Genomic DNA, 139,793 nt, shown 5'->3' with positions numbered 1-139,793 from the left:
AGGAGGAAATACGCAGAGAGATTGAGGAACTGAAGAAGAGACTACGAGCTGAATTAAAAGAAAAGGTGAATTTTACTACACAACTCCAGGCTGAAAGAGAGGAAGAGATGAAGGAGAGAGAACAGGAAAAACAGGAAATGAATGTAATGTTGAATGAGCTGAAAAAGGATGGGGAGAGGTGGATTGCAGAGAGGGTGGAGATGGAAATTGCAAAGGAAAGAGAGAAGCAGAACAGAGAAGAACAATGCAGAGTTCAAATGCAGAATATGATGATCTGGTTTACAGAGGAGACAGACAACTGTGCAGTGGAGAGGCTGGGAATACAGAATCAAAGGCAAAGCATGGCGATAGAAAGGCAGAGAATGAAGCTGGAGGAGGTGGGAGTGAGGAGAAAAGAGGAGGAGATGAAGGAGATGGAAAGAAAAGAGAGGATGAGAAAAGAGAGAGTGAGAAAAGAGAGGATGAGGAAGGAGATGGAAACTAAAGACTGGATGAGGGAGATGGAGAGAGAAGAGAGGATGAGGGAGATGGAGAGAGATGGAGAGGATGAGGGAGAAGGAGATGTTCAGGTATGTAGATGAGCTGGAGAGAAAAAGAGAGGAGAAGAAAAGGAAGGAGCTGGAGCAGATACAGGCAGAGTATGAAAGAAAAGTGGAAAACTACACTAAAGAGTTGGAGGATAAGTATAAGAGAAAGGCCAGAGAGATCGCTGAAAATGAAAATCCAGTTCGTCGTATTTTCAGAAAAGTTAAAAATGTCCTAAATAGGGAGATACATGTAATTTAAAAGATCTGAAAAAAGTTTGATAGTTGGGGGTTTTCTCTATGATTGTTTGAGGAATCATAGATTTCTACTTTATCAACATTCCTATCAGATAAATGTTTGTAATCTGTCTGTACTTTATTTGTTTGTTAGATGATTCTTTCTCATTACTTCCTGGTTTATTTGAGATTCCAAGTTGACACAAAACACCGACTGTCATTTTTCATTATTATTATAAAGAATTGATCCTTTTATGACATTAAAGCATTTTACTATTTTTAGATTTTTCATTTTAATTATTTGGTTGTTGACTGTGGTTTTGACTTTCTTATCTGTTTATGCCTGATTACTTTTGTATTTTACCCTGCGTGTGCTTTGACATATTTAGCCTGCTGATTATTGATTGATGATTGATTGACAAGTCCTCAGCAATAAATTGGCTTCCTCAGTTGGATTTTCAGGTCATGGATGATGTGAATGTGTTTCCATTCTGTTTTGCCATTTCAATGACATGTATGTTCACATTTTAATATCTAGTAAAATCATCTTTGATTCCCAAAGTTGGTCGTTCATTTTTTCCATCACAAGACATAAAACATTGCAGCCGACTTTTAAAAATATTCACTTTTAAATATTATAATGTGACGAATGTTTTAATCCTCACCTATGATGATATGAATTGTTCTTTGTGTATGAGAATAATTTAAAAGTAGGTGACAGTAAATAACTGTTAAACACCTGTAAATAAGAGCACAAACAGAACAAAGAGCTTTAACAGTAGGTGGACTGTGTACAGAATATATTTGTTCTGTACAGACGTCAGGACGAGCAGCCTTTGCTCATGGAGTCCTGTGATAGACGGTTTCTTAGGGACTGAGATGATTACAGATAACTCTGACTCTGCACTTCCTGTACATGCCGACCTACATCCTGTCCCCTGACGAGACTGAACAGAAGCATCAGGACTCAACACAGAAACGGGTCAGTTGTGCTCCTGACTCTACTAAATCCACTTTGGTATAGAGCTACCAAGCCCTTCTTTTCCTTTAAGTGAATAAACCTTTCATTAACCATAGTTCCATAAATTTACTGATGTGTGACATTAGAACACGTTTCCTGCCTTATAAGGATCTTTCTGATTGGAGTTATACACTAATTGCCTCCTTACCAACTTTCCTGAATAACAAAAACAAGTGACGTAATCCTCCTTCCCATAGGTGGGGCTTCTCCACATGAGAAACAGTTTCACTTTAGCTGCAGAATCAACCCTGAGCTCTAAAGCTGTAACATGGCCAGAAGACTTTTCAACCGTGGTAAGACTTTACTCTGCTGTGTTTTTGTGGTGTTTCAACTTCTTTATTTAAATTCCTGTTCTGTATTAAAACTCTGTTTTTACAGTATCATACAGACTGTAGACTGACTAGGCTCCCTACGAGTGATGCATCACCCAGATTTAGATCCACTTTGTTTGTCAAACTCAAGTCTAAAGGTCTGCATGAAATATGAAGTGTGTTATGAACAGTACATCTGATCTTTCAAACAGTGTTTATGGGAAACAGTTGTGAAACAGTGAGTGTTAAGGTCGAGGAAGTAGTGGCTGTATACAAACAGACTAAAGCCCCATTTGGACTGGATTTATTTCATTAGATGATTTAAACATTAACCTGCCCTGGTCAATACCCACACATTCTAACCCTGTCTGGAGAATGTGTGGGTATTTTTTCACTCCCACCCCTGTGATCTTGTCCTGTTGAATGTCCGTGTCCATTATCAGGAGCCCTCCTCCACCTTCATGTTCTGTCACAGACAGGTAACAAGTTAAACACTTTATGCTGGCTTTTACTCTAATTTCATTCACCATGTTAGTACATTGTTTACAGAATCTAAAGATGTTTCTTAAGGGGTTTCTGCTGAGATTCTAGTGTTTATTAAGGAGGTTCTCTGGATTGTTTAGGATGTTTTATTGGTTGATGGAAAGGTTCTAGAGGTCCATTAGGTTGCTCTAAGATTTGTTTAGAAGGTTCACATGGTTATTGAAGAGGCTGAAGTCATTAAGAAGGTACTAATGGTCCTTTACTAAGTTACGGAGATCCTTTAAGAGGTTGTAGTGGTCAGTGAGGAGGTTCTAGAAGTCCTTAAGAAGATTCAAGGAGTTTTGGAAGTTTTAGTGGTCCTTTAAGAGGTAAGAGTCCTTCAGAAGGTTTCCAGTTGCCCTATACAGGGTTCTGGTGGACATTAAGGAGATTGTAGGTGTCAGATTTTGTAATGATGTGTTCGACAGTGTTCCACCACCATCAGTAAAACAAGAAATGAGGGAATGTCCAGTGGAAGAATGCTGTTCATTCCTCCAGTCGAATTCAATACATTCAAAGAACTTATGATAAAGAGCACTGAAGATGTTCTAGAGGCTCGTGGTGGAACAATACATTGCAAACACACTTTGGTTTCTTTTCCTTGAATTTGTCCCCAACTGTACAAAACCTTAGAGGGTAAATTCCTTTTTAATATTTTTCATTTCTCCAAACAGAAACTAATAAACGATCTGATGAAGAGCTGATGATTGTGATGGTGGGGAAGACAGGAAGTGGGAAAAGCGCCACAGGAAACGTCATTCTTGGACGTCAGTGCTTTGAATCAGAGTGTTCTCCTACATCTTTGACTGAGGAGTGTTCAAAGGGCAGAGCTACAGTGAACAAACAAAAGGTTGTTGTTGTTGACACCCCAGGTCTGTTTGACACTAAATGTGATGAAGACACAACAAAGAGACACATAAGCCAGTGCATCGCTTATTCTTCTCCTGGACCCCACGTCTTCCTGATCGTCATCAGACTGGGTAGATTCACAGAAGAAGAAAAGCAGACAGTGCAGAAGATTCAAGAAATATTTGGTGAGGCTGCAGACAGATACAGCATGGTCCTCTTCACTCATGGAGACCTTCTTCATAACACTACCATTGAGAAGTTCATAAATCGCAGCCCAGACCTTCAGGAACTTGTAGACAGATGTAACGGTCAGTACCACGTCTTCAATAATACGCTGGAGGATCGTCGTCAGGTCACTGAGCTGCTTCAGAAGATCAGAGATATCGTCCAGAAGAATGGAGGAAGCCACTACACCAATGAGATGTTCCAAGAGGCAGAAAAGATACTTCAGGAAAGACAACAAGAAATCCTGAAAGAGAAAGAGGAGGAAATATGCAGAGAGAAAGAAGAACTGGAGAAGAAACTACGAGCTGAATTAAAAGAAAAGATGAAGATTTTTACTGCACAACTCCAGGCTGAAAGAGAGGAAGAGAGAAAGGAGAGAAAGAAGGAAAAACTGGAAATGAATGTAATGTTGAATGAGTTGAAAAGGGATGGGGAGAGGTGGATTGCAGAGAGGGTGGAGATGGAGGTTGCAAAGGAAAGAGAGAAGTATAACATGCAAGTGATGGTGAGGGAGGGAGAGGAGCAATGCAGACTGCAAATGCAGAATATGTTGATGTGGTTTAAAGAGAGAGACAACTGTGCAATGGAGAGGCTGGGAATGGAAAGGCAGAAAGCTAGGATGGAGGAGGAGAGGAGGGAGATGGATAGAAAAGAGAGGATGAGAGAGATGGAGTTGGAGAAAGCCAAGTGGGAAATGGAACGTAAAGAAGCAGAGAGAAAAGCAGAAGATAGACAAAGGAAGATGATGGAATGTTTGAAGGTGCAGTTCGAAAGAGATCTGAGAGAACAGAAAAAAGAGTTGGAGGAAAAGATTCAAAGAAAAGCAAGAGAGAAAGCTGAAAAGCAGAGTCCAGGTTTCTTCAGTAGAGTATTGGGTTTTGTTGGGAAACTATTTAAATAGTGTAGAAACACAATGCAATACATAGTTATCTTGTCATGAGTTGATTGTGTGAAGCTGTGTTTTTAACCTGCTTATGCTTTGACACGTTTAACCTGCTCATGATTGATTGATAATTAGATCACTGATTTATAATTTCTCAGCAATAAACTGGCTCCTTTAATTGGTTTATCAGTTCATGGATGATGTGAATGTATTTACATTGTGTTGTGCCATTTGAATGTTCACATTTATGATATCAAGTAAAATCATTATTTCCCTCAGTTGGTTGTTTTGTCTGGTTCACGTTTCCCATCACATGACATAAAACATTACAGCTTTAGCCAACTTCAAAATATTCACTTTTAAATATTAAAATGTGTGGATATTACTCCCGATTCCTTTGCATTCTTCTACTGTCATAATTTTAATAATGCAGCAAACATATGAGAATATTTCAGGAGGATAATGAGACAAACTGTTAAGTTTCTACTTGATACTAGGTAAATCATGTCAGTGTGACCTACACTCTTGAGGAAAAAACACCCAAACATCTCGGCACAAGTGTTCACCTGCTTACTGTTTACATGTTGGTATATTTGGTTTAAACATCTCACATTTATACACACGACAAAGTTAAAAAAGACACAAAGTTGTCTGAAAAGTTCAAAGAAAACAACTTACAATCTAGTTGTGCATCTAGCAGCAGTAACTCTGCAGACAAGAGAGAGGAGGAGCAGAGCATTTTTGGTGGGCAGGTCGGACCTTTATTCCTACTCTTCCTCTTCCTTTGGATTTAGGATTTTCTGTCTGGAGAATGTGTGGGTAATGTTTCACTCCCACCCCAGTGATAATTACAGCCACAGTGACCTTCGGTTTCTCTGTGAACTTTGAAATTTTGCTGATCTGATGGGTAAAACATGCTAAAACCAACATACTGTTTGGAAACTAATATGATGACAGGAAACATTAAATCCAACTGGAAGGAAAGAGCCTGTAAAAGCTCACGATATGTTGTGATGTAGATGATGCTACAGGTCTGTACTGCTGTTCTGTTTTTCTGAAGGAAACATGATGATTCTCACACAAGTTATTAAGCTTATTTTTACTCTTCTTTCTGTCAGAGACAGGTGAATTAAAGGAAAAACCTGGCTTACTGGCTTACCAGAAGAACGGAGGAAGCCACTACACCAATGAGATGTTCCAAGAGGCAGAAAAGATACTTCAGGAAAGACAACAAGAAATCCTGAAAGAGAAAGAGGAGGAAATACGCAGAGAGAAAGAAGAACTGGAGAAGAAACTACGAGCTGAATTAGAAGAAAAGATGAAGATTTTTACTGCACAACTCCAGGCTGAAAGAGAGGAGGAGAGAAAGGAGAGAAAGAAGGAAAAACTGGAAATGAATGTAATGTTGAATGAGATGAAAAGGCTGATGATAAACAATGACAGGCAGAGAACTAAGATGGCCGAGGAGCAGAGGGAGATGGTTGTATATTTAAATGCAGAATTTGAAAGAAAATTGAGACAACAAAGAGAAGAGTTGGAGGAAGAGTTTGAAAGAAAGGCCAGAGAGCGAGCTGAGAATGAAAATCCACTCTTTTAAAATGGGCTGAACATTTAGTTTTTAGATTTTTTTCTAAGTAGTTTAGAGACATAATACGATGCACAGTTTCATCCAGACATGATCTTGATGTGTGAAGCTGATAAAAGTTTATAAGAAGTCAGAAGTCATTTTGATATTTGGGGACATCTCCTCAATGATTGTTGAGGAAACCTCCTCAGACTTTTACCATCAGTCATATCTGAGAAATGTTTGATCTGTTAGTGTTTGTCAGGTGATATTTCTTCATTATATTCTGACGTTTTGATTATTTCCTTGATCACCTTCTCTTTTATTGATTATATATCATTGATCCTTTGATGACATTAAAAGCATTTTTCAGTCTTTGTATTTTACATTTTAACCATTGAATCATTTTGTAGATGACTGTGCTTTTATAATTGTAGTGGTTTATGTTGTTATTTTAACCTGCTTATGCATTGACGTACGTAGCTTGATGCTGATTGATAATTTGATAATTGATGCATACTGATTGTATATTTAGTGATCAGTGCTCAGCTCTGACTTTGATTGAATTATTGATTTTTATTATTGATGATTAATCAGTTGTTTGATTTTTGCTCCTTGAAGTGGATTTTCAGGTCATGGATGATGAGAATGTGTTTCCATTCTGTTTTACCATTTGAATGACATGTATGTTCACATTTTAATAGCTAATAAAATCATCTTTAATTCCCAAAGTTGGTCGTTCATTTTTTCCATCACAAGACATAAAACATTGCAGCCGACTTTAAGAATATTCACACACAGAACAAAGTTTACTATTATTACTATCACTAACTGTTACTATTACTGTATATTATATATATATATATATATATATATTACTGTATACTGTTATTAACAGTAACATTACAATCATACCATCAGTATTATTAACGTCACCTTGCCGCTGCACCTTATCTTGTCTCATACTGTATTTTTATTTTATTTTATTTATTTATATTTTCTACCTCAGTATTCTATTTTATACTATTGTATTTTTATCACATTCACATATGGACTACTATGACAACATTTCCCTTCGGGATGAATAAAGTCATCTATCTATCTATCTATCTATCTATCTAAACACAGGACACAGGTGATGGAGCTGCAGGTCTGGACTGCTGTTCTGTTTCTCTGGAGGAAAAATGATTCTCACAAACATTCTGAAGCTTTTTTCTTCCTGTTGAAAGTCTGCGTCTATTACAAACCATATCCTGTATATCCTGAACCACTGGGAGTATTTGATGTATATATGTTTATATTTTATCTATCTGCTCTCTGACTGTAAAATCCAGTTGGTATAAAGTTACATATTTCATGCACATTTCACTTTAATCTGAAAGGTTGGATGCACATGCAGCAGATCACAGCAGAGGAATGAAGGATCTCCCTCAGTATATTTATGTGCAGCAGTTGGAGGTGGTGCTGACCCACCCTCACACAACTGCCTCCTGCAGGAAATACCAGTCATTTCTAATGGAACAGAAGCTGAAAATAGACCTGAGACTCTAATGTCTCTGGTTTGGCTGCAGGAAAAGAAAATACCGTCACTGTGGACCCCTGGTTTAATAACAGCATCACATTAATGCAGCTCTGAGTCCAGAGGTTTATTTTCAAGCTTGTCATGTCGTCACAGTAAAACATGGTCAGATGATCCAGATGTTCTGGACCAGATGTGGACGTCCAGGAAAGGATGTGTCCTCACTGTCTCCATGTAAGGTCGCACACGTTGTGTCTCGTTGAGGACGAGCTCTGCATTGTTTGAATTCTGTGGTGGGAGGAGGGGTCGGGGGGGGGGCGGGGGGCCGGTGGAGGCCGGGGGGGTCGTCTGAGGTGTTTGTCATTCCCAGGAAGCAGCGAGCGTTGTGACCGCCGTCAGCTGAGCAGAGACGATGACATGATGTCTGGACCTGAGTCACACACACACACACACACACACAGAAATACTGCTCTCTGATTGGCTGTTAAAACCACATGTGACCCTTAAACAGACTGTAAGTGTCACAACTTCTGTTTAAACACATCAAGTGTTAAAGTTAAATGTTAAAGTGCTGCCAGGTTTTAAAGGGTCTGAATACTTCTGCCATGACTGACTGATGAATGTGAACGTGCAGATGAGCAGGACAGAGCTGGATTCATCAGGTCAGACTTTATGGAAACACAATGAGTCTGTGTCAGTCTGTCTGTACGTGCAGGACGCTGACGCTGACGTGCTGCAGCAGCAAAAACAGAAACTCAGACACATTTCTGCTGTTTGATGGTGTTTCCTCTGATTGTCTCACTGTTCCAGCTCCTGGTGGACAGACTGGTCTCTGCTGGACAGACTGGTTCTGTGGACAGACTGGTCTCTGGACAGACCGGTCTCAGTTGGACAGACTGGTCTCTGTTGGACAGACCGGTCTCGGTTGGACAGACTGGTCTCTGGACAGACTGGTCTCTGTTGGACAGACCGGTCTCGGTTGGACAGACTGGTCTCTGTTGGACAGACCGGTCTCTGCTGGACAGACTGGTCTCTGTTGGACAGACCGGTCTCTGCTGGACAGTCTCCTGATATTGACTCTGATTGGTTTATAGACAGATGAGTGTCTGACGTTCAGTCAGTTCAGAGAAATATTTCATCTCCTGTTTCTCACTCTGGACAGAGTCCACCTCTCCTGCTCAGACCAGACTCTGCTCCTTTGGTCTGAGGCTCTTTTCACACCTGGGTTTTGTCTGGGACCAGACGAGGTCGGGGTAAAAGCGGCGACACACCTGAGTGAGAGGCAGAGCAGAGCCAGGTGAGGAGGAGGAGTCTGTTACTGTATAATATTAAACTGTGAATGGCACGCTGCTGTTCCAGTTTCCACGGTGAGGAGAAACCTGAGCTGCAGGATTCTCTAGAAACCAGGTGAGGAAGTCACCTGGTTACAGGAAGAGAGGGAGGGAGACAGGAGGAAACAGGAACGTGTTCTCAGAAACAGAGTCAGGAATGTGTTCAGTTACAGGTTAACTCCTCCAACATGACCTGAACTCAACTCCTCTCTCCTCCCTCTGTCTCTCCCTCTCTCTCTCTCCTCCCTCTCTCTCCTCCCTCTCTCTCTCCTCCCTCTCTCCTCCCCCCTCCCCCCTCTCTCCTCCCCCTCTCTCCCCCCCTCCCCCTCCTCCCCCCTCTCCTCTCCCCCCTCTCCTCCCCCTCTCTCTCCTCCCTCTCTCTCTCCCTCTCTCCTCCCTCTCTCTCTCCTCCTCTCTCTCTCCTCCCTCTGTCTTCATCCTCCTGTTTTACATTTAAACTAAACTGAGGGAATTTGAGCTGAAACTTCCTGAAACCGTTTCCTTCAGATGTTTTAAACCAGTTTGACTTTGGGTTCTGGTCAGAGACAGAAACACTTGCTGCAGGTTAAATACACCTGGAGACAACGAGCCACAGGTGCAGCTCATCAGGGCGACGATCGCAGGATCTGAAGGGGGGGGGGGGGGGTGAACCTCTTTGACAGACAGAAACTTGTTCTGTAAAATCAGTTGCAGTTTGTTCTGTGTGGATGGAAACAGAAAACAGAGCTTCCACTGAAATTCACTGTTAAAGTTTATATTTGTCCTCTAACACCCCCCCCCCCCCACACACACACACACACACACACACTGAAACAGGCTGTAAACTGTGTGACTGACTCTCTGGTCGTTCAGCGTCACTTCATCCACTCTTTGTTTTTCTGTCTGTGAAAAAAAAAACCTGTTGTAAGTTCCCCAGCTTTTTTTAATCACCCCCCCCCCCTCCTCTCCCCCTCCTCCCCCCCGTATCTCCCTTCCCGCCTCCCTCTCGTGTTTCTTTCCTCCTCTCCATGATGACTTCCTTCTTCTTTTCCGTCCTGACGCAGGATTCCATCGGAGCAGGAAGTTTCCCTCCTCTGATAGTGGGAATCACCGGGAGGAGACGATGGAGGGAGGGGGTGAGGGAGGGGGTGAGGGAGGGAGGAGGGGGGGTGAGGGAGGGGTGAGGGAGGGAGGAAGGAGGGGTGAGGGAGGGGTGAGGGAGGGGGTGAGGGAGGGGTGAGGGAGGGGTGAGGGAGGGGCTCAGAGGAAGTGATTTGAGGAGAATTTCTTTTTCCTTTGAATTTCGTCAGAGAAACATCAGCAGCCGACTCTCACCCTCCACCTCACCCCCTCACCCCTCCTCTCTCTCCCTCCAAACAGACTCAGTTAGTCCTGGACCCGGTTCAAACTCTGGTCCCACCACACACACACACACACACACACTCCCAGCTGTTAGACTGATCTCAGCTCAGTGGTTCAGGACAGAGGCTCTGAAGACGTTCAGAGAAAACCAGAGAAACACCTGAAGAACACCTGAAGAACACCACACTCCTTCCTCCTCCTCCTCCTCCTCCTCCTCTCAGTGTCAGGAGGTCACCATCTTGTCCTCCAGCTGTGGGAGGTGTTTACAGTCTTTACAGTTTGATATCTTCCTGTTTTTAACTGACTGCAGGCGGCCATGTTGTTTTCCATGTTCCATGTCCATGGAGTCTCGGAGTTTACTGTGGTCCTGAACGCATCACGTGTGGAGACCTGAATAAACCAGTGGACGAGGAGAGGAGGAGGTCAGGGCTCTGCAGGAGGTCACGGAGGAGACGGAGTGTGGGAACAGGACACACACACACACACACACACTCAGAGTGCTCAGAGGTGTGAAGTCTGGTTGTGGTTGCGTTCAGGTGCTGTTGGTTTTAACACCTTTTCCGTGCGTTTCTCTGCTGCCACCACCTGCTGCTCAGACCGGGACACTCACTCCTCCAGTGCCAGTCTGGGTCCGGTCTCTGGGTCCAGTTTGGTCAAATCCAGATTCATGAAGCTCCACAGCCACAGAGTCTGTTTCCTCTCTGAGTCCACAGACACGTCGTCCTCAGGTCACTGTGCAGGAATAAGCCTGTATTTATTTCACCAGGAAGAACTATTTAAAACATCAGCATGAAATCAGCCACTGATAAAAACAGAAGTGACAGTAAAGAATAAAAGTTACAGATAATTATTCTAATCATTAATTATAATAATTCTAAAGGTTCATTTTTAGAGATGAGTTAAAGGCACAGTGACAAACAACAGGTCAGTGCTGGGTTAACTGTGTGTGTGTGTGTGTGTGTGTGTGTGTGTGTGTGTGTATTAGAGTAAATGAGGTGATGAATGAAAACGAGGCCGTGTGACCTCTGACCCCCCCACTGACCAGGAGCAGGCCGAGCACCGAGTTCTCACACTGTTCTCCTGTAGCTTCACACCTCACACACACACACACACACACACACACACACACTCCTCTCACACACACACACTCTCACACACACACACACACACACTCACACACACATACACTCTCACACACACACACACACACACACACACACACACACACACACACACACTCTCACTCACACACACACACACACACACACACACACACTCACACACACACTCTCTCTCTGACCTGTTCAGTCACACCTCAGGTGTTTAAACCGACGCTCTGACTGAAAATCTTCTCACGCTGAGCGTCCTGGTGACCTCTGACCTCTGACCTGTGCTCATGTCGTATCAGACACAGGTACGACATGAACACAGTAAATAAAGTAATGTAACTTTACTCTATTACATTTCTCTGACAGCAGTTCAATAAGATTAAAAAACTAAATAAACCTTCTTCCTCGTGAATCATGTGACGTCCCCTCAGGTTTATCTGATGACCCTTTGGGGGGACCCCGACCCTCATGTTGGGAACCAGCCTGTAGGGGGCGCCGTCCGGAGTTTAAACTCCAGTTCAAAGGCCGAGGAGACGAAGCAGCAGCTGCAGCGTCTGAAAATCCCATCACAGGAGAGAGAGCTCCCATGATGCACTGCTGCTGCTCAGAGCGAGTTCATCCAGCAGTGAGATTCACACCAACGTCCCGACACTCACTGACCTCCGTACGTGGATTTAAAGAGGAGTCTGTGTTTGTCTTCAGTCCGTGTGAATCTCAGCTGGTCAGGTGTTAAAGTCTGACACCTCCTCCCCCCACTCTCCCCCTCCTCCTCCCCTCAGAGGGGAGACGACCTGACCTCCCCCGGATCAGACTCCCTGAGAAACAACAACCCTGAAGAGAAAACACAGAATGAAAAAATAACTAATTCTAATTAAAGAGAAAAAGCTGATGCATTTCTATTAAAATGAAACAAATAGAAAATAAATGTATCATTAAAATTAAATGATTAATTGCTTATAAAAGTAAAGTGGATCTTAAAATGAAATAATGAATAAATAAATAAAATGTATAAATAAATATTAATGTTTCCTGAAACGACATGAACTTTATTTTAAATATTAACAATCTGTCACAGTGCAATGAAGTTTAATCCAGTACAAACACTAACCATTAAACCAGTAAAAGCTTTTATCGTGTTAAAGACAGGAAGTGATTTATTCTTTTATTTCATGTCCCCCCCCCAATAAGAGGGTTTTTATTCAGAAGATCTTTTTCCTCGTCTTTGTCTCTGATGAACGAGGCGTTTCCTCGCCGTCGGTTTTATAACCTGTGACTCACCTCAGCTCCTCCTCTCAGTACACGTCAGCTGATTAACACTGAGGCTCAGACGGCTCATTAACGCTCTGATTAACAGGTCGTCGTGAACTCATCACGCTCACATCAGTGAAAAGCAGCAGGATCATGAACCTGCTCCGTGGTGAGTTCACTGTCAGTGGTCGTGTCCAGTTTATCCTCTGACGTCCGACAGAACAAATCTCTGCTCAGGTTCCCGCTCCTGACCAGACGCATCTTCTGGGAAACCCTAACCTCCCAGCATGCACCTCTGTCCCTAACAGTTCACCACTAATGTGGAGCTGGAGGAAGCAGCGGGCTGAAACACAGAGCGGCTCCACCACAGAGGTCAGAGCCTCAGTCAGCGTTTCCCTGAAGTCCAGAGTCGGATATAAAAAGACTTCATACGCTGAGAGATGATGCAGAGCCACGAAATAAAACCAAACATTAAATCTGACATTTACTCCTCAGAGACAGAGTCAGCAGAGGAGACGTAATCAAAGACACCAGCGACTGAAGGTCAGAGATCCTGACCAGTCCTGACCCACTGAAACCCACCTGGAGATCAAACCCCACCTGACTCAGAGGACGGACCTGTCTCTGATTCTCAGGTGAGGACGACGCCTCGTTACAGGTGATATTCTCAGGTGTGTGGTTTTATACACCAGAGTCCGAGGTGTGATGTGTAACAGCAGCCTGGGTGTTGGTCCACGTTTCTACCTTTATACAGAACGTGAGTGTGTGAGTATCCTGATCCTCTGGTGTTCATGTGTGAAAATGTATCCAAGTACATTTACTTTAAGTACTTTACTTTTACTTTGACACATTTGAGTGTTTTTCTTTTCATGTCACTTTATTCTTCCTCATGTCAGAGAGAAATATTAAAACGTTTGGTCCAAAAACAAAACTTCAAGATTAAATACAGAGACTTGAAGAACTCAGCTGATTAATCACTAATCACTATCATTAATCACTTGATTGATTGTTTTATGTGAAACATTTCATGTTTGCTGCTTTTCTGTTAATTATTTATTCATCTGTATTTGAATTGTTGGTTTCACTTTTCTGATTTTTTACAAACTGAACGATCAAATTAATTAATTGAGAAAAGAGTCAGGAGATTGATCCATAATGAAAATAATCAGTAGTTGTTATCCCATATAAAATATTTAAAGCTGAATCAGCTACAACAGTAAAATGCATGAGTCATAATAAACTAATGATATAATATTATAACAGTCACACATACAACACAATTTCCTAAATAAACTCATACTTTTACTTCAGTAACATCCTCAGGACTGTAGCAGAGTATTTTTACAGTGTAGTATTAGTACTTTTACTAAAGTAATACTCTGAGTTCTTCCTCTGCTGCTTAAAATCCATTTTGAAAACTTACATTTAGTCTGATTTTGTCAGCATGAAACCTCCACCTGAGAACTGGTGATTAAACGGGTGGAGGGTTGAGGGTTTGATTCCCTGTGCAGCTGACAGGTCAGATCAGACTCGACCACCCGAGCGTCGGCTTCAGACTCAGATTGAAACGCAGCAGGTGTGAAGACGTGACGCCTCAGACTGTGAGAACGTCTCACCTCGCTGATCAGACGCTCACAGGTCAAAGGTCAGAGCTTTAACTTCCTTCACCGCGACCTCTGAGCAGGACGGACGCTCCCAGAGACAGAGGGACGTCAGCTGTCGGTCAGCAGGGGAGGCTGGGAAAAAACACCCGGTCGTAAAACTGTGAGTCTGTAACATCAACTGGTGCTGCGTTCACAGACACTCAGGAGAGTTTGATTCAGGTCTGCAGAGGTCTGACGCTGATGACGTCATCATGGTCCCCGGGGCCGCTTTGATGACATCAGCAGAGCGGCGGTAACCGACGGTGACTCCTGCTCGTGTGTGGGAGGTGTGTGTGTGTAGGTATTACTCATGTTGTGGGGACCTACATCTCTTTACAGTCACATCATGGAGACAAAAAGCAACAAGTCCCTGTAAACCAGATGATTAAATTTTACAGTGGAAACATGTTTAAGGTTGTAAATTAATGTAGATAATCTCTGTGATGTCCCCTGAAGTCATGGAGACAAAATTGTGTGTTTGTCTTTCTGTGGTTGTGAGGACTGGTTGTAGTTTGAGGCCGTCGTTGTGAGGACATTTCAGCTGTTTGAGGGTTTAGATTTGGTTTCAGGGTCAGGGTTAGATTTAGGTTGAGGTTAGAGTGAGGCGCTAGGGAATGTGTTACATCAATGAGCGTCCTCACAACTACAGGAAAACTATCATAGCTGTTTATTCTACTGTTAATACTTTTACTGCTACTCATGTTACGTGTACTGTTACTACCACTACTACACCTACACCACCAGTCTTCTATAGTACAACTGTGTTTGTAATGTTTGTGTAGCAGCAAACAAACAATAATTTAAAAAATATTTGTGCAAAATAACTGAAAAAATACAGTGTAAATTGTTGTATTATAAATACACTAATCTCACTTATGATAACTTAACAGTTATACTATGAAATATAAATATTGTCATTAGAAATGTCACTGTCCAGTCCTGCTATATTTAATATTTTATTATTATACTGTAGAGAACAAGACTTATTTTATTATCTAAAATGTTTTTCTGTGATAAATCAAGAGAGCAATAATAATTTAATCATCTTATGGCAGAAAAAATAAATCAACAGATCTGATGCATTATTATTATATTTATTTCATTTGAATATTTCAAGGAGAATACTGAGAAAATACAGCATCTTTATACTGAGTAAATATGACGGAAACTGTCCCCCATCCAGTCGAAATTAATCTAATGCTACTACTACTCATACTGCAACTGCTACTGCTGTTACTACTACTACTCATACTACTACTACTACTATGACTACTGCTGTTACTGCTGCTGTTACTACATGTGGTCAGTGTAAATATGAGTGATGAGTAACCCTGGCCTAAATTAACAGGGTCTGTGTGTTTTCTGAATAACATCCCTCATTAATGCTGTTAGTCCACATCCCACACCGTTACCATGACAACAAGCATCTCCCTGCCTGTGTGTGAATACGAATGAGTTCACACACCTACTCACACTCAGAGGCTGTAGTGTGTACAGTGTGCTGTGTGTGGAGGAAGGATGTGATGTGAGAGCAGTGTGAAATGTAAAATGTCACCGATCAGGAGCAGAAACTGCAGAAATCCACCTGAGCGCAGTGATATTTAACATGTGGGTAAAGACGTCGTTGTACGCCGTGCAGCAGCGTGCAGACAGGAAGTGCATGCATGCTGCGGTCGACCCCACCGAGAGGGGAGGACGAGCCGTGACAGAGAGGAAACAGAGAGTGTGTCATCTGAGCAGCAGCAGGACAGAGCTGCTGACGGGCGGTGGGAGGTCTGTGGGTGCAGCGTGAGGGCGGCTGACGGTTTCTGTATTACTAACCACCACAGAGGAAGAACTGTCGTGCTCAGATGATTTTATCATCACTGCTCCATCATCGATTTTATTTACTATTGTTTACAGCCTGTTGAGATGCAGCCTCCTGACGTCTTTGTACACTTTAATGAAAATAAACATCACAATTATTGTCTTTCATTCCTGAATGAAATGATTTAATATCAGAGGATGCTGCTCCAACCTGAACTAATATGAAGCATAAAAACATGAGTCCTCACAGCAGACTGAGGCAAGATCGTTTATGAATATAGAAAATACCAGCAGCCCTTTCTCCTATGTTCAATCAGATTTATTTCAAATTTCCAGATAATTTAACACTGTCAGTGTTTGGAAACGAGTGAGACGTCCTCCTGCAAGAAACGAGCCGACAGCTCGTCTGTGCAGCAGCTTATTACGAGCCATAGTTACATTTTGTTTTTAAGTGACATCCAGCAGCTGTAGTAACAGATTTCTGCAGGACTGATCCTAGAACCAGGAGTCAGTTAGCATGTTAGCATGTTAGCCTCTGTCCTGTTAGTCAGTGTGTTTCTGGTTAAATGTCTGAAATAAGGTCTGTGGTTTTAACACAAGCTCAAGACATTTTCAGGTTTTATTCTCCGACATAAAATGGGTCAGTAAATCCCCCACTCCTGATGTTTGAAGCTTTTACGTGTCTTAAAAAAGGCGGTTGCTAACGAGTGTCTAAATGAGACTACAGAGGTTGTCGGGGACGTTAACATGAAAACCCATCTACTCACCAGTCCACCTTTACAGCCTCGTTGTGTTTCTACTCACGCTCTTTCAAACTCTCACTAACTTTCTAAGAAGAAAGGCTTTTGGAGAAGAGCTCTGACTGAGCCTGTTGTTTTGGGCTGATATCACAGATTGATACAACAACGAACAACAGGGAGTCGTCTGCATATTCAGAAACATAAACCCAGTGTTTCTGTCGTCAGCAGACTTCACACACAGAACTCAGCAGCACAGCAGTTAAACATGGAGAGTTTGACCTGTCGGTGGCGCTAGAGATCATGGAGTCATTAGTCGGGTGGGCGGGCGAGGTCGACTCAGAGTGGAGACAGAGACAGAGACAGAGAGAGAGAGAGAGAGAGTGACGTGAGGAGGCTCCTCTCTGTGGTCCAGGTTCATACTGTATCTGTTTACAGTGAGTGGGAGGTCAGAGGTCGGGTTTTCCTACTCTGATGTCATCACTGGGCCGAGCTGACCTCACACACACACACACACACACACACACACACACTGAGTCTGTGTGTGTGTGTTGTGCTGCAGGTTTGTGTTCACACTAACTTCCTCTTCCTGTCTGTAAATCTCAAACCACAGAACAATTACTGTCTGTTCTGCAGCGACCCACCGACTCTACACCTCAGTTAGACTTTATTCAAAATGCATCAGATCTTTAGATTTATTTAAATGTTTTCTGTTAATTTATTATTGCACTCTCGATTTACCACAAAGAATACGTCTCACAGTGATGAACTCGACAACAAAAAGTCTTTTACTCTTCAGAATATCAACGTCTGCTTGGGTCTAAACTCAGACTCTCACTTTCTGTTTCCTCTTCCACCTTCACTTTCCTCATTGTTTGAAACTTTCTGAACTCCCCAGGTCTAAAACTTCCCTCTGCTAACTGACAAAACCCAATAAACCAAACCTGCTCTGTTTATGACGCAGTGAAAAAACTGTTTATTTTACATCTGTAATTTGACATTAACATTAATTATGACTTTGTTTTTGAAATATTACAAAGTCTCTTCATGAATTTACACATTTATTCTCACAATTTTACAGTTTTCTCAAATATTTCTCGCTCAGAGTCATGAACATCTTCTCCTACAGATGATGATGGTTCTGTAGATAAAGGGAGAGATGATTTTATCGTTCAGGATGCTGCATGATGAGCTCATGATCTGAATTTAACAGGTAGAGGAAGTTACAGCTGCAGCTGTAAATAATGTTGCATTCACTGACTTTAATAAACTGAGGCTTAAAATGACAGAGATATTTTCATGTGCAGGAATTTGACAGAAACACGAAGCAGTGAACAAACATGAATAATAAATGTGTGTGTGTGTGTGTGTGTGTGTGTTGTGGTGAGAGCATCGCTGTAACTGGAAGTCACGTGACTCTGCAGAGAAATCCCCACTTCCTCCTGCTCTGCCCTTATATGGTCACATCTCGCCTGAGTGAGGGAGCCCCGCCTCCTGCAGGAGAAGCACCATCGTGACCATCACCCCCCTCCTCCCCCCTCCATCCTCCCCCCTCCTCCCCCCACAGATGCAGTACATATGGATTAGTCTCAGTTCTGCCGACATGTGAACACTTTGTCTTTGTGATTTCATGGAACAGTTAAAGTCTAATTTATTAACGTCTGTGATGAACAGAGTCTCAGAATCAGAGTTTTTAGAAAGTGAACTAATAAAAATTCCAGATCGTTCGACCGTGAAGTTTCAGTCTGTTAACCTCTGTGTTCCTGGTAGAGGACACATCCACGTGTTTTTATTCATCTTCAGTTTATGAAGTCGTTCATTTGTTTTTATTTAGGAAACAAACGTCTCTCAGAGTAAATGATGCCTTCAGGGTCTCGTCCTGTTTCTGTGCAGCTTCAGAGAGACAGAGGATCTGTCACTGACTCATCATCAGGCTGCATTAATAATGAGCAGGTGGATTCACTGTGATGCTGAAATATTAATGAGGTTTTTCAGACATGACAGTGAAGGTGTGTGTGTGTGTGTGTGTGTGTGTGTGTGAGGTCAGCTCGGCCCAGTGATGACATCAGAGTAGGAAAACCCGACCTCTGACCTCCCACTCACTGTAAACAGATACAGTATGAACCTGGACCACAGAGAGGAGCCTCCTCACGTCACTCTCTCTCTCTCTCTCTCTCTGAGTCGACCTCGCCCGCCCACAGACCAACCGACCACAACAGGAAACTGACACTCTGACCACAGACCGACTGCAGCAGCAAAAGGCAGCGATGATGTTAGAGCAGAGTGAAACACCTCCACACTAACCTTTGTGGTATGGGACTGAGTCCAGGACCTGACCCAGCAGAACCTGACCGACCAGGACCTGACCAGCAGGACCAGCAGGACCTGACCCAGCAGGACCTGTCGTCACCCTGCAGACCCAGACGTCTCTCTGTTGGTTCAGGCGGCCATGTTTAGGTCAGTGAGCAGAACCACATGAAGCCGACTCAGCTCTGTGATCACCTGCCTTAAAGGTGGGATGTTGAGGCCCCGCCCACTCTGCCTCAGGAGGAAATGTTCCTGATCAGAGATCACTTCTGATTCTGAAACACTCGTCTGGACGCAGATCGTTTTCTTCATTCAGTGTGTTTGAATGTTTGAACATCAGATTTTCCACAGTGTTGAATCACACGTTTAGATTCCCAGCCTCCCCTGAACTCACCTGGAGTTTAGTTTCCTCACAGCAGAAACAGTGGGAGCATAAATGGCCGTATGTCTCTGTGTATTTATCTTTCATCCCGTCACATCTTCAGTCTGACACGACTGATTAGAGAGGCCTCTGGACCTGATGTGGATTCATTGGATGTTCAGCACCACCTTCACTGTCTGTGTCCTGTACACACTCCTTTTACAGTCCCAGAGTTTTTATTGTCCTGTTTTACTGTTTGCTGTAACAGTCCATTAACACTGTGTCCTGCAGGAATCCAGCCCTGCTTACGTTTCTAAAAACAGAAATGCCAGGAATCCGAACAGAGAACCTGATGAAGCTCATCATGAGACGTTCAGGTGCAGGCCTGAGCCACAGTTACACTTGATTACATAAGTGAACAGTTTGTTTGCTGTAACCTGCAGCTGCTGCAGCTCATTCCTAGAAGAGTTTCCTCCTCCCTCTGCTGCAGACACACACACACACAGATTCGTGGAAGGTGTGTGTGTTTCCTGGGGTTCAGTGTGTGGTTCAGAGAAAAATCCCTGCAGAGCTGCTGCTGCTCAGTTACACTTCACCTCCACAGATTCAGTTCAGATAAAGCTCACACAGAAACATAAACACTGTGATTAATATCACACACTGACCTTCAGCTCAGGGAGTTTACACTGAACAAACACTGAACACTTTCTGTTTCCCTGTAACTGTTGAAGGTCAGAGCAGCAGCCTTCATTAACCCTCCACATTTTCTGTCACACTGATCTGGTTCATGTGTTAAAGAGTCACGTCAGGTGACTCGGCTGCATCCTGCTGAGCCACAGCTCCAGCTCTGCTAATGTTGTGCAGACTTCATCATCTGAGGGTGATGAGCTGCTGTTGGAATTTAACAGCTGCACTTCCACCACTTTCCTGCTCTGCACACGTTCTGTTTCTAAATAACGCAGCTCGTCTTTCTCTCAGATATCACAGAATACGCAGACGATGATCTACTGCTCACATATGAAGCTGAAGCTGTTTTTCATTCAGTCCTGTGGTAACCTCCTGATCTGCAACCTGTTTCTGAAACTCCTCATGTTTTTGTTTGTCTGGTCTTGAATTTGGGTACATCAAAAACATTTTAACCTCTGCTGTGAGCTTTGGACCGTACACTTCAGGAGGTTAGCATAAAAACAAATCAGCTAACTTTTTGACGGTATATTTAGCTAGCATTGGTAGGATACCAGCTGTGTAACTTAGAGTACGCGAGTAATACTTCATACGTCTTTTAACAAAATATTTCACAAAACTGGCTCCACACCTGCAGACCAACCTCCTCACAGTCAGAAGACTGGACGCTAAACAAAAGGTGAAATTAGTTCTTGTCCATCTTTCACTGACACCATGTCACATGACATTTCACTGACCTCATGACGTGAAGCAGGTTTTTATTCTAAGAGCTTCAGGTCAGTTCTGTCCTGAACCTTTCTCCTCCTGAGAGCATCTCAGTTATTTAGCTTCCTGTTGTAGAAGAGCCTCAGTGTCCTTTTCAAAATGCAAAACCAGCAGAGCTGTTTAAACACTGTGAGGGTGGAGGTGGAGGGGGCAGTTCACCTTTACCTGTATGCAAATCCCCCCCCCCCCCCGGGGACTCCCTCTCTGACTCAGAGGTGTCTCCCTGCAGGTTATTTGCATGATGCCTGCAGGAAGTGACCCGAGTGGAGCAGCTGCTGACTGACGAGACGTTTACTGACAAACTGAACAAACTGTGACACAGAGAATCAACTGCTCAGTCTGCACCGACTCACACAGCAAATAATGATTTAACCTTTTCCTCTGACTGACTGACTGACGGACTGACTGACTGACTGACTGAGCTGCTGTGCTCAGAGTTAACGATCACAGCTGCAGGTGGAGCAGGTTAACAAGGTGTTAACGAGGAAACGGAGCAGGCAGAGACTCGACTGGAAACAAAGTGTTAAAAAAAGAAAACCTGAGTTCAGAGTTGGAGACGAAGACGTCCTGAACTCTCAGAATCTACACTGAACAAACTGAATAAGATCAAACACTCACTAATGAATAATCAGAGTGTTCGTGTTGTTGATCTGCTCTGACCTCTGTCAGGTTCCTCTGAACCTGGTGTTTACAGAGTCAGATCTGGATCTGAATCATCTGCTCCTTTACAAAGAGGCTGTGCTGCATTAAAACCTCAGATACATTGGATTTCTTACAGCGTGCTGGTGAGAAGTGGAACCTCTGATCCAGAACCACACTGGTCCACCTTCAGTTTCCATCAGAATCAAAACTCAACAAATCACTGGATCCAGAGCCGAGTTCACTGAGCAACGTGAATAAACCTGAGTGACTCTCTCTCACTGTGTGAGCTCTGACGGCTCAGCGTGGATCACAAACACCACTTGAGAAGTCGAACCTGATCTTGAAGTGTTGGTGTCACTGCTGTGATTGTGTGTGTGTTCAGGTAGAAACTGATCCCTGCAGGCTCCCGTACTCTCACATCCTGTCTCATTGTCTGTTGTAGCCCGAAGCCGACGGCTCCATCTCTCCATCCCTCTCTCCTTTTATTCATCCCTGTGTCTCGGTCCGGCTCGTCGCTCTGGTTCGTCCTGATCTGCAGCTCGTCCTGCAGGTTCCTGAACGCACCCCCCACCCCACCCCCCCTCTCTATTACCACTCTTCTCCTGCAGAGAAATCTGATCTGAGAGCAGTGGATCAGTTTCCAGGTTTAAACACGCCTTGGATGATGTGAATAAACCCAGGATCCTCTGAGCGTCACTCTGCCTGCAGATCATTTACTCAGGTTGTGTGTGAGCTCGTCTCCTGCAGCTCTACCTGCAGGCATCACCTCTCACCTGAACCTCACTGAACACGTTCGGTCTCGTGTGAAAGTGAAAGGTCGTCCTGTTAGAAACGAGCCTGCAGGTCGTGTGTTTGTTGACTCACATCCAGCGGCTGTAGAAACGTAACTGACGCAGCAGAAAGTCAGTTAGGATCCGTCTTTAACCTGCAGCTGAGTCTGAAGCTCAGGCTGAAGATTCAGAGAAACTCTGATCCTCATCAAACAAACCTGCTGAATCTTTTATAGAAGCAGCTGGTGGTTCACAGAGTTCAGCTGTTTTTCACTCTGTACTTTCATTCTGTTGTTCTTTCTCTTCTGTGTTTACCTGGTCACCTGGGAGAAATAACCTGTGTCTGAGGGAGAGACCTGTGTGGTCGTTCAGGTCCGAGGACTCGTTGGTGAAAGACTCTGGAGAGCGTCCTGATTCTCTTCTCTGGAGGAATTCTCAGACGTTAAAGTGATGAACACATGAAGTCAGGACGTTTACTGTTGGAGTCGGTGTGTGAGGTTCAGAGGATCAGTGACCTGCTGCCTTCATCCTCTCACACACCTGAGCTGTGTCTCACCTGTCAGGCTCAGGTGTTTTAGATTTAGACGGACTTTATTGATTCCTTTGGGATGACTCCTTCAGGGAAATTACACATCACACAGGGCAGCATGCAGGACAGTTAGCAAACGCCACAGAATATAAATAGAATAGAATTAAGGGTGATGCAAAAGAATATAAATAGATCTGTCTGTCTGTCTGTCTGTCTGTCTGTCTGTCAGTCTGTCTGTCTGTCTCTCTGTCAGTCAGTCAGTCTGTCTGTCTCTCTGTCTGTCTCTCTGTCAGTCTGTCTGTCTGTCAGTCTGTCTGTCTGTCTGTCTGTCTGTCAGTCTGTCTGTCTGTCTGTCTCTCTGTCAGTCTGTCTGTCTGTCTGTCAGTCTGTCTGTCTGTCTGTCTCTCTGTCAGTCTGTCAGTCTGTCTCTCTGTCTCTCTGTCTGTCTGTCTGTCTGTCTCTCTGTCTGTCAGTCAGTCAGTCAGTCTGTCTCTCTGTCAGTCTGTCTGTCTGTCTGTCTGTCTGTCTCTCTGTCTGTCTGTCAGAGGGAGGAGGAGGTTTCAGCTGCTGTGTTGTGAATCTTTGAATCTGCAGCAGAGAGTCTGTTTCTGATCTGTGTGACTGTAAAATCACAGATGATATTTAAAACTCAATTATTCTGCTGATTTAATGATGTTTCTGCTCCGCCTCCTGCTCGCTCTACCTGCAGGCTCCGCCCCCCTCACCTGAACCGAGCTCAGTCTCTCACAAACTTTCTCAGAGACCTGAAACTGTGGACTGTGTCTGAGGAAGCACAGAGCGAACACACACTCACTCACACACACACACACACACACTCACACACTCACACACTTCATGTCCAACAGGACTTTACATTACGTTCATTCACTGAGAGAAGCTTCATGATGAATCTCTGTGTTTGGTCTCCTCCCCCCTTTTCTGTTCATGCATGCACATGTTTCTGTGTGTGTGTGTGTGTGTGTGTGTGTGTGTGTACTCTTCATGTTGTGTTTAGTTGTTGTTTGTTGTGTTCATGTACAGATGAAGTGTTTCTGAAGGAGTGTGAGAGTTTCCCAGCAGCTTCTGATCCTCACACAACAAACATGAAGCTGCTGCAGCACGGGAAACACAACACTGTGTGTGTGTGTGTGTGTGTGTGTGTGTGTGTGTGTGTGTTTCTTCTTCATCCTGGATTCTTTTCCCAAAAACCTCCCAAACAGCCTGCAGGAGCTTCAGCTGAGTGTGTGTGTGTGTGTGTGTGTGTGGGAGCAGGCAGGGTGCCCAGTATCACATGACGGGGGGGGGGGCTGTGAGAAAGTAGGAAGACAGGACGAGAGACACCGAGAGAAGCAGTGAGAAAAACAGCAGAGAGAGAGCCAGAGTGAGGGCGAGAGAGCCCGACACACACTGTGGAGAGAGAGAGAGAGAGTGGGGGGGGGCCTGGGAACAAACAGTGGGGAGTTTCCCTTCATCAGAAATAACAGGGAACTGTGTCAGAACCTAAATCTGTTCAAACCAGTGACGACAAAAACTAAAACCACAAACACATAAAAACACAAACTGAAGTGAGACTGAAACAGAATAAAATGTTCCCTCACTTCGTCCAGAATCCTCTGAAAACATCCAGCTGATGTTTTTACCTGCAGATCCTTCAGTGCTGAGCCACGTTCGTTTATATGAGGTGGAAAGTGTCAGTGTTTCTGGGTCGTGGCCGATGGATTTAACAGAAACCAGACGACGAGAACAGAACAACGAGTTTCTTTTCATTTGTGTTTTATGTTAACAGACGGAAAATGATGAATCTGTTATGGGCTAAAAAAAACATCTGTTTCATTGTGTGTTAAATTATTAAATTATTTTTATTTTGCTCTGGAAGTCACCTAATGAACGATGCACAGTTTCTCTGTAAGCTAGCACAATCCTTTTCTGTGCTGCCCAGCTAAGGCTAATAAAGCTACCTGTTAGCTTAGCTAGCTATTTTAGTTCAGCACAGAAAAGGACTGACAACTGAAACACTCAGACACAGACGTGTTTCTTACTCAACTGTTTTCACTTTAAGCTGGTGAAGATAGCTAGCTAAGGTCGGCTAAATTAACACACGACGAAGATGATGGTTTTTAAGCCTACAACTGATTTTTCCTGTTTTAACATAAAACAAAAATTGAAAATACTAGTTTTGTTTTCCAATTTAATTGTTCCAAAACAAAAATCGGAACAAGACTCTTTTTTTGTTTTCTGTTTCTCCACAATCCATTGGCTGTTATGTACACGAACTGTTTCTGCTCTGAGATCAGTTACAGTTTTAAATGTGACGATCGGAATAAAACAACGTGTCCATTAAATCTGTAAACTCTGTCACTGTGGAGTCAGACCAGCTCATTGTTTTCCATCAGTTTCATTCTTAGGATTTTATGATCTGAAACAGGTGGCTCAACTCCGCCCACCATTCAGCACAACCACGCCCACTTCTCGGCATGACCCCGCCCCTAACGCTGTGACGCACTTCTCCCGCTCTGCTAGTTTTGATTGGTAGTCTTCATGTGATGTCACATCCCTTTGGGGAACGCCCCTTTGGAGGGTAAAACAACGCATTATTCTCGCCACTTTACGAAGCTACTTTTACTTTCATTTCACCAAAATGCAAAGTACATAAAAACATAAAAACGAACGTTTTCCCCCTATTATTACTCATGTTTTTATTGTAGTTTTTTAATTTAAGTCACTATTTATTTTATTATTTGTTAGTCTGTATACATGCTTCTTCCATTTTCACAAGTTAGAGAATACGTTGCAGGTGAGTCTAAATCACCTGTAGGTGTGAATAAGAGTGTGAATGGTTTGTTTCTACTGCTGTGCTCCAGTTGTACTCTGGAGTTCCTAATCTGACGTTTGAACCTGAACGCTCCCTGAAGTCAGAGCGACCCCAACATAAGAATTCAAGATGGCTGCTGCTCACGTTTGTAATGCTAACGATAGCTAATTATCAGTAAGAACAAAGAGCGTCATCAGTCCTGCAGGTGTTTGGTCATAAAGTGAAGTCGGTTCACCCTGAAGGGACCATGAACGTCTGAACCACGTTTCATCAGAGTCACTGAGACGTTTGAGTCTGGACCAAAGGATTTCAGTCAGAGGGATTATAAGTGGTTTCAGGTCCTGGTTCAGATCCAGCAGGACTCAGACAGTCAGTGGGTCAGGACTCCTCCTCCTCCTCCCAGTCCAGTCTGAACAGTCCTGGCTCGGCCCGGCTCGCTGTCGGCCAGAAATGCAAAGCTGTCAGACGGCGGCAGCCAGAGCTCTGCTCCGACTAAATCCAGCTTCTCTTCCTGCAGCTCTCAGACGGAAAACTGCTGCAGGTCACAGGGAGTTTCCTGCTGAGCTTTCAGCCACGTCACATGGTCTTCATCAGCAGAGCTCAGTCACCAACAAGAGACAGGAAGATTCTCCAGATAAATAACTTTAACCTGTTGTCAGCTCAGGTGTGAGTTAAACAGGTGTTCATCATCAGGATGATCAGGAGTATCCTCACCTGTTGACTCAGGGGAGCTCTCACCTGTCTGAGCTGCAGGTTTTGTGGAACCTGAAGCTCCTGAGCTCGGTGAAAACAGACTGACAACAAACAGAGCTCAGTGTTTAGAGGACAACAGGAGGATAAAGGTCTCAGCAGGTTCTCATGGAGAGGATCACAGCTGGTGTCGAGTTGCTGCTCGCTCAGCTCCTGTTGATCTGACACATCAGTGCTAATGGATGCTAACAGCACAGCTCGTATTGACTCTTCATCATCATCATCAGTGTACAGGTGGAGCTACACAACATCTGTTCAGAGAAAGTCTGATGTTCACAGTTCAGTTTAATTCAGTGATTGAACAGATGAATAAACAGCAGAGCATCAGTGGATGATAACTAATATAATCACCTTCTGTCAGAGGTTGTAGTTTGTATATATCTCTACCAGACTCCATAGACAAAAACAGGGATTTAACCAGGAGCTGCTGGAATACCACTGCCTCCATCTGTCAGTGTGTCTGTGTTACTGTGTGGTACTTTTACTTCAGTAAAGTATCTGATTACTTCCTCCACCACTGAAAGTCACACAGTAACACAGACACACTAACAGATGGAGGCAGTGGTATTCCAGCAGCTCCTGGTTAAATCCCTGTTTTTCTCTATGGAGTCTGGTACAGTGAAATCTAGTTTATTGTTTCAGTTTTCTGTGTTTACTCCAGTTTGAATATTTTTGTGTGTTTGTTGTTTTCTGACAGAGTCAAATTAAATCATGACGAGTCGACACTTTATTGATCATCACACACACGACCTGCAGCGGACAGACAGTGAACTCATCATCATGTCACATGTGTGAGTAGAAATGAGTCATGTGTTTTTATTGTTTTCTATCAAAGTGAAAGTGACATCATGTGATCGTCCTCCTCTCGCCCACCCTCTCTCTCCATCCTCAGCCGCCCCCTCTGATTGGCCGGCTCGTCCCGGTCCACCGTTTGACTCATCCAATCCTGTGGCAGAGTGAGGGGAGGGGGTGATGTCATCAGCCACTGACTCACCAATCACATGAGATCAGCCTCACTCGCCCTCCCTCCCTCTCCCTCTCTCTCTCTCTGTGTTTCCCACAGATCCTCAGAGCTTCCAGTAAACACATCAGCTGACTGAGGCTGTGTGTGTGTGTGTGTGTGTGTGTGTGTGTGTGACATCATACAGCTGATCTCCTCCGATGATGTCAGATTTCATTTTTGAGCGATGACCTCATCCTGCAGGAAACACACACCTGCACAGCTTCACCTGCAGCTCTGTGTTAAACTGACGTTATGATGCATTTACTTTCTGTCAGTGAACCATGTGATTGTTTTCCATCATGTGTCTCTTCAGTGTTCAGAGAGGTGACTGCTGCTGAATGTCTTCACTTCCTCACTGCACATGTTTAAAGCTGCTGAGTCAGACTGAGACGTCTCATGACTCTCAGAGACTCTCTCATCATCAGCTTTTATGATGAGTCTCAGTGTTTGGTTTCCTGCTGCTGTGAGAGATAAACATCGAGCTGCATCAGCCTGATGTTTGCACTGAAGTTATTCTGATAGAAACCTGTCACGAATGATCTTTCCACTTCCTGTTTCATTATTCCTCCTGCTGCCTCTTTTGTGCTTTCACTTCCTGTTTCATTTTGGTGATTATTCCTGCTGAGTCATTTGTGTCTTTACTTCCTGTCCAGGTGTTTTCCGTCTCACCTGTGTTCATCAGTCTGTGTTGTGTCTCCTGCTCTCACTGACTTCCTGGTTTTTCTTCTGTTGCTTTAAATGGTTCAGTTTGAGCCTCGTCTCTTCCTGTAGCTCAGAGGATCCAGGTGATGAGTCTCTGCAGGTTCATCACAACCACAGACGACGAAGACACAAACTGCAGCACGACATGAGAAACCACGAGACATCTGAGTGTGTGTGTGTGAGTGTGTGTGAGTGTGTGTGAGTGAGTGTGTGTGTCAGCTTTTAAAAAGTCACTGAGTCTCATCAGAAGCTGTTTGTCCTTATACGGTCAGAGAGAGACTGGAAAACAAAGGCAGCAGTCACCATGAAGGGTGTGTGTTGGTGTGTGTTAGTGTGTGTTAGTGTGTGTTAGTGTGTGTGTGTGGGTGGGGGTGTGGGGGGGAATCCCTGGAAAAACAATAGCAGCTTTGCTCCGAGTTGAAATGTGTGTGAGTGGATAATAACGTGAGCAGTGAGTCAGAGAGGCTGGAATAAAAACACCCAGAGAGGGAAAACAAGCGCTCCCTGACCGGGGGGGTGGGGGTGGGGGTGCGGGGGGACTCAGAGGGCAGCGAGTCGACGTCATCGGTCAGGAAAGTGTGAGCGGAGGTCCGTGCTGCGTTCAGGTCCCTGGGGAAACACCAGCTCAGATTTCACACAGTCACCAGTTTAGTTGTTTTGGGGGGGCTCTGACTCTGAGTGGTGCGTTCACTGGTCTGTTCACATGAGGCTAGACTAGACAGAGTGACCTCTGACCTCTCATCAACAGCAGAGCAGCTGATCGGGGTCAAAGGTCACATCTCTCCTCATGCCACCTGATTGGCTGACTGGACAGTTTCATGAATGAGCAGGTGTTCCTAATAAAGTGCTCACTGTGGAAATAAATGACAGTAACACTGAACTTGTTCTTTGAAACTGTCACTGTTTGTTCTGACTGTAACCATCTCTGCAGCCTGAGTGCTAACAGCTAACAGCTAACTGCTAACAGCTAACTGCTAACAGCTAACTGCTAACTGCTAACAGCTAACAGCTAACAGCTAACAGCTGAGTGCAGAGCCGCGGTGCGTTCAGGTGTTTCAGTCTCACGTGAGTCTGAATGAAACTTTTCTTCTTCTGCAGAAGGAGGAAGTAGCTCTGCTCCGTCAGCAACCAATCACTGCGCATTTCCTGTTTCTGCAAAAGTCAGCTGGTACGTACACACACACACACACACACACACACACACACACACACACACGGTCAGCTGATACTACACAGGAGCCAACTGTTTCTCTCTCACATGGCTGTCATGCAGATTGTCCCATTACTGCTGCATGTGAGTGTGTGTGTGTGTGAGTGAGTGTGTGTGTGTGTGTGAGTGAGTGTGTGTGTGTGTGTGAGTGAGTGTGTGAGTGTGTGTGAGTGTGTGTGTGTGTGTGTGAGTGTGTGTGAGTGTGTGTGAGTGTGTGTGGGTGAGTGTGTGTGTGTGAGTGAGTGTGTGAGTGTGAGTGAGTGTGTGTGTGTGTGTGAGTGAGTGAGTGTGTGTGTGTGTGTGTGAGTGAGTGTGTGAGTGTGTGTGAGTGTGTGTGTGTGTGTGTGAGTGTGTGTGAGTGTGTGTGAGTGTGTGTGGGTGAGTGTGTGTGTGTGAGTGAGTGTGTGAGTGTGAGTGAGTGTGTGTGTGTGTGTGAGTGAGTGAGTGTGTGTGTGTGTGTGTGTGAGTGAGTGAGTGTGTGTGTGTGAGTGAGTGTGTGTGTGAGTGTGTGAGTGTGTGTGTGTGTGTGTGAGTGTGAGTGAGTGTGTGTGTGTGTGTGTGAGTGTGTGTGTGTGTGTGTGTGAGTGTGTAGTTAAACAGTTAAATTACCTTGCAGGAAAACTCCAGCCACAGTTTCTCCACAGAGCAGGACGCTCATTTGTGGCGCCAACGTTTCCCTCAGACCAACCCCCGACTCTGACTGAACAGTAGCACACACAGCTCAGAGTGTGTGTGTGTGTGTGTGTGTGTGTGTGTGTCTATTTTAAGTCTGTATTGTTTGCTCTCACTGGAAAACTAAAGTACGACACTAAAATAAAGAGCAGACTCAATTTAAAGGGCTCTGATGTTTTGCTGTCTGGTTCTGCTGCGTAGCTCCAGGTCAGAAGAACCAGATTTAAACCAACTTTATTTAAATTTAAAATCTCATCAAGACTTAGAAACAGAGTCTGTGTTTGTTACAGCGATAACACTTCCTGCTCCAGGAGGAGGAGAGGATCATGGGTAATTTAAATCCTCAACATGGGAACAGATTTGATCTGTGCTCTGGTTTTTCCCAGCATGCCGTTCTGCTCCTTTAGCTGCATCTACGTCTCCTCTGATCTCAGCGTCTGATGATGACGACACAGCTCTGTGTGTGTGTGTGTGTGTGTGTGTTGGCAGGATAATGTGGGTCAGCAGCAGGTTCATAACTCTGTGTTGGCTCGACGTCAGGAAGCTGCTTGGAATCGTGGGAGACGGAGTCTGTTCCTGGAAGGTAAACTCCACATCACAGCTCTGTCTTTGAGTTTTTTTGGGGGAAGTGAAGAAGAAAAACTGTGACCCAACCTGAAGACTTCCCACAACTACACACAATACACACAATACACACAATACACACAATGCAGCAGTAGGTCAGAGTGTGTGTGTGTGTGTGTGTGTTGTGTAACCTCTCAGGTTTTTCCCGGACACAGTTACTGTCAGTTTACTGTTCGGTAACTGGACAATATTTCCTCCCTCAGCTGAATAAACACACACACACACACACACACACACACACACACACACACTCAGCTCTGGTTTCTCCTGCTGTAGATTTCTTTGTGTTGACACAGATCCAGCTGCAGCAGGATGAAGTCTCCTCGGTCCAGAACCAGCTCAGGTGTTCGAGTCTGTTTCCTGGATTTACAGGGACCAGGTCTCTGCAGAACCCCAGGTCCTCATGTCGTCTGATTTCCTGCAGAAAGTGACGTCTCTGAACGTCTCTTCACATATGAACAACCTGAGCAGAGAGCAGCTGCAGGAAGTAAACGTCACGTCAGAGTCCGTCCACTGTTCTTATCTCTGACAGAAAACAGACGACGTTAGCGAGCAGCTTTGAGCAGCACAGGAAAGTATGGACAACTGAAACATGTAGCTGTTTACTGCTCGTGTTCTCACCTTCACTAGGTGAACATAGTTAGCTATGGTTAGCCAACTAAGGTTAGCTTCATTAGCCTTAGCTGAGCAGCACAGTAAAGGACTGAGCTAGCTGACGATTAAAACCTGTGACTAAAAACTGGTTGTTCTTTGTTTTTCTGATTTCATTGGTCCAGAATGAAAATCAATCGGCCGTTATGTTCATGGACGCTACAGGACGCAGGCTGCAGTTCAGCTAACGACCACAGGGGGCAGCAACAACAAGACTTTATCAGCTTAATGAAACATCAGTCAGTTTGTTTCCAGCAGTCGACTGTGAGAGGAGTTCAACATGGAAATATGTGTGTGTGTGAAAACACACTGATCCTCCTGAGGCTGCAGATCACAACGAGTCAGTGTGTCGACAAACCACACACACACACACACACACACACACACACCCCTCAGGAGTCAGAGTTCAGGTGGAGTTCCTAGAAATGTGCAGACAGTCCTGGTTCCTGGGTGGGCCGACTGACGGAGGGACAGAGCCCAGGCATTCAGCTCCCTGCAGGGTGTGTGTGTGTGTGTGTGTGTGTGTGTGTGTCTGTGTTGTCAGTGTGTGTGTGTGTGTGTGTGTGTGTGCGTGTGTCTGTGTTGTCAGTGTGTGTGTGTGTGTGTGTGTGTACCTGGGGGCTCAGCTGAAGGTTTCTAGGAAAATGTGGAATGGGGGGGGGGGGTGCTGTTTCCACATGGTTCAGTCTCAGCGACTGTTACTGACTGTTACTGACTGACTGTTACTGACTGTTACTGACTGACTGTTACTGACTGTTACTGACTGACTGTTACTGACTGTTACTGACTGACTGTTACTGACTGTTACTGACACAGGTTGTGATTTCCCACCCTCCTCCTGTCTTTGAACATCTCTGGTTTTTGCCTGTTTAGTTTCCTCTCAGACAAAAACAGAAGGTTTGAAAAGGTGACACACACACACACACACACACACACAGTCACACACACACACGTGACCAGAATCCTAAAATAGATCAACAGACACAGCTGTCTCACACACACACACTTTCTTTCCTTTTTCCAGATGTTCCTGATGATGTCATCGTCTCAGGGCTTTCACCTGGATGAGTCATCACACACAGACTGTGGCAGTGACCATATAAGGAGTGTGTTTCAGATAATCATCAGCTGATTCATCGTTGTCTGTTTTCATGTGTCCTCCACCCTCACACTGACCAGCAGCTGCTGCTCCAGCTGGAGCACAGACAGTAGTAGTAGCAGTAGTAGTAGTAGTAGTAGCCGTAGTAGTAGTAGTAGTAGTAGTAGCAGTAGCAGTAGTAGCAGCAGTAGTAGTAGTAGTAGTAGTAGTAGTAGTAGCAGTAGTAGCAGCAGTAGTAGTAGTAGTAGCAGTAGTAGTAGTAGCAGTAGTAGCAGCAGTAGTAGTAGTAGTAGTAGTAGCAGTAGTAGTAGTAGCAGTAGTAGTAGTAGTAGTAGTAGCAGTAGCAGCAGTAGCAGTAGTAGTAGTAGTAGCAGTAGTAGTAGTAGCAGTAGTAGTAGTAGTAGTAGTAGCAGTAGTAGTAGTAGTAGTAGTAGTAGTAGTAGTAGTAGTAGTAGTAGCAGTAGTAGTAGTAGTAGTAGTAGTAGTAGTAGCAGTAGTAGTAGTAGTAGTAGCAGTAGTAGTAGTAGTAGCAGTAGTAGTAGTAGCAGTAGTAGTAGTAGTAGTAGTAGTAGCAGTAGTAGCAGCAGTAGTAGTAGTAGTAGTAGTAGTAGTAGTAGCCGTAGTAGTAGTAGCAGTAGTAGTAATAGTAGTAGTAGTAGTAGTAGCAGTAGTAGCAGTAGTAGTAGTAGTAGTAGTAGTAGTAGCAGTGACAGTATTTTTCTGTGTGCAGTTTCACTTCCTGCTCTGGGATCAGCTGACTCAGCTCAGCAGCCAATCAGATGAGCCCCAGCTGCAGGTGCTCCCAGGTAACGTCTCCGTCAGCCTCCTAATGAACTGACAGCGTTACAGAGGAACAGGCCTCCTCCTCCTCCTCCTCCTCCTCCTCCTCCTCCTGCTGATGGTGTTCCAGCTGACCTGAGATCAGATCTCCTCTGTGTCGTGGTGTTGGAGGATAAAGGCGTCTTTGTGGGGGCGGAGCTGTGCAGGGATCGAGTTGCCGCCGTCACACTGAGCGTCTTTATGAAGCAGCGAGACAGTGAGCGACTGTTGGTGAGGAGGAGGAGGAGGAGGAGGAGGCGTCATGTGACCTGAAAACACATGTTAAACACAGGAAGGAGGTCAGCTGAGTCACATGGTCTCGTGAGTGCGGGGGTCGTCTCTGCTCTCTGAGCTGTTTGTGACCACAGACGCTGTTTTCAGTCTCAGTCCTGGGGTCAAAGGTCAATGAGGATTTTACCCAGAGTCAAACTGATTTTATTAATCCTGAAAGTCTTGGACACGTCTCAGGTCTCAGGTCCAGGTCTCAGGTCTCAGGTCTCAGGTCCAGGTCCAGGTCTCTGTGTTAATGTGCATCACATCAACAACAAGTAGGAACTAAGTGAGCTGGGGTTTCTGTTCTGAGGGGGACAGAACATGACGCAGCACCGCAGACAGCGTCATCTCCACAGTAACGTCTGCGCTCAGAGACAAACAGGAAGACGTGGGTCACTCAGCAGAGCTCACCTGCTCAGGTGCAGCTAACGAGCCTCTGGACGACTCAGAGCTTCTCTTCCTCTCAGAGACAGGAAGGTGAAGGAGACGATCAGCTGACAAACAGCTTCTCCTCAGTCAGAGGTCAGAGGTCAGAGGTCAGGGCGTGAAGACGTGATGTTGACATTATGTAATGCATGTGATTGGTTCGTCACAGTCACATGCAGCCTCGTCAATGCCTGTCTTTGTGTGTGTGTGTGTGTCAGTTTGTCCCCTGCAGCTGTTTGTCAGCAGTCAGTCAGTCAGTCAGTCAGTCAGTCAGTCAGTCTGCAGATTTAGCTCTGGGTGTTTGTCCTGAGTTAAAGATAGAAACAGTTTAACTGACGCCTCAGATCTGAGCAGCAGCAGAGGATCCAGCTGTTCACACAGATGTTATCACGAAGCTTCGCTCTGTTTCTGTTTGGGACTGGATCCATTGACCCACAGTAAAACTCACAGTTACTTTTCATCAGTCTGGATGTGAAGTCGTGTTAAAGGAAAATTCTGTGTTTTTAAACTTCCCAGAAACTTTCCATGTAATTTACCAGGAATGAACTGTAACTGAGTCCCACACAAACAGAAATGAAACATTCAAGAAGAAGATTTACTGAGTGTTCAGTAGAAAAATACTTTTTATTTTGGTTAAATTTCCAGAAACTTTCCATGGGAAGTTAATGGGAGTTAACTGGAACTTTAAACTACCACTGACAGACTCAGATGATTCTAATAATATTTATTATTATTCTAACAGACACACAGCTGTTTATGGAGCAATGACAAAACTTTATTTATACAGAGAGAGAAGAACAATCACATGATTTAAAGAGAAGAAGAAGAAGTTTTAAACTGTGATCAGTTTCTTTAATAAACTGATCCTCACTCGTCTTCAATCAGAGACTCGTCCTGTGGATTAATGAGCTCAGTCAGCGTCACTGTGTGTGTGTGTGTGTGTGTGTGTGTGTGTGTGTGTGTGTGTGTGTGTCTGTGTGTGTGTTGGACAGTTTGGATTAAACTGGTTCAGGTCATTGACTCTCAGACACTCCATGTTCTGTCCTGAAGCATCTGGTTTAAGACCAGGACAGTGAGTGAGTCCAGGTCCTGGTCCTGGTGATCACCTGTGGAGTGAAACGTGTCGGTTCATCCTCTGGAGAGCAGGAAGTCAGTTAAATGTTTACAGTCACCAAAATAAAAGCTGAGGTTTTTTACAGGAGGAAATCTGAGACAGGTTTGTTAGTTGGCACGGCAACGAGGCAACACGCTGTGTGTGTGTGTGTGTGTGTGTGTGTGTGTGTGTTGGGGGGGGGCTTGTAAAATCAAAAAAACTTTCACACAGCGTCTGGTTGGAGCTGAGTCATGAAGAGACCTGCTGCTGTTTTTACTGTTTCTACTACACACACACACACACAGGGAGTGCTGAGGGATTCTGGGTCACCCCCCCCCCCCCCGCTGGCCTCCATCAGGCTGGGGATTCCCAAACAACGCTCTGTTGCCATGGGAGACGCCACACTCACCGTAGTAACCCAGCTCCAGCTCACACACACACACACACACACACACTGTACAACAGACACCAACTGACCGCTCACTAAGCCCCGCCCCTCCTTAGTTACTGTTGCTATGGCTCAAAGTTGACATCTCAGCTCTGGGTGAAGACGTCAGTGACAGCAGGTGAGTGTGTCCATCAGACGTAAACAAACAAACAAACAAACAAACAAACAAACAGACGCATTAACATTCATCCTTCACACTTTAAAACAACATTCACCACTGTCGCCTCCTCCTCTCCTCCTCCTCCTCAGCTCCTCCTCCTCAGCTCCTCCTCCTCCTCTCCTGCTCCTCTCCTCCTCCTCCTCTCCTCCTCCTCAGTTCCTCCTCCTCCTCCTCTCCTCCTCCTCCTCAGCTCCTCCTCCTCACACCTGCTCCTCATCATCTCATCAGCTGTGCAGTTCTTAAACCTCAGCTCTGGTGTGTGTCACCACATTGTTCAGTCCTGTGCTGTGGTGTCACGTCTTCTCTGTCAGTAAAGTTTGACTGGTTCCTCCTCAGCTCCTTTCACATTAAATCCAGTTCAGCCACAGTCTCTGGTCGTCACAGTTCAAGCTTCATTAAAATGTTTCTGAATAAAACTGTAAACTTTAGTTCTAGTTTTGTCTTTCATTCGTTTTCTGAGCCTGAATGTTTGAAACCTGGTTCCAGAACTGTAACGACACAGCTCCACCTCAGCTATCAGTTAACTCGCTAACACTGTCTGTTTTTACGTTAGCTGGTGAAGTTAGCTCGCTAACACTGTCTGTTTTTACGTTAGCTGGTGAAGTTAACTCGCTAACACTGTCTGTTTTTACGTTAGCTGGTGAAGTTAACTCGCTAACACCGTCTGTTTTTACGTTAGCTGGGTGAAGTTAACTCGCTAACACCGTCTGTTTTCATGTTAGCTGGTGAAGTTAGCTCGCTAACACCGTCTGTTTTCACGTTAGCTGGGTGAAGTTAACTCGCTAACACCGTCTGTTTTCATGTTAGCTGGTGAAGTTAGCTCGCTAACACTGTCTGTTTTTACGTTAGCTGGTGAAGTTAGCTCGCTAACACCGTCTCTTTTCACATTAGCTGGTGAAGTTAGCTCGCTAACACCATCTGTTTTTACGTTAGCTGGTGAAGTTAGCTCGCTAACACCGTCTTTTTTCACATTAGCTGGTGAAGTTAGCTCGCTAACAGCGTCTGTTTTCACGTTAGCTGGGTGAAGTTAACTCGCTAACACCGTCTGTTTTCGTGTTAGCTGGTGAAGTTAGCTCGCTAACAGCGTCTGTTTTTACGTTAGCTGGGTGAAGTTAACTCGCTAACACCAGCTTTATTCACCTCAGCTGAGCAGCAGAGAAAAGAAGTGATGACTGAAACATGGAGATGTGGCTCAGAGCAGGAAACACCTGTAAAAACCAGAGCTGATATCAGAGGGACCTGCTGCTACCTGCAGGTGCTATCGTTAGCTAGGTTAGCTGGCTAACATTAGCACCTGTTTTTCTTCATTTGTTCAAACTTGTATCTGAGGGAGAGAAGTTGTCACAAATCAACAGGTGGATAATATTTCCAGCCTAACAGAAAAACAACAACGATGGCGGACAGTCGAGCTGTGTTTGTGCTGCAGACTCATCATGTTACAGCGCCACCTACTGGCCCGTGTTCTGCTGCGTTTGCAGTCATTTCTGCAGATCAGTGTGAACACACAACTTTTTTTTAAATGTGAAGGAAAAACTCAGTTTTTAGTAAAACTGGTTGTCTAAACAGGACCTGAAGCTGCAGACTGTAAAATCATAAATTAAACATCAGTTAAATTTAGTTATTTTCCACCTGCGTCTTCATCTCAGGTTTGTGGATTTTGCAGGTCGTAGGAATTCTCTGTGGAGATCTGGGAAACACAGACGGTCTTCACACTCAGGTTAAATCAACAGCACTGAGCAGCTCTGAATGTTAACACAACAACACGTCTGATTCTATGAGATTCTGCAGAACAAACACATTAAACTCATTTTCCAACATTTGGATGAAGAGCACATGAAAAGGTCAGGTGGTCAGATAATATCCAGCTTTACTTCAGAAACATTCTTAGTCACATTTTTGGGCGTTTTGTCACGTAAAAGGAAACTTCTTTGTTTCTGTATTTAAAGGTCAAAGCAGAAAACAGTTTGAATCAGAGGGTTTTTCCACTTTAGTGTTTTTTATCAGCTGCTGTTCAGCCTCTGACCAAATAAGGAAACAGGTTGTTGGCTGTGTGTGTGTGTGTGAGTGTGTTTTGGACGGACAATGTTTTACTGGAAAGATCCACAGTGAGCAGAGAGGGAGGCAGAAACAAAGGCAGCTGGAGACCAGGTCAAACTGCTCAGGAATGTCAGCTATGAAGTGAACGCCGTTCCCTGGAATCAGGACTTCCCCTAACTCCCTCTCCCTCTCTCTCCTTGTTTCTGTTCCTGTCTGCCTCGCTCGCCCTCTCTCTCTCTGCCCTCTGACTCATGAGAAATACCAATGAACCCACACAGATCCTTAAAAACATGAAATAACTGAAGCTGTTCCAACGCGACCGTGTCCTCGTGCACATCAGAGGTGGTGTTCCCAGGCTGATGTGGAGGAGGTCGACCTCTGGAACAGCGACTGACACTCAGACCTGATCCACATCCCCAGTCCTGGACCTCACTGCTGCTCTGAACAGGACCAGAACTCTGCAGGAACCTGAACCAGAACCATGTATGGGCAGGGATGAAGTCACTGTCTGGGAAACACATGCAGCCAATCAGAGCAGAGAGTGTGGATGAGACTGAGAGCACGGGACGGGCTGCTCTGTTCCTGCACACACACACACACACACACACTCCTGACCTCTCCTCCAGTGTCTCTCCCGCCCTTCCTGCCTCTCTGTGAAACACTAACCTGAGGACTGTTTGTCCTGGAAAACCGTCGTGTCATCACGCAGGAATCTGCCGCTCTGAGCCGACACAAATCCTGCAGGAAGAGCCGGGGGAGACCAGCAGACCAGCAACACCCCCCCTCCCAAAAACCAGACGTCCCCCACCCTCTGACTGTAAACCTGCAGCGTGGGGAGTAATAATAATAATAAGTCCTGATTCCCTGAACTTTAACCCACAGAAACAGAAACACAGTGCTGCATTCAAGTACATGCTTATCTCCATGTTATGCTGCTTTATACATCTGTTACATAAAACTGAACTAAGATCAATAAAACAATATGTTATCAATACAGTGTTCTCACAGCCTGAGCTGACAGGAAGTTAAAGTGATCCCTGTGGTCTGAGATCTGCAGACTGGGAACTCGTATTTCTGATGAATGTGTTTAATGTTGTTGTGTAAAATCTTTTACATTTCTGTTGTGTCATGTTTCTAAAAGTGTGGCTCATATGAAATAAACAATAAATGTGAATGAGTGAAGATGAACAGTCACTGTCGTCTTGTTTTAGTTCCAGGAGCTGTTACCATCAGGTTTCTTCAGTCACTTTAAGTCTGAGGTCAGTGAGTCGATGTTTTTACTCTGACGAGTTTCTCGAGGTAAAACTGAACCTTTTCCAGGGCAGAGCTTTAGTGTCTTTGCTGACGATGTGACGCTAATACTTTTTAATGCTTTAATACTTTTACTCGAGTAAAAATTTGAGTGCAGGACTTTCCCTGGTAACAGAATACTTCAGACAACAGACGTCCTTTGCTGCCAAACATTTGATCCAGATTTGATCCTGGACGTCTAAACATGAGTCCAGACTGAACCTGAACCCGGTCAGAGCTGCAGAGGTCAGAGGCTCCTCCTGCTCTCATGAAAAGGAAACAGAGTCTCTGTTGTTCCTGTTCTGCAGAAGCTTCAGTTAGTTTCACTCTTCAGACTCTTTCTGCTGTTAAAGGACGAGGAAGCTGCAGGTCCAGTTACAGTTTGTTTACGAGGTAAAGGAGGGAGGAGGCGGGAGGAGGGAGAGAAAGAGAGGGAGAGGGTTTCCTCTGAACGACTGGAAATATGAGGAGGAGGAGGAGGGAGAGACATTCCTGCACTGACTCTACAACACTCACTCTGTTTACCTGTGGCCTCATGGGAAATGTAGTGCAGATCAGCCAGTGAACAGGTAATCTACCTGCATGCATTCACATTAAAAACAATGAGAAGGAAAAATAGTCAAAACTTTCAAATACATACAAATACACAAGTAAATGAATAAAAAATAAAGTTAAAAAATAAAACAAAAATAGGAAAAAAAGAAAAGTTAGATCAGATGTGAGTCTGAGGTGAAGGTTCAGGTCAGGAAGCTGCTGAAAGGAGAAACATGAAGGAGAGAATAAAGACGTCTTTGTCCTGACGTCCTCAGAGGAAGTGTCCACACAAACTGGTCCTTGTTAATCCTCCTCTGAGGACCTGAGGAGATGCTCAGAGACCTGGTCTAACCTCAGCCTCCTCACACTGACTCAGGCTGAATCCTGGGAAACATCTGATCACATCTTCATTCATGCTGCATTAAAAACACCTGAACGGTTTGAGCTGCTGCAGCTACAACGAGGCTCCGCACAGTTTAACACTTCACAGCTGAATCAGTTCATTTCAGAGGAAGCTACGCTAATTATCCTCAAGTTCAAGCTACAGTCAACTCTCCCTTATGGACCAATAACAGACCAGACAGTTTTACTGAGGCTCCTGAGACAAACAGACCTGAGACCTGCTGCTCTACAACCACACACCTAATAACCTGTTTCTCTGTCAAACAGCTTCAGTCTGTTTCTCTGAGAACACTTTGTCCTGTTGGATATTTAATGATTATCTCCTGCGTGTCCCAGCACGTCATGTGTTTCAGTGAAGGCACTCGCTGTTCTGAGCAGTTCCTGTTTACCTGCAGCCAAATAAAACCACATCAATAATCACATCAGGATGCTGCAGTCTAAACACTCTCTGGTCCTGCACAGACTGCACAATAATGTCTGCAAGGGAAATCATTCACTCAGTGCAGGGAAGCTGCATTTTAATTGTGCATTGGGAGTTTCTTAGCTAAGACGAACAGTTATTAAACCTGAAGGAAACTGTTTTGTTGTTGAGTCACTAGCTCACCTGAGCCAAATGGTTTTAGCTGCTATATTGAAACCTAAGCTAAATCAAGCTGCAGCTTTGGCGGTAAAAATAAACCACTAGTCAATCTGAAATGAATTATTTTAGCTCATCAACTGAGCTTTTAACTGACTGCATTCAAACTGTTTCAACAGCTAAACTGAGCTAACCCATTAGCTAGCCTAAAGCAACGGTTTTAGCTGCTAATGCTAATGATTTTACATGCTAAATTGGAACATAAGCTAATGTGACTCTTACAAGTTGCTTAATCAGGTATCTGTTATAGCTGTTTAGATATGCCATTAGCTAGCCTGAGCTAAGACATTATAGCTGCTAACTGACCCATTAGCTAAACAAAACTGTATTGGCTGCAAAGTAAATAATTTTCCAACCAAAAACAAATGACTTCTGCTGCTAAACTGAAACCTTTAGCTAACCCAAAACAAACTGTTTCGATCTTTAAACCATCTGCTAGCATCAGCTAAACAAAAGGTATTGGCTAAAATATACGAGTATGTGTTGTAAGATCACAAACTGAAACTCAAAGTAAAATTTACTGCATTATTTTACAGTGACTGGAGGTTTGTAGAATGTGTTCAGTGTTACACGCTGTGGTGATAATAACGATTGTTCTCCAGGGAAACGTCACTGCTGTTGCTGCTCCATGTGTTCAGGCTGTGGGAGTCTCAGACAGGCAGCAGCTGGTCCAGCGAGGCCCAGCAGACTTTGACATGGGGGGACGACTCCCAATTAGCAGCCAATGGTCTGTTTGTAATTAACCAGCCTGGGTCAGTGTGTTGAGGACAGATTGCAGAGCTGCGAGTGGAAGAGTTTCGAACATCTGTCAGTTTAATATTCCTGCTTCAGACTGTGAACGCACCACAGCACGCTGAGGCCGCTGTTCATTTCCCATCAGCCCTCTATAATCCTGACCTCCTCATTATCAACAGGATAAACACGGAGGAGGTCATTTTATTTTTCAGCCTTTCACTCATTCAACCATCTGCTGTCAACAGAAGATGAACAACTCAACTCAGCTCCATTTAATGTCATGTCTTTACTCACGCTGATTATTCTTATTATGACTTTCAACCAGAAGACTTCTTTCTAATAAAACCAGACCGGACAGAACTACACCTTTTATCTGAGAACTCGCAGCTTTTTCCTCAACATTATTCTGATAATATTTTGTAATGATGATCTTTCTGAATGGTAATTTAATTTGTAAAATGCAGAATATCTGAGCAGATTCCTGGTTCATGCAGGACTGCAGACAGTTTCCCTCTCAGTGTTGTGAGGACGATGTGATGTAAGGTCGAGTGTTCGGAGGCGAACACGACGTTGATTTATGTTCCTGCAGCTGGTTTGTCTCGAGACGACACTGGTTATTACACTCGCTCCACAGACGAGTGCTGATATCTGATTCCTCTTCCTCCTCCTCTGTGTTGGAGACGTCGTGACATCCAGAGGTGGATGTTTCGGCTGCTGACAGCTTCCTGTTCTTTCCTGGTGGATAAACAGAAACTGATGAAACGACACAGGAAACCTCCACCGAACATCTCCTACTAAAAAGTGCTGTGTGCAGCTTAAAAAATCTTCTTCGTCTGAACCGTAGAGATCATTATTTACACACAACAGCGCTGCACACACACGATGCTATAACCCAATATTATTATTTCTCTACGTACAGATTTCAGTGGGTAACTGTTCCTGCAGAAAAACATGTGGTTCGATCAGGAACAGTGTGCTACGTCTCTTAGCAACGTTTTTAGTAACCATGACGACAAGAATCACAAAAAAATGAGAAAAATTTCCCATTGAAAATGAATGGGAATTAATGGGAAGTCGTTGTGAAAACAGTCAAACCCACTCCTCTTTGGAGCCACATTATTTCCTCATACTTTCACACAGAAACATGGTTGAAACTTTAAACAGGTCACATGACCTGAGCCTGTTTTCAGTTAAATCTTCATGTTGATAGCTGTTATAGTTTTAATGAAATCACAGTTTTAAGTTTTATGTTTTTATTTTCCCGTGTCAGAGTTTATAATGGGTGTGTATTGCGCGGAATGTTCAGGGTTAGACTGTGTGACATCATCACTCTAACTGTCACCTCTGAACATTTTACCATAAAAGTCTGATTCACATGACTCACAGTTTGTGAATGAATCTCCTCCAAACACAGAGAGCGCTGACCCACAGTCCCATAGACTGCCATGTTAAACTGAGCTCTGAAGCTCTGTGGAGCTCAGAGTGGAGACACTGGGCTGATGGGACTTGTAGTTTTAGAGCTGTGAAGGTTTGTTTGATGGGAAGTTTTGATTTCTGAGCTGTTGTCTACCTGGGCCTACAGTGGGGTCACCATAGCAACCAGTGACTCAGCAGTTTCTGGTGGACGAAGCTGATTCTGATTGGCTGATTAGACTGAACTCTGCAGCAGTGTTCTTATGTTCTTATTTCTCCAGGAATTTTCTAGTTCATCTTAAATTTGCATGAATTTGCCCAGTAATTATGATAATGTGGATTTTTTGTGGCTAATTCGTCGTCATCCAGAGACAATAATAACTCTGACTGTTGGTCGTCAGGAACGCGATGTGACTGAGGGCACAGGTGGGGCTGAATAAATGACCCTGGGACTTTGTGATGTGTGACCCAGTAAAAGTCCAGGTGTGTCAGGACCCTGGTGAGAGACGAACCTCTCCCAGTTTCTCCCAGCTCTGTCTCAGGTCTTAATGTCTTCCTGTCTTTGTCCCGGGCTGCAGAGAGTGTGCAGCAGCCTTGACTCTGACTCTGATCTCTCTTCTCCTCCCTGTTTGCCGCCGCTGCGTATTGTTGTCCTGATGTGAACGCTCGCTGCCGCTCGCCGCGGCCTCTCTCAGGTCGACTCAGGAGTCACAATAGTCTTTTGTCCTGGAAACAGTGGACACTTCCTCTCCTCCTCCGTGTCCTTATCGTCCAGATGCTGCAGCACAAACGAGCTGCTGACGAATGGAAAAACAACCGGGACAAAAGTCAAAAGCCTGGAAGCAGACAAAGAGCCGAGGCAGAGTTTAACCCTCTTATCACTTTATATATTCATCAGGACGAATGAATAGATGCTGACACGTTCAACATTCACAGCATTGTTTAACACACACAGTCAGTGCTCTGTGTTCTGATCTCAGAGGAAACAGGAGAAACTGAAATGTCATGTTTGTCGTCTGATGTCTGTGAAAATACCAGCACAGTCTGTCTGTTTACACTCAACAGGATTTATAGAGAAACATGAACTGATCTCAGGTCAGTCACTGTGCAGCTGCTGTCTCTAACTCTAACCCTCACTCAGAGCAGGTGAACAGGTCAGTCATCAGAGATTTTCTTCTGCAGAGTTTCTCTCGTTCGTCTGCAGCTTCCAAACAGCTTTCATAATCTCATTTTTTTCATGCTTCACGTTTCCTGCGTATTTGAACCTCTCACAAACACAGACCATGTAAGGCTGCGCTGCCTCCGTCTGTGCGTCCTGCTGAGAATCCTCTGCTTGTTTCTCGAGGACAGTCTGTTCCCTCCGCCGCCTCTCAGCCCTGCAGACTTCTGGGAAACCAGGCCTCCTGGTATGTGACGGGCCTCCAGGATCTGGATCTGGATCAGAGAGAGACAGTCTGTTTACAGCTGGCAGCGTTCAGACGGTCTCAGAGTGAACATGACGTCTGTGTGTGAGCGACTGCAGGTCGCTGTCTGTCCTCAGGACCACAGGGTCGCAGCGATGTTCAGTCTGTGTACTGACTCACAACATCAGCGTCATCTGCCTGCACTCCGTACCTGTCTGTGCAGGTGAGACGTCACCTGTGCTGACACACCTGTTTAACCCTGTCTCTGCACAGAGAGGCTCCTCTGCATGTCCACACTCAGCAGGTGGTGTGTGTGTTCTCTGGTCGCAGAGCAGCAGCTAAAAATATTCACCATCACAGACTGAGGCTCAGCAGCTAAGCTAACATGCTAACGATGGTGTTATCAGCAGATAATTAGCTTGTCTGTCAGTGTGTGTGTGTGTGTGTGCGTGTGTGTGTGTGGCCTGCAGGCTTCCTCCTCCTCCTGCTGTTTGAATCAATAATGAGTAAGTGTTAGCATTAGCATTAGCCTCCTCCCTGAAAACACACACACAGCGCCTGCAGCAACACAACACACTTCACCCAGAGCAGACGACACTCACTGCAGCTCACAGGGAGGGAGCGTGTGTGTGTGTGTGTGTGTGTGTTGGGGGGGCAGCTGTAGGTAGATTTGTTTTGCAGCCAGTACGATCATGACATCCATTAACACACGAACATTAAAGAGCTATCAGACACGTTACAGAGTAGGAAAACAATAAAACAATAAAAACAAGTAAATGATCATGATAATGAGAAATGTTCTCGTTGGTTGATAAAGACACAGGTAAATCACCTGTGGAACTGGGCCAGGTTAAAATACAATAAATAAATGAGCAATAAAATAAAGACAAAGAAATAAAATGAGCCGACAGCTGCTTCTCACTCTGTTCTGCTGCTGAACGTCACCATGTAGGAGCAGAGACATCGCTAACTGCTAACAGCTAACAGCTAACAGCAGGTAGCTACCTGTACCTGTTTGCTGCACAGGGATGTTGGAGAGAGCAGAATAATAGGAACACCACAGAGAAAATGTCACAGCACCACAACACCACAACACTGCAGCCTGAGGAACCCACACTCTGTCTGTCTGTCTGTCTGTCTCTCTGTCTGTCTGTCTCTCTCTCTGTGAGTCTGTTTTGTTGTCAAACTCTGAGTCGTCCGCTCAGGTGTGAGAGCGTCTCCTCCTGACCTTTGACCTCCACACACACACACACTGTTCCCAGCGTGTGGGGCTCCTCCCCCTGTGGGAACGGGGTCAACAGGAAGTCCAGAGGAGCAGAGAGGTCAAAGGTCAGGGGGAGAAACGGTCTTCCTATTTCACTGATGACATTTCAGTAAGACTGGTGTGTGTGTGTGTGTGTGTGTGTCCAGTCTTTAGTGTGAGCTCACCTTAATGTGGTGTGTGATGTGTCGTGGTGTTTGAAATGTGTTTGTCATGAAATCTATAAATCAAAGCAGCTGAGAGCATCAGAGGCGTCTGAAGCAGAGTTCCTGTTCCTGGTTGTGTTCCTGCAGATTAATGAATAAAAACAGAATAATCCTCAGACGCACCTTAAATTAAACTTCACAAACAACCTTTAAAACGTATCTAAACCACCTTAAGACCTGCTGTGGAGGCGGCAGAGAACTCAGATTCAACTTTCCCGTCCTTCTTCTCTGTCGCCGTGGTTACAGCTCCAAGCTGTGACTCTGACGGTTTAACCAGAGAACAGTTGGACCACCTGGTCCCGCCCACTTAATGACACGGCGGCAGTGTCAGCGACCGTTAGCCAATCAGACGAGCGGCTCGGGTCGGTCCGTCTGTCCTCTCCAGCTGGAACGACACCTGCCTCCTCTTCTTCTGTGGTGCGCTGCTTGATTCTCCAGGTGAGGAGGTCAGGGTTTGGTTTCAGTCAGAGTCCCGCCTCCATTCAACCTGCAGACAATAACACACCTGAGTCCCAGAGGCAGCGACAGGTAAACACAGAGCGGGGAGAGATCACGGTCTGAGTTCAACTGAGGACACGAGGAAACGTCAGAGAGCAGAGAAGCTGCAGGTGTTTGAACGTTAGCTCTCAGTTTACAGCAGATTTAACCAACAGTCATCATCTGACCGACGACGGTGAACGTAACAAACTCTTCTCAGCGTTAATGTGTTCGAATGTAAACCCTGAAACATCCTGAAACACATGTTTTCCTCTGATAACTAGCTAGCTATCTTCACCCAGCTAAGGTGAAAAGAGATGAGCAGGAAACTCTCTGCTGAGCCACATCTTCATGTTTCAGCTGTCAAACCTTTTCTGTGCTAAAGTAGCTAGCTAACATCGTCTGTTTTCAACTTAGCTAAGCAAAGATAGCTAGCTAAGGTTAGCTTTATTAGCCTTAGCTGTGCTAAGTGACTGGGATCCTGTGTGACTGTTCACTGGGTGAAATAAAAATAACACACGATGTGACTGATTTCTAAACACTAGTCGTTCTTTGTTTTACGATTTCATTGTTCCAAAACAAAAATTGAAAAACGTCTTGTTTTTCTTTCCAGTTTCTTATTCCACAATGAAAAACGGGAAAAGGCTCGTCATGTGTTTTCCTAATCGGTCCGATCCTCTGGACCGTGATCCAGAGTGATGGTACCCTCCCTGATCCACCCCTTCAACGACCCCATCTGTCCACAACCATCATCCAGCTAAGCCCCCACCCTCCACCTCAGCCCCTCCTGTACTTTCCTCTGAGGGGACACACTAAACTAAAAATAGACTCAAACAGACCCCGACCACCACAGGAGCCCCCCATCCACCACACCACCACCACACCCCCAAACGCAGCAGCAGGTCTCCTAGCTGAGCCCCGGAGACCCTCCTCAAACCACCAGACCCAAACCACAGACCAGACCCCACCCTGCACTCTGCTGCTGAGGGAGGGGCTCCGACCACAGCCTCCATCTCATCAGGCACCAAAATAGATTGTTGGGGGGGGGGGGGGGGGCAGTTACCCTCAGTCAAAGAACAGAAGAAAATCATGATGTGGGTTTAAATACTCCATCAGGTTTAGAACTGAACTTTGTTAACTTCCAGAAACTTTCCATGTGAAGTGAAGCTGGGGGGGAGTTTTATAAATATTCAAAGTTGGAAAATTTCCACTGAAATTTACCAGAATCACCTGGAAATTTGGGCTCATTTCAACAGTCTCATTTATAAACAGAAATATAAACACTAACACACTTTTTAAAAATGACGTTTATGACTTTGATTTATTTGTAAATGATTATTGTAAATTATTGTCTTAGTAAAACCTGAATCGATTCTTTCATTGAAGAAAAAACAACATGAAGGTTGAAGAAAATAAACAGATTCTTTATGTCTCAGTGAAATGCTGTTAGCTAGCTAACATTTAGCATGTCTGATTTAGCAGCTAGCTGCTGCATAAACACATTTTATGTTTTGATTTCCAGTAAAACTCCTGAAACTTTCCATGAGAAGTTAAAAAGGGGAACATTGGAAATAATCCTAGCTGGAAACTTTCCATGGGAATTAACAGGAATGAACAGGAAATTCTGGGTAACTTACACAGCCATGCTAGCTAGCACCATGCTACAACTAAACAACCAACGGCAGAGCAGACAGGCTACTTCCTGTTTCCTGTGAGTGGTCATGTGACCTGTGTTTGCAGGTGTGTTAGTGTGGACGGAGATTATTGATGGACGACAGAAAACCTGAACACCAACACCAGAGAGAGCAGCTGATTCACAGATGTTTAATGTGCATCTCACAGCTGGAGTCAGTGAACGCATCACTGTTCAGTCCACATAGCCTCAGTGAGCAGGAGCCTGAGAGCTGCACAGCTCACTGCAACACACACACACACACACACACACACACACACACACACACAGCGTGTTGTGTAAGCTCATGACGAGGCGTGTCTCCCAGTGGGAAGAAGAAAATGTGCAGATAGCGTGCAACACAAAACATCTCATCCAAAAATATGTCCCAGAACAAACAAGCTGCAGGATTCTGATCCCACACCTTCACACACACACACACACACACACACACACACACACACACACACTCTCTCTCAGCGTCAGTGTGACTCATGCTGCTTTCATCAGTCTGCACAGTGAACACACACATCGGAGCGCAGAGTCAGAAAACTCCCACAGCAGACTGCAGGCTTCGCCCTGCAGCCGACAGACGCAAACACAACGCCACGCCGAGCCCTAACCCACGCACACACACACACACCCGGAGCCCTGACTCAGACCAGAGCCGGCCCGCTTCAGTCTGCTGTAAATAGACCGGGTCCAAATGTCAGAGCGGTCTGACGCCAGACAGAGGAGAGACACGGTCAGACAAACCGACACTGAGACCAGACGAGCTGAGACTGCAGACAGAGAGCCAGGAAAACTGTCAGAGCCGAGCCAGGCCAGGCCAGGCCAGGCCAGGCCAGGCTGTTCTCCAGCTGATCAGCTGAGCTCTGAGTTTGGAGCGGGCTGAGTTCGAGATGTGACTCGACTCCTGGCTGAACACAGCAGGAGTGTTAATGTCAGGGTAACAGAGGAGGAGCAGCTGACTGAGTTCACCTGAGCTGCAGGTAAAGCTGCTGTAATCACTGTCATCTGAACTGAAATGATGAATCGTGGCTGCAGCTCGACGCTGAGTCAGAGCTTTGTTTCACAGGCCCACCCAACAGGTCTGAGGAGAACCAGTCTGAACACAGGTCTGAACACAGGTCTGAGGAGAACCAGTCTGAACACAGACTGTGATGGAGCCTGAACCGTAAACAGGACGTCCACATATAAAACATCAGCCTTCACTGAAGCTCTGTGGAGCTCAGAGTGGAGACACTGGGCTGATGGGAGTTGTAGTTTTCGGGCTGTGAGGGTTTGTTTGGGAGGTCTGTGTATCTGAACACACTGAGGGTTTATTACTGATGAAAGTAACTGAACAGCTGTGCTCGTTCACCTGAGCAGGTGTGAAACAGTCACAGCAGAGAGGTCAGAGAGGTCACGACCCCCCAGGACTCCCAGCATGCTGAGCGAACACGGCTCACCTCAACAACAACAGGCCTCAGACCCAGACTGATCCAGGACCAGCTCAGGTGTTCAGGTGTGCACAGGTGTGAAAATGTTTCTGTACATTCCTCACATTCCTGAACTTCACCCAGGAGCAGGTGTGACTCTGCCTCCAGCTGCTGAGCCTGCTGAGGGGGGGACACAGGGGTCAGGAGGTCAGGAGGTCAGGAGGTCAGCTGGAAGAAGCATCAGGTCCCTCCTCCATCAGGTCTAAGACGTCTGCAGGATCAGACCTCAGCCTTCAGTAGAACTAAACTGATCAGACATCAGATTTACATGGTAAACAAACCGAGTGTCAGAGACTCAGAGTCAGCTGTTGGAAAGACTAATCACAATGAGAGTCCAGCCCTGGGGGGTGGAGGGGGGTGGGGGGGGCTGGACGCTACAGCAGCTGCTGCTCAGGGTTTCTGTGGGGGGGGGTGGACAGCCTGGACCAGGACCCCCTCATGATCTGAGCTGAGGCAGAGCGTCACAGCACAGGATCCCTGTGAGCGCACTCAGTCCTGCTGCTCTAACCCAGATACAACAGCTAACGCTTGTTTGTCCTTAACAACAACAACAACAACAACAACAACAACAACAACAACAACAACAGCAGCCTGTGTCTTATTTTCTGTGTTAACATGAAACAAACATTTGGAAACTGGAGACTTGATCTGAATGAAGCAGCTCAGACATTTGACCTGTGTGATTCCTGAACAGTCCTGATTTGCACTGGAAACGGGTTCAGATGTGTGTGTGTGTGTGTGTGTGTGTGGGGGGGGGGGGGGCTCATTAACTCAGCTTCTTTACTGAGGTGAAAGTAGAAACTCTGTACTGACTGTAGTAACTAGTAACTGAATGTAGTGGAGTACTCGTCTGACACAGTACAGGCTCCAAACTGCTGCCGAGTTAAAACAGACGGTGATTTCTGCTGCGGCCCCTCGGTGGGCCCCGAGCCACAGTTTGAGCCCCTCAGCGTGTTGTTGCAGAGTGCGTGTGTGTGTGTGTGTGTGTGGACGCTCCTGAACTGTCAGTGTTGGTGTTGTCACATGCCTGCAGCATTCCTCACATTCCTCCTCAGCTGCTCAGGATGCAGGAATGCAGCGCCACGGCAACACCACGGCAACACCACGGCAACGCCCGGAAAAGCACCCGCCACCGGCAGCAGCAGCAGCAGCAGCAGCAGCAGCAGCAGCGGCTCCGGCTCGACCATGAAAAGAAAATCCATTTATGGACAGAGCAGATCTGCAGGGAGGAGAACTGACTCTGGATCAGTGCAGCAACAACAGCTGAGGGAACGATGCACAGTCTGAAACTCCACCGTGTTAAAGTGTCAGACGCCTGAATCACTGTCTGTAAACGCTGTGTAGGAGTCAGACCGTGAACCAGACTCTGTGTGGTCCCCCCTCTGGTCTCGGCAGACACAGATTAAAGTCTGCTCTCTGGGTTTACCACATGTCTGGAGCCTCATTTAGGGTGGAGACAGGCGGAGTCAGCTCCACCACAGCTCGGCCGATGGGCTGAGGCTGAACTTTAATGAGACGGTCTGGTCCTGCTCGGACTCGTCTCTGCAGCTCAACCTGCTCATTTACATCAGGTTTGCATCTCATTTGCATAAAGAAAGACCTTCCTCATTCCTCCTGCATCAAACCATCAGAGACTCTGTCTGACATCTGAGACCAGACTGAAGACAGAACTGAGACACCTGAACACACCATCGTTAATGATGATCGGTCACAGCTGTGATCAGGTCAGACGACTCAAACAAAAACTGATCAGACCAGTTCAGACCAGTTACAGGTGGGATCAGATGCTCTGCAGCTGGACGTCCATGGATCAGTCCATCAGTCAGACTGTTCCTCTGCAGCCTCACTCAGCTCAGGTGTCTCTGCACAGGAAACAAAAACAAGAAATCTCCGTTTTACTGTTGAGCTCCTCTGCATCAGACAGAGCAGAGGCAGAGAGTGATGTTTATTCATGTTTCTGTTGAGCTGACATCGTCTGTTTGTTGGTGAAATGCACCCTGGGAGTCGTGGTTGACTTCACTGAGACTCTCGCTCTTCATCAGTCTGAAATAAACAGAGACTCTCACTTCTCCTCTCCCATCATTTATTCTGAAAACCTTGTTCTCAGTTTATTAACAAAACGAAAAAAACAAAGAAACTTTTCAAAACAAGACTTGAACTCATCTGGAGACGTTTCTAATGAGTCATGTTTGTGCTGCCGAGTTCCTGAGATGATTTCAGGAGCAGCAGAGAGCGACTGAGTCAGAGGGGAAAACCCAGATCTGACAGACACAACAGAGACGAGACAGGAACTGCAGCTCTGTTTTAATCACACACACCGTCTGAAGGACAGAGTGAAAAACACGCCGTCTCTCCTCAGACCTGATCTCTAACATCTGGACAGACAGACCAGGTCTGAGCCAGCAGACGCTCGCTCTCAGACAGTTACATAATGTTTCAGACTGTAACCAAACACTGCTGCAGCTAAACTCAACCATCGTCTCTATTGATCCTGAGGAAACAAACAGCTTTTTATGTCCAATCAGCTTCAGAGGACCGTGAACAGCAGTGAGCGTTTGTCTCGTCTGAGGCAGATTTCATTAAAGTATTTTTCAGCCCAGACGAGCGAAAAAACGTCTGTTCAAACGTGAAGAGTCTCAGTGTTTGTTGGTCAGTGATTCTGTCACAGGGAGCCTGGCTGTGTTTCAGAACTCTGTAAATACCTGAGGACACTGTTAATTAAACTAATAAAGTTTAATTGAATAAAGTGTGTGTGTGCTTGTATTATTCACATTGTGGGGACTCAACTTCCTTTTCCTTCCTTCTGGGGACACCAATCAATAAACTTCATGGTGACGACCTGTTTTCAGGTTAGGCTAATGTTAGCAGTGGTTTGTGTCGTGCAAACCTTTGTATGTTTTTAAGATCTATGTTTAAGCTGCAGGAGATTGTTTTGTTGTTGCAGTACCGGGAGTGACCACCAGGACAAACTGGCAGCAAGTCTGAGTCTAGGATATTAGCATTTAGCATGTACAGAGGTTAGCTGTCTGACATCAGCAGTGTTTTTACCATCCATCCCGTAATATGAACACAACATAGAGCTACAGGACTGATCCTAAAACCAGGAAGTCAGTTAGCATGTTAGCATGTTAGCACTCCCTGTTCCCTCGTCCCAGAGTCAGCATGTTTCTGGTTAAATGTCTGAAATAAGGTCTGTGGTTTTAACACAAGCTCAAGACATTTTCAGGTTTTATTCTCCGACATAAAATGGGTCAGTAAATCCCCCACTCCTGATGTTTGAAGCTTTTACCGTGTCTTAAAAAAGGCGGTTGCTAACGAGTGTCTAAATGAGACTACAGAGGTTGTCGGGGACGTTAACATGAAAACCCATCTACTCACCAGTCCACCTTTACAGCCTCGTTGTGTTTCTACTCACGCTCTTTCAAACTCTCACTAACTTTCTAAGAAGAAAGGCTTTTGTAGAAGAGCTCAGAGCTAAATGAAATGACCAGTTGGAGCCGGAGTGATGCTAAGAGCTCTGTTAGCATCTAAAGATTCCTGCTGTTGAAGCAACAGACTGCTGATCTGTCTGAACACTTTACAGGAAAGTGCAGCCCTGAGGTTTGAACAAACTGCATCTTAAACACTTTCAGGAAAACAAGATTTTGTTCTGGGATTATTTAAGTGCAGCAGTGACTAAAACTCTGATTAGAAACCTGTTTAAATGTTTTAACGAGAACAGAAAGAGCAGATGTGTCATCTGCGTTATCACCTCGACTCTTCCTGAGCCAAGACATTCAGTAAAATTAGACTTTACCGCCATTTAAACCTTCATTTCCCATCTCAGCTCCTCCTGGAGCTGTCTGTAATCATAGCAGCAGTTAGTAATGACTGTTTCACCACAGAAGTGACTAAAAATCCCACTGAGGGCTTTGAATCAGAGCAGCGAGGCTCATGATGTTCTGACGGGACGATCCCAGGACGCTCGTATGTCTGTTTCTAACTCTGAAAACAAACGGAAATCTGGAGCTGATTCAGCGTCGGAGGAGAAATCAGAGAAGTGTTAATGTGGAGCAGCGACGCTCTGAGTCAGCGTCAGAGGGAGAAAGTTAAAATCATCTGTCTATTTATGTCTCACACACCTACATGACTCAGTGCTGGAGCTGTTTACCCCGAACACTCTGACTGTAAACTTCATACATCAGATGTGTTTCAGGGACAGATGTGACCTGTGACCTTTAACCCTCTAATGACTGTGTCAGTTCAGAGTTTCCATTTTAATCTACATCTGATCAATAAAGTGACATTTACAGGAGAGAAAACCTTTGATTAACACATCAACAACAGGAAATTATGACAAATGTTTCCAGGAAATCAGTTCAAAATAAAACATTACCAACTGTATTTTCTCTCAGTTATGAAACTGGACTCTGTTAAAAACCTTTTTTCCAGTTTTAACTTGTCAGTAAAAGAGAAACTTCAGCTTGTGTCACGAGAGCAGATGATGAAAAACCCTCAGAGTGTGATTCTGGACTGAAATGAAACGATGTGTTGTTTTACTCATCGATAATTTCACCACTTCAGATTCACTTCGTCCAAACCACAGAGTCTGATCTGAGTCCAGACCCTGAACCAGATCACAGGAAACTCCAACCTTTTCCTTATCAAACTCTTTCTGCAGCAACCTCTCATTTCTTTCCAGCTCACCCACCCTGCAGCTGGGGGGTTAGGGTTGGGGGGTCGGTCTGAGCCGAGTCACAGAGGACTCACTCACTAACAGTTTGAGTGATGAAAGTCTGCGGCGGCTCGTTAACAGTCAGAGACTCGTGAAGGACTCGAGTCAGGAGGAGGCAGCTTTTATTGTGGCGGGGTAAACCACAATAAGTGGTTCCTGCCACGCACTGCCCCCCCCCCATCTCCAACTTTCAAACACTCAACACTGACTCACACAGGGATCAGGTCTCTGAGGGGATCTGGATCCTCTGATGGTTTTAAAACCACATCCATGAGACCCACAAACAAACAGACAAACACAACAAGAGTTTTATCTGAATTCAGAAACAGAAGCTTTTAAAATACTGCTGATGCACTAACCTCTCGAAACATTAGACTCGGCTTCAAACTCAGGACTTGTTGGATCATGGAACGAGTCGACCAGGAACAGGACAAAGAGCCTGATGGTCCAGAGAGAGATAAAATGACCATAAAGAACCTCAGAACCAGGTCCCACAGGTTTCTAATCACTCCATGTGGACTGATGCTGTACTGATGTGAGTCTAAAGAGTTTTATGTCTTGTCTGTTTGTTTTGTTTTTACCCTGAAGACATGTGGAGGAGGCTGTTGAATCCTCGCTGTGTCTGCAGGACTTCCTCCTGATAGTTAAAGGTTCTGTTGGAGAAATCCAAACACTCTTGTTGTTACTGCCCCCTGTGGCCGATGAGTGAACTGCAGCCTGCGTCCTGTAGCTCACGCTCCATAAAGTTCTTACCAACCCTGTCACTGTGTGAGTCGCAGTCTGACCGTGGTGCTAACGTTACCGCACAAACAAACAAAGGTTAGCCAGGTTAGCTGTGATGCTAGCTGTAGCTACACTGCAGGGATCCAGTGTTGCCAATGAAGTAATTATCAAACGATTTACCTGCCAGATCAGCGACGGGAGTTTGGATGAATTATCACAGCAGTTAGCTCCCGATCTGTTCATGCTAACAGGCAAGCTAACGCTAGAAAGCATTAGCAGCTAAACCCACAGTAAACTTGACTTTGTGATGTTAGCTCACCTGGATGAACGGATGAATACATCAGAAGGAATTCAGTGATAGAAACTGGAGTACTGAAGTAAACACCTGATCCAGGTCAGGAAGTGTTACATAACTGGGAACTCAATCAATCACACACACACACACACACACACACACACACACACACAGACGCTACACTTCAGAGAAAAGGGAAGGAGAAACTGACTTCATGTTTCTCACAACTGAGTTCATTTCTTCTAAACTCGTCACACACTTCAAACACACACACACACGCGCACACACACACACACACACACACACACACACACACACACACCCAGTTTGATGGATCATGTTTTGTGCAGAATGAAAGGAAACAGGAAGTTGTTATTAGAGGATGTGAGGAGAAGTTAAAGTGTTTATTACAGTTTTATTTTCTTCCAGTTTAGGAAACATAAAAACAAAATGAAAGTGATGAAGTGTTTCACAGTCGGGCTGTGGTGGCTGATGTGTGAACTCTGAACCTGCTGCCAAACGTTTCCTGGAAGTCCGACTCCTTCTTCAGTGTCTGAGCTGGGAAACGGCAGCGTGAGGACGTGAGCGTCCTCCTCCTGATATTTACCTGATGACTCAGGTGTTAGCAGTGTGTTAGCAGTGTGTTAGCGGCGTGTTAGCGGCGTGCTGCTGTTGTTTCCCTGAGGCTTTAACCATAGCTGTTGACTCACTCCAGGACTCTCACACCTTTTCTCTCACAGCAGTGAAACTCGCTTCAGTTTCCATGTTTCCATGACACAAACCTTTTCCCTCCATTTCTGCAGACTGTCCAGAACCGGTTTATTTTTGGTTGAGAAGCTCTGATCGCTGTGAAACCAGAACAGAACCTGATCCATGTTGGTTCCAGCTCTGTCACACCCGTCTCACACACACTGATCCTGAACGTCTCAGTAAAACCTCTGAGTCTCTGATCCTGCAGCTCAGCCTCCACCTGCACTGACTCCAGCTTCACCCACCGGTTCTCTGGCTCTGGTCCAGACTGATCCTGGTTCAGGTTCAGGGAAAGATCCTGGTCCTGTTTAACAGTGTTGCTCTGCAGGGCTGAAGATTCAGGTTTCTGTCGACTGTTTGAAGAGTAAAACTTTAAATTCTCCAGTTTGCACATTTTACCTGAAATGTGTGTGTGTGTGTGTGTGTGTGTGTGTGTGTGTGTGTGTGTGTGTGTGTGTGTGAGCAGGACGTGACTCAGCTCCGTCCTGTTGACTCATCTCACTGGGAGCAGGAGGAGCAGGAGGAGGAGGAGGAGGACAGACCTTCTCCTCCTGTAACTCTCCACCTCCTCTCACCTGCAGACGTCCTCTCCTCACCTGCTCACAGCTTCACGCCGATGACGTCACGTCAGAGGTTCAGGGCTGTAAACGTCCTGCAGCAGCTGATCAGTGATCAGTTATTGATCATCAGTTAAACTTCATTTATCACCTGAAGAAGAAATAAAGTTCAAACACCTTCCTTTAACTGAACTCAGGTCTGTTAATGTGACGACACCTGGCAGGTAAACGAGTCACATGATGCAGCTTCAGTCAGAATCTGATTGATCCTGAACTCCTGCTGCTTCACTGTGACCGAGGATCAAAGAGCCCTGCAGAGAGAGAGAGTGTGTGTGTGTGTGTGTGTGTGTGTGTGTGTGTGTGACGTCAGCTGACTCTCAGGTGACTGTCTTTCACCTGTTAACACTCATTCTGGTCAGGTGAGGGGTCACCTGAGGTCATCAGATGTTTCTATATGAAAAGGAAAATGTCGTTTTTTAAATCTAAACTTCTGCTGTGGCTATTGATAAAAGTATTGATCAGATATCTATAGAGATCAATAGACATATAATCCCTGATGAATCAGAAGAGAAGGTGTAACAGGTAAAACAGTAAAAAGTAATAAACCCTTCTGTGTAGCCTGAGGTCAGTCAGCTGATCACAGTGCTCTGATCAGCTGTTATTGATCAGCTGGAAGCTGTGATCAATGAGCAGGAGACGTGAATATGAATGAAGGAAACGAGGACATTAAAGCAAACATGCTAATGTTAATGCTAACAGTAGCTGAGCCTCCTGCAGTGAGACTAATCTAACCCCCCACCCCCCCATTTAACTTCATGTTGACAGAGAAACAGTGGAGTCTGTTCAGACTGATCAGAGATCAGCTGTTTCCAGAGACGTGTTTCTTCTTCTTTGGTGTCAGGTGAACCAGGTGAACCGGGTGAGGACTGATGACCTGTGAACCTCTCTCCTCACAGTCACAGAAATGAACGTTAACGTTGGATCAGTTTCAGAAACTCAACGTTTAATCAAACAGATCAAATCAGACTGAATCAGTGACGAGTGTTTCTCTGGAGCTCTGCAGCGTCACACACTAAATTAATCAACACTTTCCATCTGGTTTCCTTATCTGGGTCCTCAGTGTGTGTGTGTGTGTGTGTGTGCAGAGCAGGGGGTCATTTCATTTGAAGGACTTCCTGTTGCTAAGGACAGCGACCAATCGAGAGGCAGCATCAGTTTGTCATTAACTGATTCTGGTGAAGTGAAACTCTCCTCCTCCTCCGAGGTTTTTTCCTCGTTCTGACTCGAGTTCAAACGTTCTGAGGTCGTTTCTGCGTCGACACAGTTTCACTCTGAACGACAGCTTTTATTTTGAAGGGTACGGTTTGTTTCCTGAGCTACAGGTGAGACACGCCGCTCCGCTGAACAAATAGATAACACACACACACACACAGGCCTGTGGTTCTGTACTCGTGGGGACCGTCATTACCAGAGAAGTTTGTCCAACTCCTCATGTTTCTATTGGCTGCCACAGTGTGATGTCACTGATGCAGATTACACCCTGACCCTTGACCTCTGCAGATCCTGACCCCCCCATACACACACGACACACACACACACACACACACTGTGAGCCTTGTCCAGCTAACTCTGTCTCCGTGTTTGGTTTTTAATGGTCGTCCTCTGCGAACGCACTCACACAGTTTACATGAGTCACAGCCTGAAGCTGGAAACAACAACAACAACAACAACAACAACAACAACAACAACAACAGCAGCAGCTTCAGCCCTCAAACTGTTTATTCCTCATGTTTGTAGAGGAACATTTGAACCTTCGCTAACACGTCACCAGCTTCACAAGGTGAGCAGGAGCTAACTGCAGCTGGCTGCACGGATCACAGCCACACAGGTAACTTCATCAAACTGATTACCTGAGGATCTGAGAGACACAGGTACATCAGAGGGTCCAGGTGTTTTCATGACCATACACCAACACAACAACAAACCACGTTTAAAAGAATCAAAGCAACGTCAAATCTCACACATGTACAGATCAGTGTCGTAACAGAGGTCTGGTTCTGCACAAAAGTCCGTGCAGAACCGGATCGAGGTTCCAGGTACAGATCAGAGCCCACAGGACCTGGGGTGTGGAGCCAATCAGAGAGGAACACAGAGGGTTAACACACAAACACAAACAGAATAAAGACTTGTTCAGGACTTGACCTCGGTTTGGGACTCGACTCAGGACTTGTTGGTCCTGACCTCGGACTCTGTGCCTGAGTTCATGTTCCTGTTTGTGTTCATGTTGTGTTAATGTTCACTAACACACAACCAGAAACTACACCACTTCCTGTGTGTGTGTGTCGGGGGGGAGGTGTGGGGGGGCATTTACTGGCAGTGAAACCAGAAGTTCACTTTCTCTATCTCCCCTCAGTCGCTTCTTTCCTGTTTGTGTGAGTTTATCAGTCTGATACGTTTCCATGTCAGACCTCTGCAGCTCCTCCTCCTCATCTCTGAATCTGTTCATTAAAGAGTCCGAGTCCGAGTCCGAGACTGTCCTCATGTTTGGACGTGGACGTCTCAGAGTCAGTTTCTACGTTCGGACTCCTGAAACTCACCACAGAGCACAAAGTGGTATCGACAATACAAGAGAGGTGATAATAGTAATGACAGTTAAAGTCATCAATGCAGTGATAGAAGAAGCAGTACTAATAATCTCTGAGCAGGAGGCAGAAGAGGAGAGAGAGAAGGAAGGATCAGAGTTAAAGAAATGAAACCACTGAACGTGTTAGAGGCTGAAGGTTTGATTTCTCATGAGTTCTTCATCGTCCTGACTGTGTCTTGGTTTTGTTGTGGCGTCGTTCTCGTTGTGTTGCTCAGTTGTATCAGTGTGAAAACCATTAATAAACAGATTCTGGAGGGAAAAGCAGTGGCAGTGTTTACGTCCCTCACTCAGATTCAGACCAGATTCAGAGTGAAACCAGGACCTGGAGGATCCTCTGCTGCGATCACAGACACCTCTTTGTTTTTTATAAAAATATCTTTACAACACAACATGGAAAATATATCCAAGCAAACCTTTGACCTTTCCCCAGCTCCTGACAGGAACGTCGACTCAAAGCTTTAAACTGAAACAGATGGAAGCGTCTGTTTCTCAGTCGCTCTCAGAACAGGGAGCTTTTTCTTCTGGAGCTCAAACTGTCTGAGTTATAAATATCTCCTCTGGACGCCGACGGTTATTTTTGTCCCAGCTGAGGCTAAATTTACCGCGCCGGGCGTCTCCCTGCCCGTCCCGCCGCAGAATCACCCCACCCCCACCCCCTCCTCCGCTGCGTTCAGGAGCCAAACCAGAGAGTCACTGAGTTTCTGTGAGGCTGGGTTCACTCTGAAAATCAGGTCAGACACAACGAAGGAGAAACATTTCACTCTGTGACGACTGAGGACTGAAACCTGCAGAACTCACACAGTAACATCTGAACACCTGAAGTCAAACAGCAACACCTGTTTCTACCTGATAAGAGCCCACACTCACAGGTGTTGTAGTCCTGTGGTACTGTATGGACTACAAACATGGAGGATGAGGGAAACGATGTATGAGACAGTGAAGGACTGAGCAGGAAAACACTGAAGAAACTGGATTAAAGATAAAATCCAAAATATTCAGCAGATCCTGAAGCTGTTTTAAAACTGAGGAGGTTAATAAAAGAAGGTTTTTCTTCTTCTTCTGTCTCTGAGCCGTCAGAGAGTCAGAGCTGGACTCAGTTTGTTTTAATTTAACACACAGATCTGTTAAACTGTGCAGTTTCTATCCTGTGTGCTGATCATGTTCAGGGTGTGTTTAATGAGCGTGTCCTTCAGTCTGTCTGTGATTAGAACAGACTGAGGATCTCCTCTGTCTTTAAATAAACTGCTGTGGTTCAATCTGAGCACAAACAGTGAAAAACTCTTTTTCTTCTCTTTGACCAATCAGAGCTCGTCAGCAGCTCCATCAGAGCCTCCTTTCTCTGAGTGCACGAGCCACAATTACAGACCGTGTGCTGAGGTAAACCCCCGGCCCACCCCCACCCTGACTAACCCCACCCACCCAAACCACACTTTGATCTCTAACCAAACGTCCCCTCCCTCCCTCCTCCGTCCTGCTGGAAAACTCTGCTGCTGTTTCACTGCAGACCACAAACCAGAGCGGACTCAGAGTCCAGACCTGCAGAGACCGTCAGGGACACTTTGACATGAGCTGAACATGCAGCTCTGAGTCTGAATCTGGTCTGTTCACAGTGAGAAGGCAGCAGCTTCAACACGACGAGAAACATTTGTTCTCAAGTGTCTTTGACTGAAACACAGCAGGTTTATGAACTGTGGCTGTAAATCAATCCTTTACTGATTCTTTAGTTATCTTTGATCAAACCAGGTCCCAACCTCCATTCACCAGACTGTCTGCTCTGCACAGCAGTGACAACTTCATCTGTCTCGCTAGTGTCTTTCTTCTACCTGTGTAATATTAAAACAGTCAGACAACTCATTATAGTTTGTCTGCAACAAGTCTCTAAAGACTCGGAGACACAGACTGCAGCTGTGATTTGACTTTATAGAAACTACATAAACAAAAGAATAAACACATAAATTGAATTTAAATGAAAAGCTACCAGAAGGCTGCAGGGACTCAGATTATCGTCCAGACGCCTGAGATACTGAGCTGATCCATGAAGTCTGCAGCTGGATGTGAATATTCTGTATCTAACCTTTGTTTGGTTGTTGAGTTCGAGAAAATACATAAAGATGGAAGACACCAAACAGATGAGGTTTACAGCTGAAACTGTTTGTTATAATAAAAGACTTTAATGACAGAAGTTTAATGTTCTACAGTGACATAGATATAAGACTGTATCGTCTGCGTAGAAACGAATATTATAAGTCTGTGTTGAGGAATAATTTATTTATGGAGATTTTAAATAATAACGGGCCTGAACCCTGTGGTCCTCCCTTATTTACTGACAGAGAAATGACCCACAGTCTGCAGCTGTAACTGATTAATGTCTCATAACTGATTTTAATATTGTTATTAGGAAGGCGCCCCTGTGTCTTTACTGTAAGTGATGACTGAATGTTTGTTATTAGAGATGTGACTAACGTTACATTACAGTGCGAGGTTCTTCTCTGTAAAGGTCAGAGGTCAGCAGCTTTACTGTCGTTTGACTGATTCGATTCACTGAAGCAGAACTTCACACACACACACACACACACACACACACACCACTGATTTCATTCAAATCTAAATCATCTATAAATATTGATCATAAACTCTGATCAGGTCTGGTTCCTGATTCCAGTCGATTCTCTGCAGCGTTCTTATCATTTTTTTCTGGTGTATGAGCAGAGTTACAGTCATCACCCTCACCTGTCAGGTACCAACACATCCTGATCTTTACTCACACTCTCTCCTGTTTGACTGAATTTGCATATGCTGTTGGGGAGGTGGAGGAGGGGGCGAGCCCCGAGGCGGTCCTGGTCTCAGGGAGTTTTGTCCCTGCAGCTTTCTGGGAAAGACCCAACAACAGAGATTTGCATAGAGAAAGAGGAAAAGAAAAGAGACTCTGATACTGAAGGTTTAACTTTAACAACCAGAGGATCAACGGAAACAGAGTTTATCTGATGATCAGGCCTGAACGTCTGAGCAGCAGCTGATTTTATCACTATATTTATTACACTGAGAATCACATTAATATATTGATTATTAATGTTTTTAAGATTTCTAATTGTATAAATATTATGTTCTAATAAATTTAAAGTAACAGACTGTATGTTTTCAGTTCTTAATGAATTAGACAATGATCACATTGGACTGACAACATAAACATAAAATCGCTTAATATATAACTTTAAAAGGCCTTAATTTTAGTGAAGATTAACATTGAGAAATGGCTCCAGCTGTTTTTAAACTCTTTAAACTGTGGAGATGATCCATTAATTTACCTCCCTGACCTTTTAGACATGGATCAACACACCAGGACCTGCTCCCACTGTGTCCCCACAAGATTTACTGCTGCTGCAAAGAGCGCCAGATTCGCAAATTAAAGGATAAAAAAGGGAAGAAGTCAAACGGCGCCAGGAGAAGGAGAGTGAGCGAGGGAGCGAGCGAGCTGCATTCCTGACATTCCTGAGAGAGAGAGAGGGAGAGAGACATTCAGTCATTATTGTGTTTCTGAGGTTGATCATGAACCTGAGCTCTGCTCCTGCACAAGACAAAACAAAGTGGAGTCAACTCCGTGGTCGTCCAGGAGCGACCTGTTGGTCGAATGGTCCATACCCTGATTCAGCAGCCGGACCCTCATTCTGTCTCTCCACTGTAACTGTCAAAGAAATGGACAAAACGTCTTTCAAAAAAGGAATCTACAGAACACATCCGTCCATTTTCTCCCTCTGATCCGGGGTCAGGTCTTGGTGGCAGCAGAGCGTTCCTCTCCCCAGCTACATCTTCCAGATCCTCCTGGAGGATCCAGAGACGTTCCCAGACCAGGATCTAACCTGAGGTCTCATCCAGAACCAGTCTTATCCAACACGTCTTCACACTACAAGATAATCAGACCAAGTCCCTCCTGATCAGAGTCCTCAGGTCTGATGATCTGATGGTTGTAAAGATGATCTTGTCAGATTCTCCTGTGGTGTGAGGTGTGTTCAGACTGATGTCACCCTCCCTGATCTGCTCTGAAGACGATCAATATTTCTGATCAGAAATCCTGTTGTTTTCTACATCATTAAGATTTTTTAAATCTTTCAGTGTGAGCCCAGAGACCCATGTCTTACTCTGGTCTTTGGAGTGTGAAAGAAGAATCTGAAGCTCAGCTGGAGCCAGCGACAGGTTCCTGAGGACAATGACTTCATGACCTCTAGGTTTCTCTGGGAATCTGAACCTGCTGGGTTTTAAAACCTCCATGTTTCTAGAAGCAGGTCGTTGAACAGTCGTCTGGTTGGTCGATGTGTCTGTTTTCTGGTTCTGATGCCTTCAATAACCTGAAATCAGAGTCAGAAATCTGATATTTCTCCATCCCTGTGTGTTTTCCGATGTTGCAGCGATCTCTGCCTCTCACCGACTCGATATTCATCTCCTCCTCCTCCTCTCTCCTCCTCCTCCTCTCTCCTCCTCCTCTCTGACTCATCTCTCCACTGATCCTGAAGCAGCCTTACATGGTCAGTGACGCTGCAGCAGGATCTCCCTACGTAACGCGTCGACGTGTCGTTCGGCTCGGCCCCGGGCTCCTTATCAAATAAAGACAAAAACCACGGCTCCGGGGGGCTCCCACTCGGGCCAATCGGTGGGCTCCATCTGTTTCCACGGCGACGTGACGCAGAGGGCTGAGAGCAGAGAGCCTCCTCGCTGCTGAGGAACAGGAATAGCTGCTGGACTGACACAACGAGCTGCTATTAATTCCTCTCTGAGCGTCTGTCTAAAAATAAAGCTGCTATTCCTGAGACCAGTCTGAGGATCAGTGAGATCTGCATCATCTGAAAACACAGAGAGGGTCATCACCGTCACCGAGCTGAGGAAACATGTCCACACATCAGCCTGTTTGTCAGTATCTGCCAAAATAGACTTTTAATAAAGACAACTGTTCAACAACTGAGAGTCAGGTTTGCTTCAAAGGAAACTGAATCTTCTCGGTCAAAGCAGAGACGTCATAAAGAAGAAAAACTGTTGACTAGAAAAGTCTGTCACGTCAAAGATGGCGGTTAAATGACACCTCCTACAAACAGTCTCTGACGTGATGTTCACAGTTTTACAACAGCTTCACCTGATGGAGGCAGCGGCTGCAGACAAACAGAACAGAAACCTATAAACGCTCATGTTTGTTCGGCTGCTCTGATTGGACGAGCTGGCAGGGATGCAGGCGTCACAATAAAAGAGGCCGGTGTCGTCAAACCTCGGACACGGGTTTTCTTGATCCTTCCACGGCCAAGAATAAAACCTGAAAATGTCTTGAGCTTGTGTTAAAACCACAGACCTTATTTCAGACATTTAACCAGAAACACACTGACAACAGGAAGAGCTAACATGCTAACATCCTAACATGCTAACATGCTAACTGACTTCCATATTTATCTTGTGCAGGTCAAAGTATCATCGAGGTGAAACAGGTGTTTTTCACCTGATGGAAACCTCGTGTACCGGTGCAGATCAGGTGTTGATGCTGACATGGTTTCTCTGAGGTGTTTACACTCCTGAGCTCACACTCAGAGTAAATGGCTGTGGGTGTGTGCGTGGTTACATTCCTTCCATCAGATCAGAGTCGGTGTGTCTCTGACGTCTGTTGTCACTGATGTCAGATCAGCTCAGGTCAGTGTACAGTCTGGGCGTGAGCTGTTTGTCCTCGCACTCACTCGCCGTCCATGTTTATGCTGCGTTACCATGACAACCGACCTGTACGGGCTTTAACTACATGTCAAACAGCCTCAGGTGGCTGACGCTGTATATCTGCACATGACTTCACAGTAACTTGTTTATTGTTTTCTACATGAACAGGTTCTGCACATTGAGAACATCCGAGCTTTAATCCCTCCTCTACATGAACTTTAATAACACAGTGACAGTGTTTCATTAACATGGATCCTGTAAGACTTATTTAGCCTGGACTGAGGACACCAGCATGGACGATACAGGGAGAGACAGTCGACACTAACCCTTGACCTGACCTGAGTGTGTCCAGGTGGAAGCAGAAATAAAACAGGACCCAGGACAGAACCCTGAGGAGACCGGGCCAGATCTGCTCCTGCAACATACACACCTGTCCCAGAGAGGTGCTGCTACCTTTACCCGTCCAGGACAAAGACCCTGACAGAGCAGCAGAGAGTTCAGAGAGTTTGTAAAGTGAAACTCGACACTCAGCGGCTCGAAGTGTGAAGAGAGGAAACAACACATCTGCAGGTGACTTCAAACCAGAACTGTGACACAATCGACGTGTGAAAGAAGCTTCGTCACAAAGTCTCCATGATGATGAGACGACGATCGGTCTGAGTGGGAGGAGGCGCCTGTGAACTTTCTACAACTTCTAAGACTTTCAGAGGAGAAACTGTTCTTTCCTTTTCTGACAGGTCATCATGTGAAGCAACTTTATCCTTTGATTTCTTTTTATTATGATTCTTCATTTTTACTGTATTTAGTTTTCCTGTTTAACTAACTCTGCTTTAAAATAAAATCCAGTTTTATTGTTTTTACTGTTCGGTGTGTTTGTGCAGCTCTAACCTGCAGAGAGACGCTGAACAAACACAATTTCACTCTAAATGTGTCAGAAAAACAATAAAACCAACAGAACAGGATGAAGCTCAGTAAATATCTGATCATGTGACCTCCACCTGTCACATGATGAACCTCAGCGTTTATCACCTTAGATTAAAACATGTCACCGTGACACAGAAACCTTCTTGCAGCTGATTGGCTGAGCTGTCACCTGCAGCAGGAGCGGTGTGTCCCCGTCCAGCCGGCAGGGACGGGCCAGCTGCCAAACCAAACAGACCCGTGGCGTCAGCAGAGCGGCGGAGTCCCCGTCACCTCCAGAGGAGGGGGGGTCACAACAGGATGTGACATCAGGATGTGACATCATGGACAGAGGCCAGCTGTTTGTACAGAGCTGGCTGCAGACGGAGCTTCAGTTTACAGCTCAGCAGGTTTCACACAAACACACAGCTGGAAGAACTCAGTGTTCCCCCCCCGCCCCCTGACAGAACAACATGACAGGAGCAGAAAATAACTCTCAAAGGTCAGGAACAGGAAAAACTCAGAGGAGACTGATAACACGCTGTTCTCTGCCGTTTGACTCCATGATGCAAAAAACTGAGCTACGCTAATGCTACGCTAACTGGACACCAGCAGAGGACATGGAGGGAAAAAAGATGTGAAGTGAAGAATCTGAGAACTGAGAGAAACTGCTGTTTGTGCTCTTTAGCAGAAACTGAAGCAAAGAGAGGAGCAGATAAAACCAACGTCTCTGCTCAGATCCTGGTTTTCTAACGTCAGCGTCGTCAGTGTGATTTCACCTGGAACACGATCAGAGAGAAACATACCTGAGGAGGGAAAGCCTGACCTCTGACCTCTCTGACCTCTGACCTGACGAACCAACAACACAAAAACTGAACAGGATGTAGATGCTGATTCCTCCATCATTCATGATGAACACACTGCCGCTAACATTAGCCTCAGCTGCCGCTAACGTTAGCGTCAGCTGCTGCTAACGTTAGCCTCAGCTGCTGCTAACGTTAGCTTAGCTTCAGCTGCTGTTTTTATCTCCCTCTGTGTTTTTCTGCAGAAACTTCTCTCGATAGAAAAACCTCGGACGTGACTCAGTTTGATTTCAGGGTCACTGCTTCGTCAACACTGTAGTGAAGATAGTGTTCACATGCAGCTGCACAGGGACAGCCCCCCCCACCCCCATCGCTTCAGTTTCTCAGAAACCCTCTGAGCAAGGCAGCGACTCTGCTGCAGGTTTAACTCCCAGACTGTTCACACACGTTTGTCTCTGGATGTTTGTTAGATCCTCACGTCTAAACATGAACACACACACGAACAAACACACGAACACACTCCTGAGACGGCGCCATGGAAACCATCCACCAACACACTCCTCATGTAATCAGCCATTTTCCCGCCTCCGTCCACGGTCACAGCGACGACTCTGAAACTCTCACTTTCTGCTTCGCTCATCTCCCACAATCCTCTGCAACACACACAGAGGCCTGAGGACACGAATAAACTCACCTGTGTCCTCTCACCTGTCTTTATTATTAACCTGCACAGGTTGCTCTGACTCACACTCTCTGCTCACTTTATTAGGTACACCTCATTCTGTCCCAGGTTTTGTTTGGTGTTAATGAAGCCCACAGCTCTTTGAGCAGGTCAGTTACGGCTCAGCTGAGTCCACAGGTGTAGTCCACAGGTGTACTGATGGAGGCTCTGAGCTGCAGGTGGATCAGTTACCTGCTGTTATTCAGACTGAGACTGATTCAGCTTTAACTGTGATGATTCACACTGAACCCACACACTCCCACATCATCTCCATGACTAACCCTGCTGGTCCAGGACCAGGTCTGGACACCCCCCCCCACCCCCACCCCACCCCCCCTCCTGGATGAACCACTCAGGAATCAATCGATCATTTCTCCATCAATAATTTATTCATCAATCAATCAACAGGTGATATATTAACTCTGTCACTTTAAATACTCAGGGATGACATCACTGTGGAACTCCATTGCGTCACTGGCAACAACAAATGTATAAACACTTGACGTCACATGCAGTGTACTCTCGCGTCAGTTCAGGTGAGAGCGGACAGGTGAGCAGAACACCTGCAGCCTGCAGCTCAGGTCCGGTCACCGGTTCACTTCAGTCACGTGACATCCAGGTGACAAGTCTGGAAAATAACTTCCGTCTCTCTGCAGCTCCGGGACCAGGAGCCTCCTGCACGGTCCGGTCCGGTACCGGTTCCTCACGCAGCCCTCAGGCCATCATCCAATCAGGCAGCAGGAAGCCCCCCCACCCCCAAAACAACCACCAGTCCGGGTCCGGGTCCGGTCCGGTTCAACTCAAACGCCGTTACTCCTCTTCAGCACGAGGACAGGCCGTTTGGACTGACTCCACTCTTTCTCACCGCTTCTCTCCGCAGCGGTCTGACTCGGTTCGGTTCGGCTCGGCTCGGCTCAGCGGTCCTGCAGCTCCAGGCTGGGGACCCACTGGTTCCTGCAGCGGCTCTCCTCACAGAAGCTGCTGACGTCCTGCAGGGCCTGGCACTGCAGAGGCTGGACCGGAGGGTTCTGCAAGACACGGAGGAGAGGACGATCAGAGTCCGGCTCTCAGAGTCCGCATCAGACCTGACTCATTTAAAACCATTTAAAACATGAGTCTCACTGAGGAGGAGACGCGGGACTTACCGTGACCAGGATGCAGTGCAGGTCTCGCGGCTCGTTGCCGTTGCCGTCCTCGGTGTCCTCCTCCAGGACCTGCGCCAGGCGCCGGACCCCGGACACGCGCAGGATGTTGATGTCGTTGTCGCAGCAGAAAGCCTGAAGCAGCGTGAAGTGGATCTGCAGCGCGATGTCGTCCAGGTCCTCCTCATCTGTGGCGAGGACGCACAGGACCACGCTGTCCGGGTCTCTGCAAGGGGAGGGAACAGAGCCGGTTCACATCAAGACCCTGAACATGAGCACTCATCACCGGTGAGACCACATGAAGCGGATACTTACACATTCATGAGCTTGGCGGACTCGTAGACCCCCACCGTGAGACAGTCCTGCCGCTGAGCCGCGACCAGCAGCTCCTCCAGAGCCTGACTCACCGTCTCCATCCTGCACACACACACAGGCGTTAGAACACAGACCGAAACCGGCAGAGGGGCTGCACACTACACCAGGGACCCGAGACCGCATGAGTCCAGGACCAGAGACTGAACTCGTGCAGCCTCGTGCCGAGAGACAGAAACTTACTTTTTCTCTGTGCTGTTGGATCCGACCACTTCCTCCAGAGTCATGTTGAAGTCAGTGAAATAATCCACCAGATCCAGGATCAGGAGAAAATCCACAGCGCGGAGAGGCTGCTGTCCCGTTAAAGTCCCGGAATAAAGTCCCAAAGAGCGGTAATCCAGATCGGTGCAGAGCTTGGTCCAGAGTCCGTTAAAACGAGCTGAGTCCAGAGATAAAGTCCGCGCTGAGAGTCCGTGAGAGGAGCGGAGGTTTCTGTCTCTGAGCGCAGAGACCTCCGCTCTTATACCAGCTGTCCGCAGGGGGCGGGGCCGCGCCCGGCAGCTCGCTCCCTGATTGGTCCGCCGCTGTCAATAGATCCCCCATACTCTGCGCTGATTGGCTGAGCGCGCAGCAGACGGCGGAGATCCCACGTGGGTGGTTTCGGAGAATCCCCCGCTCTCCCCCCTCCCCCCTCCCTCCTCTCTCTCTCTCAGTTTGTTTACCGGGAGTCTTTTTTTTCCTCTGAGCGGAGGAATTTCCAGATCCTCGTGCCCGCGCCTCCTCCCAGCTCCCTGAATCTGGTCCTGTTCTAGGAGGGGGGCGGGGGGGCTGCAGAATTCACCTGAACCGCAGCCGGACCGAAGCCTCCTCTCCGCCCCGCACCGCAGCTGCAGCCAGCCTTAAAACACGGACTTTTTAAACGGAGTCTGGTTCGTGCAGAAACAGAGAAGGGAAGCAGGTGACCAGCCCCGCGTGTTAGAGCGCGAGCGTGGGAGCAGCGCAGATTGTTCATTGTGTAACGGAGGCTGAGGTTGTGCAAGAGCAGAGATAAAAATAAAAGATGGAGAAAGGAGCAGTGTGAGGTTCAGGAGAAGCTCAGATGGTGGTTCGGGTTCTGAGACTCTGCAGCTGCACTTCCTCCTCTGAAGCTTCTGGACGCGTCCGTCCAGGCTAAAGATAACCCGGACCCGGGATCAGAGGCTCAGGCCTGGAGCCTGGAGCAGTACAGAATGAAATCACACTCCTGTTTAATACATATAAATGTGCACGTGTTCATCCTGCTTCATGTGCATGTTTCATGTGTTCACAGCGCGTTCATATCACACACGTGCCCCCCCCCCAACTCATGATCAGATCCTGCAGGTCTGATCCAGACTGTTCTCAGAGTAAAACCAGGTCTCGGGCGCCCCCCATCGGCCCTGCGCTGACACTGCAGCGGTGAAACCTGCAGGACATGTTGGAACACGCCGGCGTCAGACCAGGACTCTCTGCAAAACCGGTTCAAAAGTGCGCCACGTGCAGAGAGGGAGACCCGGAGGACCTGCCGGTGAAGGTTTCTGGGTTCAGGGGAGCTGACAGAGTTTCAGGAGTTATTGAGGTTTTGGAGGTTTCAGGGAGACTGAAGAGGATCTGCCTACCAGTGTAAACTGTTCACCTGGATCTGACTGACCTCCTCTAACATCCTGTTCACACACACTCACCTGTGTGTCTGAGCTTTACATTAATATTTACACTGAACACTTCCTCTGTAACTGATTATTATCGACAGGTGATCGATCGTTAATGTTTCACTCAGGTCAGATTCTGAATTTAAACATCAGCTCTTCATAATCATCAGTTTGTTTCAGTCCACAGAGGAAACTGATATTAAATGATCCTGTGGCGCCACCTGCTGCTCAGACTGCGCACAGCAGCTTCAGCCACTTCAACATGATCATCTGTTCTGTTGGACTGACTGACTGACTGACTGACTGTCTGTCTGACTGACTGACTGACTGTCTGTCTGTCTGACTGACTGACTGTCTGTCTGTCTGACTGTCTGACTGACTGTCTGACTGACTGTCTGACTGACTGTCTGACTGACTGTCTGTCTGACTGACTGTCTGACTGACTGACTGTCTGACTGTCTGTCTGACTGACTGACTGTCTGACTGACTGACTGTCTGTCTGTCTGTCTGACTGACTGTCTGACTGACTGACTGACTGTCTGTCTGACTGACTGACTGTCTGTCTGACTGACTGACTGACTGTCTGACTGACTGTCTGACTGTCTGACTGACTGACTGACTGTCTGACTGACTGACTGACTGACTGTCTGACTGACTGACTGACTGACTGTCTGACTGACTGACTGACTGTCTGTCTGTCTGTGACTGTCTGTCTGACTGACTGTCTGACTGACTGACTGTCTGTCTGACTGACTGTCTGACTGACTGTCTGACTGACTGACTGACTGACTTTTTTGGATTTTCTGTGTTTGTGCAGGAAGTGGAAAATTATAAAATCCTCAAAAACTTTGATGAAGTTGAAATGTTTCATCAGAGCTGGAACGAGTCTGAACAGTTTGAACAGAAGTGAAATAAACAGCATGAGAAGGAGTTCAGGATGAGAAACATGAAGCTGGAATTAATAAAGTTTTATTTCAGCTCCTTGAACAATCAGTCACATGACTCCATTTATTTCACTTTAAAGGTGAAACACGTTGTTATCACAGTGAATCAGGAGAAATCAAACACATTACAGAGGCTGATTGATTATTGACAGGTTAATCAGGATCATTAGCAGCTGATCAGCTGTTATTAATGAAACGTGCGAAGATCTTTGATGAAATCAATCACTGATCCCGATCAATACCTCAGTCTTAATCACTCTGGGCTTTTAATGTGAAGCCACTGATCACATGCTGTCATTGATGAAGTGCTGATGGCTTCATTGACGACTGATCGGAGGATCAACGGTCGATGATTAACAGCAGTTAACAGGAGAAAGTTTCAGAGAAAAGAATCACATGACAGAAACTTTCCAACGACAGAGAACAAAGTTCACAGAAGAAGAAAAACAAAGTTTAAGGAGAAAAGATTTCAGGAAGTTTTCAGGCTCAGAATCAAAGTTTTACTTCTCTGTAGGAAAAAAAGTTTGATTTTTAAGAAAGTTTAAGATAAAGTTACAGAGACTTTACAGGAAGAAAGGCTGAAACTTTATTCAGAGAAAACTCTGAAGTTTAAGGAATTTTAACTGTGAAGTCAAAGGTCATCTATGTAGGTATAAAATACTGATGAATACAGTTACAATACAATCGTGATAAAGTTAAAGGAACGAAATGTTTTTATAAAAAACGTTTTAGAGGCTTCAAAGTTTAACATGAAAGCTGAAGTGACTTTTAAAGTTTCATTTGAGAGGAATAAATGTAAAGTTTCAGACAGAGTTAAATGACAGTTTAAAGGGTTTTTAACTGGAAGATTAAAGATTCATTTCTAAAGTTTCTTTTTTCTTTTTCCTGTAAATTTTCTGCAGAAAATCTCAGACGTCAAACGTCTTTATAAATGAAGTGAATTTCAGAATCAACAAACTAATTAACCTTTAATTTTACAATACACACATCAGCTGTTAGTGTGTGTGTGTGTGGGAGTGTGAGCTCTCCTGCTGGTTCACCTCCTCCTCCTCCTCCTCCTCCTCCTCCTCCTCGTCAGTCTGCAGTTTTTCCTGCAGCTCTCGCCTCGTTTCCATCTCACACGTCTTAATTCCCTGGTTTCTGCTCGGTCCCAGTCTGGAGGCTCATTGAAAGGATCAGAATACACAGCTCGTCCTCTCTGAGCTTTAACAGTCCACACACTCAGCTGCTCACTGTCACCTCTGTTGTCTTTGGTCAGTCAGTTAAAGAGAAGCACATCACAACAATAAACATCTGCATAAGGTTTATTTACAATAAAGACAAGTTCAAATATAATTAGAATCAAAAATTAAACTCAGAAAGGTTTTTGAATTCGTGATACAAAGTCAGTCTCTTTCTGTTCATCCACTCTATAATGAAAAAATTACTTTTATTTATTAATTTATTAATGAAAAGAATAAATATAATTTCTCCTGAAAAGTGGAAGAAAAAAATTCCATCATCAGCCATGAAAGGTGACAGCTAGAGAAAATCTGTTATAAATCAATCAAAATAATTACATTTCTTTTATTTTGACATTCTTACTTATTGTGAAAGGTCTCACCGGAAGTTCTGTCTCCATATCCGGTGAACTTGACGCAGGTGTTGCAGGTTGTCGCGGTTAAATCTTTACCTTTGTGAAATGACCGTTGATCTAACCGATGACAGCCATGACTGAACCGACAGAAACCTCCGGTATTCACGGAGCCGCGGAGCCGGTGCGTTTTTATTCATTTATTCATTTATTATTCGAAAAACCGAGTAAAGACGGAAAAACGTCCGAGTGTTAGCCGAGTCACTCAGCTAGCATGCTGCCTAGCTAGTCTCAGGTTTTACGGTTGATTAGCACAAACAGACGGAGCAGCCGGTTTGTCTGTTACCGGGGTTATTAGTCGGTAGTTTCAGGTTCAGGTTAGCTCGTTAGCTTGTTAGCTAGCTGCTAACGGCTCCCGTCACTGACTAAATCTGCTCTCCCGCAGGTGGAGTCCGTCTCAGCGGCTGTTAAAGACGAAACTTCCCTCGTGAAGGCTTTTGAAAACACCTTGGAAATATCACAGGTGAGTTTAAAGGTTTATGTGTTTACGTTCTGCCACAGAAAGTAACTAGCTACCCGTGTAACTGTAACTTTACCGGGCTGTCAACACGCAGCGATAAAACTACGTAGTGTCAACGTTTTTCTGTCAGGACAGAATAATCAACCAAACTCCATTCAAAATTCTGCCAGTTTTAAATCGGCGTAGTTATAGTTGAACATAAGCACAAACCAAAGCCTGTTATCAGAGGTTCAGCCGCACGTTTATATGTTATTGTTCGGTTGAATCATGACATTAAATTATCAACGTTAGAAGTGTTAAGAGAGAACAATCCACCCAACTCCATTTAAAATTCAAGTTTAAATTTGGCTGACTTGTGTTAGAATATAACTAAAGATAATTATTACAGGATCATTTGTTTTAGTTCTGCTGCAAATATATCAGAAAAGACCAATAACTAAAACTTTACAGCAGCAAAACAGTTCACAAAACTTCATTCAACGTTCTGGAAATGGAAGAGTGTTGAACCTGTTACTTATTACCCAGATGTGATATAAAACTACAACAAGATAGATGATAAAGCAGTGTGGAAAGCTGAAAAGTTCTGCATGTGAAAAATTCAGCTTAGCTGTGCTCACAGCAACATGTTTTCATAGAGAACAGTTGGAGTTGGAGTTCAACCACAAGCAGGAAAACACAAACTTGGCAGATTTTTGAATGGAGTCTGGTGGACTGAGATACATGATATTTCTGTGTGTTTGTCTGTCTGTGCAGGAGGTGAAACAGACTGAAGGTGCAGCCTCAGAGGAGACGGAGCAGGACAGACAGACAGTCGCTCCACCTGCAGCTGAGACCTCCTCCGCTGAGTCAAGGGTAACGACCACACAGACAGGTCGGGGCAGGTTTACAGAACACGCTCAGTTCACACCTGACTGATTCTCTCTGTCAGTGGGTGGTCGGAGCTCAGTGTCGGGCCGTGTGGTCGGAGGACGGGCGGGTGTATCCGGCGACGGTGGTGTCTGTGGACGGCGAGCGCTGCAGGGTTCGTTTTATCAGCTACGGCAACGAGGAGGATGTGGAACTGAGCGCGCTCATGGCGCCCAAAGCTGCTCCGCCCACGCAGAGACAGAACTCTGAGGTAACGACGACCTCACGCCGCCTCACCTGTACACCTGGTTTAACCGTCAGCAGGTGCGACTCTGTCAGTGAGGAAACGTTGTCGATGTTTGTGTTTCAGGACTGGAGTCCTGGTTCTCGGTGTCGGGCCGTGTACTCGGAGGACGGACTGGTTTATCCAGCCGTGGTTCTGTGGGTCAAAGGTCAGCGCTGCCGCATTCGATTTGACGACTACAACAACGAGGAGGAACAGGATGTCAGCAGCCTGCTGAGCCCCGACGAGCTCCACGGACCCAGCAGAACCACCGCCAAGGTGAAGACCAGGACCAGGACCTGGACCTGGGACTAGGACTGAAATCTGTCTGTAGCTCTGAAAATCAAAAACAGATTCAGATTCATCATGTTCATGTATTCTCTGATCAGGTGACCAGTTCCAGGTAGCATTAGCTGCTAATGGTAGCATTAGCTGCTAATGGTAGCTTTAGCTGCTAATGGTAGCATTAGCTGCTAATGGTAGAATTATTTTGTCTATAATTTCTTTTTTCTTTTTCTGTTTTGATTTAATTTTCTGTTTCAACACTTTGAACTAAAACAATAGAACTGAATGTGAACAGACTTTATTTAAGGGTTGTCATAGTAACAGCTGCACTGGCCTCTGATCTGTCGGTCAGGTGTCGGTGCAGGGCAGCAGCTGGAAGTCCAGTTCACCCAGCAGCACCTCTGACTGGGGGAGGAGGAGGAGGAGAGAGGAGAGCCAGGGGGACAGAGGGGGAGACAGGAGGTCAGGGTGGAGAGACGAGCAGCAGAGCTCCTCCTGGGTGAGTCGGAGAATTTACCAGGTCTCAGTGGCAACACCTGCTGGTTAACTGCAGGTACTGCACCTGGAAAAACATCCTGGAATTCCAGTTATGAAGAGTTCCAGATTTCCAGTTTGAAGCTTTAAACATGTTTGATGTTCTGTAGATTCACTAAAACTAATGTTAGAAAACAGTCTGAGAAGCTGAAACTCTCAGCTGTTTGACATTTAATTTGATGACGTCTCTGAAAAAGATTAAAGCTGCAGCTGTTAATTATTTCATTATCAGCTCATTTTAAAGAAAAACGTCCATCAGTTTTCAGATTACTGCGAAATAAACAGAAAAAGTCTGAGACACTGCAGACATTCATTTCAAATAATCATCATGAATTTCCTTTTCAGATTATATTATATATTATTGACAGTGATTTCCTCACTCAGTTTGATTTATTTACATTTGTCATTTTGTCTTGATTTTCTTCTTTTTAAGACCTGTTGTACTAATGTTAATGATGTTAATGAACAGAGACGTCGGCTCACTGAGGTCGACCTGCTCACCTCAGTGACTGATTGTGTTGTTGTTGTGTTGTTGTTGTGTGTCAGCAGGGTAAAGAGAGGCTCAGTAATCAGAGTAAAGTGGAGAGAGAAGCCGAGGAGAGAAGAAGAGGAAACCAGCCGAGAGATGAAGTAGAGAAACCGACCAATCACAGCTTCTCTGTCTTCCCTCCGTTCCCTCCTCCCTCTCACCTGGGCTCAGGGGTAAAACTCTAACGTTGATCAAACAGGTGATTCATGTTGTCATTGATCAGACTGACACAGTGTCTCTGTCCTCAGGACCCTCTGTCCTTCATCCCTCCTCCTCCTCCTCCTCCTCTCTGGACGTCCGGAGGGAATGAGTCCCCCGGCTCCTCAAGAGTCGACGCCACCTCCAGCATGTTGATGCTGTGGTACACCTGTGGTTTCCACACCGGCAGCTACATGGTGAGTGTCCGGTCGTCTCCTCGGAGCTCTGACTCTCTGACAGAGAGAGCGTCTGTACTGAGGTGTGTTCATGTGTTTCAGGCTCAGCAGCAGCTCAGGTCGACCTCCAAAGACTGAGGCAACAACACACAGGTACACACACACACACAGGTACACACACACAGGTACACACCTGATCCACACTCTGCTACATCATCAGTAAAAAAACAGGAAGTGGTCAGTCCTCAGGGGAAACAGCTGTATGATGTCATCTGTGGCCTGATGATCTCACTGAGATGTCATCAGACATCAGGCCTTATGGGAAATGTAGGATCCAGTGTTTCTGGACTAAAAGCTTCACATTTACTCCTCACATCAACAACTTATCACCAACAACTGATTCTGTTTCTTGTTAGTGCGACAGTGAAAACTCTGTCAGTACAAGTTCAGTCATTTAAAAGTCTGTGGACAGAAAATCTTTTGTTCATGACGAGTTGAGGATCTGCAAACCGAACGTCCTCTTTCCTCTTTCATATTTAGTTTTTTGTTTTTTTACTTTCTGCTTCAGAGCCAGAGAGAATAATGAGACGAGAAGCAGCCGGGACGATCGTCTTTCACTCACTGCACTTTTTTCTTTTGGGTATTTTAAAGAGACTTTTATTTGCTCTTAGTTGAGAGTTTCCGTGGAGAAGCTGAGGTTCTCTGACGAAGCAGTGTGTTTGTGTTGAGACGAGTTCAGAGAAGTTTGTGTGTTTCTGTGAAGCTGTTTTTTCTTTGATTATGTTCAGAGTTTGAGCGTTGGTCGATAAAACGCTGAAAACTGTGCTGTTAGAAAATGAAATGAAGAGATTTGGAACAAAGAGAGTTGTGTTATTAAAAAGAAAAGGTGGACAAATATTTGTGCTTTTCATCTTCGTCTTTGAATCAGCAGGTGAAGATATTTAACACAGTTTGTGCTTTAAGACATTTTAAGATTTAAAGATTCGAACTGAGAAATTTTTAAAAACATAACTGATGCAGAAAACACAAGAGACCACACACACACATCAGAACAGATAACACTGACCACACACTAACAGATTCACCACCAACAACCAGTCTGGACTCACAGCTCCAAATCAGAAAGGTAAAATCGGTCTGAACACACCTCACACCACAGGAGAATCTGATAAGATCATCTGTACAACCATCAGATCATCAGACCTGAGGACTGTGATCAGGGTCTCAGGCTGAGACTGACGGTGTTATGGCGAGTTAACACTGATGAGGCTGCCAGCAGCCCGGCAGGAGAGGTCAGATTTCATAACTGAGCTGTGACCAAGACGCCAACTTTACTCTCAGATGACTCGACTCTACAGAGGGCTTTTAATTTGAAAAGAGAGATTTACGAACAAGCCAAACTGAAAGTGAGGTCATTGAACTTTACTCCGACCTTTTAAGGGTTTGATTGTTTGCTGTGTTCAGACAGAGGTCTGTGTGACGAGGATATTAAAGCTTTATATGTGGTTTGACGTAAACGCTGACGCTCAGAGACGCTGCAGAGCCACGCCTCTTCCTGTCAGTGAATCTGCTGGTCTACCTGCAGCTGTTAACGTCTTAAAAGGCATTGAATTCAGGGCCTTAAAGGTTGTAAAAAGTCTTGAACCTGTCTCTGCTGTTGACAGTTTGGCTGCTGCTGTAGAGACGTCCTCCACCTCTAACCATGTGTGATCACTGAGGCCTTGAAGACCTGGAAACAGGCTTCAGATTTAAGTTTAGTTTGGTGAAGCTGCAGAAACACTGATCCCAGCGTCTGCAGGAAACATGACGCGAGTTAAAAAACCTCTTTAAACACAGGCTTTGAAAATGAGAAATCCTGCCGTCACGTCCTGTTTGAAGGAGCAGAGGTCCGTCTCCTCGTCCGACCTCCGAGCTGCAGCGTCTGATTGTCTCATTATCGCACAGTAAATATTGTCAGAGTGACGTCAGAGCTGCTCAGATAAAAACCACCACGGCCGAGACTCAGAATCCAGAGGTGTCGAGTGTCACGCAGCCTCCGTCCTCAGCCCTCAGCCCGGTCCGAGTCCAAGTCCGTTAGCGCCATGGTCAGCGGCAGGATGTTGCTCCTCAGCGCCTCCTGCTGGCTGCTGGTAGTTGTGGGGAGCTGTGAGGAGCTGATAGAGGAGCGATCACCTGAGGACGACGCCATCAAGACGCAGGAGGAGAAAGAGCTGGTGAGTCAGGACGAAACATCTCACATCAGGTCGCTAGAGAAGATTTAGGATGAGTTTTTCTGCAGCTGCACATCGTTTATGTTATTGATTAACGTGATGATTTTTATCGATGATTTGTCTGTTAAATGTTAGAAAATGAGAGATGTGCAGTGATTCAGTTTACTGAAACAGAAACCAGAGAAATGTAGGAAGAGATCATTAATGATTTGTCAATCGTCAGCTCTACTTTATTTATATTCTGTAGCAGTTTAAACTCAGCTGAGGAAAACTAAACAGGAGAAACTAAGTAAGGTTAGTTCAGCAGTAAAACCCTGAGGTGGTCATCTGATTGTTCTGAGCAGTGAACAGATGTTTGTGTTCTGCAGATGTTTTTTAATGTGACAAGAATCAGGTGAAAATCAGACTCGGTCTCCTCCTGTCTAACGCCCACGCTCAGAACTTTATTTAAACTTTGAGTCTGTGGTTTGTCGTCTCAGCTCAACCTTCGGCCTCTGTTTCGTCCTCAGATCGAAGCTCTGCAGGAAGTCCTGGAGAAGTTAAAGAGCAAACAGCTGCCGTCGTCAGAGAAGAAACTCGGCTGGCTTCCCTCAGTGAGAACATTTCTCTTTTCATACGGGAACATGAAGGAAGTGAAAGGCTAAACATTCTCTGGTTGTTTCATGTCGACTGTCTCTGACGGGAACAAATGAACCTGATTCAAAAAGCTTCAGTCGTAGAATGAAGATGCAGATTGTGATTTGTTGTTGTTGTGTGTCAGTGTGATGCAGGTGAGCAGTGTGCGGTGCGTAAAGGGTCGAGGATCGGGAAGTTGTGTGGATGTCCCAGAGGAACCGTCTGTAACTTCTCCGTCCTCAAATGTCTGTAGAGCTCAAACACAAACTTCTACTGAATAAAGGCAGGTTTTTAAAAACTCTACTCGTCTTTGTCGTTTGTTCTTCTACTGGTCAAACACAAACACTGCTTCTATTTATCAGTCCACTACCTGAACTGACAGAACACCCAGGGGTGTATATTACCCATGATCCTCTCCTCCTGGTTCAGGACGTGCTGTAACAAACACACACTGTTTCTAGCTCTTGATATTTTCCGTCAGGTCAGAGATGAATTCTGGTTTTTAACTGGTGTGACTCTGAACCTGCTGGAGCTCAGACTTTGAGGTTAAATAGTTAAAGCTGGTTTAAACGGGAGCTGAGTAAATGTTCTCATGTTGACGCCTCTCGTCATTCGGCTGCAGTTCAACTCTGACCTTTGACCTTTGGTTGATCAGGCTCAAAGAAAAACACTGACATCTTACAAACTCCTCAGGTTTATTAATATCATCAACATAATCACCTGTCCCCTGAGGCCACCCCCCCCACCCCCCAAAGAAATATCCCAAACCAGCATCAGATAAAATTTAAAAAAGCTTCTAAAAGTCGAGTCGTCGTTCTGCTGCAGTGTCGGAGCTTCAAGCTGTGAGTTTGTCATAAAAAGCACAAAACACTAAAAAAACAAACAGCAGAAAATACTTCATTCACACACTGACACACACGTTTACTCCTGACTGTAAAACCCTGATCCGGATCAGACCCTGATCCAGACTCACGTCAGACTGAAGGTGTAAACGTGGTTTTAATAGGAAATAAGTGGCTTTGAGCTTCACTCATCGTCCCTGCTGATCCGACTCCTCCATCAGAGTTCAGATCTGCTTCCCTCCACTCAGACTCTGGATCCACCTGTGATTCAGGTGCAGCTTCTCTTTAAATCCCTGCTGATCACATTCAGTTATTGATCTGATATTTAACACGACTCTGTGATTTCAGAGGAGTAGTTGTAGTAGTAGCTTTAACCTCCTGAGGGCGCTCTCCACTGTACATAACAGCAGCATCATTTCCTCAGACACTGATCAATACTCTACAGCTGAAATGATCAGTTGATTCTCTGATGATATTTGATATTATTTTTCTGTGACAGTGAACTCAAAACTGTTCTGAGGTTTAATTCACTGAACAATTGATTGTTACAGAGCAACTTGCAGGTTTTAAAGAAATTTCTACTGAACATTGTCTGAAAAGTTAATTCGTGTGTTTCTTTGTTTTCCAAGACATGAATCTAAAACTTCAGAGGAGGAGTGTGTTTTCAGCTCAACACTGCCTCATACTACGTCACATAAGGTTATGTTATGTTTTGGTGATATCCATCTGTGATCATGCTGAATTACCTGTGTGCAGGTTGCACAAATGTAAATACATTTTCAGCCTCATCAGTTTCAAAACTCGCTCTGACTCGGTCTCCTCTGTGTTACATCACTTCCTGTTTGTCGTTTTTACAGCTCCAGACGTCACTGTAATCTTTATATCAGTGTATTTTTTGAAAATCCAGTTCTTATAATATCTGTACGTTTAAACCCAACCGATCGAGGCAGATGCTCGAGGTTTCTGCCTCTTAAAGGAAGTGTTTCCTCTCCACAGTCGCCTAGTGCTGCTCATGGTGGGATCTGTTGGGTTTCTCTCTGTAAATTTTATAAGATAAAGAGTTCGGTCTAGACCTGCTCTGTATGTACAGAAGCCTCAAGATAACCTCTGTTGTGAATTGCTGCTTTATAAATAACATTGACTTGACTTGGGATCTCCAACCTGCAAGTTGTTCTGTAAGGAAAATATCTGTCAGATGTACAGAAAAAATCTGAACGGAAAGTTCTCCTGTGATCAATCAGCTGATGTGGAGTGAAGCCAGTCTAAAAACTGATGCAGGCTTTGGAAAATGTTTTTTCTTAACGGACTAAAATATTAGAAACCAGCAGCAGGAAGTAAAAACTTGCAACAGGAAGTAGAAACTTGCAGCAGGAAGTGGAAACCAGCAGCAGGAAGTAGAACCAGCAGAGGCAGGAAGTAGAGATGCTGATCTGTGTAGCTGTGAGGAAACAGTGGTGCAGTAGAGCAGTAGAGTCTCTAACGGTCAGTGAACGTCTCAGCTGTTCGACTTAAAGCAGAGTTTGTGTCCAATCATACGACAGTGTGATGTCAGCGTCTCCATGGCGATCTGTTTGTTTTGTTTGTTTGTTTGTTATGTAGACAGGAAGTTTGTACAGCAGTCATAAAGTCCGTCCAGGCTCCGCCCCCGTCCTGGACCACAGTGCTCGCCGCCGAAACGACTGTCCGCCGCACTGAACTCCTGAGAACAACAACAACAACAGTGTTAGGATTTAAACCTGGAGCTGCAGTGGCAGGAATGATGCGTTCAGGGTGCAGCAGTTTGTGCTCTCTGGGACTCCTGAGGTCTGTGCTGGTTCTGATTTAGAGCCATGTGGGACAGATTATGGTGTTGAGTTGGGACAGGGGAGCGCAGGCGGCGTCGGTACTCACAGGTTATCAGATGCAGAGCGCTGCAGACGAGCAGCGCCAGAGCGGGAATACCAGCAAGGGGCGAGGCGGCGGACGTCTTGGTGGGGAGGGGGGGGTCCTGCTGCTGCTGCGGCTGCTGAGCCGTGGTTTCAACGGATTTACACTTCTGACTGTAAACACACAGAGACAGAGACCGGGTCAGAGCTGCAGCTGTTACCTTCATAAACCTGATTCTGACGTCCTGCACTGGTCTGGTCTGATGACTCAGAACCAGAACCACAGCGTGTTGGAAACCTCCAGCGATCGACGGAGGCCAAGCTCAGTCCTGACTGATCCTGTGTTCACTCACAGCTGTTTCTGCAGGTACTGCTGGGTGGACTCGCAGGCTTTGGTCTGACTCTGAGCCGCCAGCATCTGACTCTCAGCCGCCGTCTTCAGACTGAAACAGGACTCGGTCTGGTGGAAGGCCAGGGTCAGGTTCTGCTGCAGGATGTCGATCTGGTCTGAGGATAAAAACACAGACAGAGTAATTACCTCAGATATCTGCTTTGCTCAGGCTGATTAAAGATTCTGGGTCAGATTAATATCTGACTCTGGTTTCTGTTGTAAGAGCTGGATCCACATCCTGACTCCTGCTCCAGTCACAACCTGATCTGACTCCCTGGATCTAGACTGTGGTTATCTGCTTATTAACTCGAGACATCACGACCAACTAAAATCCTGTTTCCTGGTCCAACTTCTCTGAACAGATCTGAGTCCAAGAAACTATTCCGTGTCATTCTACTGCTTTCACTATGACGAGGAAACAACACAGACTCAGCACTGCAGCACCTGGGAAACAGGAGAGACTCAGAGAAGTTGGACCAGGAAACAGGATTTTAGTTGGTCGTGACTTCAGACCTGCTACTGAGCACCTGTTCCAGGTGACAGGTTACTGTTACTGTTACCAAATCCAGTTTGTTTTGAACAACCTGTGAGTTACTCGTTGTTTGTAGGTGAAGACTTTTCTGTCGTTTACTGATGCAGTGAAGCTGTTGTACAACATAGTTACAGTAACTAAGGGAGGGGGTGGAAACACCTTGGGATCTGAGCCGGAGGAGGTCTGGAGGTCTGGGAAACGCCCTGCAGGGTGGTGGAAAACTGGCAGAGTTTGGTTCAGGTCTGCGGCTCCATTAACATATAAGGAAAGGTCCAGTCTTATCACAGTTATGTCAGGAATGATGGGAGCTGCCAGGGCCCATGTTTTCTCTGCTTTAGTTTGTTTATGTGCAGATTCTGGATCAGATTCAGACTCAGATCCTGCCAGAAAATCTGCATCTGAACCAGAGACAGTCCAGGACCGAGTCATCTGTTAAAATACTGACTGATATTTGTAGGAAATCTATAAAACAAGTTGATTTGAAGTCAAGTGAAAGAACATCAGGCTCAGAAATAAACATTTTCTAAACCAACCTCTCAGCAGCTGAATATTTTCTCCTGATGTGTTCGTTGTAAAATGAGCTGGATGTTTTTTTCCAGAGTTTCTGTCGTGTTCACATTAAACAGTGAGTGATGTTTATCACGGTTGGCAGCTCCCAGTTTAATACAATGCTGCTCTCATATCTGCTTCATACAGGAACAAATGGTTTCCCTCCGACTGTTCGCAGCAGGAAGTCACCTTCATTAAAGTCTCTCTCCACTTCCCATCAGGCCACCGTTTGTGCCCCAGCTGCTTCTGGAGAGTGTTATTAAAGGAAAATACCTTTTTCTTCCATTAACAAAAGACCTGACTTCATCCTCTGAAACAAAAACCTCCCAACGGGTCGTTTGGTTTCTGAACAGATCAGAAACAAATAATCCTCATGTATCTGCATTTTTTTAAACTGAAGATTTAATAAGAGAATGACTCGATGATAAATAAATAACAACCAGAGGAGATGAACGGCTCAATACGAGTCAGACCTTAACTAGTCTGGACCCTAGAGACCAGGGACCAGATCTAAACTGGAACCAGCTCTCAGAACCAAACCCTAGACTAAATGAAGACGACTAATCTCAGAGAGTTAGTTTTCTACAGACCTAAACCTGAGACCTAAACCTGGACCTTGACTGTACCCATGTCTGTAGGACCAGGACTGGTCTGTAGAGTTCAGTATATTGTTACCTTCTTCACTGCTGTAATTAAACCGGCTGTAATCTGCAGTTTTTGATGAACATGATTATTTTTGATTGATGACTTTTTGATGAATCTTTAGTCGTATTTTTGTTTTGCGTGTTTGATTTTTAACGTCCTCTGATCGTTCTCGTTCTTTGAGCAACTGAAACATTAACGTTAGTTGACCTTGTTCTAAACGTCTCAGCTGTTGATGCTTCCTGATTCTCAGAATGTGTGAGTCTGTGCTTCCTATTAGCAGCAGGTCAAACAGATGAATCAGCCTCTGAACAACAGATATGATATTTATGGCCTTTTTCAGCTCTAATAACATTAATACTGTGTCAGAAGTTTGTGGTGTGTAGTGTAACAGAAACAGGATCTGAGAGTGAGTCAGACTCTGGTCTCTGCTGGACTCACAAGAAAAGAAGGAAGGAAAAAGGAAAGTATGAGACTCAGGTTGTAGAGAGTTTCCAGTTGGACTCAGTGACCATGTTGAGTTGTGAAGTCCAGCAGGAACCTCCTCCCTGTGAGTCTGAGCCGTTAGCGTAGCGCTGTGATCCAGATCAGAGCAGGGAAACCCACATAGTCCACATTCCAGAGTCCTGACTGAGTCCTGATGAGTCCTGAGCTGCTGCTGCTACTGGGTGCAGCCACTGGTCTATCTCTGCTGTTTCTACTGTCTCTACTGTTTCTATTGTTTCTACTGTCTCTGCTGTTTCTACTGTCTCTACTGTTTCTATTGTTCTACTGTCTCTACTGTTTCTATTGTTTCTATTGTTTCTACTGTCTCTGCTGTCTCTACTGTTTCTACTGTCTCTACTGTTTCTATTGTTCTACTGTCTCTACTGTCTCTACTGTTTCTACTGTCCCTACTGTTTCTACTGTCTCTGCTGTTTCTACTGTTTCTACTGTCTCTACTGTTTCTGCTGCAGTACTTCAGTTTTATCATCTGACTGTGGCTCTGACAGTTTCTGGTTTCATCAGTGGATAAATACGACTGAACGAGAGACTTTAAAGAGTCGCTGCTTCATTTCTTTCTCCTTTTTCTTGTTTACTTTTTAAAACGTTCTTCCCTCTGTTCTCTCCCTATCTCCTTCATTCTTTTCTTCTTTATTAGTTGTTTATTTCTTTCAGCCTTAAAATCTGGACTCTACTTTATTTCTTTTATTTTTCCTTTTTTTCTCTTTAACAACATAAAAAATCTCTTTCTTTTTTTGGCCACAGTCATTTCTTTATTCATGTTTTCTATTATTATGTTTTTCTATTATCTGTCATTTTCCTTCTGTTCCCTTCTTTCCCTCCTTCTTTTTCTCCTCTTATTTCATTCATTCCTCCTTTGTTTTCCATTTTTCCTTATTTACTTCTTTTTATTCCTTGTTTTCCTTCTTTTCATTTGTATTTTTCTTCTTTCTTCTTAATTCTTTCCTTGTTCCTTCCCTAATTCCTTCCACCACTCCCTCTCCCACTCCTTCATTCTTTCCTGTGAACCCTGGACTCTGAGGACTGAATCTGATCAGACTCATTTTGTTAAATCACAGTTTGTGGTTTTCTTTCAGACTCTCAGCTCATCTCTCGGAGCTGAACAACACTCCTGGCTCCTTTCCTTCCTTTTTTAAACCGACCAATCGTGTGTGTTTATTTATTCTGACTCACAGGTTGTCATGGTAACAGGGGAAAATGCAGCTAAGAATACTGTTGGCCGAGCTCGCTGAGAAAGTCTCCTTTCATGGCAGTGATGGAGATTTTCCTACAGAGCGATCGTTACCTTCCTTCAGGCCGAGCTGAGCCGTGAGGTTCGCCTCCGTCTGACGGAGCTGCTCCACCGTCTCCTGCAGGGCGCTGATGTTCATGTTCAGGGCCACCTGCAAACACACACAGTCAGGTTAAAGGAGAAAAACCTCCTCAAGGATCTCCTACAGTCTTTTCTGTGGTTCTCTGACACCTCCTCTGGAGTTGGAAAAGAACGTCTCGGCATGTTCAGACTCTATTGATTTGACCTGGAATGACTCTTATGTGAGACTGTTTTTACCTGGATTCCTTGAACAGGCCACGCCCACCTGTGTCACAGTAGTCTTTCTTTTTTTTAAAGCTACTTCCACAGTTTCAGTCCCAGTTATTTGGTTCATAGATTTATTTCTGTAGTTTTTCATTGTGCAGCTCAGAGCAGGGACTGTTCCTTGTTTGGTGCATTCAGGGATGTCACGAACGAGTTGTGCCCTGAACTCTGCAGAGACCCAAACAAACACGAACCTGGTCTAAGTGACCCTCAGCTGGGCCATGCTGTGCCAGGCCAGGCTGTCTGCTCTCACAGCTGAGGTGGTGACTGAAAACAGGACGGCTCCGTCTGTCGACTGAGAACGGCTTTTAGAAACATTCCTTTCATTGAACGCAGCGGTTATAGTTAGACCAGCAGAGTCCTGCACTTAAAGGAACAGTCCAAACAAATGTCTTCATCCTGAGAGCGTTTTAAAACCATAACAACACACACTGTACACTGTGTAATCATAATCATAATACTGATGTACACTGGGTGCTCTGTGTTGATAATAACAGTACCAACTGAACTCCTTATTTTATCAGTTCATTATCAATACTGTGACATTTCCACGTCCCTTCAACACTCCCAGAGTAATCAGAAAGGAATCCTGGATAGGGACAACTATAACCCTATTAAAGGCCCTCTACATTTCTCAAGGACTTCCAAAACCACCTTAAGGAACTCTAAAACTTCCTGAAGGATTCTTGAAACAGAAATCTTCCCCGAGACATCCTCAAGGAAACACGTGGAAAATAATCTGGAATATTCTTATCAAATCCTAAAAGGACCCCTGGACCTTTATTACAACTTCAGTAACCTCTGGAACTTCTTCAAGGACCACTAGAATCCTACAAAAACTCAACTCTCCTCAAGGACATTTTACTGCTTCCCAGGACAAACCAATGTTTTCTCAAGACTTTAATCAATGACATTTTTTTCTTGATGCAGAACAAACAAACTGACCTGGAACCTGTGGAATAATTCAGCTCTGAAGCTGAAAATGAGAAGAATCCAGAGGTATAATGACTCTCATACTTTGTGTTTCACTTGTTTTACTTGAACTGTCTGAACACATGAAGCTGCTAAACAGGAAGTGATGTACAGGAAACAGCAGTGAACTCGTCACTTCATTCTCAGTATTTGCATTCAGTGGCAGTTTGCTGCGCTGACAAAACTCAAACCACAGCTGTGATCCTTCCTGCTGACAGAACCTGATCGTAACCTGACATTAATGACTGATCACTGACGAATGAGTGAGGAACATGGGAAGCCTCTTCAAGGACTCTTACAATGTTTTAAAAGCCACCTGCAAAAGGGCTGTTGAATATGACCAAAATCTCATATCCTGATAACAATATTTATCAGACTTTTTTCGGAACCAAACCACATTCATGCTACAGAGATTTGTCTCGGCTGGTTCTTCTCCTGTTCGGAACATAAACAGTGTCTTTTACAACATCAAAAAATAAACAATAGAGCATAATATGAAATGTTTTTATTTCGGCATCTGATATATATCGTTGTATCACACACCTCTAACCTGGACCATGCTCAAGGACCACTACAACTGAGTCAAGGCCTGATATACCTCCTGAAGGACTCCTGGAACACATCCCAGGTCCAATATAACCCTATCAATGATCCATTAACCCTCTCAAAGACCTCTGGAACCTCCTCTCCTGGAAGATGGGACTAAGTTGCTAACTGGCCCATAAAGTCATTCAGCTGAACAACATGTTGATCTCTAGAGCTCAACAGTGTCAACAGTTTGGTGCTGACTGATCTGAACAGAACCCTGATCTCAGCCCAGTCCAACACAAACCAGACCTCATCACCAACCCCAGTGTTGGACCTCACCGATGCTCCAACAGGATCAGATCAGATCCAGATCTGCTGGACAGACTGAAACCAGGAGGCTGTTAGAACAGCACCTTAATGAACCTGCATACACACAGCTGTGCACACACTTTTGGCCATGTATTGTAGATTTATTCATCTTCATTTATGCACAGGACAAAATAATTTGAATAAGTCCGATCAAGATAAACCTCAGATGAGCTTAGTTAGCAAATTAAAAGACAAAACGATTTTATTTCAAACTGATTCAATACGTAAAGACAAACCCAACTGGTTCATTGGAATCAATAATATAATTAAACCGGGAAAAAAAACATGTCAAACCAAACCACAAACCAAACCCTCTCCCTCATACTAACACAGCACCTGCAAATACCACATGTGGTTCATGAGTTTCACAGTTGAGATCAGGAAGACTCTGTTATCTCTGATACACCATCTCTGTCACAGGGTTAGAAGAAGAACTCATGTTCTTTAGATCTAATGGTAAAATATGTGAATAACACAACTGTCGGCTGCTCTGAGATCAGGTGATACCAGCTGCTCTCATTAAAAGCTTTTATTTTGTAGGAATGCTGCAGTGGGTGACTGTGTCTTCTGCAGCTTGTTTTATTCAACAGATTTTGTTCTTACTTCTTTTTTGGCAGAGGTCAAACACAGGAAACTGTCAGGAGGCACAGAAACAACAATTATCTTTTCAATCTCCTGTGTCGGTGTGAATGAACATCCTGAGGCTGTTAGACTCTCACCCTGCAGCATTTCACTGTAAATGAAACTGAAAATTACTGACTGGTTCTCTGTGTCTTATGATCAAAGATCATTTTGTTTCTGTAGTTCAACAGATTGTCGTCTCTGATCAGCCATCAGCTGTTTCAGTTCCAGATTAATAATTTAGCTGATCATCTCCATCGTTATGACTCAGGACCTTCAGACGATGAAGGCAGTTTTATTCAATTTGCACTATTGCAGCTGCCGGAGGTAAAGAAAGCTGTAGACGAGTAAGACTACTGACTTCATCCTCTGAGCAGGAAACTGCTGAGAGGAAAGGTCACAGCTCATCGATTACGTCGGCAGTCGGTACTAACAAAGACGGAAACACAACAGATCTTTACAGTCAGCTGAAAAGGTTTCATCCCAGAGACCACACAGAGGGGACGAAGATGCTGTTTGTCCGTCCACACTGAGTCCTAACAGGGCCAACAGCTAACAGGGCTAACAGCTAACAAGACTGACAGCTAACAGGGCTAACAGCTAACATCTATGTTAGCTGTTAGCTAAATGAAAAGTGAATGAAAAGTGATCGTACAGAAGTGTGGATATAACAACCACAGTTTCCTTCTTCTCAGTTAAAGATATGACACTCCTGAAGCAGTTCAGCTAGACTCTGATCATCACACCTCAACCACACCTGTAAATAACCTTGACTCAAAGGCCCACTTACACGCTTCCTCTGAACAAAACAAATCAGTCTTTTTTCCTGAGCTTTCAGCTGCAGAGTTCCTGAGGAGGGTCAGAGGATTCACCTGTTATCTTCTGACCGACCGGTCACCTGGACTCTGTTTGTCTAAACATGGACTCTGGTACTGGACTGTTCCAGTAAAACACTCATGGTCACACTGTAGCGCTCACTGTGAATTCTGGGTAATGTAGTACCGGGCGAACAAACAGCCAGAGCTCGTTACATCTCCCTGAGCAGGAAAGAAACTCTTTATGTATTTTCAGACTTTTCTGTTTCTGTAAATAAAGATCGTCCACAGACGTGATGCGAGAGTTTCCCTCCAGCAAATACACGAAATAATGAGGCTTTCACAGGATGAGAGTCAGGAGGGGAGACGTCAGACGGAGGAAAACATGAGGAGCAGAGAGAGAGGGAGGAGTGGAGCAGAGGTGAAGGAGAGGAGGAATGAGTCAGGACGAACCACGAGAGGAGGAGGAGGAGGGAGAGCGAAGGCAAACACTCACTTTTTCCAACCAACAACTCTGAGAATACGAAGCTGGAAAAGTTGGAAGCAGCTGAACTAAACTGCTGAACGTCTCCTCACAGTTTAAACAGAGCGCTGCTGCCGCGAGGCAAAAACTATTCAGACCCTTCACACAGAGGGGAAAAGAACAAAACTCCCAAAATGGAAACAGGGAGGAGAGTTCATATCAGTTCATATCAGAGCTGAGAACTGATCCCTGATCCCAACAGATCCTCAGTCTCTGAGTGTGTGGAGGTTATTTATTGATCTGTCAGTCTGAGTACATATGGAAGCTCTTAGTGTTTTGGTTGAGGAGGGCGTGGTCAGGCTTTGGTTTGAAGTTTTGGCCGTTCAACTGAAAAAGATTCTATTTTCAGTTTCAGTTTGGTAATAATTTACTGATTTATTTACACTGTAAAAAACAGAACTCAAACCATCTGTCCTGAAGAGACATTTAGTCTCGTCTTCATCCTGAACCTGCTCCTCCTCCTCAGCGTCAGCACTCTTCACAAACACACATTTTTCTTCTTGTCGACAAATATTTAGATATGAACCAACACTGAACATCACACACACAGACACACACACTCAGCGTCCCGTGGCCACAAATACACACTACAGCAAAAAATGTGGATTAATCCACCACTTAAAATAGTCCCTGACAGAGTCACAGAGGAGGGGAGGACTGAGACATGTTGGTGTACATTTAATGACAACAAGTTAAAAATAGAAAAACATCTGAGCTTTACTTTAAGTTGTTTGGACATAATCCTTCAATAGTTTGAGGGAACTCAACTAGTTCTGAATAATTTCTCAGTTTTTCTTCTGTAAAATCACTGAACCAACTCCATGTTCCCTGATCATCACAGAGAAATCTGGACGTCATTAATACACAGAAACTCCACATAATAATAAATACAGCTTTAGAATTCAAGAGAATATCAAATGTAAAGTTTTCCTTATTATTAATGATCCAGAAAGAGCAAACTAACTGAGTAAAGACGTGTAACTAAATCACTTCATGTCTTTAAATATGAAAACTTTCCTCTGAGTCCCAGCATGAACCAGGAGAGTCAGGGGGGCAAAACCAGTGAAGGCTCCAGTTCAACAGTAATCTGATTACTGTTACTTGTAGGTAATAAGTTACTTCCTGGTCTGTGTGACAGTGAGAGCCTCAGAGTCGAGGTCAAACTCAGGACTGACCTGTCAACAGTGTATTTTTTACAGTGTGGAACTCACGGTTTCCTGCCGACACTCCTCCAGCGAGGCGTTGGTGGCGTTGAGGCGTCCCAGCAGCACCAGGATCTCGGCTCTCTGGCGGTCCTGCTTCTCCCTCTCGGCCTCCACCATCTCCTCTAGAGCCGCCTTGTTCTTGTTGTACACCACCTTGGCCCCCTCCATCTTCTCGGTGACGTCCTGCAGCTCAGCGCGGCACTGCTCCGAGCTCTTCATGCTGGGAGACGTCGCCCACACCACGATCACGATGAGGGAGATGATGGACCAGAGGGCCAGCACGGCGATCAGCAGGTTCTTCGCCGTCTGGGAGGACTTGGAGGCAGCCGCCATGATGGAGGACACCTGAGGAAGAGGAGGACGGAGACGATGAAGACGAGCTGTGGAGCGAACAGCTGCTCTCAGACAGACTCAGGTTGAAGTGAGCTGGACTTTCCCTTCAGGCTGGGCAGGAACGGCAGGGAGGGGCTCCCTCTGAGGGTGAGAGGAGGACGGAAAACCCTCAGCCACACCCCCCCGCCTCACCCGCTCCACCTCCCACTGCCTCCCCACCCCAGACCTCCTCCTCCTCCTCCTCCTCCTCTTGTCAGGGTTATCGTGCCCAGAGAGGAGACGCAGCGATCAACAGGGAAGTCACACACACACTGTTCACATGGAAAGTTTCATTTATGTGTGAGGTGTGTGTGTGTGTGTGTGTGTGTGTGTGTGTGTGTGTGTGTGTGTGTGTGTGGAACACTGAGTTTCTGTTTCCCGGCCTCAGCCCACATGAACCTGGATGAACTCAGTCTGATGTGGATCCTCTGGAGTTCAGACTGTTTCAGAGTCACAGATCGAAGAAATGAAACTCAGATAAAACTGCAGCAGCTCTCACTCTTTCCTGACCTGTGGCCAGATGTTGGCACACAGCTGGCACAGCCCCGCCCCCTCGTCCTCCTCCCGAGCTGTGATTGGCTCAGAGCGTGCTCAGGGGGGCGGAGCTACAGACTCTTGGAAACAGCCAAACAACATCTCCATAAACATCTGTAACTGCTGCCAGGAGCCCAGGGCCCTGATCCAGGTCCAGGCCCCTGAATCATCCAGGGTTAGCCCCCCCCCAACCACCCCCCACCACCACCACACCCATCAGGGAGGAGCTTCAGCTGCCAAACAAGCCCAGATTGTTTTACTAAAGTCTGTCAGTGATCATTCAGCAGCTTCACTCTGGAAAACGTTTTAACCTGAGTCCAGTAAAGAGTCGGAGGAAGTGACGGCAGAGTCAGTGTTTCCTGAACGAAGCGGTGAGTCACTGCTGCTCCACGTTAACGAGCTGAAAACGCTTCATTCCTGAAAAACCTTCATTAGACGACAAACATGAAGCGTCTGTTCCCATCGTTTTAAACCGGAGCAGAGCTTCAGAGCTGCTGCACAAACAGGAAGCTTTCTGTGGTCTGAGTCTGGACGTGAAGAAGGTCACTGCTCTGCTGAGCCCGTTTCCTCCGTCCAAACACAGGAAGTGCTGCAAGTTCAGGTGAGGTCAGAGGTCAACTGTGCTTCAAATGGAATCAGACAAACAGGACAGTGAGTGTTAGCTGCTGGAGCTAACAGGCTCTGATCACAGGTCTCAGATCAGTTCTGTGTGTGATGGAACCGATCAGCTGATTCATTAATCAATAGTTCCATCTGTTGCATCGTTCAGAGAAACTTTCATGTTCTAATGTTCCAATAATCGGATTGTTTAACTCGATCAATCGATCAGTTTGATCTGTGAAACAACAGAAAACAGAGAAGTTTCTCTGCTTGAAAACTTTCTGAAGTGATTAATCAATCATTACAACTAATAATCAATTAGTTGATTGGAAGAAGGTTTATCAGCAACTGATCTATTGATCAATGATTCTTCTAATCACTTCTAATGTTCTGCTTTCACATTCTTAAATGTTTTCTTTCTGACTTCATATCAAACTGCTGCTGATGAACTTTTTATCGATCGATCGATCGTTTCAGACCTGATCACCTCGTGTCCTCTGTTACTGAAGCTGAGCTGAGTCTGAACCGAGTCGATGTGTTTCCAGAGGAATCAGAGGAATCCTGCTGACACATGGTCAGAGTTTCAACACCGAGCTGAGACACAGCGGGGGGGTGTTTAACAGAGGGGGGGGGTTATGTCTCCTCTCCTCAGATTATTTTCGGCTGCGGTCGCTGCAGCGCCGCCCTGAGGCTGGAACGCTTCATCACACTGAGGTCAGTGATTCAGACTGAACCTGAGCCACGGCGCCACCTGCTGACACATCACTCACCTCACACTCACTGCTCAACACAAACACCCTGTTTTCTTTATTGATCCATCTGCAGCCATAGTTAGATATTGAAATATTAGTCTCAGGGTTTTTTGAAGCAAAAACGTTTTTTAGTTTAATGTTTTTATTTTACAGACAAAATAAAAAGAACAGCAGCTTAATTAATGATAAAATAACTGTTACAGTCGTATCTTTGTCTCTGAATGTTCAGACCTAGACTTAGACTTAGACTTAGACTTAGACGGACTTTATTGATCCCTTTGGGATGACTCCCTCGGGGAAATTACGTTTCCAGCAGCAGATACAGACAGAACACATCACACAGGGCAGCATGCAGGACAGTTAGCTAACAACACAGAATATAAATAGAACTCAGCCATGTTACAGTTTATTATATATATATATTATTATAGTTATATCTGACACACGTTTTCTGCTTTAACCATAAGAACATAAACTAGTTGAACTCGGTCAGTGAACTAATCAGTTCATTGATTAATCAGCTCAGCTGAAATCTAATGAACCTCTAACAGGAGCAGATGTTTCATGGTCAGAGACACTTTAACTGTCAAACTGCAGTTTCACATCTGTTCACTGTCAAACTTGTTTTTAATTCTCCTCACACAGAGTCATTGTCTCCACCCCCCACCCCCCACCCAGCAGCTGAGTCCAGTATCAGGAGACTGATCCCAGGTTCTGTGGTTCCTGGTTTTTAAGGTGCGTCTCTGAAACATCTCAGACTTTAACACTCGCTCCTTAAAGACACAACCAGACTGAAGTGGATCAAACAGCACGTCTGAATCTCAGTGTTATATTATCCACTCACACGTCTCTGTGGATCAGTCGTTAGCTGCAGCCTTCAGCTCGATGATTAAATCCTTCTCTTCCTCTGATGAAGACATGATGGTCGTCCAGATGTCGGCTGCTGCTCAGACCCGACATGATCATTTCATTGATTGGTTGTTTGACAGGAAATGAATCTGTGAAATCAGTCGTCTCAGTGTGGAACATTCACAGGATCTGTTGGCAGAAATGTAAAATGATCCACAGACATGTTTTTATCACATCAAGCAGATCATTGCTGTGTTTCTACAGGAGCCCAGGACAGACAAACTGAACCACACAGCAGCTCTGTATATTTATGCTTTTCAGTGTAACGTAACCAGTAGTTGACGCCATTTTGTCCCCAGATGGCCACCGTAGACACAGGGGAGCGGAGACACACTCAGAGTTCAGGGGACAGGTTCTCAGACGGCTGCAGTCTGAGTTCTCACCACCAGATGGCTCTAAACCCAACACACTGCTGCTTTAAAATCATTTTAAAACCAGCAAATATTCCAAGACGAGTCAGAGTTTCTGTTTTATTTCACAGTAAACTGAATTTCTCTGGGTTCCTGACTCAGACGAGACGTATGAAGACGTCATCCACCGATCGATCGATCAGTGGAGGTAATAAACAGCAGATATTTGCGGTCTGACTCCAGACCTCCTCACTGTAGATCCTGGTCCCTGCAGGTCTGTGGAGGGACCGGGTTTGATTCTGTGTATCTGCAGTTTACAGCAGCAACATGTGACTCCAGGTTCAGTAATCTGCTGTTTAATGAGGATTTCAGACCCAGAGCCAGAACCTGAGAGACGGTTATGACCCTGATGGTGCTCCCAGTGTGTCTGTTGTGTGTCTGTTGTTTTGAATGACACGCTCGGCTGCTCTGAAGAACAGCAGCAGCAGCAGCAGTTGTTTCCTCAGTCGGTTGACGATGGCGTCTGTGTCGTCGTGTCTGATCCTGGTCTCTCTCTGTGGTGAGTCTGGTTTCATTTAAACACTTAAATTCTGACGGATGCTTCAGTTTTTAATGTGGTTGTTAAAGAAGCAGCTGTCGACAGGATGAAGAGCTGTTTGTCATTTTAGGGGATTTTAAGATGAAAATCTCTTCAAATGAAAACTTCCTGTCTGAAGGATTAAAAGATTCTCACTGAGACGTCTGAAGGAGAAAAAACTGTTTGAGCTGAACAGACATTTACTCAGATACACTGGGAAATATCATGTGATGTCAGTTTAACTCTAGATTTCTCTGCATGAGAACAGATGTGTATTAATCACATTTTAATGTATTACTGTAGAAAATAATTCATGATAGAAAATATCTGTGAATGACAATCCTAAAATCAAACCTGCTGCAGCTTCTTCTTTATATCAACATTATTTTTCTGCTTCTTCTCTTTTTAAATAAACGTTTTCTTTTTGCAGCTTTGCCAGAAATCAAAATAGTTTTATCTAAACTACAAACTAGTTTTATTGGTTTTCTCTTCCTTGAGTTTTTCTTGTGTGTTTTCTGTAAACTGTATTAAGACGTTTGTGACTGTTTAAAGGATCAGTCTTGTGTTTTTGAACCTGTTGGTGGATTTTAGCCTCAAAGGCAAACAAGACAATAAATAAGAAAATACTTCAGGTCTCTGACTTGTTGTTGAAGGTTTGTGTTGGGAGCACAGAGCCGCCGCCCTGCCAGCCTCCACCGTCCAGGTGAGAGTCGGGGAGGACGCCACCCTGCACTGCCCCCTGCTGGACACTTCCACCACCACCAGCACCACCAGCACCATGACTGTCAACACCACCACCTCCTCTGCTCCGTCCACCTCCTCCAACCTGAGCTGGTACAGGAAGGCAGCAGGACAGAGTCCTCAGCTGCTGCTCACCATGAGGTCTGCAGGCGGCTCCAGGGTGAAGTACGGCTCCGGTGTTCGTCCTGATAAAGTCTCGGCTGCAGCCGATGGATCTCTGCTGCTGCGACGCTCCGAGCAGAGCGACGCTGCAGTTTATTACTGCGGCCTCAGCCAAGGACCGGAGCCCAGAGACAGGAAACAAAAACCACGGAGACTCACCAAGAAATGATGTGAACTCAGAGCTGACCGTCCAGACTCTCACTTCAGTTTAGCTTTAGTCAGACCAGGGTTGATTCTCTGTGATTTTAGAATTCATTTCAGACTGTAGGAAAGCCATGAGGAGAGAACATGAACAGCTGTTTGACATCAGATCAATACAATAAAAGTGTCTTTAATCAGCTCATGAGACAGTTTGTTCAGTTCTTGTTGTGACCTGTGCTGAATCAACACATCAGATAAACTCCATTTGACACATTCCTGCAGTTTCAGGTTTGCAAACAGCAACTTTGACCTTTGACCTTTGACCAGCAAAATCTGCTCAGTTCATCTTTGAGTCTAAGTGAGTGTTTGTACCAAACCAAGGTCCCTCGAGGTGTTTCTGAGCTACGTTCAAGAGAATGAGACAGACCTGAAAACATCATGACTCCAGTCACAGCAGCAGAGACATCATAACTGAAATAATCTGAGTTTCATCCACATCACTTATTTTGCATTTTTCTGTTGTTTTAATAACAGGGATTATTGATTATTATTTTTTATCAGTTGATTTTAAGGTGCATTAGATTTATTAAAATGTTTTGTGCAGATTTAACTTACTGATGTAGTAAGAACCTCAAAGGTTAAAAAAAGAAATAATAATAATAATAATAATAATAATTGTTTAGAGAACTAATAACGGATAAGTGTGATTTCCTGTTTACCTCTGTAATCACGCGAGAAGGGACGCAGTTATCGTTTCTTGAAGTCGATTAAGCCACGCCCACTTCCATATGACGATGGCTACGCTCCTATGGAAGCGCGGGGTGGGCGAGTATGTCGGCAAACGGTTTTTCAAAGTCGAGCTGAGGTCAGGGGTCAGTTCACGGTCATGGCTTTAAACTACACGAACAGGAACATGTGAACCGTCTGACGCTGCTCCTGTAACTTAAAACTGATGATGAAGCTCAGCTCTGTCACCCGCTGTTTGACTCATGTTCATTATTAGACTGTGATAAACACAACACCCAATGGATTTATCATTAAAACACATCTCATCATACATCCATAGGTGCACTGTAGCAGCTAGCTAGCTAATTCTGGCTAATCTGCGCCGTAGCCGTCAAAACTTACGTGTTTCGTCGAAAGGGGACGAAGATTGTCGAATCAGAGTGAGAGTAGTCTCGGGCTTTGTCGTGTTTATCGTGTAATTTGTGTTTATTTTTCACCTGTTCGGGCTGTTTACAACCGATGAAGTGTGTTTTTTTTTTCACTTCGGAGCGAGCTAGCTGAGCTAGCTGAGTTAGCTGAACCGCCGCCATCTTGGGAGAGACGTCGATTGTGTTAGTCCGGAGCTGAAGACGGTCGGCTGTCGGAGAGAGGCGGCTCCCGCTGCTCATCACCGCCTCTCTGGGTTTCTGCTAACGTGGTAAATATCTGTTTGCACTACACGAAGCTACAACCGTCGACCTCCGACGTTGAGTGCTAACAAACCTGAACGGTAAACCACAACAAACCGACACAAAGAGTGAACTCAGGTTAACACAAAGTCCAGTTAAACTGACACACACAGGAACTGCTGATCTAAAGGAACAGGCTTTATTCATTCATCATTCTGCAGCAGTAAGATGGTAAAATAATCTGAAGAGAAACTTTACACAGGACAAACTCCAGCCTGTTTATGTAGAATTTATATCAAACTTAACGAGGTGGTTCATAAAAACCAGAAGAGCACAGGTGAGGCAGGAACCTAAACCTTTGTCTCTTCAGTTCATATTCTCTGTCTCACTCTTTATCTTCTCACACTGGGTTCATCTGAGTCTGTACAGAGTCAAACGGTGGCGGAAGAAGCTGTTCATGTTTCAGTCTGATGTGTTTTCAGTGTTTGTTGTTTGGTGAAGACATACAGAGACACATGGGATCAAACCCCTGGAGATGAATCAAACAGGTGGGATTAATAACGACACCAACAGTGTCACAACAACAGGCTTTTAAACAGCACAAATAAACCAAAGATATCAGACTCAAAACCATAAAACTGTTCAATGACAGAGCAGACGGAATATGACAGTTTTTACAGTGAGAAAATATCTAAGTTATTTTAATCATTGAAACGTCTTTGGCTCTGTAAAGAGCATCAGAAGAAAACTGCAGTTATATTATCTATACTTTATTATTATATGTGCAGACTTACACACTCTATAGTTAGTGAATAAACACTGTGATCAGCACAGTTCATTAACTCTGATAGAAGTGTGTTGTTGTACAGTTGGTTCTGTTTTCGTCTGTGGGATCGGTTTTCCTCTGGACTGTGACGGTTTGACAGGAATCTTACTTAGTGCCAGACGTCGAATCAACAACATCGGAGAGAAAATTTCCTGTTTTTCTGTCCGTCACCAACCGACTGAAGCAACGGTCGACCTGATCCCAGAGCAGTTTGTCTCCTCTGGAGACCGTTGGTTTTCTGCTCCAACAGTTTCTCGTGTTTCTCCTGGTTTTTCACTGACGAGGAACTTTAACTCTGCAGACTTCAGACCGACTGCAGCTGCAAACACAGCGACCAGCGACAGGTAAGAAAAACATTTACACAGTTTTACTGAAGGTAAAACCACTGTTAGTGTGGATTTATGAAAGACTGTCATTTATGGTAAAAACCAGATGAAATCATCACTGAGAGTCGTTGTGTTTATGTTAAAATTCAACTTTATGAGGAACTTAGATCAAACACAAGGACTTTTCATTGGTTGTTGTTTTATTAGCAGGTAGGAAACTAAACGAATGAGATGTTTACTCAGAGAAATGAGACGCTTCTGACTTTAAAACCTTTAAACATCTTCATCATCATTGTGAGTTTGTCAGATTAAACTGACACTGAGTGTTTTTGACAGAATCATCCGTCCTGCAGGATTTCCTCAGAGTCTTCGGGATGGACTCGGCCGTGACCTTCATTGTCCTCCTGGGGTCAGAAACTGGTGAAATGCTCCTTTAATCCTCAGTTTGTGTCGTGGTGTTTGTGTTAGTTTGTTGTTCTCTGCCGTCGTAGATGTTGCTGCTGTGCGTGGACGTCGGCCGGAGGACAGTCGTTCTCCTTCTCCATGGTTTTCAGTGGAGGAACTCGGCTCCTGGTTCACGGCGGAGAGGAAGCTGACTGCGATGAAGACGACGATCGTCATCATCAGAACGAGACAAAAGGTGCGTTTCTTTTAACTTCACCTGAACAGTTTGAACAGCAGCTCGCTGTCTCGTTTTTACTGCTGTTTCACTCCGCTTCACCTCTCTGAGCAACAGCTGAGGATCATGGGAAATAGAGTTTACCCTAGACTTTTTATGACAGCCAGTACATCTGTTAATAATCAAGAGCAATCACTCAGTGAATCAAACAGAGGAAGATCCCTTTAGTTTGTGTGTGTGTATATATATATATATATATATACAGTATATATATCACTACCAGACTCCATTGACAAAAACAGGGATTTAACCAGGAGCTGCTGGAATACCACTGCCTCCACCTGTTAGTGTGTCTGTGTTACTGTGTGGTACTTTTACTTCAGTAAAGTATCTGATTACTTTCTCCACCACTGAAAGTCACACAGTAACAGAAACACATATCCTGACAAATTAATAAGTCGTCTTTCAGTATGTAGATTTACTGTGTCAGTAGATGTTTTCAGCAGCAGATTAAACCACATTTATTTATTTATTTATATATTAATTTTTTTCAGGGTCGTCGTCCTCCATTGCTCCGTCTGTTCAGGTTTTATGGTCGGTCCCGTCCCCTCAGGATTCAGGATCTCCTCACCTGCTGGTCTGCGTCCTCTCTGGGTTTAAGTCCCCCGTGCAGGAAGTCCTGTGGTGGGTCGATGACACCGTGGTGACGACAGCGGCCACAGACGTGTCACTGATGAGGTCAGAGAATGGCGTGGCTTACAGCGCCATGTCAGTGTGGGAGGTGTCAGCGGCAGACTGGAAGTCAGGATCCACATACTCCTGTGGGACGGTCCAGAAGGGGCGGGTTTACAGACAGAAGCTCTGCTCAGAGGACTGACGAGACCCGGGCCTGGACTCAGAGACTGGACCTGCACTGTTATAATTTACAGGTTTATTGACCTAAAATCAGAATCTTTGTGTAAATCCAACCATCAGACCAATGTCGTTAAAAGTCAAATATTTCCTCTGGGATGTGGAAGTCAAAATAAAACGTATCTGAAATGTTGGCATCATGGAGTCTTCTAGTTTTGCATTAATTCAACAGAGTTTATTTACAGATGGAGACGGTCACTGACTAAAGGTCCTGTTCATACCTGACCTCAGCACGTCTCAGGTGAACCAGTCACACCTGGACAGCTCTTTAGCTCTCCTCCTCTCCAAAACTAACAGACCAAGTGAGTAACATCAGAAAAATGCAGAATAAAGTAGTTTAAAGATAAAAATCTGCCAACACATCATTCACATGAGTAGCAGCTCAGCTAACAGCCCACAGCCTGAGCGGCTGCTAACGTTAGCTTCTTTTTAAGTTAGGATTCCTTCAGTGTCGTCATCTTCTGCACGTCCAAGTTCTGTCTCTTTGATTCTGTCAACAGTACGTTATCAGTTAACATTTAAATTGTTTTCAGTTGTTTCCTTCCACCCCCACTGAAGATCCAGACGTCTGATGACAAAAAAAGATCAGTGTTAGAACGATAGAAAAAGTGACATGAAGCAGCGAGAAAGTCGTCGTCCTACAGAAAAACCTGGTCTCCTGCAGCTCAGCTCGTTGAATGAGTCACCAGGGAACAGCGACCTGTTAATGAAACCACAGGTTAGATTTCAATCAGCAGTTCGATGCTCGATGTCCGTTTATCAGCTTCTAACACAGATTTTCTAACCGGGATTACTAGTTTATTTATAAAATCATCCAACGTTGTGTCTGATGATACAAGTTGAAATTTTACAACATAATACAAGACTTGAGTTTTGTTCTGGACTTCAGACTCTTTGACTTTGGTTTCCTGATCAAACAGCATCAGTCCTCCAGAGGAAATAAAACCCAGACACAGCGAGTGATTTAATCAGCTATCCTTTACTGTACATGTGATGTAAAATCCTGCCTCAGACACTGAAACGTTTCAATCAGACTGAACCCAGATCAGCTGCTGTTACAGAGTCCTGCAGGATTCAAACTCTCCTCACCCTCTTTAATCTGATATGATCAACAGAAACAAAAGAATACATGCAGAGATACACAGGTAACAGCTGCGACTGTTACACCGTCAGTTTATATGTCATCCTCCAAAATAAAAAAGGTACAGGTTTACTCATCAAACACAAAACAAACACCATTTACAGGTTAGCCCCGCCCACCTCAGACCCTCCCACACACCTCCCCCAGAGGCTGCGATAAATAGAAGCAAAATATTCATGTTTGTACAGAAGAGTATAGATATAAATCAAATATACAGTTTACATGCTTTTTACCGTGACAGCTAGTTATCCAGTGTTTTCCATTTGGCAAGAAGTTACACACACCTGTGGACAGGTAAACACCTGTGGACAGGTAAACGCTGCGTCAGAACCGTTTGTAGAAGATTATTTAAAGAGGAACCAAACCACAAACCAAGATCTGCTAAACTTTGTTCTAGAGATGACGACTCAAAACCAGTTCAACCAGTCTGATCCACTGGTCTAGGACCAGCAGGTGTCAGGATTCAGGATTTAACATTTTTCAGGACTTTCTGTAGGTTTGTGAGTCTTTAAAGAGAAAAGCCTGTCAGGAACGAATGTGTTTCTCTGCACGATCCAGGATTTTGTTTGGTGGCTGAGACAGAACAAAAAGAACTGCAACCTGAGAAAACCTAGCAGACAGCTCCTTTAGAGATAAAGACGAGACCAGGACCTTTGTGGAACCACCTGTGGATAAAAAACTCTTCAAACCTCCTGCTCTCGACTCAAGAGAGATGTCGCTCTGGAACCACAGAGTGAGATTATAATGACGTAGTTTTCTCACAGCACCACTTTATTATATTAAAATTTTATGTGTTTTATGGAAATACCTTACATAATTTGTAATAATGCACCACTCTACATTGCACTTTAGATATTAGGTACTTCATTATCAGTTCTGTCAGGAAGCATCCGATTGGACGAGTCCAAACAGAGTCAGCTCTCCTATATTTTCTGTCCAGATTGGAATAACCTGCTCTGAGATGTTTGATAAATACAGGCCCAGAAACGTCTCGACCATCGTTCTTTAGAGACTGAACCAGCTGCTGTTTCTCACACTGCAGTCCTGTTGGATCGTCTTAGCCGCCAGTGATTTGGCTTCTAACGTGGGATAGTTTTTTTATCTTTGAGTGGCATCAGGTCCACCTGCTTGTATCATGATTTTCTCTTTGTGGTCTGCGATCGTGTTTAGCGTTTTGGAAGCCCCTGTACAAAAAGAGGTAGAATGTGTGGTTTCAGATCAGATGAAAGGGTTTGATTTCCACCAAAGGTCAGATTTGGTATTTTCGGGGGGTTTGAACACAACAACGTGTTTCTGGTTTTGTGGAGCAGTAAAGATGTCAGCAATAATCTGTCTAAAACCAAACTATGTACAGTGCAAACAGGAGATCATCCTCACTGCTGATAAAGTGTAAACAACACAACGTTTTACTAGAAGCTCACAAACACAACACGTTACTTACCTGAACGCTAAAGACTGGAGCTACGCTATCTACTCATACAGTCAGCGGGTGTCAACAGTAAAGAGTAGAAAGGATAAAAAACTCAAAGCAGATTGTCTCTTTGAGAAGCAGAAATCTCCTTTTTTCTCCTCTCAGAGTTTTACAGCGACGTTAAAGTCTGAAAACACATGCTTCGAAAAACTAAAAGGGATGCAAAGAAGAAACAGAAGAAGCCGAGAGAGAAGAAGCAGCTGCTGCTCTCTCGCCTCTCGTCCTTCACATCAGTGTCCACATGTGCCGTGTTACTAAAGTTTAATAAAATACAATCAATCAGCTCCGTCCTGAGCATCCGAGGAAGAATTCACCTTCTGAGCCAGGAGAAGACGAAGAAGCCAGAGGAGACCAGAGTCTTCATTTGTCCCATATCAGAAGCTAAACTGGCAGTGAACCACAGACTGGAGACGCCTGTTCAACGACTGGTTTTAGATTTAAACAAAGTCATGATACAACACTTCGACGGCAACAGAGTGTTTTGCCCTTAAATGCACGGATTGTCTGAACCACATCTGTGATCAGATCTCAGGTCACCTTACTCCCTCAAGCTGCTCGTCAAAAGGCTACAGACCATAAAGCTGCACTGCTCAGGAGACTGGTCTGTCCCACAAGACAAGGCCAAGTCTCGAAACCGCTGGATCAAGACCATGGACACATTATGAGACAATGAGCCCAAACACAAGAGCAAACATCCTGAGTGAGGCAGAGCACAACAGGAAAAGCAGGAGCTGATCAAACAACAAAGGATCAAACTTGGATGATAGAGACTCTGAAGGTCTTTTCACATTCAGCGCAACACAAATTAAATCTGAAATTGCGAAATACTCGCCCACAAATATACAAGAGCTGAAGCTGCGCCGGTTGTGGACATATCTTCACGATGTTCAGTGAGACAGTTTGAGGTTGAGACAGAGGAACAACTACCAGGATCCTTAGACCCAGAGCCTCTCAGTCTGTGATGCCTTTATTTGCAGCGTGAAAGCTCAGAAAAGTCGACCTCCTTCTGGAAAAAATAACTTTTTTCTCTGTGTAATATTTGCATTCTGTGTGAACAAAAACAACATAAAGAAAAAATTAATTAACGTGCGAATTAATCCTACAGAATACAAAAGACAGTAACCTGGTGTCCTCTCTGGTGTTTATTTGGGGTTGTCGGTCCATCTCTTCGTACCTATGAGCATACGTAGCATTCCCATGAGCAAGATATCTCAGGAACGCCTTTAGGGAGTTTCCTTTTTTTTTGCATCATTCACTTGGACTTGAGGATAAACGGATTGTATTTATTAGTCAAAGGTCACTGTTACCAAACACGTCTTTGGCTTCTTGAAACTGATATCTGTGGATCACCTTGAAGAAATTTGGCACAAACGTTTGCTTTGACTAAAAGATGAACTGATTAGAGTTTGGTGGTCAAAAGTCAAAGGTTTCTATCATCGCACAAAACACCTTTTGGCCATAACTCAAGAATTCACACACTAATTTACTGCAACTGGACGAGTTGGAGGAGGTGATTGTAGTTTTTGCCATGTTTGAGATTTTTCATCAAGTCGTTCTCAACAGGATCAGAGAGTAGAGCTACAGGACTCCATAAGTCCAGAGATCAACACACTGTGGCCTGTGCCCAGGAGAACCCAACCTCTCCACCGGCCCTGATCACCTTCTAACAGTATAAGTTAGCCTCGTTAGCACAGCTCCTGAAAAGCAGACTACGTTTCCAGCTGTAGTCAACCCTTGCCTCAATTGTTGTAGCGGTCTTAGCTGTTTAATGTGTTGAACTGTTGAACACTGAGACCTGATTACCATGCAGCAAAATGATGCAGACAATGAGAACAGTTATTAACACCAGATCTAAATGTAAATACCTGTGATCAGATGTCAGATGAGTGTAACACTTTGCTCTGGTTGTAAACATGCTCATTGGTTTGTGCAGATCTGTTTCAAACACAATTAGCTGCTTTTCACTCAGCAGTTAAATGTTTGTTACTGTGGTAAGAAAAGACAAACACCAAGAGATGCCATTTTAGTTTGATTAAAGCAGTAAACTGAGAGCAGTTTTAATTTTTTTAATGTTTTTTTATGATTGATTTGCTTTAAAAATGCACTGTGATATTTCACATTAGGCTGCGCTGGCGTCTTATTGTTTAAACCATAATTACAAGTGGCCAAATGGGAAAAACTGTTTGTGTCAGCCTGAATTTCTGACACAAGAAAAATGTCTACTGGGTGGAAAGAGCTCCAAATGTGTCACCGAACTGTTGGCAGAAAATCCAGCATTAACTCCAATACAATCTGCTCAGCTCATATGAGGGAGAGGTTGTGAATATGATCATTAAAATCTCATTTGACCTAAATAATCAATCAGCAAAAACATTAAAGAAAAGAATGGATGTTCAACCTGCAGCATACCTCTGTACTGGATCTGAAGGTCACACCACTTTCTGTTGGTGGTGTTAGCAGCATGTGATAGTGGTGTTTGTTAGCTAGCTCTCTTTGTTAGCTAGCTCTGTTTGTTAGTGCCGTTTGTTAGCTAGCGGCGTTTGTCAGCTGGCTCTCTTTGTTAGCAGTGTTTGTTAGCATGCTCTGGTGTCTTTCTTTCCACAGTAAAAAGAGCACAGGAGATCTGACAAGTCCTGATATGGGACAAATGTTTAATCTCCAGTCTTCGCACTGCACACCAGCAGCTCGACAGTAGAAACAAAAAAAACGTCCAGCTGCGAAAATATCCAACCAAACTTCAGTGAGTACGTAGCTATTAGCGTGTTAGCAGCAGCTGAGCTACAGAGCTGGAAGATGTCGGTTAGACGTTAGCTGGATGTTACAGACACTTTAGGTTCTGGTGTAGTTTGGTCCCGATAACAGATGTTAGATGTTTGTGAAGTGAAACGAAGGCTGAGCCTCATCATGTTTGTGATTGTTGTGTGAAACTGAGGCAGTGGAGCGTCAGGTGATCACTGACAGGGGGCGGTCTTACTGGCAGGCTCCGCCCCCGGCGTGAAGCCGTTGCTGAGGCTGTTGGGACTTGGGGGCGTGGCCAGCGTAGGCGTGGTCTCAACTCTAGGGGCAGGCTCTACCAGGGAGCAGCTTTTCTGCGGCAGCCGGGGTTGGACCAGCACGGTTTTGGGGACGACGGACGCCTGTCGCAGCCCGTCGGCTCGCAGTGGCGGTCTGGTCAGGGCGGGGCCTGTGGGCGTGATGTCAGAGCTGGGGGGTTTGGGACTGCGCGGAGGGGAGGGGCTAGGTGCACTTTGGTCGGGCTTTGATTCGTCGTCCTGTGGCTGTTGACCTGGGGGCGGGGCCTCTTTGTCTGCTGGGGCAGGGCTTGTGGACTCTGGGGGCGGATCCTGCTGCATGCTGCTCTGCCTGGAAGCCCCCGAGCCTGGAATCTCGCAGCTGTCGGTGCGACGCCGTGAGCCCTCGTGCATCCGACTGGTGGCAACGACGGCCTTCATGGCAGCCTGTCGACGAACACACACATTCACTGTGAACATACAAACTCCGTCTGAACAGGAGGAACGATTCAACCCTCCAGCAGCTGTTTACACAGACACATCAGTATTAATGAAGTTGGATCTCCAACTCGGAAAGTCGGAGCAACGTCACCAACCCTGACATAAGAATTCAAGATGGCTGCTGGCTGCGCTGTTATCAACTGGTGTCGGAGATATGTTTGAATTTGTTCACGTTCGTGGTTTAATGTTCTGTTTTTTTTATTGAACAAGCTTTTTAAGAACGTTCTGTGTTTACGTTAAAATCTAATGTTAGTGTGTGTGTGTTCTTCAGGTGGAGTAGATTTGTTTTGATTCTGAAACGCTCTCAACTCAGAGGTTGATGTTACTCCCAGTCCTGACTTCTGATGTGAACAGAACACACCATTAAGTCTTGAGGTCTTTAGAGAAGATCCCGTCCTCACCTTGAGCTTACGCCGAGCGTTGAACTCCTGTAGTTTCCTCTGGGTGGTGTCCATGTGGGAGAAGCGGGCGGCTTTACCCAGCACCCAGGGATGCTGCAGGGCCTCCCGGACACTGAGGCGCTTGTGAGGGTCGAGGACAATCAGCTTACTGACCTGCAGATAGGAAAACAAGGACAGGACAGTCTAGAAGACGTTTCACCTCTCATCCAAGAGGCTTCATCAGTTCGTGTTTGCAGCTGACCAGGCTGGGACTGGTCCAACTCAGTTGTTCTTTTGTTTCCAACTCAGTTGGACCAGTCCCAGCCTGGTCAGCTGCGAACACGAACTGATGAAGCCTCTTGGATGAGAGGTGAAACGTCTTCTAGACTATAACTAAGTCCAGTTGCTTTCGATTAAACCCTTCTTTGGATAACTATGACCTGGATGAATGAGAATATTCACAGAAGGACAGGACAGGTTCAGTCCACCTGTACAGGAGGAAAACCTCCAGGTCCAGAACAACAAAGATAAAGAGAAACAGAATGTGTTTAGCTTCAAGTTCTACAGGATGTCAGGAAAGGACCAGAACTTACCAGATCCTTGGCATTGAGAGAGACCTCGTCCCACCACGGAGACACAAACTCATAGTCGCAGTTGAGGATTCGGCTGTACATGTACTGATCCCCCCTCGGGTCGAAGAAGGGCTCGAACCCACAGAGTCTGGAGACAGGACGCAGGTCAGCTCAGTGTTAGTGCCACAGATTAATAACATGGCTGCCAATCAAAAACCTGAAATAATTTTGGATCAGAAACTGAAAAAAACAAAAATAAACATCACAAGATTTGTTCTTTTGTTTCTGTTTTCAAATCAACAGCAGAGGAAGAAATATTCAGATCTTTTACTAAAGTAAAAACATCAACACCACAGTGTGAAAATACTCAGTTACAAGTAAAAGTCCTGTATTTAATCTTTACTTCAACCAAAGGGAGAGTTGGAGACAGGAATTCAGTCGGCTGCAATAACTGTTCTAACCACTAGATGCCACCAAATCCTACACACTGCTCGTTGAAGTAAAATACAAAAGTATTATCAGTGAAATGTAACTAAAGTACAGTTTCAGTCAACATGTTTCCAGTAGATTTTACTTAATTAACTTTATAGAAATAAAGACGACAGAATCCCTGCTCTTAATCAAATGAGCTGACTTCTATTAAAACAGGTCAAAATTGAACTAATCAGAGTTTTAGGACTCAATATTAGTCGACAGGTACGTGAAAAGATGAGGGTTTTTCTGTGTGTGCAGATGCAAATGTTAAAGTCACTCAGATGTAGTGGAGTAGAAAGTCGCAACGGAAATACTCAAGTAAAGAACAAGTACAGCACTTGACTAAATGTACTGAGTTACTTTCTATCACTGTATTTAGTGAATAGTTTGTGATTTTTGCTGAGTAACCTCAGCTAAACAGCTTTTTAAAATGTCACAGTAATTAAAGTGAAATAAATGAAGAGCGTGTCGTTATCGATTAAACATCAGACTGAAGTCACACGATCAGTTAACGTCTGAGAGGAAACATCGACAGGAAGCAGCGATTCACATCATGTCACCACTTTGGCTGTGGAGACAGACGGAGGATCATAAAACTTAGATCATACTGACGGAGTGAGTCAATACTGACTCAGTTCACTGTGTGTGTGTGTGTGTGTGTGTGTGTGTGTGTGTGTGTGTGTGTGGACTGGCAGCGAGGCGTTAATGGACTCACAGGATGTAGAGGATGACGCCCACCGACCACATGTCCACCTCAGGGCCGTAGGCATTTCCCCGCAGGATCTCAGGAGCTGCAGAGAGAAGAGGCTGTGAGCTGCCAGATGGCCGACAGAAGCTCTGACTGAGAGCACTGAGAAACCCCACAGAGCAGGGGCTGCACTGAACGCATCACTGCCTGCCACCGGATATCACAGCAACACAGGTCATCAAACGCATCACTACTGCTACTACACCATGTACTGCTAATACTACACCACGTACTGCCAATACTACACCACGTACTGCTAATACTACACCACGTACTGCCAATACTACACCACGTACTGCCAATACTACACCACGTACTGCCAATACTACACCACGTACTGCTAATACTACACCATGTACTGCTAATACTACACCGTGTACTGCTAATACTACACCACGTACTGCTAATACTACACCACGTACTGCCAATACTACACCACGTACTGCTAATACTACACCATGTACTGCTGCTACACCATGTACTGCTAATACTACACCGTGTACTGCTAATACTACACCATGTACTGCTAATACTACACCATGTACTGCTAATACACCATTTAATGCTGCTGGTAAACACCACAGAGTGTATTGTAGGTGATGAAAGTCTGTGTACTTACCGCAGTACCCTGGAGTACCACAGACAGTCTTCATGGTGACCTGGTCATCGACGATTTTGGACAGACCAAAGTCGGCTGAAAGAGAGGAGAACATTTCACTTTAAAACAGAAAACCAGTCATTGTTTAACTGGACGTTTGTGTATTGATGTGTTTCTGCTGCTTCCTGTGTCTATTTCAGGAGAAACGAGGGGGTGAGGCAGCGGAGGGTGGAGGCGGAGGAGAATGTGTCTCTCTGCAGGAGAGTCTCTGAAGTGAAGGGAGGTGTTGGTGGAGGCTGAATGTGAGCTTCCTCCATCTGTAGCTGTTCGCCGGGGGCCCACTGACCATCTGGAGGCACCGACACTCAGAGAGAGGCTCTTCCAAAAACCAAATAATCCACCAGCTCTGTAACCGTGTAGGTGTTTACCATCAGACTCTGATTCTGTTTCTCACAGCAAAGATAACAACATCATGCTGCCTTCAGGCGCAATCAGGAACAATATAAAGAAGGAGGTTCTGTTACCTCGAGACTGAATCGTTTCTAATATATCAGCAGATAATATTTATCAGTGTCTGTTAAACCAACCTTTATTTATATACCACAGTCTGAGGATCAATAAAGTTTCTGTCACATTCAGACTCAGGCAGACACAGAGTCCTGCAGGATTGATCCTAAAACCAGGAAGTCAGTTAGCATGTTAGCATGTTAGCTCTTCCTGTTGTCAGTGTGTTTCTGGTTAAATGTCTGAAATAAGGTCTGTGGTTTTAACACAAGCTCAAGACATTTTCAGGTTTTATTCTCCGACATAAAATGGGTCAGTAAATCCCCCACTCCTGATGTTTGAAGCTTTTACGTGTCTTAAAAAAGGCGGTTGCTAACGAGTGTCTAAATGAGACTACAGAGGTTGTCGGGGACGTTAACATGAAAACCCATCTACTCACCAGTCCACCTTTACAGCCTCGTTGTGTTTCTACTCACGCTCTTTCAAACTCTCACTAACTTTCTAAGAAGAAAGGCTTTTGTAGAAGAGCTCAGAGCTAAATGAAATGACCAGTTGGAAGCTTAGTGGTGGAGACGTTGACGTCATGTGACCGTGGTGGTAGTTGGTTTATAGCCTAACATTAGCTTCTTACTTCTGGAGGTTGGAGAATCCAAAACACAATGAAAAAATGCCATTGTCTTTCTGTGGAGGAACCAGGCCGATGCTAACTTCAGGGTTGGTTCGTTACCTATCTTGAGCGGCGCGTCCAGCGACAGGTCGGCGTACAGCAGGTTCTCTGGTTTGAGGTCACGATGCACAACGCCGTTCTCATGTAAGTACTGAAACACACAAACACATCACAGCGTTAGAGTCTGAGGGCTGCTGCACTGACAGCGCCCCCTGCAGGCTGCCTTCAGGTGAGGGGGGGTGAGAGTGTGAACTGACAGATGGCCTCTTCCTCTAACTCCCAGCATCCCCTGCTGCTCTCTGAACACTCGCTGCCTGTTCTCAGATCAGCTGCAGCTCACACTGAGGATCAGAGGTTAACGCAGCAGCAGACTCAGTGTTTCTCTTCTAATCACTCGTCTGAGAGTCGACACCTGCTGATGGAGACGATGCTTCACGCCTCCGTCTCCTTCACACTGAGGACCATCATTAACGTCAGTCACTAACACGCTTTTATTTATTTAGATTTATAAAACACGTCCACCTCCCGGGGTCACGACCCACATGTTGAGAAACTGATGTTGATGTGTTCAGGGTCTGTGGGATGTTTCTGTGCTGCAGATTAACGACACACGCACTCACACACAAACAGGCGTATGTTTCTCTGTGTGTTAAATGTAGGTCAGTTGTGGTCAGAGTGTGTGTGTGTGTGTGTGTGTGTGTGTGTGTGTGTGTGTGTGTGTGTGTGTGTGTGTGTATTAATCCTCTGGTTTTAATCTGTTCAGCAGCAGGATGGAAGCTGCTGTTACATAAGAGACCTGCAGCTGCTGCACGCTGCCGCCATGAGCAACAACGCTGCTGCCAGCAACACCTGCAACTACTCACAGCAACTACACCAACCACAGCAACACCTGCAACTACTCACAGCAACTACACCAACCACAGCAACTACACCAACCACAGCGTCAAACAGCAGCTGCAGTTAAAAGTTTGAAGATGAATTTCACTTGAACTGTCATAATGACATGTTGTGATCACTGACGTCTTTGATCAGTTACAGGTGTATGAGCAGGTCAGTGAACGCCTCGTCACATGTTGACATTTAAACATGATTTTGTTCCTTTTTGATTAAATCTGCAGAGAAACAGGACGATCGTGATTCATCAGCTGAAACAACAGACGTCTGACAGAGGTGAGCACTGATTGGTTAAATCCCTTCTCTTCCTGTCACATGGTTCACTAACATGTCTAACATGTGGTTAGCCTAGCTTAGCAGAAAGACTGGAAGCAGGGGGAAACTGTTAGCGTAGCTTAGCACAAAAAGAAAAAGTTTTCAGAAATCAAAGCTTAAGTTTAGGATAAACTCAGAGTTTTGATGGACTTTTATTGCAGCAGTCAGAGTCTTAAAGACTAACTTCCTGTTGTTCCACCTGTATACACCTGTCTCTGTCACCTCACAGTCTTTACCCCCCCTCACAGTTTAAACCTCTGGACTATAGATGGATGTTCTGAGTGAACTGGTATAAATAAAAGCTTTAATTCGAATGAGGTGGTGCCCAGTCTGACAGCTCAGAGGCTGAACAGAGGTGGAGGAAGTGACTGTTAATGTGACTGATGGAGGTCCACACTGACTGTGACCAGTGTCTGAACATCATCATGTTCCAGTGATTAAATCCTGTTCATCTGTTATTATTGTTAATCGGTGTAATTCAGTTTGTCTCTCTGCAGACGCTCTATATTAATGTTTATCTGTACGTACGTTAAAGTCTGACAGTATACATAATTAAATAGATAACTGAGACAGAGCTGTATTTTCCTGACACAGAGAGCAGACCCTGAATGCAGCAGTCTTACCGCCACAGCCTCCAGGATCTGTTTAATGACGTGAGCGGCGTCTCTCTCGCTGTAGTAACCTCGCTCCACGATCCTGGAGATAAAACACAAAACATCACATGACACAAACAACATGGCACCTGCTGGTCTGGAGGCTGGAGCAGCAGCACAGAGTGAATATGAATTATTAATTAACATTTAACACCTGGACTGAGATTCAACAATAAACACACAAGAACAGGAAGCAGGAAGTAATGAAATGAAAACAAGAAGACCACATGAAAACAAAACTGGATATTCAGTCGATGGAACACCTGAAGAGCACAGAAACTGAAGGGAGGAAAGGGTTAGCTTAGCATCAAGACTGAAAACTGTTAGCCTAGCTTAGCACAAAGACTGAAGAAACTGTTAGCCTAGCATAGCACAAAGACTGGATGCGGGGGAAATTATTAGCCTTGCTTAGCACAAAGACTGAAAACTGTTAGCCTAGCTTAGCATCAAGATGAAACTGTTAGCCTAGCTTAGCACAAAGACTGGAAGCAGGGGGAAACTGTTAGCCTAGCATAGCACAAAGACTGGAAGCAGGGGGAAACTGCTAGCCTAGCTGTATCCACAGTGTAAAAACACCTCTAAAGCTCATTAACAAACTTGTTGTGTCTGGTTTGTTTCATCCACAGAAATCAAACCGTCAGTGACCGGAGCAGCTTCTCTCTGGGCCTCAGGCAGAACCAAACCAAACCTGAACGCAGCAGGAGTCTGGAGACTGACCTGAGACCAGGTACCTGCTCAGTCAGATTCACACCTGGATCAAATTGTATCACATCAAATACAACTTCCTGCTTCTGCGTCGTCCAGAGCAGCTGCTGTCAGCTGGACGTTTTTATACCTATGAACATGGACTAAAGGTTTTCTCCCAGCTGCGTCATATCATATTTATAATGTGTGAACATTACCTGTCGAACAGCTCTCCTCCAGTCACCAGCTCCAACACCAGAGCGATGTCAGTGTCCGTCTCAAAAATCTCCTTCAGCTGAATCTGATCCACAACAGAAGACGAGACGACTGATTACTGAAACTGGACTTAGATTCAGGTTCATTAACAAACATGCTTCTCAGGTCAGATCCTGATTCTCCATCAGCTCCACACAAACATCATCACACATGTACAGTAGTGAAACAGGCCTCTGCTGTTTCTGGATTGAACACAGTGAAATGTGAAGGTGGTCTGACATGACTCAGTGATTTCTGCAGCAGGTATAAAAATACGTCTCTAATGTCCCAGATTCAGCTTCATCCAGGACACTGAAGACACCAGAGGGAAACAGAGACAGTGTTTCACCATTTAACCAGAAATAATCTGCTCCTCTCAGTGTCAGAGACTAAAAACCACAGATGATACTGAAACACAAACTCACGATGTTTGGGTGGGAGAGGCGCAGCAGGACGCCGATTTCTGTACGAACGATTTTCTTGTCGATCTGAAACAGAAGAAACGACGTCTCAGAACAAACAGCTGAGGAGAAACTAGCCTAGCTTAGCACAAAGACTGGGAGCAGTAGGAAACTGTTAGCCTAGCTTAGCACAAAGACTGGGAGCAGTAGGAAACTGTTAGCCTAGTGTCTGTGATCACTGACCGTTTTCTTGAGGACTTTGACAGCGTAGGGTTTCTGAGTCTGTTTCTCTTCACAGCGATACACGATGGACGTCGCTCCTCTGTAAGAAAACAACAACCACAGTGTTAAATCTGAACAGGAACCATCATCATTCCAAGAGTCAAACCCTGTTTTTCAACTACAGATCAATGGTGAGTAATGTTTGGGAACATAAACCAAACCCTGTGTGTTCTAAGTTTAATAAACTGTGATTCTCCCACAGTCCAGTTTGTTACCTCTGTTGTTCTGGGACTAAAACACAGACTATCGTCAGACACACAGACCAGGTTCACATCATGTTCACTGACAGTTCTACAGTCGGAAAATTACAACTGTTTTTTCAACATGACCAAAGCTTCACCACAGTGTGTGTGTGTGTGTGTGTGTGTGTGTGTGTGTGTGTGTGTGTGTGTTGGGGGGTCTGTTATTCTGCTGGGACAGATGGAGGAAACAGATCCATCTGAAAACCAACCACACACACACACACACACACACACACAGAGTCCTGGTCGGTCTCCATGGTAACAGGTCACCTGGTAACAGGGCTGGTGGCACCGCTGACATCATTTTACTGTTTCTACTGAGCCGTTGTTGTTGTTTGATGTTTATTATTTACTGAAATAATAAACAACAAACAACACCCTCACACTCCGTGTTTACACTCCGTGTTTACACTCAGTAAACAGCCACAGGAACTGTAAACAAACAAACAAACAGTGGAGTCTCTGGTTCAGTTCATTGAAATGTAGCTGTTGTTCAGTTCAAACAAACAGAGACATCATTCAGACTCTGATCCTGTGATAAGTAAAAGTCAAAATACTCCATTACAAATCCTGCATCAAACATGTTACTCAAGTAAAAGTAAAAAGTACTTTAAGTAACAAAAGTAAAGTACTCCTTACACAGAAACACTCCGTTCAGTATTAATAAGTATTAATACGTTGTATAGTTCTCAGAGGTGCTGAACTGAACTACATCATATGAAGAGGTGAAGCCTCATCACTTCCTCTTTCTGCTTCCACAACACACCAACAGTCAGAACCAGTCCAGGAGCCGTTAGCTCCGATCTCAGTGTTTCATACGGTGAAACTGTCCTGTAGCTAACTGAACCCAAGCTAACGTTAGCTCGCTGATATCTGACCTGTTCAGGGTCAGAGGTCACACATATTACCTCAAACTTTATAAAGAGTTTAAATTTAAAGATTACATTTCATAAAAATAACGTCAATTTATGAAATGTTGACTAAATGTCTGAATAACCTCAGGTAGCTTAGCATCGGCTAACTGAATATTCCTCAGACTGTAAGAACACATCTCATTGAAACATATTCCAGAGTATCTGACCATGAAGACATAAATAAAATTTAAAGAATCATATGTAACACTTCTGTAAGTTATGTTAGCTTGTGATGCTACAGTTACTTCCTGTTTACACAGGTAGGTCTCCTAGCATGTGACTGAAAACCTGGTTTATCAAAGGTTTGAGAACATAAGATTTTACTTTCAGACATGATTTAAAAAGAGTTATAGATGTAAGTAACCTTCAGTGTTCAACAACATTATTTCATCATCTTTCTGTAAGCGTTTTATAGGTGTTTAATTGTGAAGGCGATGCTTTTATTTTGAAGTATAGTGACGGTAGCAGAGGGAAGTTGTGACGTGTTAGCTCGCTAACGTTGTTTGAGTTTAACGGAAATATGAAATATTGTAGTTTGATGAGCTGCTGGTTAATGGAGGGAAGAGGTTGGTGTGAGTTTAATTTCATGTTCTGTGTGAAGTTGTTGTGTTTTTGTAGTTTTTCAGACGGTGTTAGCTACATGTTAGCTAGCTGTAGCTAGATTGCTGTTCATTCCGACGCATTTAGTAGTTTTTTAGTTTCAGTTTTCTGGGGCTGATGTGACTGATATCATATATGAAATGTGTACATTTATGTTTTGTCTCTGTAGCTGTCACAGTACCTTCATGGTGCGTTCAGGGAGCTGCAGTACCTGACATGCTCAGAGGAACCGCACACAGTGATGGGCAGGTGTGCTCCAGGACACTGTGACATCACTGCTGATCAGCCTGACGTTTAAAAGTCTGTTTCTGTTCAGAAAGCTGCTTATTTACAACTTCTAATCCACATATTGATCCTGACTGATCAATATCGAAAGAACTGAATTATTTATCTGTATAATTCATTAAGTCGTCACACAGGTGTCTTGTTCCCACCCTCAGGTACGACCCAGAAGAACTGGCTGCAGGTGTCACCAGAGCTTTGGGTTCAGGTAGAGATGGTGGTGCAGGTTCAAACTGGTCATGGATTAAAGAAACAGCAGTGGGTTGCGGTCATAATTACTGTGGCCACTAGGTGTCGCTTAACGACAAAATGCAGCTAAACGTAATTACAGGTGGTAACGAGCTGCTGCACTGACGACAGGACGACGTCTTACAGTCAGAATATAAAGAGACAGAGGCTGTTTACTAACCTATATCTATTCACCTGTTCACTCTGACATCTCGACCAATGAAAATCCTGTTTCCTGGTCCACCTTCTCTGAGTCTCTCCTGTTTTCCAGATGCTGCAGATCTGAGTCCAGAAACTGTTTAGACTCATTCTCCTGCTTCACTGTGACGAGGAAGAGGAGAGGGAACGACTGCAGCTTTGACGCCAGCCGGTGCTAATGTTAGCGAGCTAACCTAGCTAAAAGCAAGCTCTGGGTTTTACAGGTGTTTCTTTCTATGACTCCACATCATGTTTCATTCGTCAGTTCTTTTCTCTGCTGCTCAAAGTGAAGTTAGCTAGCTAATGTCGCGTGTTTCCACGTTAGCTAGGTGAAGTTAGCTCGCTAACACCAGCTTCATGGCTTATATCAAAGGTACCTGCTTTTACCAGCTCAGGTGCTAACAACACTGCAGCATCTGGAAAACAGACGCTGGACCGGGAAACAGGATTCTCATTGGTCGTGACGTCAGACTGAAGGATCAGGTTTCTGCTGTGACCAGATCTCAGATCAGATTAATGTGTCTGTTCACAGTTCAAACAGGAATAAACACTGATCTCAGACCTGACTCTGATCATACATCTGAAGTGTCTATGAATCTGTTTACAACAGGACTGAGTCTGTCTCTCTTCTGGTTCACAGACTGAGACCTGAATCCTGAAGATGTGGTCCGAGTCCACTTCACACCACCACACTAAGACCCACTGAACCCTGTTCTCCTGGACCTGAGGAGGACCACATGGACCCCTCTAAGTGGGCGGCTGTGGCCCTGTGAGGGGTCCATGTGAACTCATCAGTTCTCCCCTGCCCCCCCAATAATGTGGACCAGACCTGCCGAGCTCGGAGTTCAGGGTGTAGAACTCCTCCACCGTCCCGTCCCGCCTCGACCCCTCCACCCAGAACTCCACGGGTTCCGAACCAGGCCGGGACGTCGGCATGGTGACAGCAGAGACTCCCCCAGACCACGACCAGAGAGAACCAGGACCGAGTGCAAGATCACACCAGGCAGGACCGGGACCAGGTTCAGACCGGGTCAGACGTGACCCGATCAGAACCAGGAGCAGAGTAATCCAGATCAGATCTCAGACTTAAATCCAGCTCGGTAAAACCCAGATTAGAGGAGCAGAGGGGGGATGATTCATGATCCTGATGGGCTCTAATCCAGACCAGCAGGAGGAGGAGGAGGAGGATCCGCCTGCTCCCTCAAACTCTCCACCAGGACCGTGAATCCGACAGAAACAGATCAAAACAGAAAAACTACAGCAGAAAAAATCTGTCAAATCCCGAGTGACTCGGCTCTTTAATCCAGACCGAGGCAGGAACCGGGATCCAGACGCGCCAGCTCCAGATGTGTCGCAGCTTCCATCGGGCCTAACCCCTGTCAGATGTCGGATCAGTTCAGTCCATCACCCTCCTCCCGGGTTTCAGTCGTATCTCCGTGTTTTCACCGGTAGAATCGGTCCGTCGGTCCCCGCGGAGCGCAGCCGCCTCCCGGTGGAGATCCAGCCCGCGGAGCCGCTGCTACAGCACCGGAGCCCGGCTGCGTTTTCACCGGTAAACACACCGCGAAATCCGGGGCCGGCTGTGTGCGGGATGTCGGTGCTGGATGCTCGGAGGTTTGATTCCCGGGCAGGGCTGCTCCAGATGTCCGCTGGATCTGCGGAGAGAGCGCTGCTGCTGTAATCTCACAGCCCCGCCCCCTCCGTCCCCGCGCAGGCCAATCACAGCGCCGCACTGGAGCCGAGCCGCAGCTCCCATTGGACGGCGGGCCCGTCCGTCAGCGGAGCCTCTGTCAGCAACCTAAATACAGAAATAACCTAAATACATAAATGTACATTAGCGTGACATCTGGATACTGTGATCCTGCGGGAATCAAACCCGCAACCCTGACACCGCCGCGCGCCTCCTCACAACACGGAAACACGTCATCTCGTCTGTTAAACGTCTTTTATTCAGTAAAGCTTCATGTGTAGTGTTTATCATGGTCTGTATGGATTTAATATGAAGAGCACAGGATCCCGCTCCTTCATTAACACCAGAGGTTATTATCAGGAGGGCAGAGAACAACATGGACTCTGAGAACTTTCATTTCTGTTCAGATAAATATATATGATCAGGTCACCTAGCAACCCCATAGCAACCAGGTGCAGTAACCATGTCAGGACTTTGACCACATACTCACGTGTCTAACAAAAGAGGCTTAATGCTGTGAAACAGGAGAGTGAAAGGAAAAGTCAGAAATAAAAAACACGTCACATACACATCTGAACAAAGTAAAATGTTATTTAAAAAAATCAATGAAATATCCAAAAGAAATGAACAGAAAAATATCTGATTTCTTTATAAAATATTTAAATACACACACACATATTTAAATAGAACAAACAGTGGTAACAGTGTCAGTAGGTGTGTGACAGAGACATGTCTGTCTGACAGTAACTGTGTAATGTTTGTTGAAGGTTGAAGCTGGTGATCTGATCTGCTGACACCACAGCGCCCCCTGTGGACAGAAGCTCTGACCCAGTCTCTGACCCAGACGGCCGTGACCCTCTGCCCTCAGGTGAGACAGGTGAGGATGGATTTATCATCAGTGAGTGCTCTCAGCCGTCCAGATGTGAGCGTCCTCATCAGTTAAAAAGCTGCAGGTGAACAGCTGCTGAACAGAGCCGGGATTAGAGCTGAAGCTTCAACCGTCAGGACGACAACAGAACCACAGACGACACCTGACGCTGAAGACCTGAAGGGATTCACTGTGCTCACTGTCACAGACCAGGTGATGAGGACATTTCTTTATTCACCCTGGAGTCAGTTTATGAAATGATTCATTTTACAGTGGTGTGATGTCAGTTAGTCTGAATGAAATAATAAATGTTCTGGTCAAACTCCATCAGTATTTCAGTCTAACAGCTCCTCTCACATCACACTAACTACAACACCACAGTCCTGACTGACTCACTGAGAAATTGTGGGAGTTAGCAGGTGAACGGTTTCAAAACTATTCTGAGTGGTGGATGAGATGCATGCCGAATTTAAGAGCAGCCACTAAAATGTCTTTAAAAAGGCATAAATCTTATTTTGTAGCACATATAGTTCTGCTGCTGCGAGAGAAATTATTAAACTGCTAGATTTATAAATGGAGTTTGGCGTGGCGTCATTGAAACACTCATTATTTTTCAGAGGAATCTTATTATTCATCAGCTGTAGTATAGAATTATATCATCTTTACTCCCCCAATCCAACATGTGCTAAAAACTAACATTACCTTCAGAACAATCTTCCATTCTGCTGAGTTGTTCTATGTGGACACACAGTAAACCAAACTCCATTCAAAAATCCAGCTGTTAAATGTTTCTCTGCCTCTCAGCAGTTGATCATACTGTGTAATATGTGACTCGTGTTTTAATCTTAAACTAAAGTCTCCTCTCTTCAGTTCGGCATGAATCTGACCACGAAATATTTTGAATCATTTTTATTTTTGTCCTGTTTTAGGTAAACCCTCCGTCTGGTCTTGCAGGTGTCTGTAGTCACTGTGTGATTGGTTGGCAGGTACCTGCAGGCCTACGAGTCAAACTGAGGGGAACCTTGGCCCAGTGCCTCCCTAACGTCAGCAGTAGGTGGATGGGAACTTCCTCGTTGGGTTTTTACTTTATGTCAACAGTCGGAGTTCAGTAAACGCGACGTGTGTGTGTGTGGAAAGCCCCGGTTCTTCTCCGGTACAGGCTGAAAAGTCCGACTGCCGCTTCACTTCTTCTCTTTTCTCTCTCTGGGCTGTTTGTGGACGAACATGACTTTCTGTAGACTTCTCTCGGCGGTTCTTGTTCCGATCTGTTGGGCTCTCTTGTCGGTGGCGGAGCAGAATGTGACCAGACCCGCCGGAGCCACCGCGGCGCCGCGACCCGCCGTGACCAACTCCAGCGGGGTGAACAGCACACACGGCGGCGGCGGCAGCGGGAACTGGGGCAGGGAGATGTTCAACGGTGTGGGCAGCTCGATGATGCAGAGGGGCCTGTACGTCCTCATCGGCTTCACCCTGATCGGAGTCCTGTACTTCCTGATCCGAGCTGTGCGGTGAGACCTGTAATTACTTTAATGACAACACTGCTGCTAATGGACGGACGCTACGCACTCACAGACTTAGTCCAAGATGTGAAAACATTACAAACACATTCTTACATCTGTAGACGCCGAACTGAAGAGTGGCTCCTCCAGCTTTATACAAACACACGACTTTTATTTTACAAAGTATCTACAACTGTTAGAAGCAGGGAAGCGTTAAACCGCTGGATTTTTGAATGGAGTTTGGTTCACTATCTGTCCACATACATTGGTGTGGCCTGATATAAGCTGATTTAAATGTAATACTACTTTTCGACACAAGTCTGGATTAGAGAAGGCTCAGAACTATAGAAATATGTTTGTTTATCTAATGAATTATTTATTAATCCAAAAATAATGAATGTTTAATGACGTCATGCCAAACTTCATTTGTAAATCTAGTAAGTTCAATTCTTCCTCTACTATCAGCAGATGTATGTTTGCCCCATTAGGTAATTTATGCCCTTTTTAAAATTGTTACTGCCCACTCTTCAATTCGGCATCTCCTACATCAATCTGTATCTGTAACAGTTTAGTTTCTCAGTAAGTTTCTCATTTAGTGCCCGTTTTATTTTCCTCTGATATAAATCTATATGTTCCTGTGCCAAATGTGAAACGTTTGACTTGACAGGATGTAATCTGATATAAAGCTAATATCACTTTTTAGCACAGCATTGTTAAAGAGGTACAAACTAATGAAGTGTATTAGTACAGTTGGTAAAAATATCTGATATATAATGACATTATTTATGAAGTCTTTGACCTCACACCAAACTCCATTCATAAATCCAGCAATTTAAGAAATCCTCTCTAATTTACAGAGATTTACATGATGTAAAGTGTGAAGTTTCAAGGTGTGTTCTTCAGTTCTGCATACATCTCACCAACCCTTTAAAATATAATTTAATGTAGCTTCAGTGTTTACAGCCTCATTACCATCCATTCTCCTGCATGTGGACACGTCACAGCAAATTCCATAATGTGTCCTCTCCTATTAGCCAAGCTACATTACAGAGTAAAATATGAGTTGTGTGTTTTCCTTCAGTTCAGTGTGACTCTGATACGACTTCTTCTACCAGTCTCACACATACAGCTCCAACAATGTTTAACACTCAGTTCAACCTTAATATCCTGCCAGTTCTTTACCTCCTCGTTAGCTCTCTCCAAACCAAACTCCATTCAGAAACCTCACGTTTTAACAGCTAGTCTCTCGTTGTCAGGCTGAAGAAGCCCGCCCACAAGAAGAAGTACGGTCTGCTCTCCAACTACGACGACTCTGTGGAGATGGAGGCGGTGGAAAGCGACGAGGACGACACGCTGTACGAAGCTCGCAGCCTCCGCAGGTCAGAGGTCAACACACAACAACAACAACAACCACACTGAGTCAGAGCCAGAGTTACTGTTGGAGGCTGAGAGCAACACTCAGGCTCCTTTACCTAAACAAACCTTCTTAGTTACTCTGACGTTTTTTATTTTGTTGTCTGATCACTGATCCTTTGTTCTCTGGACTCGTGTTGTAACCGATCAAACTATTGATCTGCTGATTATCTGTCTGTGTTCAGATGAGTCGGGCTGATGGATCAGACGGGCGGAGACCTGCAGGAGGTTATCGATCGGGAGCCCGTCAGGTGATATTGATTATGGATCGAGGGAGAGGACTGAGCGCTGATCGCCGGAGGAAAACATGGACCAAATATTGTGATTGTTGTTGTTATTGCAGATAAATGCCAAAGCTCTGACTGCTCCAGACACAGAGCAGGATAATCAGCTGTTTGTAACGTGCTGTAGTGTGATGGGTGTGTGTTTACATGGAGACGCAGGACGACGTCTGAGGCCAAATCTCTTTTCTAAGAATTTCACTGTGCTGTTTTTTCACTCTGAGCTGCGACGACGTGCTTCAGCTACTGTGAACTGACTCCAGACCAGCCGAGACATGGATCCATCTGATGGATCAGGACTCTGACCTGGACGTGTCTGTCAGCTGTGAACAGGTTTTAATGGACTGTCTCTGCAGGTGGAGCTGACTTCACTCTCTCCACCTCCGCTGCAGAAAATCAGGGAAACTGAATCATGATTGGCCTCAGAGCTTCACATCTGCAGATTAAATCATCTGTCTCTCTGACACAAACTGAAAGAAGCTACGCTAACGTTAGCATCAGTGTTTGTGTTTAACAGACCAGAGCAGACACACTCATTCTCACAATATGGTGTTACAGGCTGCAGCTAGCTGTTAGCATGCTAACCTCAGTATAAAGGAGTGACAGAACCAGTTCAGCTGCTTCATTAGTGTTACTTTCTGTTCATGCTAACGTTAGCTTAAACAGTGTTTCATCAGCATCATGTGTCTGATCCTGAAGAATCTGATTGGACAGAGGAAGAGCTCTCACCTGTTACCCACCAGGTGAGCTCTCTGTTTGACTTTGACAAGATATTTTCAGACTTTCCCTGAATCTCTGCAGCAGAGGAGGAGGAGGAAGGAGAGGGAGGAGAGGAAGAGGAGAGGGAGGAGAGGAGGGGAGGATGAGAGGAGAAGGAGGAGAGGAAGGAGAAGAGGGGAGGAGGAGAGAGGAGGAGGAGAGGAAGAGGAGGATGAGAGGAGGAGAGGAAGGAGAGGGTGAAAACAGCAGAACTTTCCTTTAACTCTCACTTTAATAAAAGGACTCGTGAACCTGCAGCAGGTTCAGAGACCTGAGTCCTGAACAGAGTCTCCTTCAGTCTGCTGCTGCGTTCACTTCTGTCAGAAAATCCAAACCTGCAGGATTTACTTTCTAATCATTAAACTGTTACATTTGGATCATCGGCTGAACTCATTCTAACCTGAGGCTCTGTGTTTATGAAGGTGTGGAACTGAAGAGGCTTTTACTCTGAAGGGCTGTGATGTTCAGGGACAGGTGTGGGTCACATTTAGTTTGGTCCCAGAGGATGTGATCTGTGCTGTAGCGCCACCATCAGGACACAGTTAGAGACAGAAGTTACCAGGTAAAAACAGTGCTTCCTGCTGTCGTCAGTTTTAACCAGATTTAATTTATTCATATAATCTGGTCAGAATTTACTGTCAGTCAGAGAGCAGCTGACTGAGGTCAAAGGTCATCATGGTGTCTCAGGTGTAATAGCAGGATGTGACCAGCAGAGGTCACAGGTTCACTGTCTGTTAAAAACCTCTCAGAGAAGACAGCTCTCTGAGACACTTCAAACACTTCAAACTCACCTTACACAGAAATCAACAAACATCAGTGTTTCATGAAACAAATCAACTGATTCAAATTAAAACTGAACAAAATCAAAACTTCATATAATAATAATAATAATAATAATAATAATAATAATAATAATAATAATAGTTTAATAAATCAGAAACAAGTTAAAAACATGTTTCTGAACAACATGAACCCTGGTGCTTTTATTCTGAAAGTCTGAGGCTGAACTCACACCAACACAGAGCTGGTGTCTCTGATTGTTCTGATTGTTCTCTGACCCTCAGGGGACACCGTAGCTTCCACATTAAACCCTCACTGATAATCATCTTCCTCCTGTGTGAGAGCGACCGGGGAGTTTTCCCACAGTACGGTCTGTCAGGATCACACACACACCTGACCACAGGGTGATGAGGTCACAGGGGGGCGGGCCCTGTCACCGTAACAAGCCAATGATGAGTGGGCGTGGAGCCGACGACTGATAAACATCTCAGCCAATCAGACGGCCCCGAGGGAGACGACAACAGTAACAGGTCCCAGAGGAGAGAGAGAGGGCGGGATTCAATTAGAGAGGGGGGGGGTTCACACCTCTGTCTGCAGCTGATTTATCTGATCTGAAGTCAGTGTCTTATTCAGCTCATAGTTTGTTTGGATCAATGATCCTCAAACCAGGAAGTCAGTTAGCATGTTAGCACTTCCTTGTTGTCAGTGTGTTTCTGGTTAAATGTGCTGAAATAAGGTCTGTGGTTTTAACACAAGCTCAAGACATTTTCAGGTTTTATTCTCCGACATAAAATGGGTCAGTAAATCCCCCACTCCTGATGTTTGAAGCTTTTACGTGTCTTAAAAAAGGCGGTTGCTAACGAGTGTCTAAATGAGACTACAGAGGTTGTCGGGGACGTTAACATGAAAACCCATCTACTCACCAGTCCACCTTTACAGCCTCGTTGTGTTTCTACTCACGCTCTTTCAAACTCTCACTAACTTTCTAAGAAGAAAGGCTTTTGTAGAAGAGCTCAGAGCTAAATGAAATGACCAGTTGGAAGCTTAGTGGTGGAGACGTTGACGTCATGTGACCGTGGTGTAGTTGGTTTATAGCCTAACATTAGCTTCTTACTTCAAACATCAGAACAGTGGTGTTCATCTGTGAAGATGATCTGATCAACTAAACCTGAAGGATCAGAAACTTTAGCTGCTCACTGTTTCTGATGCTAACTTCAGTTTGATAAAATCACTTTTCTTCTTTGGTGAAACAAACAAAACTCTGAAGTCACAGGTTGAAACGACCTTTAATAACCTCTGACCTCTGACCCAGAGAACAAACAGAGGCAGTAAACATGAAACACAACAAACATGTCGGCCATTTTAACTGAGATCAGATAAACCAGCTGCAGACAGAGAGAGAGAGGTGAACTGAGGACGAGCCAGCATCTCTCTCTCTCCTCTCTCCTCTCCTCTCTCTCTGTCTGTCTGTCTCTGTCTGTCTGTCTCTCTCCTCTCTCTCTCTCTCTGTCTGTCTCTCTCCTCTCTCTCTCTCTCTCTCTGTCTCTCTCTTTCTCTGTCTCTCTCTCTCTCTCTCTCTCTCTCTCTAATTGAATCCCGCCCTCTCTCTCTCCTCTGGGACCTGTTACTGTTGTCGTCTCCCTCGGGGCCGTCTGATTGGCTGAGATGTTTATCAGTCGTCGGCTCCACGCCCACTCATCATTGGCTTGTTACCGTGACAGGCCCCGCCCCCCTGTGACCTCATGACCCTGCTGTCAGGTGTGTGTGTGATCCTGATAGACCGTACTGTGGGAAAACTCCCCGGTCGCTCTCACACAGGAGGATATTGATCAGTCATATCTGATCGATGCACCAGCTGATGGGAGTCACTTGAACGCATCATCGAGGTGATGTGTTCAGTGGATCTCTGGACCCTGAGCTGTGACAGACCTGTGTTTTTAATCAACCTTTCATTTGTTCTTTATGTTTTACTCAGAGAAACAAGCTAAGCTAACGTTAGCAGCAGCAGCTTGATTTAATCAGCTGCTGTGTTTGTGTTTAATCAACAGTGAAGGAATCCTAAAAGACAACAACTCCCATGATCCCACACTGCTTCATGACGTCATTAAACGACGTCTTCTGTTGTTTTGACTGAGACTCATCACTTCAGCTTCAGTTACAGTAAAAAGACTTTTTATTTACAACAGAGACGATAAACCACAGGTTTTTATCAAAGAGCTGAAACAATAAAAAACCAAACGTTCCTTTAACATTAAAGAAACTGAATCTGGTTACAGACGTTTTTCTGCTCAGACGCAGAAATTCACCAAAATAACTGAAGATAAAAACATGTCGTCTGTTTCTGACTGAACACAGAGACCAACACATTAACACAGCAAACATACATGTGAATATCACACAGACCCAGATCCTCCTCAGTCCCAGTCCCAGTCTGAGCCTCAAGACTCAGTCACAGTCCCAGTCTTAAGTCTTAAGTCTCAGTCTTACATCCTAGTCTGAGTCTCAAGACTGAGTGTCAGGTCTCACACTCGGTCTCAGACTCAGTCTCAAGCCCCATTCCCAGTCCCAGTCTTAAGTCTTAAGTCTTAAGTCTTAAGTCAGAGTCTCAGGTTTGTAAAGGACCACATGACTCCTGAACCTGATGAAATAAAAACCACCAGAACTGGTTTACAGCAGCTGCTGGATGTTTCCAGCGTCAGTCTGACTCGACTCTCCTGGAGCCAACATGTAAGATCAGTCCTCCTCCTGGTCTCTGCTGGATCTGATCAGCTGTAGCTCGGTGGCAGGTGAGGGTACTGCAGGTGACCCAGACCTCCACAGTCCTGCTCCTCCATCAGACCATCTGAGTCTCCCTCCGTCGAGCTCTCACAGCTGGAGTTTGGCGACGGCACCCCGTCCCGCTCCAGGCTCTCTGCTCGGCCCCGGGGGGCCCCCACAAGGTCCTGGTCCATCAGAATCTGGTCCAGGAAGTTGATGTACCTGAGGGCGAGGCGCAGGATCTCGTTCTTGCTGAGCTTCCTGTCGGGGGGGTGGGTGGGGATGAGGCGTCGCAGCTCGGCGAACGCTCCGTTAACGTTCTGCTGCCGCCAACGTTCCCGCCTGTTGGTGAAGATCCGCCGGACAACTCCAGGACCAGAACCTGAGGACATGACAGGGGGGTCAGCTGGAGTCAGGAAAACCAGGTCTGACGATCCACCGATTAATCGGTGAGTGTTTTAATAATCGATTTGTTTTCTAGAGAAACCTGGAACAGTTTCAGATTTTCTTTGTTGTAACATGAAAATAAACTGAATCTGTTTGTTTGTTTGTTTGTTTGTTTGTCTGAAGGCGTCGCCTCCATCCAGCCACAGACCAAAGGATCAATCCATCCTTATTTGTTTTCTATTCGAAATTAATTATTGATTCATCACTTAAAGATCAATCAGTTTTCTCTTTGACTCCACACTGAAGCCGTCGACCTTCTTCTCTGTGTCGTTCAGATGTTTTCTGCTTTTTACAAAAGAAATTTACCTTCGTTCAGGTCGATCTGCGGAGTCGATCTGTGTTTCATCAGGGCACACGGATCTGGATCACTGCAGACAGACAGACAGACAGACAGACAGACAGACAGACAGGTTAGTTTATCTCATGTTTTCCTCTTCCTCTGTTTAATCTCAGAGTCTCTGAATCTAAACTGATCAACATGATTCATCTCATCAGGAAAACCAGGACTGGATCTCCATGAAGATTTATTTCAGTCTTTATTAACATTAGTCATTGATTCCAAACAGCAGAGAAATGAACAGGAGACATTAAAACATCTGATTCATCATCAGGACTCTGGACTCATCTGGATCCAAACACCAGTTTAACATGAAGAGTCCCAGGTGCGGGTTCAGGTCTCAGATCAGATCACTGACAGGATGTGTCTCACCTGTTGTAGGTGTGGAGGTGATGCGCAGCCTCGTGCAGCATGTCTCGTGCAGGCGGTGGATCGGGTTCGGCTCAGCGGCAGACAGATCTTCGGGGTCCGGAGCTTCAGGGTCCGTGTCCTGCTCCGGGTCCCGCCGCCTCCTTTATACAGACCTGCTCCTCCTCCCTCTGTGCGTCGTGACGCCTCGTTTCCATGGAGACGCCATTAATTAACAGTCTCATTAGACCCGGACAGACCAGGGTCCCAGGAAGCAGCACCCCAGGGACCTGCAGGGTCCAGGACCCGCCCCCTCTCCCTCCCCCCGCTGTGGGAGTCGTGTTTTCCGGCGTCTCCTCCTCCTCCGTCACGACCCGGAGCTCCGGAGATCTGGTCCTTTTTGGGGGGGGGTTGGTCCTGAGTGAGAGAGATAAGGAGGGAAAAGTTTTAAACGTTTTAAATACTGTGTGCACTTATTTTGAAAAGTACTGAGAGACAACATGACCACATTTATAAAAACCTTCATGTGGTTCTGATCCGGGTCCCGTCAGGACCTTCAGTCTGACTTCCTGTCTGTAACTGGTTTTAATCCAACTTTATTTTTCTTTTCTTTCCCTTCAATAATAAACTGCCGTGCTTTTATTTTGGAAGGGTCATCGCTATAAATCCTGTCTGTGCGCGCGCGCGGCCGCCTATACACGTGCCCGTCAGCGTTACAGGTGAGCAGGTGAGCAGGTGTTGTCCTCGGGTAACAGTCAGATAAAGTCGTTGTTAACGAGCTGAACGCGGTTTAACGGAGGAGGTTCGGTCGGAGTTCAGTTCCCGTTCCGGTTCCGGGTCTTCTCTGTGAGTCCTGTCGCGGTTTGAATCAGATTCACGTGTCTGATTTTCACTGTCGCCATTTTGTTTGTTTTATGTTGTTTGCTGCACAGGAGGAGGAAAGTAACGAAGTACTTTCACTCAACTACTGCGGCCTACAGCACAGACTGAGGTACCTGAGCGTTACCTGAGCGTTACCTGAGTATTCTGGTTCTCTGTGTCTCTGACAGTTTGAACTGAAACAGTTTTCTCTCTGTTTTTGTCCCTGTGAGGCTCCTGTAGGAGCAGCGGCTGTTACCATGGTGACCTGACCTGTTACAGGTGAACCAGTCAAACACCTGGAGGGTGCGGTGATGTCAGGTCAGGGTCGTGTTCTGATTGGTTGGTGTGTGAGACGGATCCTGAGTCAGTCTGAATCTGATCAGTGTGTTTGATCATCACCTGGTCAGGTGTCATGTCCTGGGTGAAGGGGGGCGGGGCAACGGGTCGTCTAAATAATCTGTTAAAAATACACACCTGTACACACCTGTACAAACTTTATATTGTGTCTGTGAGTAAAAACTTTTTATTTTTCTCTTCACCAAGACGACGACGATGCAAAAAGCTTTGATCTGTCACGTCAGTGACTGTACCTCACCTGTAGTTCACCTGTACCTCACCTGTAGTTCACCTGTACCTCACCTGCAGTTCACCTGTACTTCACCTGTTACAGTGAAATGTTGCCTCAGTGGCAGTTTTTTCAGGGACGTGTTTGAAACCTGCTGCAGTCCGACAGGTGAGCCTTAAATGTGACCTGTCTCTGCAGCTTCACTCAGTGAGAACATCAGAAACACCTCAGACCTCAGAAATAAAAAACAGGAAGTTTGAACAAAGACACAAACATGAAGGAGAATGTGTGGCAGAGCTGTTGGACTGGATTGTGTGGGTGTACCTAATAAAGTGAGCAGTCACTCGGAGCTCAGGCTGGTGTTAATGAGAAATCTGCTCTGGTGTTATTTGGCCTGATTATTGATCACTGATTATTGACCATGACTGTGCTGTAAATGAGGACCCAGGTTGGTGGAGGTTTTACTCAGCTGTTTGTAGATGGATCCACAGAGGACGTCCTGAACCTCAGACTGTGTCGTGTCTCTGTCAGATTGACCTTTGTGCTGCTGCTCTCAGGTTGTGACTGAGCGAATCAACAGTGTCAACCCCAAATACCAGTCAGCCGTTACAGTTTCTAACAGATGTTTAACATGTGGCAGAGACTCAGACTCATGAGTCTGTTCAGAGCTGAAACAGGAAAGGTCTGATCAGATCCATGATCCTGTCTGGATCCTGGATCCTGGATCATCAGAGCTGAACAGTGAAGTGTTTGTCTGTCAGCTGTGAATCAGTCTGCTGCTCTGATGTGAAGGTGGCGCCCTCTGCTGGCTGCAGGTAAACACCTACACCATCTGTTAATGAGATTTAAAACTCAACAAAGACCCAGTGAAACAATGAGACGGAAAATTAATCAGTAACTATTTTAATTATTGACAGTAACTAAACATTAAACTGAACGTCTGTGGTTTCTGGTTGTTAGTTCAGTGAAACAGACTCAGTTATCAACAGTAAACTGAAGTCAGTAATAAAAAATAATCATATGAATTAATAAAAATACAGAATACAGTAAATAAAAATAAAAAACAGTAACTGAAGTCAGTAAAACAAATTAATAAAAAAATACAGCACACTTTAACAAACTTAACTACTTTTTCGAAGAGATATGAGACAGAAAAGACGTTCATCAGAGAATATAAGAATATAACATCATTTTAGTCACAAACAATATACAGATATTATATTTTTAAAGCTCAGTCTTAAAGTAAAACACTGAGAAGAAAACTGATAAAATGTTTCAGCTGTTTACTGATAATTTAACTGAAGAACTAAAGAAAAACTGAAACTGAACTTTAATTATTTCATATTTTGATATTTGGGAGATTTGTGTGAACACGTCAGAAATCATCAGGTTTCCATCAGTGTTTTGAATCCTTTAGGTTTTGGCGTCAGTCTCAGGTTCATGTTTACGAATCGGACGGAGCATGAGACAGAGTAATGTGGATTCTGTACCAGACTGTGGTGGTTCAGCCTTAAAATGAAGCTTAAATTATCCAGCAATCGATGTCCAACCCTTGGCTTCGGCCATGAGCTTTGGGTTTTGGACGATCACAGATGGAAGCTTGTGAAAAGGTTCACTGGAGCAGGGGCATCCACGTCTGTCTTAATTTCCAAAAAGTCGAATTGGTTGTACCATTTAAATCTGCTATGACCAGTTAGTGTGGCCTGTCTGACATAACCTCTACTATAAATCTTTGCACTGCTAATTTCTACCCAGATCTAGATTATACAAGAAAATGTCAAACTGAGTAATCCTACAAATCTAACTAGCATTTCACCAGTAGGTGGCGCTACTCCATCTACATTCTCCAGGATACATATTGAGTATGTCTGAGCTGATCCAACACTTTCCTCTGTTACTAATTCAGACTGTTGTGTATCTTTGGTCAGTGGATATCGATATGAATCAAATCTGTTTCTGTTGAACTTAAAGGTTCCTTTTCCTGCTCGGTGAGATGTGCAGAAGTCATCAGGTTCGTGTTTCTGTGGCGTGGAGCTGGAGAAAGTGACTCTGTGGTCTGTTGTTGTGCAGGTTTCACTCTGGTTGTTTTAGGGGGACCAGCAGGACCTGGTTTGGGTCTGGGACTGTAAAGTCTATCATCGTGCTCTAAAGGACGGCTTTGCTTCAGATGGTGAAACAGATCAGTGGTCTTTGTGGGAACATGCTGTGTCCGTTGAGATGTATTCTTCGGTAACGCTGTTGCTCAAGTTTTCTTTAACATTTTCAGTCGTCATTTTCTCTTTTATCTCGCTCCCTCTCCTGACGTGCTGCTGTTCACGGTTGCAGTTGCTCAAACATCAGCTCGTACTGTGTGAGTCAACCCAACCTGATGTTGCTGTAACTCTGTTCCAGACACGTGATTGGTTCAGTGCAACATGATTCTCATTATCGTTGGCTTTTTGTGTTGTCTGTCAAAATGAGTTCTATCAACATTGTAACGACCATGTCTTATATTTCTATCGAGGAAAAGTTACTCACAATAATTATCGTTTTATGGGCCAGCCCTGGATTTGGTGGAGGTATGCCATCTTTAATTTGCATTATATTTGTTACAGGAAAGTGTCTTTGTAAAAATATTGGAGTGTGTTGTTATCAGCTTGAAGAGAACTCTAAGACTCTGTTGACCAGTTGCTGTTGAGGAACAGGATCATGTTGAGGTTTTCTGGCTCGATGGAGTTCCTGAGGTTGCAGAAATGATCACCTGCCTCGGAGAAGGCTCTCTCCAAAGGCACAGCAGTTGAGACAACACCAAGTTTCTTCAGAGCAAGTTTGCTCAGTTCACCAAAGTTCTCCTTTCCCGTGTGCCTCCACCAAGAGAATGGGTTTGACTTCTCATCATTAGGAGTGTAGGCCACGTATCTCTCCAGGAGGTCTTTGAACTTTGCAGAAGAGCCGGGTCGTCCTGCACTGAGCTCCTTTACTATTTTTTCCATGACTTGTTTTTTGTTTTGGTCTTTCAGCCAGTTTTTGAGTCTTGGATCAAGGAATGTGTTCGGAGCCAGTGGGTGGTTGTTGACGTTACCAAATTTATTTTTACATTTTGACAGTAAGGCCTGAGCGACATTATTGTTTTTCTTTTCTTCAAGTTTGTCCATGAGTGTCTTCAGCAGAGGCAGCATGACTGAAATAGTCTCGAATCCTTTTCTTTTCATCTTGGATGTGACTTCCCTCAGAGGCTCCAGGGCAGATATGATGTTCTTGATTTTCTCTTTATCATTTTCATTTAGAATTAACTCTGTCTTGCCCCTCTCGTTGAACACCATCGGCATGGCTTGGTACTGCTGATGCAGCCGCTGAAGCATGTCCAGCCAACCGAACCATCGTTCCCCTGAGTACATGATCAGCTCCTCTTCTTTTATCTTCAGCTGCTGTTGAATCTTTCTGAGCTTCTTCTCAGCTTCACAATCATTCTTAAAGAATCTGACAATGTTCTGACACTTTCTGAGAACATCGGAGAACTCATCATTGCTCTTCAGATCTTTAAATACCTCGTCTAAGGTGTCAGCAAAACAAGGCATGTGTGACCACTTTGCTTTGTCATTTTTCAGTTGTGGTATGCCAGCTCTGATGACGGTGTGGACCTTTTCTTTCACACCCCAAGCCTCAATGACAGCTGAGAGTTGATTTTTAATGTTGGCTGCAGATTCGTCTCCAAGAAGACTGGTAGTTTGGAGCATGTTCGACTTGCGATTCCCAAGGTGATCCACAAAATGGCAGCCCACCGACAGATAGGAGTCTTCAGGTCTTGAGGACCACAGCTCACATGTCAGCACAATGTCGTCAGCAGAGGCCAAGGTACTTCGCAGCTCTTTTTCCTTTTCTTTGTAAACACTGAGGAGTTGCGAGCGAACCTCAGGTTTGGGAGGAATTTGAAAAGTGAGGTTTAGTGCATGGACAAAGCCCCTAAAGTTGGTGTCTTCTGTGATTTCCAAGGGCATGAAGATTTGATACAATCATCTTCAACAGGCTTTTAAGTGGTGTGCCCTGATTCCCAGCTGTGGAGGGAAACAGATTTAAAGTTCAGGATGACTTGGTATTTAGAGGGGCAGTTGTTTTCTCAACACAATGTCCATAGTCCTGCATCAGTGTCTCTAGAGAACAAATCTGCACCAGAGTTAACACTAGACTTTTTCATTCATAGTCAATATGGCTGTTAATATTCCGGCCACATAGAACAACTAGAACAAATCTATTTGTTTATTTATTTATTTCTATTTATGTTAAAAGAAATCACAAACACACTAACAGGTGGAGGCAGTGGTATTCCAGCAGTTCCTGTGTTCTACTTGGTAAAATTACAAATTTTATAGTCTGGAGTCTGTGGTGCACTCTGCAATTGTACTGCACTGATTCCAAAGATTGCATGACGTAATGTGAAATACTGACTCAGGAAAGTCATTGCTTGCCTTTGCTGCCTGTTCTTTACTGTGCTGCGTTCAGGGAAGAGGAAGAGTCTCTTAACTTTCTGATCGCACCTCGTATTGGTCCCTAGTTTTCCCCTGATGTCGGTCATGTCCCCATTTGGCCAGACAGCCTTCACTATATAAAACTTTTTTTTGTGTTTAAGTGGAGTCTGTGTTTGTGCTGGAAACTGGTCGTTTGTTGACGTTAGTGGATTCAGTTTTTAGGCTAACGTTAGCGAGCACTGCACACTGTAGGTGTTGTAGAACAGTGGAGGTGAGGCGTTTAGGCAAGGCACTCTGAAATATAAACGTCAGATCCTTTTGGAATGGGAAAAACGGAGCGGTAGAGCGCCCTCTGCTGGAGCACTAGGCAAATATTTCAAATGGCCTTTTAGATCCTAAATGTTACATTCAAACCAGTCATTACAGATTGAATATTTAATGTTTTCCCACGTTCATCGACATATTTGAACTTTGAAAAGTGACAACAATGTTCAGCATCGCACCAGCAGCATCACGTGATACGCTGGACAGTAACAAACATTCTGGCAATATTCAGAAAGTTGAGACAACTCTTATGATGAAGTAGTTCAGTTCAATTTGTGTGTTGGGCTCAGCCAGAGGAAGTCTCGCTCTCAGCTGGAAAAGGATGCATCACGATATCAACGATATAGCAGCGTGATGATGTGTTGCTGCATTTGTGTATCGTAGCGCACAATATAGTTTTCTTTCACCACAACAATGGTGGGAAATGAGCGCATCGACCTCTCTGGTTCCTAACAGAGGAGCTACGTCTACAAAAGGTTAGAACTCCAGCAAGACGCAATTTTATGCAAATTTTATAAGAAAACAGTCACAGCTAAAAGTGGTAACACAAACAACGTTTTACCACCTGAAGCAAAACCACAGACATGAATGTGACGAAACTCTGTGTCGTGCAAGGACCAGAGTTTATCTGCTGTAGCTGGTGATGTGTGGCAGAAAAACAAACCAACATCTCAACCAAGCTGAGATGGAAAACGAGCGACTGGAACTGTATGATGAGAAAAGCAAATGGTGGAATGAAATAACGCAAGCATTTGTTTTCTTACCCTGAGAGATATCAAAAACTATAACGTGCACAGACGTCTGTGCAGAGCCAAACATACGAGCTCTGATGACGAAATGTACGTCACTCTGACCTTCACGTTCTCGCAGTTGCAGCTTAATACGTCCATGTTGGCAACAGAGGAAAATAACTGACCAATCACAGCTGAGTATGTAAATCATGTGTTTAATGTTGAACACAGGCTTCAGGTTCATGAGAGGCTAAAGACAGCTGCTACACTGAGTTTATATTAAAACTCAAACTAGTCCACAAAGAGTCAGTTAAGTGTGAAATACATCTTTTTTCATGAGTTTAGTTTGCAGGTCTGTAATTTAATACCTGTGTGGCGACAAAGTCTCACCTGCCGTCCTCTGACAGGTGAGGGTTTGGTCTGAGTTTCGTTTCTCTTGGGTGAGAAAAGCCTCTCTGCCTCTCTGCCACATAAAGCTAACACATGTACATCATGTTTTTATTTGTTTGTTACCTCGTCTCTGTCTGACTTGATCCCGTCTTGGTGGCTGGAGCTGGTTTTCATGGAAGTTTCTTCGACCCATGTTGGACATTTGTCCAGCTGTTCAGGACAAACACAAACCAGGCTTTAATAACTGATTCAGGGACATTGTTTTAACAAAGAAATATAGTTTAAATGTGTAGAATTGAATCTTTTCATGCAGATACTTACAGCCACCTCTCAGTTTCTGTCTCAGATCCATCTCTAAGTCTGTATTTCTTCAGCGTCGTCTCCGTCCTCAGTTCCACCTCCGTCTGCTGTGCTCTGATCGCTGCTCAGCCTTTTATCACCTGAGCAGAGTCTGAAATATGAAACTCTGAGGAAACGAAAGTGAAACAGATTTCCTCCTGTTTTCTTTCTGCCGCTCCACCCAAAGGTGTAGTCAGTTGTTTGTCCTGTGAACTTGTCCTGACATGGCTGATGCTGAAACCTTCAGGATCCTTTTCACATGAAAGGAAAGTAATTAGTCTGCGGATCCTGTAACTGATGATCACAGGAAACGAAACTGAGGAATATGAAGTGACGAGTAAATCTGTTGTATTGTGCAAACGTCCGGACAAAGCACCAAGCAAAGAGAGTGATGAAATAAGGAGTTAAATACAGAGATAAATACACCACAGCCTCACTGTGGGTCGCTCCTGTGTGGTGACCGGTGGTGAAGAGTCGGGTACAGATACAGGGAAACAGCTCTTCTCCCTACAGTTTGTCGATGTTAAAGAAAAGAGAGGTGATCTGATTTTCTCCTCCTTCCTTTGTGAAAACTGAGTGAGCTGCAGTATAACGAACACCTTCAGAGTAAAAGTTACACTTGTTCAAGAGAAAGTTTGTTAAACCTCGACCAGAGGTTCATTCGTTCATTCGTTCATTCGTTTGTTCATTCTTCCTGCAGGTGAATGATTGTGCTTTCACCTGATTTAAGGGCAGGGTTGTGTAACCTTCGACAGTCATGGGTGGAGATTACCTTGAGCAGGGAATTATGACTATTATGGGCTTCAATAAAGACTGATCTATAAACTTTGAGGTGGTTTCTAAATGTTGAGCTTCAGTCGAGCTGGAAAAACTGATCATCCTTTGAAATCTGCTCAGTGACCTCACCTTTGTTTCGTCCTTTATCTGCCATTTGCATTTTGTTGGTTGGTTATTTGCCATGGACCAAAGATCCTCTGTGTACACAAAGGACACCCCCCTCCCTCAGGTCAAGTCAAGTCAAGTCAAGTCAAATTTTATTTATATAGCGCCAATTCACAACAGAAGTTATCTCGAGACACTGTACTTCAGGTGAAGTTGTATATTTCCGACCGACACACCTTTCAATCCTGAGATTCAGATTCTGATTAGAGAAGATTTGCAGAGGTACAGTGAGGTTCTTGAGCATCTCCCTGACTGAACTTTGTTTAAACAAACACTGTATTTACATACTGATTAAAGGGATTTACATCAAATATAACAAGTTTCCATCAGCCTAGTTTAATACTGAGGACTGACGGTAACTGAGGTTACAGGATTATTCTGTTGTATTATATACAGACCAGCATCATGTGAAGTTTACAGTGTGGATCGTCCTGTTTCATCACATCACAGGAGGATTCATTAACTGCCTGAGGAGGATTATCTCAACAATATAAATCAAAATAAATATCTAAATCACAGCTGCTGTGGGTTTTTGATGAAGGTAAAATGTGTCACAACATATTTGATAAATGAACACGGTGGTGTTCAGATGTGTCTTCAGATGTGATGAGTGGTTGTAGTGATCAGATCAGACAGCAGGTGTCACTGTGACTCTGAGGTTTCTCTGGTTTCTCTGGTTTACTGGCTCCATGCTGTTGATGATGCTGAGAGCGTTCACACTGCTGGTCCTCAAATCTTTATTCATCTATCATTTTATTATTCTTCTGAATGTTTTTAAGTCTTCTTTTGGAGAAGCTGACCCTTTTCTTTTTGATGTCTGTGTAGGGTTAGCATTTGAAAAAGTGTTGTGTCTCTGTAGGAGTTGTTCAGCAGCATGTTTCAGGTCATTTGTAGTAGACTGGGACAAGTTTTTAGATTTGTAGATGTCCATATTTTTAATGTTTTCTGTCTGAAATATTTGATAAACTGTGAAAATAAAAGCTGTTCAGACTGAGACAGAGCTGACCAGTAAAACCAGTCTGTTACTGGGACTGCGATGGATGGACGGGGGGGAATTAATCTGACAGACTGTGCAGAAAGTAGCCAATCAGTGAGCAGCTCTCCTGCAGTGAGGTGACTTTGATCAGTCATGTGATGTTTGAAGGAGGCGGAGCTTCTGTCAGATGTTTAATTTTATTAAGACGATTAAATTTAAAGACATTTTTATCTGTTTAGGAAAGGGGGGTGAGGGGTACTTTTACTCTGCTGTACTTCACTGTACTGTTACTGTATGTACTCTGTAGTGGAAGTACTCTGCAGTATTAGTACTCCACCTGTACTCACAGTGTTCTCAACTTTGTTGTAGGTCATTGAGGATTTCAGAGAAGGATCCTGATCCAGATCCTGAGTGAACCTGAACCTGCAGCTGAAGAAAACTGAACTCAGATGAGTCCTGGTTTATGTCTCACCACCCTGTTGTCAGGTGACCACCTCCTCCTCCTCCTCCTCCTCCTCCTTCTCCTGCAGCAGCAGGTGACTAACTCCTGTCTGTGTTAATTTTAACTGTTGGTCAGAGGGTGATTTTAAAAATATTTTAATATCTAATAATATATAACAACTACTTCTACATTTATTTACTTGGTTGTGGTTGTTATTCATTCAATGAAAACAACACAAAACAAAGACATTTTAAATATGTGTTAGTAAGAAGAAGGTTGAAATGTGAAATAATGATTCTGTATGTGAACGTCTGTGGTGGAAGAAATACTCTGACTTTTTACTGAAGTATAATAAACAACACAAGTTAAAATCCTGCATTCATGCAGTGTTTATTATTGTTGTGCAGTTCACAGTAACATACATGACTGCTTCAATGATTAGTTGATAGACACAGGATCAATAATCATTTGACTTTTTTCCAAATATTTGTTGTTGTTGGTTCTTCAGGAGGTGATGACAGTCAACTGTTGATTTTCTGAAACAGCCTCTAATGTTTGTTAAATGCTCTAGTTCAGCTGTAATGTTGAATATTTCTCTGTGTTTTCATGGTTAAACTGTCAATGAGGAATAGGTAGTAATGTACTGATCATTTTTCTTTGTATGTTTCTCTTTGATTTCCTCCAGGTGTCACCGCCTCATCCACAATCACAGAGACGTTGAGGATGAGGAAGACATCGTCCACGATCGTAGAGACCTTGTCAAAGATGAGAGAGACATTGTCCATGACCAGAGACATTGTCCCATGCTTCGTGGAGACCTGTGCAAGAATTGGTGGCATTGCCTGCAATCATGGAGACATCGTCCATGATCATAAAGTCATTGTTCATGAACGCAATATAAAAATAATGTACAAGTAAGCTGTATTAATAGAAGTAATGTAAACATAATTAGCAATATCAGAAGTAAGACGTAATAGTCAAAGTAATCTGTCACTAGATGTAGTTTGCAATAGTAAAAGTTATCTGTAAATTTAGAAGTAATGTGTATAAGAAAAGTATTATGTAATGGTAAAAGTTATCTAATATTAGAGGTAACAGTAAAACTAATCTGAAACAAAAGCAATGGATAAGTAAAAGTAAAAATATAAGTAAAAATGTCACATTATTGTAAGACAAAACATTTCAAAAAATGTCATACTATAGTAAGGGGTTAAAAAATGTCTAAAATAGTCATAATATAATAAGGAGTCAAAAATTTCAAAAATTGTCATAGTATAGTAAGGGGTCAAGAAAAAGTCAAAAATTGTCATAATATAGTAAGGGGTTTAAAAATGTAAAAAACTGTCATACTAAATTATGGTGTCAAATACCGCCAAAAAATGTCATAGTAGGGGGTCAAAAAATATTCAAAAACTGTCATATATAGTAAGGGGTTTAAAAATGTAAAAAAAATATCATATAGTAAGACGTCAAAAAATATCAAAAATTGTCATAATATAGTAGGGCATCAAAAAAATGTCAAAAAAAAGAAAAATGTCAGTATAGTAGGGTGTCAAAAAATGTCAAAAAAATATCATAGTATAGTAAGGGGTCAAAAGAATTCAAAAAATGTCATAGTATAGTAGGGTGTCAAAAAAATGGTCAAAAAATGTAATAGTATAGTATGGCTTCAAAAATGGTCAAAAAATGTCATACTAAATTATGGTGTCAAAAACCGCCAAAAAATGTCATAGTAGGGGGTCAAAAAATATTCAAAAACTGTCATATATAGTAAGGGGTTTAAAAATGTAAAAAACTGTCATAGTATAGTAATGTGTCAAAAAAATGTAAAAAATATCATATAGTAAGACGTCAAAAAATGTCAAAAATTGTCATAATATAGTAGGGCATCAAAAAAATGTCATAGAATAGTAAGGGGTCAAAAAAATATCATATAGTAAGGAGTCAAAAAATGTCAAAAAATATCATAGTATAGTAAGGGGTCAAAAAAATTCAAAAAATGTCATAGCATAGTAGGGCGTCAAAAAAATGTAAAAAATATCATAGTATAGTAAGGCGTCAAAAAAATGTAAAAAATATCTCAGTATAGTAAGGCGTCAAAAAAAATCAAAAAATGTCATAGTATAGTAAGGGGTCAAAAAAAATTCAAAAAATGTCATAGTATAGTAGGGCATCAAAAAAATTCAAAAAATGTCATAGTATAGTAAGGGGTTAAAAAAATTCGAAAAATGTTACAGTATAGTAGGGTGTCAAAAAAATTCAAAAAATGTCATAGTATAGTAAGGGGTCAAAAAAAATTCAAAAAATGTCAGAGCATAGTGGGGCGTCAAAAAAAATGTAAAAAATATCATAGTATAGTAAGGGTCAAAAAAATTAAAAATATCATAGTATAGTAAGGCGTCAAAAAAATTAAAAAAATGTCATAGTAAGGGGTCAAAAAAATTCAAAAAATGTTATAGTATAGTAGGGCATCAAAAAAATTCAAAAAATGTCATAGTATAGTAAGGGGTCAAAAAAAATTCAAAAATGTCATAGTATAGTAAGGGGTCAAAAAAATTCAAAAAATGTCATAGTATAGTAAGGCGTCAAAAAAA

General features: G+C 44.7%; 11 protein-coding genes and 3 long non-coding RNA genes across 23 annotated transcripts in view; 9 read left to right on the top strand and 5 right to left on the bottom strand.

Moving 5' to 3' along the window:
- LOC108891756 (trichohyalin) overlaps positions 1-4,850 on the top strand; it is a 7,137-nt gene extending 2,287 nt beyond the window's left edge. Inside the window, exons 2-3 of the mRNA XM_051067797.1 lie at positions 1-576; positions 3,290-4,850. The exon at positions 1-576 is cut by the window's left edge and continues 657 nt beyond it. Coding sequence (XP_050923754.1) covers positions 1-576; positions 3,290-4,590 — 1,877 coding nt within the window. The 3' untranslated portion in view covers positions 4,591-4,850. The remainder of the gene's footprint in view (positions 577-3,289) is intronic.
- Positions 4,851-54,155: 49,305 nt separating this feature from the next.
- Positions 54,156-56,444, top strand: LOC127139657 (uncharacterized). The gene is made up of 2 exons (XR_007809971.1): positions 54,156-54,467; positions 55,754-56,444. It is a non-coding gene; the product is annotated as an uncharacterized LOC127139657 (long non-coding RNA).
- A 10,930-nt stretch (positions 56,445-67,374) lies between these two features.
- Positions 67,375-68,964, bottom strand: LOC108891774 (growth arrest and DNA damage-inducible protein GADD45 beta). Its single transcript, XM_018689089.2, has 4 exons — positions 68,705-68,964; positions 68,465-68,566; positions 68,153-68,375; positions 67,375-68,035 (listed from the first exon to the last, which is right to left on the bottom strand). The coding sequence occupies exons 1-4, from the start codon at positions 68,746-68,748 to the stop codon at positions 67,922-67,924; spliced, it is 483 nt and encodes a 160-aa protein (XP_018544605.1). The 5' UTR covers positions 68,749-68,964; the 3' UTR covers positions 67,375-67,921.
- A 3,716-nt stretch (positions 68,965-72,680) lies between these two features.
- LOC108891768 (survival motor neuron protein) lies at positions 72,681-78,089 on the top strand. Of its 3 annotated transcripts, none has more exons than XM_018689082.2 (10): positions 72,681-72,829; positions 73,091-73,168; positions 73,919-74,017; positions 74,094-74,282; positions 74,382-74,573; positions 74,932-75,078; positions 75,660-75,815; positions 75,891-76,037; positions 76,119-76,169; positions 77,961-78,089. In XM_018689082.2, exons 1-9 carry the CDS (start codon positions 72,773-72,775, stop codon positions 76,152-76,154), a joined length of 1,101 nt encoding a protein of 366 aa, XP_018544598.1. In that variant the 5' UTR covers positions 72,681-72,772; the 3' UTR covers positions 76,155-76,169; positions 77,961-78,089. The 3 variants fall into 3 exon arrangements, with proteins under 3 accessions (XP_018544598.1, XP_018544599.1, XP_018544597.1); XM_018689083.2 differs by lacking the exon at positions 77,961-78,089 and adding an exon at positions 76,585-76,939 and having other exon boundaries at positions 75,663-75,815; XM_018689081.2 differs by lacking the exon at positions 77,961-78,089 and adding an exon at positions 76,585-76,939.
- LOC108891771 (cocaine- and amphetamine-regulated transcript protein) lies at positions 78,088-79,592 on the top strand. The gene is made up of 3 exons (XM_018689086.2): positions 78,088-78,229; positions 78,736-78,819; positions 78,987-79,592. The coding sequence occupies exons 1-3, from the start codon at positions 78,098-78,100 to the stop codon at positions 79,092-79,094; spliced, it is 324 nt and encodes a 107-aa protein (XP_018544602.1). The 5' UTR covers positions 78,088-78,097; the 3' UTR covers positions 79,095-79,592.
- si:ch211-1a19.3 (uncharacterized) lies at positions 79,518-91,243 on the bottom strand. Its single transcript, XM_018689084.2, has 5 exons — positions 90,782-91,243; positions 85,452-85,548; positions 81,902-82,055; positions 81,574-81,722; positions 79,518-81,382 (listed from the first exon to the last, which is right to left on the bottom strand). Coding segments are annotated over exons 1-5 (729 nt in total). The 5' UTR covers positions 91,109-91,243; the 3' UTR covers positions 79,518-81,380.
- Positions 91,244-91,938: 695 nt separating this feature from the next.
- On the top strand, positions 91,939-96,118 carry sid1 (secreted immunoglobulin domain 1). 2 transcript variants are annotated; one of them, XM_051067798.1, is made up of 5 exons: positions 91,939-92,282; positions 92,759-92,995; positions 93,679-93,768; positions 94,424-94,851; positions 95,523-96,118. In XM_051067798.1, the coding sequence occupies exons 4-5, from the start codon at positions 94,743-94,745 to the stop codon at positions 95,939-95,941; spliced, it is 528 nt and encodes a 175-aa protein (XP_050923755.1). In that variant the 5' UTR covers positions 91,939-92,282; positions 92,759-92,995; positions 93,679-93,768; positions 94,424-94,742; the 3' UTR covers positions 95,942-96,118. The 2 variants fall into 2 exon arrangements, with proteins under 2 accessions (XP_050923755.1, XP_050923756.1); XM_051067799.1 differs by lacking the exons at positions 91,939-92,282; positions 92,759-92,995; positions 93,679-93,768 and having other exon boundaries at positions 93,779-94,851.
- An 866-nt stretch (positions 96,119-96,984) lies between these two features.
- Positions 96,985-100,130, top strand: LOC108891762 (uncharacterized). The gene is made up of 5 exons (XM_018689076.2): positions 96,985-97,336; positions 98,435-98,477; positions 98,796-98,868; positions 98,951-99,099; positions 99,633-100,130. The coding sequence occupies exons 3-5, from the start codon at positions 98,834-98,836 to the stop codon at positions 99,953-99,955; spliced, it is 507 nt and encodes a 168-aa protein (XP_018544592.1). The 5' UTR covers positions 96,985-97,336; positions 98,435-98,477; positions 98,796-98,833; the 3' UTR covers positions 99,956-100,130.
- Positions 100,131-100,950: 820 nt separating this feature from the next.
- Positions 100,951-118,440, bottom strand: si:ch73-60h1.1 (calcium/calmodulin-dependent protein kinase type IV). The gene is made up of 11 exons (XM_018689070.2): positions 116,835-118,440; positions 113,503-113,581; positions 113,284-113,346; positions 112,822-112,904; positions 111,890-111,962; positions 110,118-110,208; positions 108,908-108,982; positions 108,256-108,331; positions 107,088-107,214; positions 106,516-106,668; positions 100,951-106,060 (listed from the first exon to the last, which is right to left on the bottom strand). Exons 1-11 carry the CDS (start codon positions 116,939-116,941, stop codon positions 105,554-105,556), a joined length of 1,434 nt encoding a protein of 477 aa, XP_018544586.1. The 5' UTR covers positions 116,942-118,440; the 3' UTR covers positions 100,951-105,553.
- Positions 110,222-112,802, top strand: LOC108891767 (uncharacterized). Of its 2 annotated transcripts, XR_007809970.1 has the most exons (4): positions 110,222-110,529; positions 110,821-111,227; positions 111,861-112,041; positions 112,546-112,802. It is a non-coding gene; the product is annotated as an uncharacterized LOC108891767 (long non-coding RNA). The 2 variants fall into 2 exon arrangements; XR_007809969.1 differs by having other exon boundaries at positions 110,222-111,227.
- Positions 118,441-119,596: 1,156 nt separating the features above from the next.
- Positions 119,597-122,892, top strand: fam174c (family with sequence similarity 174 member C). Its single transcript, XM_018689080.2, has 3 exons — positions 119,597-120,071; positions 121,319-121,441; positions 121,661-122,892. Exons 1-3 carry the CDS (start codon positions 119,788-119,790, stop codon positions 121,662-121,664), a joined length of 411 nt encoding a protein of 136 aa, XP_018544596.1. The 5' UTR covers positions 119,597-119,787; the 3' UTR covers positions 121,665-122,892.
- Positions 122,893-125,450: 2,558 nt separating this feature from the next.
- LOC108891764 (T-cell acute lymphocytic leukemia protein 1 homolog) lies at positions 125,451-127,601 on the bottom strand. The gene is made up of 3 exons (XM_018689078.2): positions 127,209-127,601; positions 126,806-126,867; positions 125,451-126,434 (listed from the first exon to the last, which is right to left on the bottom strand). The coding sequence occupies exons 1-3, from the start codon at positions 127,247-127,249 to the stop codon at positions 126,061-126,063; spliced, it is 477 nt and encodes a 158-aa protein (XP_018544594.1). The 5' UTR covers positions 127,250-127,601; the 3' UTR covers positions 125,451-126,060.
- Positions 127,602-127,641: 40 nt separating this feature from the next.
- Positions 127,642-139,787, top strand: LOC108891766 (uncharacterized). Of its 6 annotated transcripts, none has more exons than XR_007809977.1 (4): positions 127,642-128,363; positions 137,127-137,243; positions 137,885-139,445; positions 139,630-139,787. It is a non-coding gene; the product is annotated as an uncharacterized LOC108891766 (long non-coding RNA). The 6 variants fall into 6 exon arrangements; XR_007809974.1 differs by lacking the exon at positions 139,630-139,787 and having other exon boundaries at positions 127,789-128,175; positions 128,276-128,363; positions 137,885-139,556; XR_007809975.1 differs by lacking the exon at positions 139,630-139,787 and having other exon boundaries at positions 127,789-128,175; positions 137,885-139,556.
- On the bottom strand, positions 129,679-135,012 carry si:ch211-152f22.4 (uncharacterized). The gene is made up of 3 exons (XM_018689071.2): positions 134,822-135,012; positions 134,624-134,710; positions 129,679-132,644 (listed from the first exon to the last, which is right to left on the bottom strand). The coding sequence occupies exon 3, from the start codon at positions 132,585-132,587 to the stop codon at positions 131,259-131,261; it is 1,329 nt and encodes a 442-aa protein (XP_018544587.1). The 5' UTR covers positions 132,588-132,644; positions 134,624-134,710; positions 134,822-135,012; the 3' UTR covers positions 129,679-131,258.
- Positions 139,788-139,793: the final 6 nt, after the last annotated feature.

The sequence above is a fragment of the Lates calcarifer genome, unplaced genomic scaffold, assembly GCF_001640805.2.
Source record: "Lates calcarifer isolate ASB-BC8 unplaced genomic scaffold, TLL_Latcal_v3 _unitig_2017_quiver_672, whole genome shotgun sequence".
In the NCBI taxonomy this organism is placed as follows: Eukaryota; Metazoa; Chordata; class Actinopteri; family Centropomidae; genus Lates; species Lates calcarifer.
This window is presented reverse-complemented; position numbering and strand designations above follow the sequence as displayed.

Coding starts and splice junctions, on each gene's coding strand:
- LOC108891774 (XM_018689089.2), bottom strand. CDS start 68,748: ATGACTCTGGAGGAAGTGGTCGGATCCAACAGCACAGAGAAAAA. Junction 68,567..68,704: donor TCCAACAGCACAGAGAAAAA/GTAAGTTTCTGT, acceptor GTGTGTGTGCAG/GATGGAGACGGTGAGTCAGG. Junction 68,376..68,464: donor TCCGCCAAGCTCATGAATGT/GTAAGTATCCGC, acceptor CTCCCCTTGCAG/AGACCCGGACAGCGTGGTCC.
- LOC108891768 (XM_018689082.2), top strand. CDS start 72,773: ATGACAGCCATGACTGAACCGACAGAAACCTCCGGTATTCACGGAGCC. Junction 73,169..73,918: donor ACACCTTGGAAATATCACAG/GTGAGTTTAAAG, acceptor CTGTCTGTGCAG/GAGGTGAAACAGACTGAAGG. Junction 74,283..74,381: donor CGCAGAGACAGAACTCTGAG/GTAACGACGACC, acceptor TTTGTGTTTCAG/GACTGGAGTCCTGGTTCTCG.
- LOC108891771 (XM_018689086.2), top strand. CDS start 78,098: ATGGTCAGCGGCAGGATGTTGCTCCTCAGCGCCTCCTGCTGGCTGCTG. Junction 78,230..78,735: donor CGCAGGAGGAGAAAGAGCTG/GTGAGTCAGGAC, acceptor TTTCGTCCTCAG/ATCGAAGCTCTGCAGGAAGT. Junction 78,820..78,986: donor AACTCGGCTGGCTTCCCTCA/GTGAGAACATTT, acceptor GTTGTGTGTCAG/TGTGATGCAGGTGAGCAGTG.
- si:ch211-1a19.3 (XM_018689084.2), bottom strand. CDS start 91,108: ATGGCGGCTGCCTCCAAGTCCTCCCAGACGGCGAAGAACCTGCTGATC. Junction 85,549..90,781: donor AGGAGTGTCGGCAGGAAACC/GTGAGTTCCACA, acceptor GTGTGTTTGCAG/GTGGCCCTGAACATGAACAT. Junction 81,723..81,901: donor CAGTACCTGCAGAAACAGCT/GTGAGTGAACAC, acceptor GTGTGTTTACAG/TCAGAAGTGTAAATCCGTTG.
- sid1 (XM_051067798.1), top strand. CDS start 94,743: ATGACACGCTCGGCTGCTCTGAAGAACAGCAGCAGCAGCAGCAGTTGT. Junction 94,852..95,522: donor GATCCTGGTCTCTCTCTGTG/GTGAGTCTGGTT, acceptor TTGTTGTTGAAG/GTTTGTGTTGGGAGCACAGA.
- LOC108891762 (XM_018689076.2), top strand. CDS start 98,834: ATGGACTCGGCCGTGACCTTCATTGTCCTCCTGGG. Junction 98,869..98,950: donor ACCTTCATTGTCCTCCTGGG/GTCAGAAACTGG, acceptor CTGCCGTCGTAG/ATGTTGCTGCTGTGCGTGGA. Junction 99,100..99,632: donor TCATCAGAACGAGACAAAAG/GTGCGTTTCTTT, acceptor AATTTTTTTCAG/GGTCGTCGTCCTCCATTGCT.
- si:ch73-60h1.1 (XM_018689070.2), bottom strand. CDS start 116,941: ATGCCGACGTCCCGGCCTGGTTCGGAACCCGTGGAGTTCTGGGTGGAG. Junction 113,347..113,502: donor TCAAAGTCCTCAAGAAAACG/GTCAGTGATCAC, acceptor CTTCTGTTTCAG/ATCGACAAGAAAATCGTTCG. Junction 111,963..112,821: donor GGAGGAGAGCTGTTCGACAG/GTAATGTTCACA, acceptor TTTTATCTCCAG/GATCGTGGAGCGAGGTTACT.
- fam174c (XM_018689080.2), top strand. CDS start 119,788: ATGACTTTCTGTAGACTTCTCTCGGCGGTTCTTGTTCCGATCTGTTGG. Junction 120,072..121,318: donor TTCCTGATCCGAGCTGTGCG/GTGAGACCTGTA, acceptor TCTCGTTGTCAG/GCTGAAGAAGCCCGCCCACA.
- LOC108891764 (XM_018689078.2), bottom strand. CDS start 127,249: ATGCTGCACGAGGCTGCGCATCACCTCCACACCTACAACAG. Junction 126,868..127,208: donor CACCTCCACACCTACAACAG/GTGAGACACATC, acceptor GTCTGTCTGCAG/TGATCCAGATCCGTGTGCCC. Junction 126,435..126,805: donor GCAGATCGACCTGAACGAAG/GTAAATTTCTTT, acceptor TCATGTCCTCAG/GTTCTGGTCCTGGAGTTGTC.
- si:ch211-152f22.4 (XM_018689071.2), bottom strand. CDS start 132,587: ATGCCCTTGGAAATCACAGAAGACACCAACTTTAGGGGCTTTGTCCAT.